Here is a 144,179-nt window from a genome sequence, read left to right as displayed (position 1 = left end):
ATTTTAATTTTGATGAATTTGAAACAAACAAACAAGTTATAAAACTAGGCAGATTGTAAAACGAATTTAAGAAATAAGATGATGGATGGATTAGTTAGAGGTCCGTTCTTCACACATGACACACTTGTACATGAATTGATTTCCAATTGCTTTTCAATAAACTATGATGCTCAACACCCCAGATTAATCGTGATGCACAAATTAACCCTCAGATTTTCCTGTACTTATTGAATTGGATGAATACATGCGACAACTCAAATCATTCTCTAAAAGTCCCCTATATGAATGCATAATAGAGATACAATCGTAGATCATTACGTTCAATGAAAATCATAAGTGTTGACGAGGCAATTATAACTATGAATGCATGATACAATTGCCAAGAATTCAATTAATGCAATTGTGATAAACAACCTTCACTACTCATGAATATAAACTTGTAACGATTAGGTGAAACTCATTTATATTCTAGCATCTAATTCATGCATGAAACCTAAGTATGCATCCTTAATAAACATACAAGAATCAGTTATGAATAAAATAGATAATTGAATTGCAATCATAACTTATCAAATCACAATTGGAAGAAATCAATTCAAATCTCAAGCATGTTCATGGCTTCAAACTTCCCCCTAACTAAATAGGGGTTTAGCCACTCATAATTGCAACAAAATTAGAAAATAACAAAGTAGACATTGAAAGCAAGAACGAAGTACACCTAAAACGCTCCAAAGTTCCAAGCTTGAAACGCCAAGGGCTTTTGTTTTCACCACCTTGTTGTAGCACAAGTGTCTAGGATGTGTATGGATATATGGATGGAATGGATTTGCACGGCTAAGAGATGAAAGTGTATGGATTGGTGAGATGTAGTATGGCTAGATGAATGGATAGAGGTCACTACAAGGAAATTGTGTTTGTGAATGAAGTTGTGAGATGTGAAATGTAATGTCTTTGGATGATGGCCCCCAAATTATGGTGAAGGGTGGATGTATTTATAGGCTAAGGAGAGGAGTGTATGGAGTTGTAATGAGTGGATGTAATGGTTATAGTGGGTGAGTGTTGTGGTAATGAATGGATGTAATGGGTGTAGTGGGTGGATGTTTGGTAATGAGTGGATGTAATAGGTGTAGTGGATGAGTGTTTGGTAATGAGTGGATGTAATGGGTGGATGTAATGGGTGTAGTGGATGAGTGTTTGGTAATGAGTGGATGTAATGGGTGTAGTGGATGGATGTTTGGAGAATGGATGTGTTGGGTGAAATGAGTGGATGTAGTGATAGGTGAATGGATGTGTTGGGTGAAATGAGTGTGCTAAAATGGTTATTTATAGGGAGAGGATGATGCACAAACTTCAAATTTCGTCCATTCCTTTTGTTCCAAGCATATGTCATCCATTCCATGCCCAAAAATGCTCCAAAATGCTCCAAAATGCACTTTTTGGCCACATTAACCCTTTGGACCTACAAACACATGAAAATAGCTTAAAATACTAAAATAACTACGAACTAACAACATAAATGCCAAGAAACAAGCTAACTAAGTCGCATAAATATGCTCCTATCAATTCGTCAGATAATTCTTTGAGGCATTAAATCAAACACATAGAGTGTGTATAAAGACTAGCAAAAAGTATTACGAAAGGCAGATGGAGGAAGACTATCAAGCACCTGGAGATAGGTGGAGGAAGACAATCAAACTCTGTCGGCGGCCCACTTCTAATTCTGTTGTTCGACGACGAAGCATCAAACGCCTAGGGTTTCAATATTAACCGATCAATCAAGCAATTGGTAATCCCAAAATGAACAAAAAAAATCAAATCTTTCAACCCGAAATTGTACATAAAACACAAAATTCAAATACCTAAAAAAACCCATTTGCGCAAAAAAGAATTGAATTGGAAAAGAAGGAACCTTTGAGCGTTTGGGGTTGGGAGGAGGTGATAGGAGCATATTTATGCGACTGAGTTAGCTTGTTCTCATGCATTTATGTTGTTATTTCTTAAGTTAATTATGTATTTTAAGCTATTTTTGTGTGTTTGTAGGTCCATTGGCCTTATGAAGCAATAAGATGCATTTTGGTGCATTTTGGAGCAGTTTTGGGCTTGGAATGAATAGCACATGCATGGAGCAAGGTGGATGGACGAAATTGAAGACTAAAGAGGCTAGGAATGTGTTAAAGAGAAAGAAGAATTAATGTAAAAAGGACAGAGCTCAGCCACAAAGGGGTGTCACTCCACCATTCACCTTTCCATCATTGCCGTGCACCACCATTGCACTCCCTTCGGATTCCTATGACGTGCATCATCATCCATGTTCCCTCCATTGACTCATTTGTTGCATCATTCCACCTTCCTTTCCTTTCTCTACCATGTGCACAATCATTCATGTTCCCTAGCACCCCCATGCTTTGCATCATCACTTCACTTTCACCTTTGAATCATTTCAAACACCACTCTGAAGGGAATACTATGAGATTCATGTGGGATTTCTAGTGACTAGCATGCATATACAATTCAAAATTTATATACGAAAGCAACGGAAGCATGTTATCAAATAATATCAAAGCTCTAGTCATGTAAATCCCTTTCAAGATGCATAGGTTTATGTAAGATGCATCAAAAACAAATTTATATAAGAACAAAGGTTAGGAGTAGTTTTATACCTCTTGATCTAGATCTTAGACCAAGGATGGACCACCTCCAAGCCCTTTGCTCCTTGAACTCCTTGAGCCTAGCCTCCTTCCTTGCCTCCTCCACTTTGTTTAGTATGAGTGCTCCTAGGTTCTCTTCAAGTTTCCAAAATTGAAAACCTCTAAAGATCCTCACCCACTAGTGTAGTGAGAAGGATGAAGGAATAACCAAAGGGGTGAAAAGATGATTAGCTAAATCCCCCTATGGTGGCCGACCCTTTGAGTGTTAGAGAGATATTTTTCTTTTTCTCTTTTGTTCTTTTAACACTTCAAAAAAAACCCTAATGAAACATTTGCTGTAAAGTTCCTTTAATAGCCAAAAAGAAGCAAGTCAACATTTGACCTTTCTCTCCCTCCTTTGGCCGGCCCCTTTGTGTTGTTTGGGCTTTAGGCTTTTATTTATTTCAAGTCATCCAATGCTTGAATAAAAGCCAATGGGTTTAGGCCCAATGGGCCCAATTAAACCCGAACGTTTCTTTAAGCCCAAAACGATCTTATATCGCTTTTATGATTTCTTTAGACTTTCTAATTAATCACAACACTTAATTAATCCAATTAATTATTTCCATCATCCATTAGTTACTCACTACAAGAGTGTATTGGTGAACAATCGTTTTAGGTTCTAATTAGCAAGGCAGTGAGGTGATTGGCACCAATCCAATTGATTATACTTAATCCAATCACTTAGTGAATTAAAACTTACTTTTAATTCACCTTCTTCTTTGACGACTATATTTAATCATCTAGAAGAACTCACAAGCCATGAGTGACATCTAACCATATATCATGGCTACCCAAGTTAATGTAGAATTTGTTCGGAGAACCTATTCAGTTGGAATTACAATGTGATTCGATCATTCTCTAAAACAATACTCTCAATCACACTATTAGGGTATGGATATATTATGTCAAACCCCTAATATGATTATTCCATGTTATATGATTCAATTAAGTCGTATATGAACGCTTTCCTTTATTACGCTCGATACTTCGGCCGAAGATTCCTGAATTATATCTTAGAGTATTCTTCCTCTCATAACGAGGATTAGAGATCCCTTGTTGCACATTTAATTGCCTCCATGGTGATAGGAGCATATTTATGCGACTTAATTGGCTTGTTCTCGTGCATTTACGTTGTGTTCCCTTAGTTATTTTAGTGTTTAAAGTCACTTTTCATGTGTTTTCAAATTCTAAGGTCAAAGGATGCAAGAAGATGTATTTTGGAGCCTTTTGAAGCAAAATTGAGCTTCGAATGGTTATCACATGTTTGAAGCAAAAGGATGGACGAAAATTGAAGACAAAAGGAAGGTAGAAAGGTGTTTGAAGTCAAAGGAAATCAGTTTGGAAGCGTGGAAGACAAAGAAAAACACAAATTGAAGCATTCCTACAAAGATGGTGCCTTGTCTCCTTTGTGTTCCCTCCTTGTCTCCTCTTGTGCAACAATTCCCCTTGCCATGTTTCCTTATCCTTAAACCATGTAAAAACCTTTCCTTTTCCCTTTAGGACATTGCAAAATCCCTTTCCCTTTACTTTTAGGATCCTTGCCGCACCTTGTTCCCCTTCCCTCTTCCTTGCCGTGCAAGGGAGAGTGCTCTTTCCTATTTCCTTGCCTTAAATCACTTTCCTAATCCATTCTAATCCCATGCCGCACCATTTACCTATTTTCCTTTAGTTTTCTGATTTATTTCCTTAATTCTAGAAGCTTTAAACTTAATTTCTGATTACCTAATTAACCTAGGGTTTGAATTCCTGAAATCCCTTTTAAATAAACATCCTTGTGCAGCCACAAATCATCCATAGAATAACCATTCACGCCAGAAACACCCTACCACTCTCAGCCGCACCATTCTACCACCATTCACCCTAATTTCTGCCCAGAAACATACCTAGCCGACCCCTACACCTATCCTAAACATAAACTCATCATTCTACATCATCCATAAGCCCCTAAACTCAACCCCAACCCTTGTATCGCAGCAAAGGAGAGGAAGAAGAAGTACTTGGAAGTTCTAGCTGTTCAACATTGAATCGTTGGAATATTTAGGTGTTCTCTTTCTTATATTTACAATGTATCAATCTGTTTTCCTTTGTTTTGTGAACATGAGGAACTAAGCCTTTTTGGCTGGGGGTTATTCAATACCATGATGATACTTGCAAGATGAATTGATTACGTGTAATTGTTATTTCATGAATTGTGAATGCAATTTGCTTAACCGTTTGATTGATGACTTATTTTTGTGTGTTGATTAAGGTGGCCAACTTAGTTTTCATGCAGGAATTTGAAGCTAAAATATAAGGAAGTTTCACCTAATAGTTACAACCTTATATTTGCAAGTAGTTGAGGTCGCTTATAAACGATCGTGTTAAGTGAATTCTTGGCAAACGTTTCATGCTTTTCATAGTAACAATTGCCTCGTCAATGCTTATAGTTTTCATGAAGCTTAATGATCTTTGATTGTATCTTTATTGTGCTTTTCACGTAAGGAACTTTTAGAGAATGTTTTGAGTTGTTGCATGTGCATTCCCATCCAATTCAATAACGTAAGGAAGACTTGAAGGTTAAAAAAGTGCTATCACAGTTAACCTAGGGCATTGAGATTCATAGTTTATTGAAAGAAGCAATTGGAAATCAATTTGAATGCAAGTGTTTCATGTGTGGAGAAGATCCCCCTAGTTACCCCATATCTCATCAAATCACCTAATCTTATCTAAGAATCTGTTTTCATTGTTCTTGTTTTAATTTAATTATTTTTGTCCAAAATCAATCCCACCTTATTTCTTTGAGTCATATTAATTAGAACTTGTCTTAGATTATGTTTTTAAGTGTTTTAGGTCATTAGAAAACCAAAATTCGTCCAAGTTTGTGTTAGAGTCCCAAAACTGCCCAGAAAGTGTTTTAAGGCAGTTTTGAGTGTTTTTGGTGCTGTTTTGAGTCTTTTGATTTGTTTTAGTGTTTTAGAGTTTAGTTTTGCATTCTTTGAGTCTAGTTGAGTGTTTTAAACTTTGTTTTACATATTTGAGTCAGTTTAGAGTGTTTTAGCAATCCCTCCTAATCCCCGGTTTAAGAACCATCCCTATTTATCCATACTACAATTGTCAACAAGAGGGTTAATTTGTGTGTTTAATTAATTTTACGTATCAAATTTTGGCGCCGTTGCCGGGGATTAGCAACTTTGCTAATCCCTCGTTCTTTTTGTTTGTTATTTATTTTCGTTTGTTTTCTATTGCAGATTGCTAACTTATTTTGTTTCTTTGTTTTTAGGTACTAGTCCATGACTCGAAGTTCCCAACCTGTTCGTGAGCATATTTTGGACTTTGACGACGATTTTGAGAGAACTTTGAGAAGAAGGAGGAACCAACAAGAGTCTAACCCACCTAGCCCGGAACCTGACCTTGAAGAACAAGTTCTAGAAGAGGAGGAGGATCCCACAGCACAAGTGGGTGAAGAAGAGCAAGGTATGGCCATGGATAACCGTACACTCAAGGAGCTTTCCACCTCGGGATTGGATAATGCCGCACCTTTGTGTATCCAATATCCCATGGCTGCTCAAGGTAAAACCGAAGAGTTCGAGTTAAAGTCAAGTTTGCTCCACCACATTCCAAAGTTCCATGGGATGTCCATGGAGGACCCTAACAAGCATTTGAAAGAGTTTGAGGTGGTTTGCTCAAGCATGACTCCGGTTAACGTCGACGGAAGTATTTTGAAGATGAAGGCTTTTCCATTCTCTTTGATGGACAAAGCCAAGGATTGGTTATACGACTTGGCTCCCGGAACAGTCACGTCTTGGGAGAGTATGAAGAGGGCATTTTTGGAGAAGTTCTTCCCAACTTCTCGAATCATCCTTCTTCGTAAAAAGATAAGTGGTATTCAGCAAAAGGAAGGTGAGTCTTTTCCCACTTATTATGAACATTTTAAATCACTTGTTGCTTCTTGTCCACAGCATCAGATGAAGAATGAGCTACTTCTCCAATACTTTTACGAGGGGCTCCTACCACTTAAACATCAAATGCTCGATGCTTCGGCGGGTGGAGCATTGGTGGACAAAACGCCCATGGCTGCAAAAATCTTGATTGCTAATCGAGCGTTGAACGCTCAACAATACGAGGGCGTAGGCCAAAGAGGACCCCCACGGCAACAAGTGCATGAGGTAAGTTCCACATCCAATATTCAATCTCAGTTAGCTAATCTTACTTCCATTGTTTCACAGATGGCCGAGGGAATGAAGATTCAAGGACCAATGGTGTGTGGCGTATGTTCTATCCAAGGATATGCCTCCGAAAAGTGTCCTCAACTCATTGAGAATGGTGGATGGGGGAGCGCTAATGCCATTGGGTTTCAAAGCCAAAATCAACCAAGAAACGATCCATATTCCAATACCTACAATCCCGGTTGGAGAGACCACTCAAATTTCAAGTGGAGGGAGCCACAACAATCCCAACCACAAGGAGGCTTTAGGCAACAACCCCCGGGTTTCTACACCAAACCATACACACCCCCTCAAGTCCAACCACAATCTGCCCCAAATACTTCAGGTGCGTCTCTAGATAATGATGCACTTCTTAAGATACTAACCAAGTTATCTCAGGGGCAAGACGATCACACCCAAGCAATGCACAACACGAACATTAGGGTGGATCAATTGGAAAAGCAAATTGGGCAGATTGCAGATTTTGTAGGGAAGTTTCGAGACCAAGGCCAACTTCCTAGTTCTACCATTCTAAATCCGAAGGGAGGGTTTGAATCAGCCAAAGCGATTACCTTAAGAAGTGGCAAGGAGGTTGGGGCAGGTCCTACACCATCAAAATCAGGTCACAAAGAGGATGAAAAACTTCAATTTGAGGAGGAGGAATCAAGCCAACCCACGGCAAAGGTGGAAACACCTTTGCCGCAAGTGTCCATGGCCCCTAACCTTCAAATCTGTCCAATAAGGGTAAGAATGTGTTAAATTCAGTTCCTACTAATGTTTTTCCTTCGAATGCCCCCTTTCCTAGCAGATTTTTGCAATCCAAGAACGAAGAAGAGGAAACAGATGTTCTAGAGACGTTTAGAAATGTGCATGTCAACATTCCCCTCCTTGATGCCATAAAGCAAATCCTGAAGTATGCCAAGTGTTTAAAGAAGCTTTGTACAACAAAGAAACGTGTCCGGGAGAAAGAAGTGGTGCATGTAAGTGAGAATGTCTCTGCCATGTTGCAACGCAAACTACCCCCCAAATGCAAAGATCCGGGGAGTTTTACAATTCCATGTGTCATTGGTAATACCCGTTTCAAATCTGCCATGCTAGACTTAGGAGCATCTATAATTTGATGCGAAATAGATAAGCACACAAATTAAACCCTCTTTTTGTCAAATTGTAGCAAAGATGTAAGTAGGGATCGTTCTAAACCGGGGATTAGGAGGGATTGCTAAACACTTGAAAACTGACTCAATGATGTAAAAACAAAGTTAAAACACTAAACTAGACTCAAAGAATGTAAAATTAAAAGTTAAAACACCAAAACAAGGCAAAGGAACCAAAACAGCAAATAAACACTCAAAACTGCCTTAGAAGCACAATCTGGGCAGTTTTGAGTACTAACACAAATTTGGACGAATTTATGTTATAACTTGACTCAAAACACTAGAAAACATAAACTAACACACTTTCTAACTAATCTAAGACTCTAAAATAAAGGGGGATTTTGTTTTGACGAAAATTAAAATAAAGAAAACAGATTGGAAATAGGTCAGATTGTAAAAACGATTTTTGTGAAATAGATGGGTAGAAGGCTAGTTAGGGGCTCTTTCTCCACACATGACAAGTATGCAAACGACTCAATTTCCAGTTATTCCTTCGTTGAATTATGAATGACAATGCCCCAAATTAACCGTGACATCACTAGTTAATTCTCAAGTTTTCCTTGTGTTATTGGATTGGATGACATCATTCGACAACCCAAAGCATTCCTCAAAAGTTCCCTACATGACATCATAATAAAGATACAATCAAAGATCATTACGTTCAATGAAAACTATAAGCATTGACAAAGCACTTGCAACTATGACATCATGTCACTCATGTTAGGAATTGAACTTAACGCGATCGTGACTAGCGACCTTCACTACATATGAATATAAGTGTGTGACAATTATGTGAAACAACCTTATATTCTAGCAACATATTCATGCAAGCCAATTAAGTGTCGACCCCTAATTAACAAACACAAATAAGTTATTACTCGCACAGTTAAGCCAATTGCATTCACGATTCAAGAACTCATAACTGGAATTTATTAAATCAACTTGCATACATAGTCATGGCTTCGAAATTACCCCTAACCAATAGGGGTTTAGCCACTCATGTTCGTAGCAAAACGAAAGGAAAAGAAATTAAACATTGAAAGCATAAAACGAATTACACCTAGAATGCACCAACGATGAAGCTTAAGCATCCAAGAGTCCTTCCTTCTTTCTCCTTGCTGCTGCACACGAATGGGTGAGTTTTGGGGGTTATGAATGGTGTAGAACGATGGGTTTATGACTGGGATAGGTGTATGGGACGGCTAGGGTGGTTTTTGGTCAGAAAATTTGGTGAATGGTGAAGGATAGGTGCGGCAGAGAGAGTGGTGATGTTTCTGGCGTGAATGGGACTGAATGGGCAGATTCTTGGGTATTTGAATGATGTAGAATGGATGGAGGATGTATGGAAGTGTTTAGGGTTGATGGGTGGTGCGGCTAGGGTGGTTTTGTGGCAGAAATTTGGGTGAATGGTGAAGGAATGGGGCTGTTGAAGATGGAGAATGGTTTCTGGCGTGAAAGATTATTTTCTGGATCAATGGCTCTGTTTGTGGCTGCACAAACATGTTTATTTAAAGGGATTAGGAAATTAAAAACCCTAGGCTAATTAGGTAATCAGAAATTAAGTCTAAGGATTCTAGAATTAGGAAATAAATCAGAAAATTAAAGGAAAGGGCAAGGGAAATTCGGCTAGGGTTTAAAACACAAAAGGAAGGTGTTTTAAAGCATAAAAACAGGAAATAAGGAAGAGGAAATGCAAAGGGGGGTGTGGCAAGGGTTCAAAAGGGTTCTAGGCTTTTGTTTTGTGTCCTAGAATGCTTAGAAAGTCTTCATAATTGCTGGAACTTTTAGGGACAATTAGGAAAAATCAAACCAAAGTAGGAAACCTTGGCTTAACTTTCCTACTTCAAGTAGGAATCCTTGTTGGAGGAGGAATCCTTGTTCTTCTAGGAATCCTCATGTGATTAGGAATCCATCTTCAATTAGGAATCCTCTTGTGATTAGGAATCCATCTTCAATTAGGAATCCTTCGTTGATTAGGAATCCTTCGTCGATTAGGAATCCTTCCTCGATTAGGAATCCTCCTTCATGTAAGCACTTTCCTACTTCAACTAGGAAACCTTGTTCAAGTAGGAATCATCATCTTCAAGTCTTCAAATTCGTCCAAACCTTGGCTCCAATTATGTGATAATCATTCCAAGCCCAATTTTGCTCCAAAAAGCTCCAAAATGCATCTTCTTGCATCCTTTGGCCTTAAAACCTGAAAACACATAAAACTAGCTTAAAAGACTACTTTAACTAAGAAAACACCATGGAAATGCATAAGAACTAGCTAACTAAGGCGCATAAATATGCTCCTATCATAAATGTCATGCCATATTCAATTTATGCATCTATGAACTTAGGCAAGTTGAAAAATGATGGTATGATTATCCAATTGGCCGATCGATCTAATGCCTATCCAAAAGAGTGTTGGAAGATGCTTTGGTGCAGGTAGACCACTTGATTTTTCCTGCAGATTTCTATGTGCTTGATATGGAGGATTCAGGCCACTCTTCACCATCACAGCTTTTACTTGGACGACCTTTCATGAAAACGGCTCAAACCAAGATTGATGTGGCCAAAGGATTAGTAACTATGGCATTTGGTGGTGACATGATTAGTTTTAAAATTTCTGAATCCATTGAGACTCCTAATGTTGTTCATTCTTGTTATGCCATTGATAAAATAGAAAAGATAGGACCAGACCGTTCAACACCAAGCACAAAGGATGTATCAAGAACCATGCAAGACGAAGGAATTGGAGTGGAGCACAAGGACCACACGGCCACTGCCCTAAAAGTGCTCAAATTGGCCGAAAGCACCATGGGGAAGAATGTTCACATTGCTGCCACTTCATCACAACACATAGGTAAGCCACCTAATCCAAATCCAATTCCCATTAAAGTTGATAGGTGGTTCCCTTCTTTGGTGCAGGTACCCAAGCAAATCCCCAATGGTGGGCGCATTTACATGAACCGTAGGCAAGACAACGCACTCATCCGCAAACATCACTATCCATTTCCGTTCAAGGATTCAAAGTATGAGAACTTTGTGGAGCATGTTGTGGAGGAGACCCCACTGCATGCCATGGGCTCCAATGAGAGCTGAATGAGCTCTTCGTCCGGCTGCAAGACTTAAAAGAAAGCGCTACGTGGGAGGCAACCCATGCGCACAACAAAGGAAGCCCTAGGAATCACTCCAATTCCAGATTTGCGTTCCTAAAACCCTTCTCTGTGTTGTTGTTTCTAATCTGCCCAGTTTATTTGTTTAGTTGCTGTTTGTGTGTTTAATTTTATTTGGTGTGATTTTATACTTGAAACATTGAGGACAATGTTTGATTTAAGTGTGGGGGGGGGGGGTAACTAAGTGTTTTTGATGCAAATTCGTGGGATTTTACCACCCATAACTTATAGACTTGTTTCTTACTGTTTTTAAGTGTTTTTAAGCAGTTTTGGTGTGTTTTAGTATGTGTTGACATAAAACTCCGAAAATCACATAAAAATTTGAAAAAAGTGTTTTGAAAAGCCTAAAAAGAGTGTTTTGAGGCCTTTTTGTGTGTTTGTGTCTAGGGTACCTTCCAACACAATGATGAGGATTCGGTTTGTAATTGCATGGCTGTTAAAGAAAGTTATTAACATGATGAAAGTTTGAATTACTCTTTGGTTATGCTTGGTTGTGGTTATAGCTTATGAATTCACATGTAATCACAAAGGATAAAAATTAGTTTTAGTAACATGCTTGAAGGAATGAACTCAAACAAACGCTACAACCTTATGAGACTTGAGCCTAAACGTTATTTGGAGAGTTAAAATCTGTGCATTATTGTTTTCCAAAGTCGTTGCATGATCTCATTATTCTTTGCTTGGTTACTACTTAGAAGGCGTTTCATCGTTTAGTTCCAAATGCTAGAACTCATGCCCAATTCATTCAAAGCATGTTATTGATTTGCATAACACATATTCAAGATGAAGTTGTGTAGTTACCACCACCTTAGCCAAAATGTCGTATGCCCTACCTCATTTTTATGTTTAAGTTAACCCCATTGAGCCTTGTTAGCCTTCATTCTTTGTTAACCCACGTTATCCTCACCTAGCCTAGATTAGGACCATCCATACCCTTGTTCTTAAAGCATAGTAAAGCATGATTCAAATTGAATTCCTTTTGATTAATGTTTGGCAGAAAACAAGTGTGGGGGGAGTGTTTCTCATGTAAGTAGTGTGCCATAGGCACGGGTGGAAAGAAAAGAAAAGAAAAATTCGTGCAAAGAAAGAAAGAAAAAAAAAAGAAAAATGTGAAAAGTATGAAAAAAATAGTTGAAAAGATGTAAAAAAGAGTTCAAAAGTATTGTTTGTTGAAGAAGGGGTCCAAAACATTGAATTCGACCCTAAGTATTGCATGAATCTTCCCTTGTGTTTAAAAGTTTATTTTTGCATTCAAAAGTGAATTCTAAGTTTCAAGTTCATTACTTTGCTTGCTATTGCTTTAAGAACGTTTGTTTTCCCTATCCTTCACTTGTTAGCCAACACCCCAAGCCCCGTTACAACCTTTGACTTCAATCTTGAGTGTTATGTGTTTCAATTTGTGGAGTTTGAATTTGGTATGAGCATATGGTGTCACTGGTTCTCGCATCTAAGTAGTAGCATTCCATTCATGAGATCATATCTAAACATGCTTTTTAACTCCAGAAATTGCTTTCTTTGTGATGCATATATGTGAGCGTTCGTTTTCATATCTACATCAATCTTCTCACATATAACTAGTATAGGGTGTGTAGTCAGAAAATCTGAGTGAAAATTGAGTGCATATCCTGTAAGGAATTGAGTGAATTCTCTAAGGCATGTTACTACATTAAAAACATTGTTTTAATTGGTTACTTGTGAACTAGTAAGTGGTAACTATGATTAAGTATGTGCTCAAGTGTAAAGATGACTCAAATCTGTGGGGATGATGATTTTTAACATGTCATGTGCATTGGAAATCCCTGAGGCAAATGTTGGAAGGTTTAGGTTGTGTTTTATTTGTTTTGTTTCGTTTTATTTCTTTGTTTTACTCGAGGACTAGCAAAAGTTAAGTGTGGGGGAATTTGATAGGAGCATATTTATGCGACTTAATTGGCTTGTTCTCGTGCATTTACGTTGCGTTTCCTTAGTGATTTTAGTGTTTAAAGTCACTTTTCGTGTGTTTTCAAATTCTAAGGTCAAAGGATGCAAGAAGATGTATTTTGGAGCCTTTTGAAGCAAAATTAAGCTTGGAATGGTTATCACATGTTTGAAGCAAAAGGATGGACGAAAATTGAAGACAAAAGGAAGGTAGAAAGGTGTTTGAAGTCAAAGGAAATCAGTTTGGAAGCGTGGAAGACAAAGAAAAACACAAATTGAAGCATTCCTACAAAGATGGTGCCTTGTCTCCTTTGTGTTCCCTCCTTGTCTCCTCTTGTGCAACAATTCCCCTTGCCATGTTTCCTTATCCTTAAACCATGTAAAAACCTTTCCTTTTCCCTTTAGGACATTGCAAAATCCCTTTCCCTTTACTTTTAGGATCCTTGCCGCACCTTGTTCCCCTTCCCTCTTCCTTGCCGTGCAAGGGAGAGTGCTCTTTCCTATTTCCTTGCCTTAAATCACTTTCCTAATCCATTCTAATCCCATGCCGCACCCTTTACCTATTTTCCTTTAGTTTTCTGATTTATTTCCATAATTCTAGAAGCTTTAAACTTAATTTCTGATTACCTAATTAACCTAGGGTTTGAATTCCTGAAATCCCTTTTAAATAAACATCTTTGTGCAGCCACAAATCATCCATAGAATAACCATTCACGCCAGAAACACCCTACCATTCTCAGCCGCACCATTCTACCACCATTCACCCTAATTTCTGCCCAGAAACATACCTAGCCGACCCCTACACCTATCCTAAACATAAACCCATCATTCTACATCATCCATAAGCCCCTAAACTCAACCCCAACCCTTGTATCGCAGCAAAGGAGAGGAAAAAGAAGTACTTGGAAGTTCTAGCTGTTCAACATTGAATCGTTAGAATATTTAGGTGTTCTCTTTCTTATATTTACAATGTATCAATCTGTTTTCCTTTGTTTTGTGAACATGAGGAACTAAGCCTTTTTGGCTAGGGGGTTATTCAATACCATGATGATACTTGCAAGATGAATTGATTACGTCTAATTGTTATTTCATGAATTGTGAATGCAATTTGCTTAACCGTTTGAGTGATGACTTATTTTTGTGTGTTGATTAAGGTGGCCAACTTAGTTTTCATGCAGGAATTTGAAGCTAAAATATAAGGAAGTTTCACCTAATAGTTACAACCTTATATTTGCAAGTAGTAGAGGTCGCTTATAAACGATCGTGTTAAGTGAATTCTTGGCAAACGTTTCATGCTTTTCATAGTAACAATTGCCTCGTCAATGCTTATAGTTTTCATGAAGCTTAATGATCTTTGATTGTATCTTTATTGTGCTTTTCACGCAAGGAACTTTTAGAGAATGTTTTGAGTTGTTGCATGTGCATTCCCATCCAATTCAATAACGTAAGGAAGACTTGAAGGTTAAAAAAGTGCTATCACAGTTAACCTAGGGTATTGAGATTCATAGTTTATTGAAAGAAGCAATTGGAAATCAATTTGAATTCAAGTGTTTCATGTGTGGAGAAGATCCCCCTAGTTACCCCATATCTCATCAAATCACCTAATCTTATCTAAGAATCTGTTTTCATTGTTCTTGTTTTAATTTAATTATTTTCGTCCAAAATCAATCCCACCTTATTTCTTTGAGTCATATTAATTAGAACTTGTCTTAGATTATGTTTTTAAGTGTTTTAGGTCATTAGAAAACCAAAATTCGTCCAAGTTTGTGTTAGAGTCCCAAAACTGCCCAGAAAGTGTTTTAAGGCAGTTTTGAGTGTCTTTGGTGCTGTTTTGAGTCTTTTGATTTGTTTTAGTGTTTTAGAGTTTAGTTTTGCATTCTTTAAGTCTATGATGTGAAAATTATGTTGACACACAAATTAAACCCTCTTGTTGACAAATGTAGTATGGATAAGTAGGGATCGTTCTTAAACCGGGGATTAGGAGGGATTGCTAAAACACTCTAAACTGACTCAAATCTGTAAAACAAAGTTTAAAATACAAAACTAGACTCAAAGAATGCAAAACTAAAATCTAAAATACTAAAACAAACCAAAAGACTCAAAACAGCAAACAAACACTCAAAATTGCCTAAAAACCACTTTCTGGGCAGTTTTGGGACTCTAACACAACTTGGACGAATTTTGGTTTCCTAATGACCTAAAACACCTAAAAACATATTCTAAGACAAGTTCTAAGTAATATGACTTAAAGGAATAAGGTGGGATTGATTTTGGACGAAAATAATTAAATGGGCAGATTGAAAAAGAAAACAGATTGTAAGACAAAATTGTGATGAATCAATGGATGATGGAATGGCTAAGGGGTTCTTCTCCACACATGAAATATATGCAATGTAAATCAATTTCCAGTTATCAATTTAATAAGTTGTGAACCTCGACACTCCAAGTTAATTAGGTCTGCTTAAATTAACCTTCAGATTTCCCTAGAATCATTGAATTGGATGAATATGCATCGCAAACAAATTATTCCTAACAAGTTCTCTATATGAACAGCATGATAAAGATACAAGTTAGAATCATTACGTTCTTTGGAAATCATAAGCATCGACAAGGCATTTGTAACTATGAAAAGCATGATACTCTTGCCAGGAATCTACTTAACACGATCGTGACTAGCGACCTTCACTACTTGCGAATATAAATTCATAACGATTAGGTGAAACAAACTTATATCCTAGCATCAAATTCAAGCATGCAAATTAAGCGTGCACTCTCAATCAACATACAAGAATAAGTTCTAAATCAAACGGTTAAGCAAATTGTATTCACGACTTATGCAACGATAACTGAAAGTAATCAACTTATTTCACATATTTAATCATGGTTTTGAATCCACCCTTAGCCAAAACGAATTTAGCCAATCATACTCAATGCAAAACAAAGATTACATGAATTAGACATTGAAATATAAGATAGAATACACCTAAAATTGTTCAACAACTCAGAATGAAGAGCCAAACAATTGAGTGAATCTGTCCCCTTTCCTTGCTTGCGGCAGATTGGATGTTGGTGGTTCCTGGGCTGTTTTGATGATGTAGAATGGATGGAGGACGTATGGAAGTGTTTAGGGTTGATGGGTGGTGCGGCTAGGGTGGTTTTGTGGCAGAAATTTGGGTGAATGGTGGTAGAATGGGGCTGTTGAAGATGGAGTTCAGTTTCTGGCGTGAATGGTGAGTTTCTGGATGAATGGGCATGTTTGTGGCTGCACAAACATGTTTATTTAAAGGGATTAGGAAATTAAAAACCCTAGGCTAATTAGGTAATCAGGAATTAAGTTTAAAGCTTCTAGAATTAAGGAAACAAATCAGAAAATTAAGGGAAAGGGCAAGGGAAATTCGGCTAGGGTTTAAAACACAAAAAGGAAGGTGTTTTAAAGCATAAAAACAGGAAATAGGGAAGAGGAAATGCAAAGGGGGGTGCGGCAAGGGTTCTAAAGGGTTCTAGGCTTTTGTTTTGTGTCCTAGAATGCTTAGAAAGTCTTCATAATTGCTGAAACTTTTAGGGACAATTAGGAAAAATCAAACCAAAGTAGGAAACCTTGGCTTAACTTTCCTACTTCAAGTAGGAATCCTTGTTCTTCTAGGAATCCTCATGTGATTAGGAATCCATCTTCAATTAGGAATCCTTCGTTGATTAGGAATCCTTCGTCGATTAGGAATCCTTCGTCGATCAGGAATCCTCCTTCATGTAAGCACTTTCCTACTTCAACTAGGAAACCTTGTTCAAGTAGGAATCATCATCTTCAAGTCTTCAAATTCGTCCAAACCTTGGCTCCAATTATGTGATAATCATTCCAAGCCCAATTTTGCTCCAAAAAGCTCCAAAATGCATCTTCTTGCATCCTTTGGCCTTAAAACCTGAAAACACATAAAACTAGCTTAAAAGACTACTTTAACTAAGAAAACACCATGGAAATGCATAAGAACTAGCTAACTAAGGCATATAAATATGCTCCTATCAAATTCCCCCACACTTAGCTTTTGCTAGTCCTCGAGCAAAACAAAACAAACAAAAGAAACAAAACACACTCTAGACCTTCCAACAATTGGCTTAGGGATTTCCAATGCACATGACATGTTAAAAATTGTTATCCCCATAGATTTGAGTCATCTTTACACAAGCACATACTTAATTAAAGTCACCACTTACTAGTTCACAAGTAATCAATTAAAACAATGCTTTGAATGTAGTAACATGCCTTAGAGAATTCCCTCAATTCCTTACAAGATATACACTCTATTTTCACTCAGATTTTCTAACTCCACACCCTACACTAGTCATATGTGAGAAGATTGATGTAGATATGAAAACGAATGCTCACATATATGTTTCACAAAGAACGCAATTTCTAGAGTTAAGAAGCATGTTTAGATATGATCTCATGAATGGAATGCTACTACTTAGATGCGAGAACCAGTGACACCATATGCTCATACCAAATTCAAACTCCACAAATTGAAACACATAACACTCAAGATAGAAGTTAAGGGTTGTAACGGGGCTTGGGGTATTGGTTAACAAAGAAAGGATAGGGAAAACAAACGTTCTTCAAGCATTAGTAAGCAAAGTAGTGAAATTGAGACTTAGAATTCACTTAGATTGCAGAAATTAACTTTAAAACACAAGGGAAAGATTTAGACAACTCCTTAGGGCCGAATTCATTGTTTTGGACCCTTACTTCAACAAACAATACTTTGGAACTCTTTTTCACATCTTTTCAACTCTTTTTTCATACTTTTCACACTTTTTTTTCTTCATTTTTTTCTTTTTCCACGAATTTTTTCTTTTCTTTTCTTTCCACACGTGCCTATGGCACACAAAATCACCAAAAGAAATACTTCCCCACACTTGTTTTCTGTCAACATAAATTAAAAGGAATTCAATTTGAATCATGCTTTACTATGCTTTAAGAACAAGGGTATGGATGGTCCTAATCTAGGCTAGGTGAGGAAAACATGGGTTAACAAAGAATAGGCTAAACAAGGCTCAACGGGGTTAAAAACCTACAAAACATAATAACAGAGGGGATTTACGGCTTTTTGGCTATGGTGGTGGTCACTACACAACTTTATCTTGAATATGTGTTATGCAATTCAATGACATGCTTTGAATGAAATGGGCATGAGTTCTAGCATTTGGAACTAAATGATGAAACGCCTTCTAAGTAGCAACCAAGCAAGGAATAATGAGATCATGCAACGACTTAGAAAACAAAGAATGCGCAGATTTTAACTCTCCAAATAAACGTTTAGGCTCAAGTCTCACAAGGTTGTAGCATTAATTCGAGTTCCTTCCTTCAAGCATGTTACAAAAACTGATTTTTCCTTTATGATTGCATGTGAATTCATAAGTTATAACCACAACCAAGCATAAACAAAGAGTAAATAAAACTTTCATCCATGTTAATCACTCTCTTTAACAGTCATGCAATTAAAAACCAAATCCTCATCATTGTGTTGGAAGGTACTCTAGACACAAACACACAAAAACGACTCAAAACACTCTTTTTAGGCTTTTCAAAACACTTTTTTTCAAATTTTTATGTGATTTTCGGAGTTTTATGTCAACACACACTAAAACACACCAAAACTACTTAAAACACTTAAAAACAGCAAGGAACAAGTCTATAAGTAATGGGTGATAAAATCCCACGAATTTGCATAAAAAACACTTAGTTACCCCCCCACACTTAAATCAAACATTGTCCTCAATGTTTCAAGCATAAAATCACACCAAACAAAAAGAAACACACAAACAGCAACGAAATAGCAAAACTGGCAGATTAGAAAGAATCAACAAAGAGAAGGGTTTAGGAACGCAAATCTGGAATTGGAGTGATTCCTTGGGCTTCCTTTGTTGAATTGCATGGGTTGCCTCCCAAGTAGCGCTTTCTTTTACGTCTTGCAGCCGGACGAAGAACACAATCATGCCCCATTGAAGCCCACGGCATGGAGTGGGATCTCCTCCACAACCTGCCCCACAAAGTTCTTGTACATTGCGTCCTTGAACGGAAATGGATAGTGATGTTTGTTGATGGGTGCATTGTGTTGCCTAAGGTTCATGTTCATGCGCCCACCATCGGGGATTTTCTTGGGTACCTGCACCAAAGAAGGGAACCACCTATCAACTTTAATGGGAATTGGATTTGGATTAGGTGGCTTACCTATGTGATGTGATGAAGTGGCAGCAACATGAACTTTTTTCCTCATGGTATTCTCGGCCACATTAGGTATCTTAAGGGCAGTGGCCGTGGGGTTCTCATGCTCCACTCCAATTCCCTCATCTTGCACGGTTCTGGAAGCAACCTTTGTGTTAGGGGCTGAATGATCCGTCCCTATCTTTTCTAGTGTATCAATAACACAACAAGAACGAACAACGTTAGGAGTCTCAATGGATTCAGAAATTTTAAAACAAATCATATCACCACCAAATGCCATAGTTACTTCTCCTTTGGCTACATCAATCTTGGTTTGAGCCGTTTTCATGAAAGGCCGTCCAAGGAGAATGGGCAATGAAGGAGCATGATCCGATTCATCCATCTCAAGAACATAGAAATCCGCCAGGAAGACTAAATGATTAACCTGCACAAGAACATCTTCCAAAACTCCCTTTGGATAGGCGTTAGATCTATCGGCCAATTGTAGTATTACCCCATCATTTTTTAACTTGCCTAGGTTCATGGATGCATAAATTGAATATGGCATAACATTTATGGATGCACCTAAGTCTAACATGGCAGATTTGAACCTAGTATTACCAATGACACAAGGAATGGTGAAACTACCCGGATCTTTGCATTTAGGAGGTAGTTTACGTTGTATCATGGCAGACACATTCTCACTTACCTGTACCACTTCTTTCTCCCGAAAACGTTTCTTTGTTGTACAAAGCTTCTTCAAACACTTGGCGTACTTCGGAATTTGCTTGATTGCATCCAAGAGAGGTATGTTAACTTGAACCTTCCTAAATGTCTCTAGAACATCTTTTTCCTCCTCTTCATTCTTGAATTGCAAAAATCTGCTAGGAAAAGGCACATTGGGTGGAATAATGTTAGAATTAACCAAACTTGGACTCATCTTACCTAGGGTGGACGGATTGGATGGCTTAGGGGCCATGGGTGCTTGCGGCAAAGGTGGTGCTACCTTTGCCGTGAGTGGACTTGGTGTCTCCTCTTCAGATTTCAACGTTTCATCCTCTTTGGGACCTGATTTTGGTGGTGTAGGACCTGCCCCAACTTCTTTTCCACTCCTTAGCATGATTGCATTTGCGGTTTCAAAGCCTCCTTTAGGATTGAGTACCGTAGTGCTTGGTAACTTACCATTCTCACGAATTTGCCCCAAAAATTCTGCCATTTGGCCCATTTGCTTCTTGAGCTCATTAACTTCCTTTGCTTGGGTCTGCAATCCCTGCGCCATTGTGGTCAGTAATTGATAAGTTTTATCATCATTCATAGAAGTACCTGAGTTGTTTTGTGATGATTGTGCTTGAGAAGGTGGTTGTGGTGCCATTGGCCTTGGAAAGAAACCCGGAGGTTGTCGGAATCCACCTTGTTGGGCAGGTTGTTGTGCATCTCTCCATCTGAAATTTGGGTGGTCACGCCATCCTTGATTGTATGTATTAGAGAAAGGATCACCCCTTGGTTGGTTTTGATTCCCATAACCCACGGCATGGGCAGATTCCCACCCTCCATTTTCAATTAATTGAGGGCATTGATCCGATTGGTGTCCTTGAATGGAGCATACACCATAGATTGTAGTTCCTTGCGTTTTGGAGCCTTCAACAAACTACGATAACATAGAAGTGAGGTTAGCCATTTGGGATTGTAACTCAGAAATAGAACTTACCTCATTTACATGATGTGGCCGTGGGGTATCTCTCTGCCCAACACCTTCATATTGTTGTGCGTTGTGTGCTCGGTTCGCAATGAGAGTCTTGGCAGCCTCCGGAGTCATGTCCACCAATGCACCACCCGCCGAGCCATCTAGCATTTGGCGTTCCATGGGAAGGAGTCCTTCGTAGAAGTATTGAAGGAGCAACTCCTCCTTCATTTGATGCTGTGGACAAGAAGCAACAAGAGTTTTAAAACGTTCATAATATGTTGGAAATGACTCACCTTGGCTTTGTTGGATGCCACTAATGCGTTTCCTCAAAAGAATGACTCTTGAGGTTGGAAAGAATTTTTCCAAAAACGCTCGTTTCATGCTCTCCCACGAGGTAACCGTCCCCGGGGCCAATTCATACAACCAATCTTTAGCTTTATCCATTAGAGAGAATGGAAAAGCTTTCATCTTCAAAATGTTGCCATCAACATTTACCGACGTCATGCTTGAACAAACAACTTCAAACTCCTTCAAGTGTTTGTTTGGGTCTTCCATGGACAGCCCATGGTACTTTGGAACATGATGTAACAAGCTCGACTTCAATTCGAACTCTTCGGTCTTCCCTTGGGCTGCCGCGGGGTATTGGATGCAAAGAGGGGCTGCATTATCCAAACCCGAGGCAGAAAGCTCCTTAATGGTTCGGTTGTCCGCTGCCATCTCTTGGTTCTCCTCTACAACTCTAGCCGTGGGCTCTTCTTCCTCTTCAAATTCGTTTTCTTCGCAATGAGGTTCCGGGCTAGGTGGATTGGATGCTTGTTGCCTTCTTGTTCTTCTCAAAGTTCGCTCAAAATCGTCGTCGAACTCCAAAATGTTTGCTTGGACAGATTTGTAACTTCGAGTCATACACTCATACCTAAAACAAGAAAACAAGAAACCAAGTCAGAAACTGAATTTAAAACAAACAAAAATAACACAAAAATAAATAACGAGGGATTAGCAACTTTGCTAATCCCCGGCAACGGCGCCAAAATTTGATGTGAAAATTATGTTGACACACAAATTAAACCCTCTTGTTGACAAATGTAGTATGGATAAGTAGGGATCGTTCTTAAACCGGGGATTAGGAGGGATTGCTAAAACACTCTAAACTGACTCAAATCTGTAAAACAAAGTTTAAAATACTAAACTAGACTCAAAGAATGCAAAACTAAAATCTAAAATACTAAAACAAACCAAAAGACTCAAAACAGCAAACAAACACTCAAAATTGCCTAAAAACCACTTTCTGGGCAGTTTTGGGACTCTAACACAACTTGGACGAATTTTGGTTTCCTAATGACCTAAAACACCTAAAAACATATTCTAAGACAAGTTCTAAGTAATATGACTTAAAGGAATAAGGTGGGATTGATTTTGGACGAAAATAATTAAATGGGCAGATTGAAAAGGAAAACAGATTGTAAGACAAAATTGTGATGAATCAATGGATGATGGAATGGCTAAGGGGTTCTTCTCCACACATGAAATATATGCAATGTAAATCAATTTCCAGTTATCAATTTAATAAGTTGTGAACCTCGACACTCCAAGTTAATTAGGTCCGCTTAAATTAACCTTCAGATTTCCCTAGAATCATTGAATTGGATGAATATGCATCGCAAACAAATTATTCCTAACAAGTTCTCTATATGAACAGCATGATAAAGATACAAGTTAGAATCATTACGTTCTTTGGAAATCATAAGCATCGACAAGGCATTTGTAACTATGAAAAGCATGATACTCTTGCCAGGAATCTACTTAACACGATCGTGACTAGCGACCTTCACTACTTGCGAATATAAATTCATAACGATTAGGTGAAACAAACTTATATCCTAGCATCAAATTCAAGCATGCAAATTAAGCGTGCACTCTCAATCAACATACAAGAATAAGTTCTAAATCAAACGGTTAAGCAAATTGTATTCACGACTTATGCAACGATAACTGAAAGTAATCAACTTATTTCACATATTTAATCATGGTTTTGAATCCACCCTTAGCCAAAACGAATTTAGCCAATCATACTCAATGCAAAACAAAGATTACATGAATTAGACATTGAAATATAAGATAGAATACACCTAAAATTGTTCAACAACTCAGAATGAAGAGCCAAACAATTGAGTGAATCTGTCCCCTTTCCTTGCTTGCGGCAGATTGGATGTTGGTGGTTCCTGGGCTGTTTTGATGATGTAGAATGGATGGAGGACGTATGGAAGTGTTTAGGGTTGATGGGTGGTGCGGCTAGGGTGGTTTTGTGGCAGAAATTTGGGTGAATGGTGGTAGAATGGGGCTGTTGAAGATGGAGTTCAGTTTCTGGCGTGAATGGTGAGTTTCTGGATGAATGGGCATGTTTGTGGCTGCACAAACATGTTTATTTAAAGGGATTAGGAAATTAAAAACCCTAGGCTAATTAGGTAATCAGGAATTAAGTTTAAAGCTTCTAGAATTAAGGAAACAAATCAGAAAATTAAGGGAAAGGGCAAGGGAAATTCGGCTAGGGTTTAAAACACAAAAAGGAAGGTGTTTTAAAGCATAAAAACAGGAAATAGGGAAGAGGAAATGCAAAGGGGGGTGCGGCAAGGGTTCAAAAGGGTTCTAGGCTTTTGTTTTGTGTCCTAGAATGCTTAGAAAGTCTTCATAATTGCTGAAACTTTTAGGGACAATTAGGAAAAATCAAACCAAAGTAGGAAACCTTGGCTTAACTTTCCTACTTCAAGTAGGAATCCTTGTTGGAGTAGGCATCCTTGTTCTTCTAGGAATCCTCATGTGATTAGGAATCCATCTTCAATTAGGAATCCTTCGTTGATTAGGAATCCTTCGTTGATTAGGAATCCTTCGTCGATTAGGAATCCTTCGTCGATTAGGAATCCTCCTTCATGTAAGCACTTTCCTACTTCAACTAGGAAACCTTGTTCAAGTAGGAATCATCATCTTCAAGTCTTCAAATTCGTCCAAACCTTGGCTCCAATTATGTGATGATCATTCCAAGCCCAATTTTGCTCCAAAAAGCTCCAAAATGCATCTTCTTGCATCCTTTGGCCTTAAAACCTGAAAACACATAAAACTAGCTTAAAAGACTACTTTAACTAAGAAAACACCATGGAAATGCATAAGAACTAGCTAACTAAGGCACATAAATATGCTCCTATCAGTCTAGTTGAGTGTTTTAAACTTTGTTTTACATATTTGAGTCAGTTTAGAGTGTTTTAGCAATCCCTCCTAATCCCCGTTTTAAGAACGATCCCTACTTATCCACACTACAATTGTCAACAAGAGGGTTAATTTGTGTGTTTAGTTAATTTTACGCATCACATGGCTAAGTGGCTTAACCCCAACTATGCCGTGGACACCCGCGAATAGAGTGACTTTGACATAATCAAAGATCAAGGACCTAACCACAAGACAACTATGATGCCTCAGGTCAAAGGACTACTTACATTATTCCAACCATTAGAGTTACTTGCTTGACATGTGAGTAGACCTCCATGCAAGTACTCTCGTTCGATTGTGTTCAGTGAACTCATTCCCTTAATGAGCACCTACATACTTATCTTAGTGTCACTACACGAATGGGATGAGACTTTCCATCCTTCTAATTGAAGCGGACATAGTATGTACCGGTCTATGCATTGTCAGTATCCCTCCGACAATCCTATGACCAAGAACCTTTTGGACATAATGGTTATGTGAAGAAGGTCTCTGTAGTCTAACTTCATTAGATTACTTCTTCAATCGATCCATTGTCCATGGATTCACCATTTAGGACATATATCGTTTATAGAGATAGTCCTAAATAGTATCTTTGCCATTTGATGTATAAGAGTCATCTATACATCCATTTATTGTCCTGAAAGGATTCACATTTGTTGAACTAGGTAACTTACCTTGTTCTCTACTAAACTGCCCCATGAATTCAGCCATTTGTCCCATTTGTTTCTTCAAATCTTCCACTTCCTTGGCTTGATTTTGCATGCCCTGCGCCACATTGGTTAGCAATTGAACAAGTTGATCATTATCCATAGGCGTGCCTATTCTAGATTGGACCGGAAGTGGTTGATTTTGTTGGTATGGCCGTGGGAACCCAGGGGGTTTTGCCGAAATCCCCCTTGTTGTGCAGGTTGTTGGGGCTCTCTCCACTTCATGTTAGGGTGATCTCTCCATCCAGGGTTGTATGTGTTCGAGTATGGATCGTATTTGGTTTGATTTTGGCCTTGGAATCCAATAGCATTGGCAGATTCCCATCCACCATTCTCGATTAACTGAGGGCACTTCTCGGATGGATGCCCTTGAATGGAGCACACGGTGCAAACTTGATTTTCTTGTGGTTTTGACCCAATGCACAAATTAACCCTCAGATTTTCCTTTACTCATTGGATTGGATGAATGCATGCAACAACCCAAATCATTCTCTAAAAGTCCCCTACATGAATGCATAATAGAGATACAATAAGAGATCATTACATTTCATGAAAATCATAAGTGTTGACGAGGCAATTGTAACTATGAATGCATGATACGTTTGCCAAGAATTCAATTAACGCGATTGTGATAAGCAACGTTCACTACTAATGAATATAAACTTGTAACGATTAGGTGAAACTCATTTATATTCTAGCATCTAATTCATGTATGCAAACTAAGTATGCATCATCAATAAACATACAAGAATCAGTTATGAATGAAATAGATAATTGAATTGCAATCACAACTTAACAAATCACAATTGGACGAAATCAATTCATGTCTCAAGCATGTTCATGGCTTCAAACTTCCCCCTAACTAATTAGGGGTTTAGCCATTCATGATTACAGCAAAATCAGAAAGTAATAACAAAATAAACATTGAAAACAAGAACGAAGTACACCTAAAACGCTCCAATCTGCAAGCATGAAACGCCAAGGGCCTTCTTCTTCCCCACCTTGCTGCAGCATAAGAGTCTATGGATGGTTATGGACGTATGAAAGAGTCAGAAATAGGTTTAGGTTGAATGGGGGTCGTGGCAAGGATGTATGGTGGTGGAAAGGGATGTAGAATGGTGGAAAGGATGCGGCTGGATGTATTTCTGAATGGGAGGGAGGTGGTGACGAATTTAGGCTTTAAAACACATATATATAGGCACGGCAAAGCTAGGGTTTTCACAAATCTGATGGGAAGAGGTTAGGGTTTTGGAGATAAAAGGCTTGGCCCATCTAAGGGAGAAAAGAACTAGGGTTTTATACAGATTTTTAGGCTTCTAGAACATTAGGTGCGGCACAACCCTAGGGAAATCAGATTAGGGTTTAAACTTAGCAGATTTTAAGGCCTAGGGCCTAAAGATTCGGTTTAGGGTGTAAATCAACAAAGAAAAGGGTTTTGGCCCACTTAGTTTCTGAAAAGGATTGTAGAACCCAAATCCACAAGGAAAATGGCCTAACAAATAAGAATCCAAGAGGGAAGAGGCTTGAAAGGTGCGGCAAGGGTTAGAACCAAGGTGAAAAAGGATTAGGAAACTTCCAATCCAAGAATAGAAACTTTCAAGAATGGAAACATCCAACTTTAGAAACTTTGGCTTCCAATTCTGAATTCTTTGTTCTTCATGTTCATTTCTTCATTTCTTGCCTCCTTTGATCTTCAATTTCGTCCATCCATTTGGCTCCAAGCACGTAATATCCATTTTATGCTCAAAACTACTCCAAAGGCTCCAAAATGCACCTTTTTGCATACTTTGTCCTTAGAACCTGAAAATACATGAAACTAGCTTAAAAGACTAATTTAACTAAGAAAACACAACGTAAATGCACAAGAACAAGCTCACTAAGTCGTATAAATATGCTCCTATCAAATTCCCCCACACTTAGCTTGTGCTAGTCCTCGAGCAAAACAGAGAAACAAAAGAAAACAAAACAAACAAACAAAACCTAAACCTTCCAACGTTTGCCTCAGGGATTTCCAATGCACATGACATATTAAAAATCATCATTCCCACAGATTTTAGTCATCCTTACACTTGAGCACATACTTAATCATAGTCACTACTTCCTAGTTCACATTTAACCAATTAAAACGATGTTTTGAATGTAGTAACATGCATTAGAGAATTTGCTCAATTCCTTACAAGATATGCACTCAATTTTCACTCAGATTTTCTAACTACACACCCTATACTAGTTATATGTGAGAAGATTGATGTAAACATGAAAACGAACGCTCACATATATGTATAACAAAGAAAGCAATTTCTGGAGTTAGTAAGTATTTAGATATGATCTCATGAATGAAATGCTACTACTTAGATGCGAGAACCAATGACACCATATGCTCATACCAACTTCAAACTCCACAAATTGAAACAAATAACACTCAAGATAGAAGTTGAGGGTTGTAACGGGGCTAAGGGTAATGGCTTAACAAAGGAAGTGATGCGTTATAAACTAACACACAAATTAAACCCTCTTGTTGTCAAATTGTAGTAAAGATGCAAGTAGGGATCGTTCTGGACCGGGGATTAGGAGGGCTTGCTAAAACCTCTAAACTGACTTAGAAACACAAAAATAAACTTAAAAACACTTAACAAGACTCACAAGACTCAAATCAAACTTAAAAGACTCAAAACAGCACAAAACAATGAAATTGACTCAAATCTGCCACCTAGAGTAAATTTGGACGAAAATTGGTTTTAACTTGACTCAAGACACTTAAAAACACAAACCAAAACAGATTTTAACTAATCTAACACTTCAAAGTAAAGGGGATTGGGTTTTTGGACGAAAATAAGCAAAACAAAACAGAAACTTAAAACTAAACAGATTTTGGACGAAATTAAGATGAATGGATGGATGATGGATTAGCTAGAAGGTCCTTCTCCACACATGACACACTTGCACATAAACCAATTTTCAGTTGTTCTTTCGATAAATCATGAAACTCAACACCCCAGGTTAATTAGGTCCGCTTAAATTAACCTTCAAGTTCTCCTTAAGTTAATGAATTGGATGGGAAAGCGCATACAACAATTCAAAGCATTCTTCAAAAGTCCTTTACGTGAAAAGCACAATAAAGATACAATCAAAGATCATTAAGCATCATGAAAACTATAAGTATTGACGAGGCATTCGTTACTATGATGAGCATGAAACTAGTGCCAAGAATTCATTTAACGCGATCGTTTATAAGCGACCTCCACTACTTGTGAATATAAGTTTGTAACTATTAGGTGAAACTCCCTTATACTCTAGCATCATATTCATGCATGCAAACTAAGTAGGCCTCCTTAATCAACATACACGAATAAGTTATCAATCAAGCAGTTAAACAAATTGAATTCACAACTTATGAAATCACAACTGAAGGTAATCAATTCATATTGCAAATATAATCATGGTTTCGAAATTCCCCCTAGCCAAGAGGGGTTTAGTTCCTCATATTCGCAAAACAAAGATACATAAATTTAGACATTGAAAACAAAGAATGAAAACACCTAAGAATGATCCAGCAATCCAAACTTGAATAGCAAGCACTCCAAGGGTCTCCTTCCTTCTTCTTTGCTGCGGCACAAGGTGTAGGTGATGGTTTTAGAGGTGGTGAATAGATATAGGTGAGTTCTGGTGAAGGGTGGAACTCCCAAAAGCTGCTGCAAGGGTCTTTATTTATAGGGCAAGGAAGGGCTACGAATTTGAAGTAGTTTTAGGGAAGGATTTAGCTTTCCAAATCCCCAAGAAAACCTAACAGAAATTAATGAATTTAGGAGAGGAAAATATATGGCAGATTTGAAGGAAAAGAGGTAAATAATTGTGGCAGAGAAAAGGAAAGTGAATAGAGGTCAGAAATTTGAAGGAAAAAGGGAAGGTAAGTGCAGGAATTAAAGAGAAAAAGAAGGGAAATTCGGCAAAGATTTTAGGGCAGATTTTAGGAATGTGTTTTGGGTCACAAAATAGGTAAGAACCTCTCCCCTTGTGTGGCAAGGCTTTAGAACAAAGGGGAATGTAATTTTGGGTCAGAAAATAGGTAAGGAGATGAGGTAGGGTGCAGCAAGGATGGAAGAAACAAAAGGGGAATGTGAATTAAAATCAGAAAATAGGAAAGGAGAGGATCCCATGTGCGGCAAGGATTAGGGATAGGTCTAGGTCTCCTAAAATCATATAATTAAGTGTCCTAAATGATTTAGGAACCCCTTTTGTGGCTGGAACATATGTGACTTAGGATTAGGAAAGTGTAGAGCCAAAGATGGAAACCTTCACAAATGGAAACCTCCAAGAATAGAAACTTCCAACTTTAGAAACTTTGGCTTCCAATTTTGAACTCCTTATTCTTCATTTGTCTTGAATCCAATTCTTCACATCTTCATTCAATCCTAAGCTCATTTGATCTTCAATTTCGTCCATCTTCTTAGCTCCAAGCATGTGCAATCCATTTGATGCCCAAAACTGCTCCAAAAGGCTCCAAAATACACTTCTTTGCCACTTTAAACCATTGGACCTACAAACACACGAAAATAGCTTAAAATACTAAAATAACTACGAACTAACAACGTAAATGCACAAGAACAAGCTAACTAAGTGGCATAAATATGCTCCTATCAAATACCCCCACACTTAGCTTTTGCTAGTCCTCGAGCAAAACAAAACAAACAAAAGAAACAAAACACACTCTAGACCTTCCAACAATTGTCTTAGGGATTTCCAATGCACATGACATGTTAAAAATTGTTATCCCCATAGATTTTAATCATCTTTACACATGAGCACATACTTAATCATAGTCACCACTTACTAGTTCACAATTAACCAATTAAAACGATGTTTTGAATGTAGTAACATGTCTTAGAGAATTCGCTCAATTCCTTACAAGATATGCACTCTATTTTCACTCAGATTTTCTAACTACACACCCTATACTAGTTATATGTGAGAGGATTGATGTAGATATGAAAACAAATGCTCACATATATGTATCACAAAGAACGCAATTTCTAGAGTTAAGAAGCATGTTTAGATATGATCTCATGAATGGAATGCTACTACTTAGATGCGAGAACCAGTGACACCATATGCTCATACCAAATTCAAACTCCACAAATTGAAATACACAACACTCAAGATAGAAGTTAAGGGTTGTAACGGGGCTTGGGGTATTGGTTAACAAAGAAAGGATAGGGAAAACAAACGTTCTTCAAGCATTAGTAAGCAAAGTAGTGAAATTGAGACTTAGAATTCACTTAGATTGCAGAAATTAACTTTAAAACACAAGGGAAAGATTTAGACAACTCCTTAGGGCCGAATTCATTGTTTTGGACCCTTACTTCAACAAACAATACTTTGGAACTCTTTTTCACATCTTTTCAACTCTTTTTTCATACTTTTCACACTTTTTTCTTCATTTTTTTCTTTTTCCACAAATTTTTTCTTTTCTTTTCTTTTCTTTGCCGTGCCTATGGCACACAATTCCTCATGAAAAATACTTCCCCCACACTTGTTTTCTGCTAACATAGATCAAAAGGAATTCAATTCGAATCATGCTTTACTATGCTTTAAGAACAAGGGTATGGATGGTCCTAATCTAGGCTAGGTGAGGAAAACATGGGTTAACAAAGAATAGGCTAAACAAGGCTCAACGGGGTTAAAAACCTACAAAACATAATAACAGAGGGGATTTACGGCTTTTTGGCTATGGTGGTGGTCACTACACAACTTTATCTTGAATATGTGTTATGCAAATCAATAACATGTTTTGAATGAAATGGGCATGAGTTCTAGCATTTGGAACTAAATGATGAAACCCCTTCTAAGTAGCAACCAAGCAAGGAATAATGAGATCATGCAACGACTTAGAAAACAAAGAATGCACAGATTTTAACTCTCCAAATAAACGTTTAGGCTCAAGTCTCACAAGGTTGTAGCGTTAATTCGAGTTCCTTCCTTCAAGCATGTTACAAAAACTGATTTTTCCTTTATGATTGCATGTGAATTCATAAGTTATAACCACAACCAAGCATAAACAAAGAGTAAATCAAACTTTTATCCATGTTAATCACTCTCGTTAAGTCATGCAATTAAAAACCAAATCCTCATCATTGTGTTGGAAGGTACCCTAAGACACAAACAAACACACACAAAAACAACACTTTTTGGGTTTTTAAAACAAATTTTTCAAATTTTTATGTGATTTTCGGATTTTTACTTCAAAACACCCTAAAACACACCAAAACAGCTTAAAAACACTTAAAAACAGCAAGGAACAAGTCTATAAGTAAAGGGTGATAAAATCCCACGAATTTGCATCAAAAACACTTATTTACCCCCCCCACACTTAAATCAAACATTGTCCTCAATGTTTCAAGCATAAACTCACACAAAACACAAAGAAACACACAAACAGCAAGTTAAAAACAAAATTGGCAGATTAGAAACAAGCAACAAAGTGAAGGGTTTTAGAAACTCAAATCTGGTTGTTAGAGCAATTCCTAGGTCCCACGGCATTGTCCTCAATCTTCCTTATTTGAATCCTTCTCTTTAAGCTCCCCTAGGTCCCACGGCATGGATTTGATCTTTGAATGGACGATGATACTTGAAATGAACCGGCATTGGTTTAGATTCTAGTGTAGGTACCTGATTCATCAAAATCAGCAAGTTAGTATAAAATGTAATGGAAATTGGAGAAGATGACTTACTTGCTTTGTCCGACAAGAACTCAATGACAAACACCACTCCTTTGAAAGTTTCAGGGATATTGGACTTGGCCAGATTTACTATGATGGTTGTGACTTGTCCAATGTCATCAAATTCAACTTCTTTGGGCTTTGTTGTTTCAAATTTGTCCTCTTTGATGAAGTCTTGACATTCTTTAGCCACTACTTTCTCTTGAATCATTCTTCTTGGGAAACAAAGGCCTTTGAAATATTCAACACGATCTAGAACTTGCTTTGTTACACCAAGAATTGGAATATCCTTTTGCACCTTTGGAAGAGCTTCCACAATGTCTTTTTCACTCTCTTCTTGCTTGGGAATCAAAAACTTGCTAGGAAAAGGGACATTGGGAGGAATAACATTAGAATGAAATGAAATTGGGACGTCCTTACTTGTGGTGGGTGGGTTAGAAGGCTTAGGGGGTTGCGGCAAGGGTTGTTCTACCCTTGCCATGTGTATGTCTTCTTCCTCCTCCTCAATCAGCAGCTCCTCATCCACTTCTAGGCAATGTTTGGACATTTTTAGGTCAGCTCCAACCTCCATAGCACTTCCCAAAGTGATAGCATCATGGATTTCAAAATCTTCCTTCGACTTTTCAATAGTTGAGTTGGAGACTTCACTTTGCTCTTGAATTTGTGCCATGAACTCCATAATCTGCCCAATATGCTTCTCCAATTCACCCATCTTCTTGGTTTGAATTGGCATCTCTTTGTTTCGATTTTCTACTTCCTGGTACAAAGAGGTGAGTAACTTATTAAACATATCATTATCCAAAGACGTACCTGAATTGAATTGGGCAAATTGTTATGATGGATGTGATAGTTCATATGGCAAATGATAGAACTCCTCTTCTTGCTGCCAATATCCACCTTCTTGATCCTCCTTGGCTTGATTTTGTGAGCCCTGCAACAAAGAATTTAATTCATTAAGAATTTGATTATAATCTATTGACGAACCTAAATTTGATTGAGCATATTGTATATGAGGTTGTGGTGGCTGCATAGGTCTTGAATAGAACTCTTCATATGGCTGCCAATATGCTTTGTGTTGAACTTGTTGAGCTTCCCACCACATAGAGTTTGAATGATCACTCCAATCGCTTTGTGGATATAGATTGGCTTGGTATCCTTGCCTATAAGACGCACCAAATGTAGGGACACTTTGCATTGTGGTCCTTTCGGCAATCTGTGACAATTGAGAAGTAAGATTTGCTAATTGAGCTTGAATGCTAGCAAAATCCATGTCTTACTTCTCTAGTACCTAAAATCAAAGAAAGAGAACTAAATCAAATATCAAAAGTAACACAAAACAAGGAAAACAAAACTAAGTCAGAAACTAAAACAGAAACAAACTAAACAAAAAGAAAAGAACCAAGGGACTAGCAAAGTTGCTAATCCCCGGCAACGGCGCCAAAAATTTGATGCGTTATAAACTAACACACAAATTAAACCCTCTTGTTGTCAAATTGTATTAAAGATGCAAGTAGGGATCGTTCTGGACCGGGGATTAGGAGGGCTTGCTAAAACCTCTAAACTGACTTAGAAACACAAAAATAAACTTAAAAACACTTAACAAGACTCACAAGACTCAAATCAAACTTAAAAGACTCAAAACAGCACAAAACAATGAAATTGACTCAAATCTGCCACCTAGAGTAAATTTGGACGAAAATTGGTTTTAACTTGACTCAAGACACTTAAAAACACAAACCAAAACAGATTTTAACTAATCTAACACTTCAAAGTAAAGGGGATTGGGTTTTTGGACGAAAATAAGCAAAACAAAACAGAAACTTAAAACTAAACAGATTTTGGACGAAATTAAGATGAATGGATGGATGATGGATTAGCTAGAAGGTCCTTCTCCACACATGACACACTTGCACATAAACCAATTTTCAGTTGTTCTTTCGATAAATCATGAAACTCAACACCCCAGGTTAATTAGGTCCGCTTAAATTAACCTTCAAGTTCTCCTTAAGTTAATGAATTGGATGGGAAAGCGCATACAACAATTCAAAGCATTCTTCAAAAGTCCTTTACGTGAAAAGCACAATAAAGATACAATCAAAGATCATTAAGCATCATGAAAACTATAAGTATTGACGAGGCATTCGTTACTATGATGAGCATGAAACTAGTGCCAAGAATTCATTTAACGCGATCGTTTATAAGCGACCTCCACTACTTGTGAATATAAGTTTGTAACTATTAGGTGAAACTCCCTTATACTCTAGCATCATATTCATGCATGCAAACTAAGTAGGCCTCCTTAATCAACATACACGAATAAGTTATCAATCAAGCAGTTAAACAAATTGAATTCACAACTTATGAAATCACAACTGAAGGTAATCAATTCATATTGCAAATATAATCATGGTTTCGAAATTCCCCCTAGCCAAGAGGGGTTTAGTTCCTCATATTCGCAAAACAAAGATACATAAATTTAGACATTGAAAACAAAGAATGAAAACACCTAAGAATGATCCAGCAATCCAAACTTGAATAGCAAGCACTCCAAGGGTCTCCTTCCTTCTTCTTTGCTGCGGCACAAGGTGTAGGTGATGGTTTTAGAGGTGGTGAATAGATATAGGTGAGTTCTGGTGAAGGGTGGAACTCCCAAAAGCTGCTGCAAGGGTCTTTATTTATAGGGCAAGGAAGGGCTACGAATTTGAAGTAGTTTTAGGGAAGGATTTAGCTTTCCAAATCCCCAAGAAAACCTAACAGAAATTAATGAATTTAGGAGAGGAAAATATATGGCAGATTTGAAGGAAAAGAGGTAAATAATTGTGGCAGAGAAAAGGAAAGTGAATAGAGGTCAGAAATTTGAAGGAAAAAGGGAAGGTAAGTGCAGGAATTAAAGAGAAAAAGAAGGGAAATTCGGCAAAGATTTTAGGGCAGATTTTAGGAATGTGTTTTGGGTCACAAAATAGGTAAGAACCTCTCCCCTTGTGTGGCAAGGCTTTAGAACAAAGGGGAATGTAATTTTGGGTCAGAAAATAGGTAAGGAGATGAGGTAGGGTGCAGCAAGGATGGAAGAAACAAAAGGGGAATGTGAATTAAAATCAGAAAATAGGAAAGGAGAGGATCCCATGTGCGGCAAGGATTAGGGATAGGTCTAGGTCTCCTAAAATCATATAATTAAGTGTCCTAAATGATTTAGGAACCCCTTTTGTGGCTGGAACATATGTGACTTAGGATTAGGAAAGTGTAGAGCCAAAGATGGAAACCTTCACAAATGGAAACCTCCAAGAATAGAAACTTCCAACTTTAGAAACTTTGGCTTCCAATTTTGAACTCCTTATTCTTCATTTGTCTTGAATCCAATTCTTCACATCTTCATTCAATCCTAAGCTCATTTGATCTTCAATTTCGTCCATCTTCTTAGCTCCAAGCATGTGCAATCCATTTGATGCCCAAAACTGCTCCAAAAGGCTCCAAAATACACTTCTTTGCCACTTTAAACCATTGGACCTACAAACACACGAAAATAGCTTAAAATACTAAAATAACTACGAACTAACAACGTAAATGCACAAGAACAAGCTAACTAAGTGGCATAAATATGCTCCTATCAAATACCCCCACACTTAGCTTTTGCTAGTCCTCGAGCAAAACAAAACAAACAAAAGAAACAAAACACACTCTAGACCTTCCAACAATTGTCTTAGGGATTTCCAATGCACATGACATGTTAAAAATTGTTATCCCCATAGATTTTAATCATCTTTACACATGAGCACATACTTAATCATAGTCACCACTTACTAGTTCACAATTAACCAATTAAAACGATGTTTTGAATGTAGTAACATGTCTTAGAGAATTCGCTCAATTCCTTACAAGATATGCACTCTATTTTCACTCAGATTTTCTAACTACACACCCTATACTAGTTATATGTGAGAGGATTGATGTAGATATGAAAACAAATGCTCACATATATGTATCACAAAGAACGCAATTTCTAGAGTTAAGAAGCATGTTTAGATATGATCTCATGAATGGAATGCTACTACTTAGATGCGAGAACCAGTGACACCATATGCTCATACCAAATTCAAACTCCACAAATTGAAATACACAACACTCAAGATAGAAGTTAAGGGTTGTAACGGGGCTTGGGGTATTGGTTAACAAAGAAAGGATAGGGAAAACAAACGTTCTTCAAGCATTAGTAAGCAAAGTAGTGAAATTGAGACTTAGAATTCACTTAGATTGCAGAAATTAACTTTAAAACACAAGGGAAAGATTTAGACAACTCCTTAGGGCCGAATTCATTGTTTTGGACCCTTACTTCAACAAACAATACTTTGGAACTCTTTTTCACATCTTTTCAACTCTTTTTTCATACTTTTCACACTTTTTTCTTCATTTTTTTCTTTTTCCACAAATTTTTTCTTTTCTTTTCTTTTCTTTGCCGTGCCTATGGCACACAATTCCTCATGAAAAATACTTCCCCCACACTTGTTTTCTGCTAACATAGATCAAAAGGAATTCAATTCGAATCATGCTTTACTATGCTTTAAGAACAAGGGTATGGATGGTCCTAATCTAGGCTAGGTGAGGAAAACATGGGTTAACAAAGAATAGGCTAAACAAGGCTCAACGGGGTTAAAAACCTACAAAACATAATAACAGAGGGGATTTACGGCTTTTTGGCTATGGTGGTGGTCACTACACAACTTTATCTTGAATATGTGTTATGCAAATCAATAACATGTTTTGAATGAAATGGGCATGAGTTCTAGCATTTGGAACTAAATGATGAAACCCCTTCTAAGTAGCAACCAAGCAAGGAATAATGAGATCATGCAACGACTTAGAAAACAAAGAATGCACAGATTTTAACTCTCCAAATAAACGTTTAGGCTCAAGTCTCACAAGGTTGTAGCGTTAATTCGAGTTCCTTCCTTCAAGCATGTTACAAAAACTGATTTTTCCTTTATGATTGCATGTGAATTCATAAGTTATAACCACAACCAAGCATAAACAAAGAGTAAATCAAACTTTTATCCATGTTAATCACTCTCGTTAACAGTCATGCAATTAAAAACCAAATCCTCATCATTGTGTTGGAAGGTACCCTAAGACACAAACAAACACACACAAAAACAACACTTTTTGGGTTTTTAAAACAAATTTTTCAAATTTTTATGTGATTTTCGGATTTTTACTTCAAAACACCCTAAAACACACCAAAACAGCTTAAAAACACTTAAAAACAGCAAGGAACAAGTCTATAAGTAAAGGGTGATAAAATCCCACGAATTTGCATCAAAAACACTTATTTACCCCCCCCACACTTAAATCAAACATTGTCCTCAATGTTTCAAGCATAAACTCACACAAAACACAAAGAAACACACAAACAGCAAGTTAAAAACAAAATTGGCAGATTAGAAACAAGCAACAAAGTGAAGGGTTTTAGAAACTCAAATCTGGTTGTTAGAGCAATTCCTAGGTCCCACGGCATTGTCCTCAATCTTCCTTATTTGAATCCTTCTCTTTAAGCTCCCCTAGGTCCCACGGCATGGATTTGATCTTTGAATGGACGATGATACTTGAAATGAACCGGCATTGGTTTAGATTCTAGTGTAGGTACCTGATTCATCAAAATCAGCAAGTTAGTATAAAATGTAATGGAAATTGGAGAAGATGACTTACTTGCTTTGTCCGACAAGAACTCAATGACAAACACCACTCCTTTGAAAGTTTCAGGGATATTGGACTTGGCCAGATTTACTATGATGGTTGTGACTTGTCCAATGTCATCAAATTCAACTTCTTTGGGCTTTGTTGTTTCAAATTTGTCCTCTTTGATGAAGTCTTGACATTCTTTAGCCACTACTTTCTCTTGAATCATTCTTCTTGGGAAACAAAGGCCTTTGAAATATTCAACACGATCTAGAACTTGCTTTGTTACACCAAGAATTGGAATATCCTTTTGCACCTTTGGAAGAGCTTCCACAATGTCTTTTTCACTCTCTTCTTGCTTGGGAATCAAAAACTTGCTAGGAAAAGGGACATTGGGAGGAATAACATTAGAATGAAATGAAATTGGGACGTCCTTACTTGTGGTGGGTGGGTTAGAAGGCTTAGGGGGTTGCGGCAAGGGTTGTTCTACCCTTGCCATGTGTATGTCTTCTTCCTCCTCCTCAATCAGCAGCTCCTCATCCACTTCTAGGCAATGTTTGGACGTTTTTAGGTCAGCTCCAACCTCCATAGCACTTCCCAAAGTGATAGCATCATGGATTTCAAAATCTTCCTTCGACTTTTCAATAGTTGAGTTGGAGACTTCACTTTGCTCTTGAATTTGTGCCATGAACTCCATAATCTGCCCAATATGCTTCTCCAATTCACCCATCTTCTTGGTTTGAATTGGCATCTCTTTGTTTCGATTTTCTACTTCCTGGTACAAAGAGGTGAGTAACTTATTAAACATATCATTATCCAAAGACGTACCTGAATTGAATTGGGCAAATTGTTATGATGGATGTGATAGTTCATATGGCAAATGATAGAACTCCTCTTCTTGCTGCCAATATCCACCTTCTTGATCCTCCTTGGCTTGATTTTGTGAGCCCTGCAACAAAGAATTTAATTCATTAAGAATTTGATTATAATCTATTGACGAACCTAAATTTGATTGAGCATATTGTATATGAGGTTGTGGTGGCTGCATAGGTCTTGAATAGAACTCTTCATATGGCTGCCAATATGCTTTGTGTTGAACTTGTTGAGCTTCCCACCACATAGAGTTTGAATGATCACTCCAATCGCTTTGTGGATATAGATTGGCTTGGTATCCTTGCCTATAAGACGCACCAAATGTAGGGACACTTTGCATTGTGGTCCTTTCGGCAATCTGTGACAATTGAGAAGTAAGATTTGCTAATTGAGCTTGAATGCTAGCAAAATCCATGTCTTACTTCTCTAGTACCTAAAATCAAAGAAAGAGAACTAAATCAAATATCAAAAGTAACACAAAACAAGGAAAACAAAACTAAGTCAGAAACTAAAACAGAAACAAACTAAACAAAAAGAAAAGAACCAAGGGACTAGCAAAGTTGCTAATCCCCGGCAACGGCGCCAAAAATTTGATGCGTTATAAACTAACACACAAATTAAACCCTCTTGTTGTCAAATTGTATTAAAGATGCAAGTAGGGATCGTTCTGGACCGGGGATTAGGAGGGCTTGCTAAAACCTCTAAACTGACTTAGAAACACAAAAATAAACTTAAAAACACTTAACAAGACTCACAAGACTCAAATCAAACTTAAAAGACTCAAAACAGCACAAAACAATGAAATTGACTCAAATCTGCCACCTAGAGTAAATTTGGACGAAAATTGGTTTTAACTTGACTCAAGACACTTAAAAACACAAACCAAAACAGATTTTAACTAATCTAACACTTCAAAGTAAAGGGGATTGGGTTTTTGGACGAAAATAAGCAAAACAAAACAGAAACTTAAAACTAAACAGATTTTGGACGAAATTAAGATGAATGGATGGATGATGGATTAGCTAGAAGGTCCTTCTCCACACATGACACACTTGCACATAAACCAATTTTCAGTTGTTCTTTCGATAAATCATGAAACTCAACACCCCAGGTTAATTAGGTCCGCTTAAATTAACCTTCAAGTTCTCCTTAAGTTAATGAATTGGATGGGAAAGCGCATACAACAATTCAAAGCATTCTTCAAAAGTCCTTTACGTGAAAAGCACAATAAAGATACAATCAAAGATCATTAAGCATCATGAAAACTATAAGTATTGACGAGGCATTCGTTACTATGATGAGCATGAAACTAGTGCCAAGAATTCATTTAACGCGATCGTTTATAAGCGACCTCCACTACTTGTGAATATAAGTTTGTAACTATTAGGTGAAACTCCCTTATACTCTAGCATCATATTCATGCATGCAAACTAAGTAGGCCTCCTTAATCAACATACACGAATAAGTTATCAATCAAGCAGTTAAACAAATTGAATTCACAACTTATGAAATCACAACTGAAGGTAATCAATTCATATTGCAAATATAATCATGGTTTCGAAATTCCCCCTAGCCAAGAGGGGTTTAGTTCCTCATATTCGCAAAACAAAGATACATAAATTTAGACATTGAAAACAAAGAATGAAAACACCTAAGAATGATCCAGCAATCCAAACTTGAATAGCAAGCACTCCAAGGGTCTCCTTCCTTCTTCTTTGCTGCGGCACAAGGTGTAGGTGATGGTTTTAGAGGTGGTGAATAGATATAGGTGAGTTCTGGTGAAGGGTGGAACTCCCAAAAGCTGCTGCAAGGGTCTTTATTTATAGGGCAAGGAAGGGCTACGAATTTGAAGTAGTTTTAGGGAAGGATTTAGCTTTCCAAATCCCCAAGAAAACCTAACAGAAATTAATGAATTTAGGAGAGGAAAATATATGGCAGATTTGAAGGAAAAGAGGTAAATAATTGTGGCAGAGAAAAGGAAAGTGAATAGAGGTCAGAAATTTGAAGGAAAAAGGGAAGGTAAGTGCAGGAATTAAAGAGAAAAAGAAGGGAAATTCGGCAAAGATTTTAGGGCAGATTTTAGGAATGTGTTTTGGGTCACAAAATAGGTAAGAACCTCTCCCCTTGTGTGGCAAGGCTTTAGAACAAAGGGGAATGTAATTTTGGGTCAGAAAATAGGTAAGGAGATGAGGTAGGGTGCAGCAAGGATGGAAGAAACAAAAGGGGAATGTGAATTAAAATCAGAAAATAGGAAAGGAGAGGATCCCATGTGCGGCAAGGATTAGGGATAGGTCTAGGTCTCCTAAAATCATATAATTAAGTGTCCTAAATGATTTAGGAACCCCTTTTGTGGCTGGAACATATGTGACTTAGGATTAGGAAAGTGTAGAGCCAAATATGGAAACCTTCACAAATGGAAACCTCCAAAGAATAGAAACTTCCAACTTTAGAAACTTTGGCTTCCAATTTTGAACTCCTTATTCTTCATTTGTCTTGAATCCAATTCTTCACATCTTCATTCAATCCTAAGCTCATTTGATCTTCAATTTCGTCCATCTTCTTAGCTCCAAGCATGTGCAATCCATTTGATGCCCAAAACTGCTCCAAAAGGCTCCAAAATACACTTCTTTGCCACTTTAAACCATTGGACCTACAAACACACGAAATAGCTTAAAATACTAAAATAACTACGAACTAACAACGTAAATGCACAAGAACAAGCTAACTAAGTGGCATAAATATGCTCCTATCAGGAAGGATAGGGATAACAAACGTTCTTTAAGCACTAGCAAGCAAAGTAATGTAATTGAAACTTAGAATTCACTTTAGAATGCAGAAATCAACTTTTAAACATAAAGGGAAGTTTCATGCACACTTAGGGTCGACTTCAATGTTTTGGACCCTTTCTTCAACAATCAACACTTAAGAGCTCTTGTTCACATCTTTTTCAACTCTTTTTTTCCATACTTTTCACAACTTTGCTTTTTTTCTATCTCTTTTCCATGAAATTTTTTTTTTTTTCTACCCGTGCCACATGAAAGTCTTTGGCACACACACACATCCCTTCCCCCAAACTTGTTTTCTGCAAAACATTGATCAAAAGGAATTCATCTTGAGTCATGTTTTACTATGCTTCAAGAACAAGGGTATGGATGGTCCTAATCTAGGCTAGGGGAGGATAGTGTGGGTTAACAAAGAATATAGGCTACACAAGTCTCAACAGGGTTAAAACCTACAAAACAATTGAACATGGGGGATACGGCAATTTGGCTTAAGTGGTGGTCACTACACAACTTCATCTTGAATATGTGTTATGCAAATCAATAGCATGCTTTGAATGAAATGGGCATGAGTTCTAGTGTTTGGAACTAAGTCTCACAAGGTTGTAGCGTTAGTTTGAGTTCCTTCCTTCAAGCATGTTACAAAAACTAATTTTTTCCTTTATGATTACATGTGAATTCATAAGTTATAACCACAACCAAGCATAAACCAAAGAGTAAATCAAACTTCCATCCATGTTTATAACTCTCTTTAACAGTCATGCAATTAAAAACCGAATCCTCATCATTGTGTTGGAAGGTACCCTAAGACACAAACAAACACACAAAAACAAATAAAAAACAACTCTTTTTGGTTTTTTTTTCATAACAATTTTTCAAATTTTCTTTGAGATTTTCGGATTTTTCTGTCAAAACACACTTAAAAGCTTAAAAACACACTAAAAACACTTAAAAACAGTGAAAGACAACATTAGAAGTGATAGGTGAATAAAACCCACGAATTTGCATCAAAAACACTTATTTACCCCCCCCCCCACACTTAAATTAAACATTGTCCTTAATGTTTCAAACATAAACTCACAGAAAAACAATTAAACAAGCAACAAATAAGCATGGACAAATAAGGGCAGCAAGGAGAAAGGTTGAAAGAAGGCAAATCTGGATTTAGAGCCGAGTTTAGGTGTTCTTTTATTGGCATGGGTTGCCTCCCACGAAGCGCTTGCTTTAACGTCGTGCAGCCGGACGACTACCATCCTTTATGCTTCCTTGGAGCCCACGACATGGAGGGGTAGTTCCTCCACCACATGCTCCTCAAACAGGTCATAATAAGGCTTCAAACGATGCCCATTCACCTTGAACTCGTGGCCGGTTTTCAAACTTTGGACTTGGATGGCACCATGAGGAAAAACATTAGTAACAACAAAGGGTTCAATCCACTTAGAACGTAACTTACCGGGGAATAACCGAAGGCGAGAATCAAAGAGGAGCACTTTCTGCCCTTTTGAGAATGTCTTGGTACGAAGCATCTTGTCGTGATAGGCCTTGGTCTTATCCTTGTAAATCCGGGCATTCTCGTAAGCTTCATTTCTAAGCTCCTCGAGTTCATTCAATTGGAGCTTTCTATGAACTCCGGCGGCATCTAGATCCATGTTGAAGGTCTTCACCGCCCAATGTGCCTTGTGCTCCAACTCGACGGGCAAATGACATGGCTTACCATAGATGAGCCGAAAAGGTGACATACCAAATGGAGTCTTGTAGGCCATACGATAAGCCCACAATGCATCGTCTAAGCGCAACCTCCAATCCCTCCTTGTTGGCCCCACGATTTTCTCTAGGACTTGCTTGATCTCCCTATTTAAAACCTCGGCTTGCCCATTGGTTTGAGGATGATAAGGTGTTGAAACCTTATGCGTAACATTGTATTTCTTGAGTAAAGCCTCGATGGTTCGATTACAAAAATGGGAGCCTCCATCACTGATTAGAACTCTAGGCATTCCAAACCTAACAAAAATGTTAGTTTTCACGAAATCTGCAACCACCTTAGAATCGTTAGTACGGGTGGCTTTTGCTTCCACCCATTTCGAAACATAATCAACCGCTAGCAAGATATAAGTGAAACCATAAGATGGAGGGAAAGGACCCATGAAATCAATAGCCCAAACATAAAAAATTTCAACAAAGGACAGGGGTTGCTGCGGCATTTGATCCTTGGTACCTATATTTCCCGTTCTTTGGCACCGATCACACGTTAGACAATAAGTTCTAGCATCTTTAAACAAAGTGGGCCAGTAAAATCCACATTCAAGAACCTTTAATGCTGTTCTTTGAGTGCCAAAATGTCCACCACAAGCATAAGTATGACAAAATCTTAGAATCGAAAGAAATTCACAATCATGCACACATCTACGCAAAATCTGATCAGAGCAATACTTCCACAAATAGGGATCATCCCAAACATAGAATCGTGCATCTTTTCGAAGTTTATCACATTGGTGCTTGGTGAGAGTGCTTGGGAGTTGTTTAGACACTAAGTAATTCACTAGATAGGCATACCAAGGTTCATTTACCTCAATGGACATCATTTGCTCATCGAGGAAAGTTTCAGGGATAGGCACGGCATTGTCTTGCTCATCATGGACCATTCGGCTTAGGTGGTCAGCCACCACATTCTCGCTTCCTTTCTTGTCTCGTATTTCGATGTCAAATTCTTGCAAAAGAAGCATCCAACGAATGAGCCTAGGTTTTGCTTCCTTCTTCGTTAGTAAATACTTCAAAGCTGCATGATCAGTATAAACAATCACTTTAGTTCCAATTAAATAAGACCGAAACTTATCTAAAGCAAAGACAACAGCCAGAAGTTCTTTTTCCGTTGTGGAGTAGTTTAATTGGGCATCATTGAGGGTCCGAGAGGCATAGTATATAATATGCGACTGCTTGTCTCTTCTTTGCCCTAAAACAGCTCCTAATGCATAATCGGATGCATCGCACATAAGCTCGAAAGGAAAACTCCAATCGGGAGGAGTAATGATGGGGGCCGAAGTGAGCTTCTCCTTGAGTTGGTTGAATGCCGATTCACACTCCTCATCAAACTTGAAGGGCACATCTTTTTGAAGCAAACGGCAAAGGGGGTTAGAAATTTTGGAAAAATCCTTGATGAAACGCCTATAGAACCCTGCATGGCCAAGAAACGAACGAACCTCTCTAACCGAAGTAGGAGAGGGTAAGTGACGTACAAGGTCTATTTTTGATTTATCTACTTCCATTCCTTTTTCTGAAACTATATGGCCTAAAACTATACCTTGTTTAACCATAAAATGACATTTTTCCCAATTCAACACAAGATTAGTTTCAACACATCGTTTCAAGATCAAGGTCAGATTATCTAAACAATTAGCGAAAAAATCCCCAAATACACTGAAATCATCCATAAATACCTCAATGATCTTCTCAACATAATCGGAGAATATACTTACCATACACCTTTGGAAAGTGGCAGGTGCGTTGCATGATGTGAAAATTAACTTGACACACAAATTAAACCCTATGGATGACAATTGTAGTATATGAGCAAATAGGGATCGTTCTAACCGGGGATTAACTAGGGATGCTAATCAATGTAAAACTGACTCAAGAACATAAAAATATAATGTAGAACACTAAACTAGACTCAATTAATGCAAAACTAGGGTTTAAAACACCTAAACAAACTAAAAACTCAAAACAGCAACTAGAAGGCTCAAAACTGCCTAAAAACCACTTTCTGGGCAGTTTTGAGCACCTACACTACTTTGGACGAATTTGGACTATGACTTGACTCAAAACACTTGGAAACACAACTAAATGGATTTCTAACTAATCTAACACTTTAAAATAGATGGGGGAATGATTTTGACGAAATTAAAACTTTAAAACTCAAACTTTAAAAACAAATGTAAAGCAAAACAGATTGTGATTAAATAGAATGGTGAGAAGCTAGTTAGAGGGTTCCTTATCCACACATGAACATATGCATACAACTCAATCTCCAATTACTCTTTCAACAAACCATGAATGACAATGCCCCAAATTAACTAGATTGCACCAATTAATTCTCAGATTTCCCTAGATTCATTGAATTGAATGGAATACGCATTACAACCAAATTATTCTTATCAAGGACCCTAACTATGGAATACGCATGATAGAGACACATATCAAAGATCATTAAGTTCAATGGACATCATAAGCATTGACGAGGCATTCATAACTATGGGATACGCATGTTACTCTTGCCTAGGATTTACTTAACACAATCGTGACTAGCGACTTTCACTACTTATGAATATAAGTTAATAACGATTAGGTGAAATTCCCTTATACCCTAGCATCAAGTTTAAGCATGCAAATTAAGTGTCGACCCTCAACCCACATACATAAACAAGTTATCAATCAAATAGATAAGTAAATCACATTCACAATTTCTGAAATCATAATTGGAAGAAATCAAATCATATAAAACATATGTCCATGGCTTCAAATTCACCTCTAACTAAAAAGAAATTAGTTCCACATGTCTAACATAATTGAACAACAATTTAAATTAAACATGAAAACAGAAACAAAGAAAGAAAGAACTCCAAACACTCCACTAATGGCAGATTGCATGTGCAAGGCTTCTCCTTCCTTTGGACTGCACGGCACTCCTTCTTTCTCCTCCTTTAGTGGCTGCACAAGGTGGATGAATGGTTATGGAAGGATGTAGGAATGGTTTGGGGAAGAGGATGGTGCGGCAAGGTTGAATTTGGGCAGAAAGTTGGGAGTTTGGGGATGGAAGGCTGCGGCAAGGTGGGAAATAGGGTTTTGGACGAATTTCTGAATATGGAGAGGGTCTGTTCGGCCAAAGGGTTTAAAGGAGTATATATAGGCACTTCAAACCCTAGCAATTGATAGGAGCATATTTATGCGCCTTAGTTAGCTAGTTCTTATGCATCTTTGTTATGTTTTCTTCGTTAAAGTAGTCTTTTAAGCTACTTTCATGTGTTTTCAGGTTTAAAGGACATATTACATGAAATGATGCAATTTGGAGCTTTTGGAGCAAAAAAGTGAGCTTGGAATGAAAAGGACATGCTTAGAACACAAGGTTGGGATGAAATTGAAGAGTTTGAGATTTGAGGTTTCCTACTTGAAGTAGGAAAGCTAAGCCTAAAAGTTTCCATTTTGGGTTGATCTTTCCTAAATCGGAATTGGCAACCAAAGTTTCTAAAGTTGGAAGTTTCTATTCTTGGAGGTTTCCAATTTCGAGAGTTTCTATTCTCGGCTTTGGGCTTTTGGATGACCCATCTTTGCTTCTTGGACCTATGCCGCACCTAACCCTAACCCTAGCCCACTTAATCAGCCGCACCTAGGCCTTGTTCACATGAAAAAAATCTGATTACTTACCTTAAGCCCATGCCGCACCTAATGTTCTAGAAACCCTAGTTTTTGGTGGATTTCCTAACCCTAGCCCATTTGTCTAACCTGATTTCTTTAGGGTTTGGCTGCCTATATATATGTGTTTTACCTCCCTTGGCCGATGACAACCCTCTCCATAATCCAGAAATTAATCCTTCACGCCAGAAACCATTCCCCATCTTCAACAGCACCTATCCTTCATCATTCACCATATTTTCTGACCCAAAACCACCCTAGCCGTCCCATACACCTATCCTACACACTTTTCCACCATTCTACACCATCCATAACCCCCAAAAACCATCACAAACCCCTGTGCCGCAACCAAGGAAGAGGAGGAAGGTTCTTAGATGTTCCTGCTGTGCAATTTAGATTGCTGGAATTTTTAGGTGTGATCTTTCTTATGTTTTAAATGTTTCAATTCAATAAACTTTGTGTTGTGAGTATGAGGAACTAAACCCCCTTAGTTGGGGGGTGATTCGAAACCATGTACATGCTTGCAATTTGATTCGATTACATTCAGTTGTTATTTCATGAGTTATGGATTCAATTCGTTCATCTATTTGATTGATAACTTATTTGTGTATGTTGATTGAGAGTGCACGCTTAGTTTTCATGCATGAATATGATGCTAGATTATGAGGGAGTTTCACCTAATAGTTACAATCTTATAATCACAAGTAGTGAAGATCGCTTGAAAACGATCGCGTTGAATGAATTCTTAGCATAAGTTTCATGCAATTCATAGTAACAAATGCTTCGTCAATGCTTATGTTTTTCATAGAACGTAATGATTCTTGCTTGTATCTCTATTATGCAATTCATGTAGGGAACTTGTAGGGAATGTTTTGGGTTGTCGTATGCAATCATCCAACTTAATAACTTGTGGAAAAACTGAGGGTTAATTAGTGCAATTCACGGTTAATCTGGGGCGTTGAGTATTTATAATTTATTGGAAGAACAACTGAAAATCGTTTTGTTTGCAAGTGTGACATGTGTGGAGAAGAACCTCCTAACTAGCCTTTTAACCATCTATTTCACCAAAATCGTTTTTACAATCTGTTAGTTTCAAGTTTCTGTTTTGTTTTCAATTTTAGTCCAAAACAATTCCCCCTTTAATTTGAAGTCTTAGATTAGTTAGAAAGTGTTTTGATTTGTGTTTCTAAGTATTTTGATTCAAGTTTTCATCAAATTTCGTCCAAATTAGTGTAGGTGCTCAAAACTGCCCAGAAAGTGGTTTTTAGGCAGTTTTGAGCCTTCTAGTTGCTGTTTTAAGTTTTAGGTTTGTTTAAGTGTTTTAACTTTTAGTTTTGCATTCTTTGAGTCTAGTTTAGTGTTTTTAACTTTGTTTTTGAGTGTTTAAGTCAGTTTCCAAGCGTTTAGCAATCCCTCCTAATCCCCGGTCTAGAACGATCCCTACTTACATCTTTGCTACAATTTGACAAAAAGAGGGTTTAATTTGTGTGCTTAATCTATTTCGCATCAAATTTTTGGCGCCGTTGCCGGGGATTAGCAAATTTGCTAATCCCTTGGATTGTTTTTGTTTCTTTTATTTCACTTTGTTTCTGACTTTGTTTAAGTTTCTGACCTAATTTTGTTTCTTGTTTCTTAGGTACTAATGTATGACTAGAAGCTCTCAACCGATTCGTACAAACATCTTGGATTTTGACGACGATTTTGAGAGGAAGTTAAGAAGAGCTAGAAACCAGCAAGAACACCATCCACCCAATTCCGAATCTGACCTTGAAGAAAACGTACAAGAAGAGGAGGAGGAAGAAGCCACGGCAGGGATATTTGAAGAAGTCCAAGGCATGGCCATGGACAATCGTACACTCAAGGAGCTTTCCGCCTCGGGTTTGGATAATGCCGCACCCTTGTGCATCCAATACCCCGTGGCTGCCCAAGGTAAGACGGATGAGTTTGAATTAAAGTCAAGTTTGCTTCATCATATTCCTAAATACCATGGCTTGTCCATGGAAGATCCTAACAAACATTTGAAAGAATTTGAAGTAGTTTGCTCTAGTATGACTCCCGTCAATGTTGACGGAAATATCTTGAAGATGAAGGCTTTTCCATTCTCTTTGATGGATAAAGCCAAGGATTGGTTATACGAGTTAGCTCCCGGCACTGTCACTTCTTGGGAGAGTATGAAGAGAGCGTTCTTGGAGAAGTTCTTTCCAACTTCTCGCATCATCCTCCTACGCAAAAAGATAAGCGGAATTCAGCAAGAAGAAGGTGAGTCTTTTCCTACATATTATGAACGATTTAAATCACTTGTTGCTTCTTGTCCACAGCATCAGATGAAGGAGGAATTGCTCTTGCAATATTTCTACGAGGGCCTCCTACCTCTAGAACGTCAAATGCTTGATGCTTCGGCGGGCGGAGCATTGGTGGATAAAACACCCATGGCTGCCAAGGTCTTGATTGCTAATAGAGCGTTGAACGCTCAACAGTACGAGGGTGTAGGCCAAAGAGGACCCTCACGGCACCAAGTACATGAGGTAAGTGCGACTTCCGATCTTCATTCACAATTGACTAATCTTACTTCTATTGTTTCACAGATGGCCGAGGGAATGAAGATGCAAGGACCTGTGGTATGTGGCGTATGTTCTATCCAAGGACATGTCTCCGAAAAATGTCCTCAACTCATCGAGAATGGCGGTTGGGAGAGTGCGAATGCCATTGGGTTTCAAAGCCAAAACCAACCAAGGAACGATCCATATTCAAACACATATAATCCCGGTTGGAGAGATCACCCAAATTTCAAGTGGAGGGAGCCCCAACAACCTCAAAACCAAGGAGGCTTTAGGCAACAACCCCCGGGGTTCTTTCCCAAAACTTACGGCCCACCCCAAAATCAAGCCCAATCCGGCCCAAGTGCCTCAGGTACGTCTCTTGACAATGATGCACTTCTTAAGATACTAACTAAGTTGTCTAATGGACAGGAAGATCAAGCTAAAGCTATGCAAAACCAAGACAGAAGGGTGGATCAACTTGAGAAACAAATTGGGCAAATTGCCGAGTTTGTAGGTAAGTTTCGAGATCCCGGACAACTCCCTAGTTCCACCATTCCAAATCCAAAGGGAGGCTTTGAAACCGCAAATGCGATCATGCTAAGGAGTGGAAAAGAAGTTGGGGCAGGTCCTACACCACCAAAATCAGGTCCCAAAGAAGATGAAACGTTGAAATCTGGAGAGGGGAACCCAAAGCAACCCACGGCAAAGGTGGAGCAACCTTTGCCGCAAGCAACCATTGATCCTAAGTCCTCCAATCCGTCCACCCTAGGTAAGAAAGGTCCAAGTTCAGTTAATTCTAACATTATTCCACCCAATGTGCCCTTTCCTAGCAGATTTTTGCAATCCAAGAATGAAGAGGAGGAAAAAGATGTTCTAGAGACATTTAGGAAAGTTCAAGTTAACATACCTCTTTTGGATGCAATCAAGCAAATCCCGAAGTATGCCAAGTTCTTGAAGAAGCTTTGTACAACGAGGAAGCGGATTAGGGAGAAGGAGGTGGTACATGTAAGCGAGAATGTCTCTGCAATGTTGCAAAGGAAGCTACCACCTAAATGCAAAGATCCAGGTAGTTTCACAATCCCTTGTGTAATTGGTAATACAAGATTTGAACATGCTATGCTAGATCTAGGTGCATCAATTAATGTCATGCCATATTCTGTTTATGCATCTATGAATCTAGGAAAACTTAAAAATGATGGCGTTATAATTCAATTAGCCGATCGATCTAATGCATATCCCAAGGGAGTGTTGGAAGATGTTTTGGTGCAGGTAGACCATTTGATTTTTCCTGCAGATTTCTATGTGCTTGATATGGAGGACTCAACCCACTCTCCACCATCACCACTCTTGCTTGGACGACCATTCATGAAAACGGCTCAAACCAAGATTGATGTGGCCAAGGGAGCCGTAACTATGGCCTTTGGTGGTGATATGATTAACTTTAAGATTCCTGAATCAATTGAGAATACTAATGATGTTCGTTCTTGTTGTGCCATTAATGTAATTGAAAATATAGGGCAGGAATGTTCAACACTAGTCAAGAAGAATGCACCTCGAACTACCATCGAGGAGGGAATTGGAGTGAGCAACAAAGAATGCACGGCCTCAACCTTGAAATCACCAAATTTGGCCGAGTGCAACCTTTGTGCATCTGTCCATTGTACTCCCACTCCTATGCCGCACCTAGGTAAGCCACCTGATCCAATTTCAATTCCCATTTCAATTAATCGGTTGTTACCTTGTACGGTGCAGGTACCTAATCAAAGTCAATATGGTGGGAGAGTTCGTGTTGATTTAGAGAAGCACAACACGACACTACGAAAGGATCATTATCCCATTCCATTCAAGGACCCAATGCATGAAGTGGTTCGAAGGACAAGGTGTAGAGGAAACACCCCTCCATGCCGTGGGGTTCAATAACCTTCAAAGGAGCATTGTCCGGCTGCAAGACGTAAAAGAAAGCGCTACTTGGGAGGCAACCCATGCAATTCAACAGAGGAAGACCAAGGAATCACCCCAATTCCAGATTTGCGTTCCTAAACTCTTCCCTTTGTTATTTATTTTGAATCTGCCTATTTAGTTGTTTTAGTTGCTGTTTGTGTGTTTCTTTTTGTTTAGTGTGATTTCATGCTTGAAACATTGAGGACAATGTTTGATTTAAGTGTGGGGGGGTAACTAAGTGTTTTAGATGCAAATTCGTGGGATTTTATCACCCTAAACTTGAAGACTTGTTCCTTGCTGTTTTTAAGTGTTTTTGAGCAGTTTTGATGTGTTTTAGTGTGTTTTGAAGTAAAAATCCGAAAATTACATAAAAATTTGAAAAATTTGTTTTAAAAACCCAAAAAGAGTTGTTTTTGTGTGTTTGTTTGTGTCTTAGGGTACCTTCCAACACAATGATGAGGATTCGGTTTGTAATTACATGGCTGTTAAAGAGAGTGATTCACATGGATGAAAGTTTGATTTACTCTTTGTTATGCTTAGTTGTGGTTATAACTTATGAATTCACATGCAATCATAAAAGAAAAAAGAAAAAAATCAGTTTTTGTAACATGCTTGAAGGAAGGAACTTAAACTAACGCTACAACCTTGTGAGACTTGAGCCTAACGTTTATTTGGAGAGTTAAAATCTGTGCATTCTTTGTTTTCTAAGTCGTTGCATGATCTCATTATTCTTTGCTTGGTTGCTACTTAGAAGGCGTTTCATCATTTAGTTCCAAATGCTAGAACTCATGCCCATTTCATTCAAAGCATGTTATTGATTTGCATAACACATATTCAAGATGAAGTTGTGTAGTTACCACCACCCTAGCCAAAAAGCCATGAATCCCCTATGTCATTATGTTTTGTAGGTTTTTAACCCCATTGAGCCTTGTTAGCCTTCGTTAATTGTTAACCCATGTTCTCCTCACCTATCCTAGATTAGGACCATCCATACCTTGTTCTTAAAGCATAGTAAAGCATGATTCAAATTGAATTCCCTTTTGATTTATGTTGGCAGAAAATAAGTGTGGGGGAAGTGTATTTCATGAGGAATTGTGTGCCATAGGCACGGCAAAGAAAAGAAAAGAAAAAAAATTGTGGAAAAAGAAAAAAAAATGAAGAAAAAGTGTGAAAAGTATGAAAAAAAAAATTGTTGGTTGAAGTAAGGGTCCAAAACAATGAATTTGACCCTAAGGAGTTGTTTAAGTCTCCCCCTTGTGTGTTAAAGTTAATTTCTGCAATCTAAGTGAATTCTAAGTCTCAATTTCATTGCTTTGCTTACTATTGCTTGAAGAACGTTTGTTTTCCATATCCGTTTTTGTTAGCCAATACCTTAAGCCCCATTACAACCCTTAACTTCCATCTTGAGTGTTATGTGTTTCAATTTGTGGAGTTTGAATTTGGTATGAGCATATGGTGTCACTGGTTCTCGCATCTAAGTAGTAGCATTCCATTCATGAGATCATATCTAAACATGCTTCTTAACTCTAGAAATTGCATTCTTTGTGATACATATATGTGAGCATTCGTTTTCATATCTACATCAATCTTCTCACATATGACTAGTGTAGGGTGTGGAGTTAGAAAATCTGAGTGAAAATAGAGTGTATATCTTGTAAGGAATTGAAGGAATTCTCTAAGGCATGTTACTACATTCAAAGCATTGTTTTGATTGATTACTTGTGAATCGGTAAGTGGTGGCTTTAATTAAGTATGTGCTTGTGTAAAGATGACTCAAATCTGTGGGGATAACAAACTTTAATACGTCATGTGTATTGGAAATCCCTGAGGCAAACGTTGGAAGGTTTAGGTTTGTTTTGGTTAGTTTGTTTCGTTTCGTTTTTCTTTTGTTTGTTTTGCTCGAGGACTAGCAAAAGCTAAGTGTGGGGGAATTTGATAGGAGCATATTTATGCGCCTTAGTTAGCTAGTTCTTATGCATCTTTGTTATGTTTTCTTCGTTAAAGTAGTCTTTTAAGCTACTTTCATGTGTTTTCAGGTTTAAAGGACATATTACATGAAATGATGCAATTTGGAGCTTTTGGAGCAAAAAAGTGAGCTTGGAATGAAAAGGACATGCTTAGAACACAAGGTTGGGATGAAATTGAAGAGTTTGAGATTTGAGGTTTCCTACTTGAAGTAGGAAAGCTAAGCCTAAAAGTTTCCATTTTGGGTTGATCTTTCCTAAATCGGAATTGGCAACCAAAGTTTCTAAAGTTGGAAGTTTCTATTCTTGGAGGTTTCCAATTTCGAGAGTTTCTATTCTCGGCTTTGGGCTTTTGGATGACCCATCTTTGCTTCTTGGACCTATGCCGCACCTAACCCTAACCCTAGCCCACTTAATCAGCCGCACCTAGGCCTTGTTCACATGAAAAAAATCTGATTACTTACCTTAAGCCCATGCCGCACCTAATGTTCTAGAAACCCTAGTTTTTGGTGGATTTCCTAACCCTAGCCCATTTGTCTAACCTGATTTCTTTAGGGGTTTGGCTGCCTATATATATGTGTTTTACCTCCCTTGGCCGATGACAACCCTCTCCATAATCCAGAAATTAATCCTTCACGCCAGAAACCATTCCCCATCTTCAACAGCACCTATCCTTCATCATTCACCATATTTTCTGACCCAAAACCACCCTAGCCGTCCCATACACCTATCCTACACACTTTTCCACCATTCTACACCATCCATAACCCCCAAAAACCATCACAAACCCCTGTGCCGCAACCAAGGAAGAGGAGGAAGGTTCTTAGATGTTCCTGCTGTGCAATTTAGATTGCTGGAATTTTTAGGTGTGATCTTTCTTATGTTTTAAATGTTTCAATTCAATAAACTTTGTGTTGTGAGTATGAGGAACTAAACCCCCTTAGTTGGGGGGTGATTCGAAACCATGTACATGCTTGCAATTTGATTCGATTACATTCAGTTGTTATTTCATGAGTTATGGATTCAATTCGTTCATCTATTTGATTGATAACTTATTTGTGTATGTTGATTGAGAGTGCACGCTTAGTTTTCATGCATGAATATGATGCTAGATTATGAGGGAGTTTCACCTAATAGTTACAATCTTATAATCACAAGTAGTGAAGATCGCTTGAAAACGATCGCGTTGAATGAATTCTTAGCATAAGTTTCATGCAATTCATAGTAACAAATGCTTCGTCAATGCTTATGTTTTTCATAGAACGTAATGATTCTTGCTTGTATCTCTATTATGCAATTCATGTAGGGAACTTGTAGGGAATGTTTTGGGTTGTCGTATGCAATCATCCAACTTAATAACTTGTGGAAAAACTGAGGGTTAATTAGTGCAATTCACGGTTAATCTGGGGCGTTGAGTATTTATAATTTATTGGAAGAACAACTGAAAATCGTTTTGTTTGCAAGTGTGACATGTGTGGAGAAGAACCTCCTAACTAGCCTTTTAACCATCTATTTCACCAAAATCGTTTTTACAATCTGTTAGTTTCAAGTTTCTGTTTTGTTTTCAATTTTAGTCCAAAACAATTCCCCCTTTAATTTGAAGTCTTAGATTAGTTAGAAAGTGTTTTGATTTGTGTTTCTAAGTATTTTGATTCAAGTTTTCATCAAATTTCGTCCAAATTAGTGTAGGTGCTCAAAACTGCCCAGAAAGTGGTTTTTAGGCAGTTTTGAGCCTTCTAGTTGCTGTTTTAAGTTTTAGGTTTGTTTAAGTGTTTTAACTTTTAGTTTTGCATTCTTTGAGTCTAGTTTAGTGTTTTTAACTTTGTTTTTGAGTGTTTAAGTCAGTTTCCAAGCGTTTAGCAATCCCTCCTAATCCCCGGTCTAGAACGATCCCTACTTACATCTTTGCTACAATTTGACAAAAAGAGGGTTTAATTTGTGTGCTTAATCTATTTCGCATCAGCAATCAGATTAGGGTTAGAGATGGGCCTTCTAGAATGCCTTGCAAGGCAAGGAAATCAGGTATTTTGGGGCCCTAGGTGCGGCAGAGATTAGGGAAATCAGATTTGGAAATGGGCTAGGGTTTAGGTGCGGCATTAAGTGAGGATCCAAGATGAATTGGGCTAGGAGGATGCGGCCTTGTCCAAGAGGTAGGGATGGGTCGTCTAGAAGCCCAAAGCCAAGAATAGAAACTCTCGAAAATGGAAACCTCCAAGAATAGAAACTTCCAACTTTAGAAACTTTAGTTGCCAATTCCGACTTCTTTGTTCTTCACTTTCATTTCTTCATTTCTTACGCTCCCTTGACCTTCAAACTCGTCCATTCCTTGTTCCAAGCATGTACTTTTCAATCCAAGCTCACTTTTGCTCTAAAATGCTCCATTTTGCCATCTTTTATGTCATATGCCCTTTGAACCTGAAAACACATGAAAGTAGCTCAAAAGACTACTTTAACTAAGAAAACATAACGAAAATGCATAAGAACTAGCTAACTAAGGCGCATAAATATGCTCCTATCATTGCATAGGCCGAATGGCATGCGACGATAAGCAAACGTTCCAAAGGGACACGTGAATGTGGTCTTCTCTTGATCATCCGGGGCTATCACAATTTGGTTATATCCAGAATATCCATCAAGAAAGCAATAAAAAGCACGACCGGCTAACCTTTCAAGCATTTGGTCGATGAATGGCAAAGGAAAGTGATATTTCCTTGTTGTGGCGTTTAGCTTCCTATAGTCAATACAAACACGCCATCCAGTTTGAATTCGTGTAGGCACCAACTCGTTCTCTTCATTCTTGACAACAGTAACTCCAGACTTCTTGGGAACGACTTGAATTGGTGAAACCCAACGACTATCGGAGATAGGATAGATCACGCCACAATCTAAGAGCTTGATTATTTTCTTCTTCACAACTTCCATCATTGGAGGGTTGTGATAGGAGCATATTTATGCGCCTTAGTTAGCTAGTTCTTATGCATTTATGTTGTGTTTTCTTAGTTAAAGTAGTCTTTTAAGCTATTTTCATGTGTTTTCAGGTTTTAGAGACAAAGTGAGCAAAAGGATGCAATTTGGAGCATTTTGGAGCAAAATTGGGCTAGAATGGAGTTCATGCACATGAAGCACAAGGGATGGACGAATTTGAAGGATTGATGAAGCTAGGAATGTGTTTTGAAGTTGAAGAATTGAAGATACAAAGATTCCTAATTGAAGTGGGAAAGTGCTTAATTGAAGATGAAATCCTAGTTGAAGATGGATTCCTAGTTGAAGTTGGATTCCTAGAAGATTGAAGTTTCCTACTCAAACAAGGTTTCCTACTTGAAGAAGGGAAGTTGAAGCCAAAGAATCAGCTCAAGTGAAGAAACCTTATCCAAAACATTATCCAAACCCTATCCTATCCAATCCTATCTTATCTTATCCTATCCTAATCCTATCCTAATTTAATTCCAGCTGCATGGGGGATTTATTTTCAGATTAGGACACTTTAAAATTGGTTTCTAGAAGCCCTTATCCACTCCTACAAAGGTGCCACACCTTATCCCTTGTTTTTTCTAGAAATCAGCCACAAAACAACCTTTCTAGAAGGCCTTATCCCTTGTCCTACAAAAGTGACGCTCCAAACCTTTCTAGAACTTCTAGAAATCTGATTATTCCTTTCCCCCTTGGTTTCTAAAAGCCTTAGCCTTTTCCTTCAAGGATTGTGTGTTATTATCCTATACAAATTAGGCTTTTAAATCCTTTTCCTTTGCTACATAGGGGCTGCAAATTTCAGCCTATAAATACCATCCTCTACCATATTTTCACTACACCATTCACCCAAACATCCCTCATTGTGCCGTGAGTTTGCAAGGAAAAGAAGGAAGAACTCTTGGAGCCGTGCATGCCATTCAAGGAGCTTGGATTGTGGAGCGATTCTAGGTGTTTTCTATCTTTGTTAGAATGTTTAAATTTATTTATCTTTGTTTATTTGCGAACATGAGGAACTAATTTCTTTATAGTTAGAGGGGAATTCAAAGCCATGATCATATGTTTTATATGACTTGATTACCTCCAGTTATGATTTCATGAATCGTGAATGTGGTTTACTTATCTATTTGATTGATAACTTGTTCTTGTGTGTTAATTAAGGCTACATACTTAGTTCGCATGCATGAATTTGATGCTAGAGTATAAGGGAATTTCACCTAATCGTTATTAACTTATATTCATAAGTAGTAAAAGTCGCTAGTCACGATTGTGTTAAGTAAATCCTTGGCAAAAGTAACATGCGTATCCCATAGTTATGAATGCTTCGTCAATGCTTATGATTTCCATTGAACTTAATGATCTTTGATATGTGTCTCTATCATGCGTATTCCATAGTTAGGGTCCTTGATAAGAATAATTTGGTTGTAATGCGTATCCGATTCAATTCAATGAATCTAGGGAAATCTGAGAATTAATTGGTCAATCTAGTTAATTTGGGGCATTGTCATTCATGGTTTATTGAAAGAGTAATTGGAAATCAAGTTGTATGCATATGTTTCATGTGTGGAGAAGGAACCTTCTAACTAGCCTTTCACCATCTTAATTTTCATCAAAACGTTTTTGTCAAAGTTTGTTTTCAAAGTTTCTGTTTTCAAAGTTAAATTCGTCCAAAATCAATCCCCCTTTACTTAGTTGAGTCATAGTAGTTAGAAATCACTTTAGCTTGTGTTTTTAAGTGTCTTAGGTCAAGTTAAAACCAATTTTCGTCCAAGTTTGTGTCTAGTGTTCAAAACTGCCCAGATTGTGGTTTTAAGGCAGTTTTGAGTGTTTTTGGGCTGTTTTGAGTTTTTTGGTTTGTTTTGGTGTTTTAAAGTTTAGTTTTGCATTCTTTGAGTCTAGTTTAGTGTTTTAAACTTGTTTTTACGTATTTGAGTCAGTTTTCAAGTGATTTTGCAATCCCTCATAATCCCCGGTTTAGAACGATCCCTACTTACATACTTTGCTACAATTGTTAAAAAGAGGGTTAATTTGAGTGTCAACATAATTTTCACATCAAATTTTGGTGCCGTTGCCGGGATTAGCAAAGTTGCTAATCCCTTGGATTGTTTTATTTCAATTTGTTTTAATTGAGTCCAGATTTTTACTTTGTTTTTGTTTCTTGTTTTTAGGTACTAGTTTATGACTCGGAGCTTTCATCCGGTTCGTAAACACATCTTGGACTTTGACGACGATTTTGAACGAGAGTTGAGACGAAAGAGGAAGAATCCAGAACCTAGTGAATCAAGTTCAAATTCGGAAACCGAAGTTGAGATTGAGGAAGAGGAACCCACGGCACAGGTGGGTGAAGTGGAGACAGTCATGGCACAAGACAATCGTACAATCAAGGAGCTCTCGGCTTCGGGATTGGACAATGCCGCACCTCTATGTATTCAATATCCGGCGGCTGCCCAAGGAAAGACCGAGGAATTCGAGTTAAAGTCAAGTTTGCTACACCACATTCCAAAGTACCATGGGTTGTCCATGGAGGATCCTAACAAGCATTTGAAAGAATTCGAGGTGGTGTGTTCAAGCATGACTCCAATCAATGTCGACGGGAGTATATTGAAGATGAAGGCCTTTCCCTTTTCTCTCATGGAAAAGGCGAAAGATTGGTTGTATGAATTAGCTCCCGGAACGGTCACATCTTGGGAAAGCATGAAGCGAGCTTTCTTGGAGAAGTTTTTCCCAACTTCTCGAGTCATCCTCTTACGAAAAAGGATAAGTGGAATTCAACAAGAAGAATGTGAGTCTTTTCCTACATATTATGAACGTTTTAAATCTCTTGTTGCTTCTTGTCCACAGCATCAAATGAAGGAGGAGCTTCTTCTACAATACTTCTACGAGGGACTTCTACCAATCGAACGACAAATGCTAGATGCTTCGACGGGAGGAGCTTTGGTGGACAAGACTCCCACGGCAGCAAAGACGTTGATTGCCAATCGAGCGTTGAACGCTCAACAATACGAAGGTGTTGGCCAAAGAGGCACCCCACGGCAACACCAAGTGAATGAGGTAAGCGCCATAACCGAACTTCAAAATCAAATGGCTAACCTTACTACGTTGCTTGCCCAGGTTGTGGAAGGGCCAAAATTTCAAAATGTAAGTGCGTGTGGCGTATGTTCCATGCAAGGACATCCTACGGACAAGTGCCCACAATTGATCGAGAACGGAGGGTGGGAGACCCTCAATGCCGTGGGCTTTGGGCAGCAATACCAACAAAGGAATGATCCCTTTTCTAACACCTACAATCCCGGTTGGCGTGATCATCCGAATTTCAAATGGCGGGAACCCCAACAAGGCCAACAACAAAACACATTTCGGCAACAACCCCCGGGTTTCTATCAAACGCCATTCGCACCAAATCAAACTCAAATACAATCTGCCCCACCAAATTCAGGTACGTCCTTGGATAATGATACAATTCTTAAATTACTCAACACTTTGTCTCAGGGGCTAGAGAATCAAACCACAGCATTGCAAACCCAAGCTAAAAGGGTGGATCACTTGGAAAAACAAATTGGGCAAATTGCGGAGTTTGTAGGACAGTTTCGAGACCAAGGAAGACTCCCTAGTTCAACCGTTGCAAATCCAAAAGGGGGATTCGAAACAGCCAAAGCAATTACATTGAGGAGTGGCAAACAAGTTGGACTTGAACCTCAAGCATCCAATTCAAGTCAAAAAGAGGATGAAAAGCTACTGTTTGAGGAAGAACACCAAACCTCACCCACGGCAAGGATGGAACACCCTTTGCCGCAACCACCCAAGCCATCCAATTCGGCCAATAAGGGTAAGGAAGGTACAATTCAAGTTAATTCTAATGTTATTCCTCCGGATGTACCCTTTCCTAGCAGATTTTTGCAAGCCAAGAACGAAGAAGAGGAAAAAGACGTTCTTGAGACATTTAGAAATGTGCATGTCAATATCCCCCTCCTCGATGCTATAAAGCAAATCCCGAAGTATGCCAAGTTTTTGAAGAAGCTTTGTACAACAAGGAAACGGATTCGGGAGAAAGAGGTGGTACACGTAAGTGAGAATGTATCCGCATTGTTGCAAAGAAAGTTACCACCTAAATGCAAAGATCAAGGTAGTTTCACTATCCCTTGTGTTATTGGCAATGCGAGGTTTGATAATGTTATGTTAGATTTAGGTGCATCTATAAATGTCATGCCATATTCTGTTTATGCATCTATGAATCTAGGAAAGCTTAAAAATGATGGTGTTATTATTCAATTAGCCGATCGATCTAATGCATATCCCAAAGGAGTGTTGGAAGATGTTTTGGTGCAGGTAGACCACTTGATTTTTCCTGCAGATTTCTATGTGCTTGATATGGAAGACTCAACCCACTCTCCACCATCACCACTCTTACTTGGAAGACCATTCATGAAAACGGCTCAAACCAAGATTGACGTGGCCAAGGGAGCAGTAACTATGGCCTTTGGTGGTGATATGATTAACTTTAAGGTTTCTGAATCGGTTGAGAATACTAATGATGTTCGTTCTTGTTGTGCTATTAATGTAATTGAAAATATAGGACATGAATGTTCAACACTAGTCAAGAAGAATGTACCACAACCCACCATCGAGGAAGGAATTGGAGTGAACAACAAAGAGTGCACGACCCCAACCTTGAAATCATCAAATCTGCCCAAATACAACCCTTGTGCATTTGTCCATAGTGCTACCACTTCTTTGCCGTACAAAGGTAAGCCACCTATTCCAATTTCGATTCCCATTTCAACTAATAGGTTGTTACCTTGTATGGTGCAGGTACCAAATCGAAGACAACGTGGTGGGAGAGTTCGTGTTGATTTAGAGAAGCAAAACATGACAATAAGAAAGGATCATTATCCCATCCCATTCAAGGACCCAAAAGATGAAGTATTTCGTAGGTCAGGTTGTGGAAACACCCCTCCATGCCGTGGGGTTCCATAAACCTTAAATGGAGCATCGTCCGGCTGGAAGACGTTAAAGCAAGCGCTTCTTGGGAGGCAACCCATGCAAATAAAGAGGACCTAGGACGCTCCGGCATCATAATCAGATTTGCATTTCTAAACCCTACTCTTTATTGCTTTTACTTTGCCATATTTGTCATGTTTGCTAGTTGTGTTATTTGCGTGCTTTTGTGTGAGTCTATTTTTGAAACATTGAGGACAATGTTTGGTTTAAGTGTGGGGGGGTAAACAAAGTGTTTTTTGTGTCAAAATTCGTAGGATTTTACCACCTAACATTTCAAAGGTTGTTTTTCATTGTTTTTAAGTGTTTTTAGAATGTTTTGATGTGTTTTTATGTGGCTTTACCAGAAAATCCGAAAATTCAAGAAAAAAAATAGAAAGAGTTTTGAAAAAACCCAAAAAGAGTTGTTTTAAAGTTGTTTTTGTGTGTTTGTGTCGTAGAGTACCATCCAACACAATGATGCGGATTTGGTTTTTAATTGCATGACCGTTAAAGAAAGTTATAAACATGGATGGACGTTTGATTTACTCTTTGGTTTATGCTTGGTCATCGTTGTTGTTTACGAATTCACATGTAATCACAAAGGAAAAGAAAAAAAAATTTAGTTTTTGTAACATGCTTGAAGGAATGAACTCAAACTAACGCTACAACCCTGTGAGACTTGAGCCTAAACATTCTTTGGAGAGTTAATAATCTGTGAATTTGTTGTTTTCTAAAGTCGTTGCATGATCTCATCATTCTTTGCTTGGTTGCTACTTAGAAGGCGTGTCATCATTATAGATCCAAATATTAGAACTCATACCCATTTCATTCAAAGCATAAAAATTGATTAGCATAACTAACAAGATGAAGTTGTTTAGTAGTTATCACTAGAGCCAAAAAGCCTTCAACCCATGCATTTGTTTTTGTAGGATCAGCCCCTTTGAGCCTTATTTAGCCTATTTTTGTTGTTAGCCACATTATCCTTACCTAGCCTAGATTAGGACTATCCATACCCTTGTTCTTAAAGGATAATAAAGCATGACTTAGAGGGAATTCCTTTTGATCAATGTTGTGCAGAAAACTAAGTGTGGGGGAAGGGAAAGTTTGTGTGCCAAAAGAAGTAAGGAGGGCACGGGTTAGACAAAGAAAAAACAAAAGAAAAAAAAAATCGTAGAAAAAGAAAGAAAAAAAAAGTATGAAAAGGAGTTGAAAGAGCATAAAATGAGCTCTAAGTTGGTGGTTGTTGAAGCAAGGGTCCAAAAAGTTGAATTTGACCCTAAGTGTTGCATGAGTCTTCCCCTTGTGTTTCAAAATTGATTTTTGCATGCAAAAGTGAATTCTAAGTGTCAATTTCATTACTTTGTTTATTATTCTTTAAGAATGTTTGTTTATCCTTACCTTTCTTTGTTAGCCAATACCTTAGCCCTGTTACAACCCTTTGCTTCTATCTTGATTGTTATGTGTTTCAATATGTGGAGTTTGGAATTGGTATGAGCATATGATATCCCTGGTTCTCGCATCTAAGTAGTAGCATTCCATTCATGAGATCATATCTAAATGCTTATTAACTCCCGAAAATGCTTTCTTTGTTATACATATATGTGAGCGTTCGTTTTCATATTTACATCAATCTTCTCACATATAACTAGTATAGGGTGTGGAGTTAGAAAATCTGTGTGAAAATTGAGTGCATATCTAGTAAGGACTTGAGCAATTTCTCTAAGGCATGTTACTACATTCAAAATCATGTTTTAAATGGTTATATGTGAACTAGTATGTGGTGACTATGATTAAGTATGTGCTTAAGTGTGAAGATGACTAAAATCTATGGGAATGATGATTTTTAATATGTCATGTACAATTGGAAATCCCTGAGGCGATTGTTGGAAGGTTTAGGTCATGTTTTGTTTCGTTGTTTTGCTCGAGGACTAGCAAAAGCTAAGTGTGGGGGAATTTGATAGGAGCATATTTATGCGCCTTAGTTAGCTAGTTCTTATGCATTTATGTTGTGTTTTCTTAGTTAAAGTAGTCTTTTAAGCTATTTTCATGTGTTTTCAGGTTTTAGAGACAAAGTGAGCAAAAGGATGCAATTTGGAGCATTTTGGAGCAAAATTGGGCTAGAATGGAGTTCATGCACATGAAGCACAAGGGATGGACGAATTTGAAGGATTGATGAAGCTAGGAATGTGTTTTGAAGTTGAAGAATTGAAGATACAAAGATTCCTAATTGAAGTGGGAAAGTGCTTAATTGAAGATGAAATCCTAGTTGAAGATGGATTCCTAGTTGAAGTTGGATTCCTAGAAGATTGAAGTTTCCTACTCAAACAAGGTTTCCTACTTGAAGAAGGGAAGTTGAAGCCAAAGAATCAGCTCAAGTGAAGAAACCTTATCCAAAACATTATCCAAACCCTATCCTATCCTAATCCTATCCTAATTTAATTCCAGCTGCATGGGGGATTTATTTTCAGATTAGGACACTTTAAAATTGGTTTCTAGAAGCCCTTATCCACTCCTACAAAGGTGCCACACCTTATCCCTTGTTTTTTCTAGAAATCAGCCACAAAACAACCTTTCTAGAAGGCCTTATCCCTTGTCCTACAAAAGTGACGCCCCAAACCTTTCTAGAACTTCTAGAAACCTGATTATTCCTTTCCCCCTTGGTTTCTAAAAGCCTTAGCCTTTTCCTTCAAGGATTGTGTGTTATTATCCTATACAAATTAGGCTTTTAAATCCTTTTCCTTTGCTACATAGGGGCTGCAAATTTCAGCCTATAAATACCATCCTCTACCATATTTTCACTACACCATTCACCCAAACATCCCTCATTGTGCCGTGAGTTTGCAAGGAAAAGAAGGAAGAACTCTTGGAGCCGTGCATGCCATTCAAGGAGCTTGGATTGTGGAGCGATTCTAGGTGTTTTCTATCTTTGTTAGAATGTTTAAATTTATTTATCTTTGTTTATTTGCGAACATGAGGAACTAATTTCTTTATAGTTAGAGGGGAATTCAAAGCCATGATCATATGTTTTATATGACTTGATTACCTCCAGTTATGATTTCATGAATCGTGAATGTGGTTTACTTATCTATTTGATTGATAACTTGTTCTTGTGTGTTAATTAAGGCTGCATACTTAGTTCGCATGCATGAATTTGATGCTAGAGTATAAGGGAATTTCACCTAATCGTTATTAACTTATATTCATAAGTAGTAAAAGTCGCTAGTCACGATTGTGTTAAGTAAATCCTTGGCAAAAGTAACATGCGTATCCCATAGTTATGAATGCTTCGTCAATGCTTATGATTTCCATTGAACTTAATGATCTTTGATATGTGTCTCTATCATGCGTATTCCATAGTTAGGGTCCTTGATAAGAATAATTTGGTTGTAATGCGTATCCGATTCAATTCAATGAATCTAGGGAAATCTGAGAATTAATTGGTCAATCTAGTTAATTTGGGGCATTGTCATTCATGGTTTATTGAAAGAGTAATTGGAAATCAAGTCGTATGCATATGTTTCATGTGTGGAGAAGGAACCTTCTAACTAGCCTTTCACCATCTTAATTTTCATCAAAACGTTTTTGTCAAAGTTTGTTTTCAAAGTTTCTGTTTTCAAAGTTAAATTCGTCCAAAATCAATCCCCCTTTACTTAGTTGAGTCATAGTAGTTAGAAATCACTTTAGCTTGTGTTTTTAAGTGTCTTAGGTCAAGTTAAAACCAATTTTCGTCCAAGTTTGTGTCTAGTGTTCAAAACTTCCCAGATTGTGGTTTTAAGGCAGTTTTGAGTGTTTTTGGGCTGTTTTGAGTTTTTTGGTTTATTTTGGTGTTTTAAAGTTTAGTTTTGCATTCTTTGAGTCTAGTTTAGTGTTTTAAACTTGTTTTTACGTATTTGAGTCAGTTTTCAAGTGATTTTGCAATCCCTCCTAATCCCCGGTTTAGAACGATCCCTACTTACATACTTTGCTACAATTGATAAAAAGAGGGTTAATTTGAGTGTCAACATAATTTTCACATCAGGTTGAGACGGCGTTGAGCCTCTCGGGATGGTTTAGTCCCCTCCTCAAGAAGTATACGGTGCATGCAAGTGGTGGGGCTAATTCCCCTAATGTCGGCCAAGGTCCACCCTATGGCGGTTTTGTATTCTCGTAGCACCCTCACAAGCTTTTCTTCCTCATGTGCTGTGAGACTTAAAGAAACAATTACGGGCAATGTTTTGTCATTTCCCAAAAACACATACTTCAAATGGTTCGGCAACGGCTTAAGTTCAAGAGTAGGTGCCTGAACAACAGAAGGTAACATCTTAGTAAAAACTGAACTTGAAACTAAGAGCGGAACCTTACCATATTGTCGTGGAAGTGACTCAAGGGAAGCCACAACTTCCTCATTAAAGGGCACGGCATTAGGGTCCTCAATCTGGCCGTGGGTTTGTATGGTTCTAATGTTTTGGTTTTTCAGTTCTATGCCCTTCGTAATGGCTATTTCAAGGGCATCCTCGTTCAATTCCTCAAGATATTCCTGCGCCAATGAATCAATGATATTAATAGAAAAACATGAATAGTCATCAATGGGATATCTCATAGTTTCAGAAATATTAAAATCGATAACTTCCCCATCGAATTCCATCGTCAAAGTGCCCTTGAACACATCAATCTTTGTACGGGCTGTCTTCATGAATGGCCTACCAAGGAGAATCGGCAAAGAGGTGGAATGGGCTGAATCTTCCATGTCTAAAACGTAAAAATCAGCCGGGAAGATCAAATGGTTCACCTGCACTAAAACAACCTCCAATACTCCCTTTGGATAAGCGTTAGAACGATCAGCCAATTGTATGATCACACCATCCTTTTTCAATTCACCCAAATTCATAGATTCGTAAATAAAATAAGGCATGACATTTATGGACGCACCTAAGTCAAGTATTGCATGTTCAAACCGAGTAGTGCCAATTATACAAGGAATCGTAAAACTACCGGGATCCTTGCATTTAGTGGGTAGTTTACGTTGCAATACAGCTGAAACATTTTCACTTACCTTAACTACCTCTTTGTTCGACATTCTTCTCTTGTTTGTGCACAGCTCCTTGAGAAATTTGGCATATTTTGGGACTTGTTTAATTGCCTCAAGGAGTGGAATGTTTACTTGCACTTTCCGGAATGTTTCTAGAATGTCCTTCTCATTCTCATCCTTCTTCGATTGCATGAACCTACGAGGAAAAGGAACATTGGTCAGATTAGTATTAAGTGAATTTGAACTCAACTTACCTTGTTTGGCCGAATTAGGAAGGATAGGGGCTTGCGGCAAGGTTTGTTTCACCCTTGCCGTGGGTGTGCTAATGCTTCCCTCCTTTTCTTGCAGCTTGTCATCCTCTTCTTGGGCAGATTTGGGAGTGTCAGACTCACTTCCAACTTCTTTTCCACTACGCAACATGATGACTTTGGCAGATTCGAATCCTCCATTCGGATTCACATTTGTTGAACTAGGTAACTTACCTTGTTCTCTACTAAACTGCCCCATGAATTCAGCCATTTGTCCCATTTGTTTCTTCAAATCTTCCACTTCCTTGGCTTGATTTTGCATGCCCTGCGCCACATTGGTTAGCTGATGCGTAAAATAACTAAACACACAAATTAACCCTCTTGTTGACAATTGTAGTATGGATAAGTAGGGATCGTTCTTAAACCGGGGATTAGGAGGGATTGCTAAAACACTCTAAACTGACTCAAATCTGTAAAACAAAGTTTAAAATACGAAACTAGACTCAAAGAATGCAAAACTAAACTCTAAAACACTAAAACGAACCAAAAGACTCAAAACAGCAAACAAACACTCAAAACTGCCTAAAAACCACTTTCTGGGCAGTTTTGGGACTCTAACACAACTTGGACGAATTTTGGTTTTCTAATGACCTAAAACACCTAAAAACATATTCTAAGACAAGTTCTAAGTAATATGACTCAAAGAAATAAGGTGGGGTTGATTTTGGACGAAATTAATTGAAACAAAGCAAGAACAAAGTAAACAGATTTTAAGACAAAGTTAAGTAAATTGATGGGTGATAGATCAACTAGAGGGTTCTTCTCCACACATGATACACTTGCATTCAACTTTGATTTCCAATTGCTTCTTTCAATGAATTATGAATCTCAACGCCCTAGGTTAACTGTGATAGCACTTTTTTAACCTTCAAGTTTTCCTAAGTTAGTGAATTGGATGGGAATGCACATGCAACAACTCAAAACATTCTCTAAAAGTTCCTTACGTGAAAAGCACAATAAAGATACAATCAAAGATCATTAAGCTTCATGAAAACTATAAGCATTGACGAGGCAATTGTTACTATGAAAAGCATGAAACGTTTGCCAAGAATTCACTTAACGCGATCGTTTATAAGCGACCTCCACTACTTGCAAACATAAAGTTGTAACTATTAGGTGAAACTTCCTTATGTTTTAGCTTCAAATTCCTGCATGAAAACTAAGTTGGCCACCTTAATTAACACACAAAAATAAGTCATCAATCAAACGGTTAAGCAAATTGCATTCACAATTCATGAAATAACAATTAGACGTAATCAATTCAACTTGCAAGCATAATCATGGTATTGAATAACCCCCTAGCCAAAAGGCTTAGTTCCTCATGTTCACAAAACAAAGGAAAATAGATTCATACATTCTAAATTTAAGAAAGAGAACACCTAAATATTCTAACGATTCGATGTTGAACGGCTAGAATCTTCAAGTACTTCTTCTTCCTCTCCTTTGCTGCGGCACAGGGACTATGGGCAGGTTCTTGGGTTATTGAATGATGTAGAATGGATGGAGGACGTATGGAAGTGTTTTGGGTTGATGGGTGGTGCGGCTAGGGTGGTTTTGGGTCAGAAAATATGGTGAATGGTGAAGGAAAGGTGCGGCTGAAGATGGTGTTCAGTTTTTGGCATGAATGGTTATTTTCTGGATGAATGGGGATGTTTGTGGCTGCATAAGGATGTTTATTTAAAGGGATTTAGGAAATTAAAACCCTAGGTTAATTAGGCAAACAGAAATTAAGTCTAAGGCTTCTAGAATTAGGAAACAAAATCAGAAACTTAAGGGAAATTAGCTAAAAGGTGCGGCTAGGGTATGAAACACAAAAGGAAAGTGTTTTAATTCAGAAAATAGGGAAGAATCACTCTCCCTTGCACGGCAAGGAAGAGGAAAGGTCAAGGGAATGCGGCTGTGATGTGGGAAAGGTTTAGGGAAAGGTTTGATATCCTAAAACTGAAGGGGAAGTGGATCCCTTGCACGGCAAAGGGATGGAGGATTGGGAAAGGTGCAGCAAAGGTCCCTAAGAGTTCTAGGGCCTTTGTTTTGTGTCATCAAATGCATATGTAGTCCTCAAAGTGGCTGGAACATGAGTACTTTTAGAATTAGGAAAGGTCAAACCAAAATAGGAAACCTGGGCTTAACTTTCCTACTTCAAGTAGGAATCCTTGTTGGAGTAGGAATCCTTGTTCTTCTAGGAATCCTTCGTTGATTAGGAATCCTTCATCGATTAGGAATCCTAATTTCTTCAAGTCTTCAATTCATCCATTCCTTTTGCTCCAAAAGGCTCCAAATTACATCATATTGCACACTTCGGCTTTGGAATCTGAAAACACACAAAAGTGACTTTAAACACTAAAATAACTAAGGAAACACAACGTAAATGCACGAGAACAAGCCAAATAAGTCGCATAAATATGCTCCTATCATTAGCAATTGAACAAGTTGATCATTATCCATAGGCGTACCTATTCTAGATTGGACCGGAAGTGGTTGATTTTGTTGGTATGGCCGTGGGAACCCAGAGGGGTTTTGCCGCACCTTGCCGTGCAAGAGACCGGAAGTGGCTCATTGGCTTGATTTTGCATGCCCTGTGCCACATTGGTTAGCAATTGAACAAGTTGATCATTATCCATAGGCGTACCTATTCTAGATTGGACTGGAAGTGGTTGATTTTGTTGGTATGGCCGTGGGAACCCAGGGGGGTTTTGCCGAAATCCCCCTTGTTGTGCAGGTTGTTGGGGCTCTCTCCACTTCATGTTAGGGTGATCTCTCCATCCAGGGTTGTATATGTTCGAGTATGGATCGTATTTGGTTTGATTTTAGCCTTGGAATCCAATAGCATTGGCAGATTCCCATCCACCATTCTCGATTAACTGAGGGCACTTCTCGGATGGATGCCCTTGAATGGAGCACACGGTGCAAACTTGATTTTCTTGTGGTTTTGACCCAATGCACAAATTAACCCTCAGATTTTCCTTTACTCATTGGATTGGATGAATGCATGCAACAACCCAAATCATTCTCTAAAAGTACCCTACATGAATGCATAATAGAGATACAATAAGAGATCATTACGTTTCATGAAAATCATAAGTGTTGACGAGGCAATTGTAACTATGAATGCATGATACGTTTGCCAAGAATTCGATTAACGCGATTGTGATAAGCAACCTTCACTACTAATGAATATAAACTTGTAATGATTAGGTGAAACTCATTTATATTCTAGCATCTAATTCATGTATGAAAACTAAGTATGCATCATCAATAAACATACAAGAATCAATTATGAATGAAATAGATAATTGAATTGCAATCACAACTTAACAAATCATAATTGGACGAAATCAATTCATGTCTCAAGCATGTTCATGGCTTCAAACTTCCCCCTAACTAATTAGGGTTTTAGCCACTCATGATTACAGCAAAATCAGAAAGTAATAACAAAATAAACATTGAAAACAAGAACGAAGTACACCTAAAATGCTCCAATCTGCAAGCATGAAACGCCAAAGGCCTTCTTCTTCCCCACCTTGCTGCGGCACAAGAGTCTATGGATGGTTATGGACGTATGAAAGAGTCAGAAATAGGTTTAGGTTGAATGGGGGTTGCGGCAAGGATGTATGGTGGTGGAAAGGGATGTAGAATGGTGTAGAATGGTGGAGAGGATGCGACTGGATGTATTTCTGAATGGGAGGGAGGTGGTGACGAATTTAGGCTTTAAAACACATATATATAGGCACGGCAAAGCTAGGGTTTTCACAAATCTGATGGGAAGAGGTTAGGGTTTTGGAGATAAAAGGCTTGGCCTATCTAAGGGAGAAAAGAACTAGGGTTTTATGCAGATTTTTAGGCTTCTAGAACATTAGGTGCGGTACAACCCTAGGGAAATCAGATTAGGGTTTAAACTTAGCAGATTTTAAGGCCTAGGGCCTAAAGATTCTGTTTAGGGTTTAAATCAACAAAGAAAAGGGTTTTGGCCCACTTAGTTTTTGAAAAGGATGTGTAGAACCCAAATCCACAAGGAAAAGGGCCTAACAAATCAGAATCCAAGAGGGAAGAGGCTTGAAAGGTGCGGCAAGGGTTGGAACCAAGGTGAAAAAGGATTAGGAAACTTCCAATCCAAGAATAGAAACTTTCAAGAATGGAAACCTCCAACTTTAGAAACTTTGGCTTCCAATTCTGAACTCTTTGTTCTTCATGTTCATTTCTTCATTTCTTGCCTCCTTTGATCTTCAATTTCGTCCATCCATTTGGCTCCAAGCATGTGATATCCATTTTATGCTCAAAACTGCTCCAAAGGCTCCAAAATGCACCTTTTTGCATACTTTGTCCTTAGAACCTGAAAATACATGAAACTAGCTTAAAAGACTAATTTAACTAAGAAAACACAACGTAAATGCACAAGAACAAGCTCACTAAGTCGCATAAATATGCTCCTATCACTCCATGACTAAGTGGCTTAACCCCAACTATGCCGTGGACACCCGCGAATGGAGTGACTTTGACATAATCAAAGATCAAGGACCTAACCACAAGACAACTATGATGCCTCAGGTCAAAGGACTACTTGATAGGAGCATATTTATGCGACTTGGTTAGCTTGTTCTTGTGCATTTACGTTGTATTTCCTTAGTTATTTTAGTGTTTAAAGTTATTTTTGTGTGTTTTCAGACTCTAAGTACAAATTATGCAAGATGATGCATTTTGGAGGCCTTTGGAGCAGTTTCGAGCTTGGAATGGATAGCAAATGCATGGGCCAAAGTGGATGGACGAATTTGAGAACTAAAGAGGCCAAGAATGTGAAGAATTATGGTCCAAAAGATGAAGAACTCAGCCCAAAATTCTGTCACACCAACTTGCCTTCATTGCCGTGCAAAATAACATAGAATTCCCTTTGGATTCCCATGCCATGCTTGATCACTCTTGTCCCCTACATAATTTCTGATTTCATGCTTCAATTCATTTAATTATTACACTCAATTGCTTGATACCTCTTGTTCCCTTCACCCATCAGATTTTATACACCCTTTACATCCATTACATGCACCAATTGATGCTCCATCATTAACATTTGGAATCCAATGCCATGTGCAACACATGTTGCTGCACCTTTGACCCATTTGTTGACACATTTCACCTCCCTTTCCATCTCTATGCAATGAACACAATCATTCATGCTCCCTAGCTGCAACACCACTCCATTTTACCCTTCACACTTTGCATCATTACTTGATTTTCACCCTTGGACCATTGCACACCACAAACCCATTCTTGCCGTGCACTTCATCCCTGACCTAACCTGATTCTCTAAGGCTTTTGGGGCCTATATATACATGTTTACACCCCTTGGCAAAGGGTTCACACTCTCATATTCACCATTCATCACAGAAATTCGTCCATACTCACCCTAGGCAGCAAAACACCCCAAAAACACCATTTTAGTGCCCAGAAAATATCACAGCCACTCCACCTTCTTCCACCCTCTTTGCCAAAGTTCTCCACCACCCTTCCACCATCAAACACTCCTCTACACTCACCATAAACCTTTCCATACCATTCCCCATCCAGTCTACACCATAGAACTACCCAAAACCTGTCCACAAACCAATCTGCCACAAGCAAGGGAAAGGAGGAATCTTGGATGCACTTGCTGCCAAGTTGGAGCATTCTAGGTGTTTTCTTTCTTTGGATTTTAATGTCTAATTCATGTAATCTTTGTTTTGCTTTAAGTATGATTGGCTAATTTCGTTTTGGCTAAGGGTGGATTCAAAACCATGATTATATATGTGAAATAAGTTGATTACTTTCAGTTATCGTTGTATAAGTCGTGAATACAATTTGCTTAACCGTTTGATTTAGAACTTATTCTTGTATGTTGGTTGAGAGTGCACGCTTAATTTGCATGCTTGAATTTGATGCTAGGATATAAGTTTGTTTCACCTAATCGTTATGAATTTATATTCGTAAGTAGTGAAGGTCGCTAGTCACGATCGTGTTAAGTAGATTCCTGGCAAGAGTATCATGCTTTTCATAGTTACGAATGCCTTGTCGATGCTTATGATTTCCAAAGAACGTAATGATTCTAACTTGTGTCTTTATCATGTTGTTCATATAAAGAACTTGTTGGGAATAATTTGTTTGCGATGCATATTCATCCAATTCAATGATTCTAGGGAAATCTGAAGGTTAATTTAAGCGGACCTAATTAACTTGGAGTGTCGAGATTCATAACTTATTAAATTGATAACTGAAAATTGATTTAGGTTGCATATATTTCATGTGTGGAGAAGAACCTGATAGTTCATATTTTGTGTGCATTTATATACTCCATATTTGCCATCTTTGTGATGTTTTTGATCAAACTAGTTGCATTTTACATTATTTGGTGTTAGTGTGTAGCCAAGTTTGTATTAGGATCAATTGGAAGGCAAATGAAGTAAAAGCACCTTTGGTAGCCGAGCATTATTTCAAGCATGGAGAAGATCTTGATGAGTTAATTTGAAGTCCAAATGAAGAATCTAGGACGAGTTTGGCTGCTGGAATTTCAGGAAATAATGTGGAAGGAAAAGGGTGCAATTCAGACAGTTTGGGTGATTCTAAGCAAGGCAAAAACATTGGATTCAGATTGGGTGGTTTCACACACCTTGCCATGCATTACATTACCTTTCCACCCCCCCTTGTTCACCAGGAACATGCACTCCCATTAGTTAAAACATTCAGCCACATTCTCACTGACAAATTCATCCATGCCGTGCAATTTTATATCCATTGCCAGCCTGTCCTTGCAGTCATTCCACATGCATCTTCAATTAAAATGGCAACATGCATGCATATTCCCCCTGGTGAAAAGCACTCACCATTTCAGAGATCCAATTCCCCCATCATCATACACACAAGCATCTCATACTTTACATTTTCAGATCCAATCTTGGAAATGGATTCGCATGCTATCCTAAAAACTCCATATAAGATTAGCTTCTTTAAGAAATCGGGGATTATTACATTCAGGCCATTTTTTCATTCACACAGCCACTCCATCTCTGTCCATTCCCTCTCCCATTTTACAGAAACCATTCAACCATAGCCGCACCACCTTCATCTACACCACACTTGGAGAGCTCGCACCAAAGGCAACTCTCAAGGGATTTTCGACACCAGCTTTGTTCCAAGGGTTTCTTCTTCTTAATTCTATGTACACTCATGTTATATATTTCTATGTCAAATCTTTGTAAACATGAAGTGTAACTAATCTCATTCTAGGGATTCGATGTAGCCTAGCAAGATTGCCATGTAGTTAATTCGGAATGCTCAGTTTATCCGTCTATTTCTTGTTTCATTCTCTGATTTAATTGTGACTTTGTGTGTTGGTTTTAATGCTTGATCACCATTTGAATTAACCATAAGTTGTCTAGCCAATCTTAAAGCACACATCATGCATAACTTTGGCAGATATGGGAATGATTGAAGGAAACGTTTTGCAAACATCCTGCTAAGTGTTTTTTTGGTTTTATGAAAGTTTCTTATGCATAACACATTCTTGATTAGGAGCCGAAGTTGAACATCACAATTAGGTTCATGACTAGGAATATTTGATTAAATCCACACATCATATGGTTGATCATATCTAAGTGAAACAAACTCAAGAAATAGATAGATGGCTGAGCATAAACTGACTTAACAAACATGGAATCAATTTAGCAATGGTGAAACCGAATCCCTAGCCTCATCTCCATTGATACTATCTCATTTCATTACTTGTAGATTCATTTACTTGTGTTCATTTCATTTCCGTGTGTTTCAAGTTACAACATCAAATCTGTCTAAAGTGATTAGTTTTATTTTCTAATAGGGTTCTTGCAAAACAAGTGGTTATATAGGTCTAATTAGTCCCTGTGGATTCGACACCCTTACTTGTGTTATTATACTCAACATGTTTTTAGCACTAGGAAGGAAAAACATCAACAAAAAAATGGCGCCGTTGCCGGGGACTGATTTCAGTCCCTTGTAATTGCTTACTTTGCTATTAAACCTTGTTCTTTTCATTTTAAGTTGAGTTTTGATTTTTATTCAAACTTGTTTATTTTGTTTCAGATAGTATATGTCAAATAGACTTGTTGAGTTAGGCCAAAGAATTGAACGGTTAAAGGGCAACAATTTGGACAACTTTGTGCCAACAAGTTCATCATTTGTCCGAGAAGAAGAGGAAGGGAATTCGTCTAGTTCCACAAGTGAAAGATCTGAGCACATTAATTGGGAAAGAGAAGAAGAAATGGCTGGCAACCAAGATGAGCTTCGAGCCTTGGAGGACTTTGCTCAGCCAATCATACCAAATTCCCCTTCATGCATCTTGCTGTCCACAGAAGCTAGAAACTATGATCTTAAATCTTCACATTTTCATATGCTTCCCTCTTTTTATGGCATACCTAATGAAGATCCTTTAGCTCATGTTAAAGAATTTTACAATGTTGTGAGTGGTTTACCTTTGCAGGGAGTAAGTGAAGCAAATTTGAGGATGAGAGTGTTTCCTTACACTTTGAAAGATAAGGCCAAGAGTTGGTTGATGACTCTAGCACCGGGTTCCCTCACCACATGGGATGCCGTGGCTAAGAAGTTTTTGGAGAAGTTCTTTTCCACTCAAAAGACAGCCACATTAAGGGGACAAATCTTCAACTTCAAACAAGATGATGGAGAACCTTTCAATGAGTGTTGGGAGCGTTTTAAAAGCCTTTTGTTGCAATGTCCACACCACGGGTTACCTCCTCATTTACAAATGCAAATTTTCTATGATGGATTAACCCAAACATGTCAATCAACTGTTGATAATGCCGCAGGTGGAGCTTTAAAAAAAAAGAATGCTCAAGAGTCATATAACATTTATGAGATGTTGGGGTCTAATGCTCAACACAAAGATTTAAGGGGTAAGAAAGTTGGAGTATATGAAACAAGCTCTAATCATGAACTTTCATTGCAGGTAGCTAACCTAGAAAAGAAACTTGAAGCCGTGCTCAACATGGTACCAAAAGCAAATGAGGTGTGTGCCATTTGCAACATACCAAACCACCCTACTCATCAATGTCCATCTAGGGAGGCTTATCCCGAGTTTGTTCAAGAGCAAGTGAACCTCATGAATTCTTACAATCAAAGGCCAAGGAATGATGTGTATTCAAACACATATAACCCAGGGTGGAGAGATCATCCCAACCTTTCATGGAAGAACAACAACTTCCAAAACTTCCAACCAAAACCTGCCCCTACACTTGAGGATACGGTTAAGTTGTTAGCTCAAAACACCTTGCAATTCCAACAAGCCACAAATAGCACTTTCCAACAACATTCGGCGGCTTTAAACAAAATGGAGACACAATTGGGACAGATTGCTGATGCCTTGAACCAAAGAGAGGTTGGAAAGTTTCCAAGCCAACCCGTGATACTCCAAAGGAACCAAGAGCAAGCCAAAGCAATCACTACACTCAGAAATGGTAAGGTGATAGATAATAGAGTTGGAAATGAAGTTACTAACGAATTTGATCATGTGAATGTAGGAGGAAATGAGAAACCAAATGAGGAACCAAGCCATGCTACTTCCTCAGTTGAAGCACCAAATCTTCACAAGGCCGAGAAACCTTACACTCCACCAATACCATTCCCTGGAAGACTTGCCAAGAGCAAGCAGGATAAGTCATTTAAGGAAATTTTTGATATTCTAAGTAAGGTGAATGTTAACTTACCCTTGCTTGATGTCATTAGGAACATGCCAGCTTATGGGAAGTTCTTCAAAGAGTTAAACAACTACAAAAGGAAGTATGGACCACATGAGAAGGTAGTGGTGTCTGATGTGAAAATTAACTTGACACACAAATTAAACCCTATGGATGACAATTGTAGTATATGAGCAAATAGGGATCGTTCTAACCGGGGATTAACTAGGGATGCTAATCAATGTAAAACTGACTCAAGAACATAAAAATATAATGTAGAACACTAAACTAGACTCAATTAATGCAAAACTAGGGTTTAAAACACCTAAACAAACTAAAAACTCAAAACAGCAACTAGAAGGCTCAAAACTGCCTAAAAACCACTTTCTGGGCAGTTTTGAGCACCTACACTACTTTGGACGAATTTGGACTATGACTTGACTCAAAACACTTGGAAACACAAGTAAATGGATTTCTAACTAATCTAACACTTTAAAATAGATGGGGGAATGATTTTGACGAAATTAAAACTTTAAAACTCAAACTTTAAAAACAAATGTAAAGCAAAACAGATTGTGATTAAATAGAATGGTGAGAAGCTAGTTAGAGGGTTCCTTATCCACACATGAACATATGCATACAACTCAATCTCCAATTACTCTTTCAACAAACCATGAATGACAATGCCCCAAATTAACTAGATTGCACCAATTAATTCTCAGATTTCCCTAGATTCATTGAATTGAATGGAATACGCATTACAACCAAATTATTCTTATCAAGGACCCTAACTATGGAATACGCATGATAGAGACACATATCAAAGATCATTAAGTTCAATGGACATCATAAGCATTGACGAGGCATTCATAACTATGGGATACGCATGTTACTCTTGCCTAGGATTTACTTAACACAATTGTGACTAGCGACTTTCACTACTTATGAATATAAGTTAATAACGATTAGGTGAAATTCCCTTATACCCTAGCATCAAGTTTAAGCATGCAAATTAAGTGTCGACCCTCAACCCACATACATAAACAAGTTATCAATCAAATAGATAAGTAAATCACATTCACAATTTCTGAAATCATAATTGGAAGAAATCAAATCATATAAAACATATGTCCATGGCTTCAAATTCACCTCTAACTAAAAAGAAATTAGTTCCACATGTCTAACATAATTGAACAACAATTTAAATTAAACATGAAAACAGAAACAAAGAAAGAAAGAACTCCAAACACTCCACTAATGGCAGATTGCATGTGCAAGGCTTCTCCTTCCTTTGGACTGCACGGCACTCCTTCTTTCTCCTCCTTTAGTGGCTGCACAAGGTGGATGAATGGTTATGGAAGGATGTAGGAATGGTTTGGGGAAGAGGATGGTGCGGCAAGGTTGAATTTGGGCAGAAAGTTGGGAGTTTGGGGATGGAAGGCTGCGGCAAGGTGGGAAATAGGGTTTTGGACGAATTTCTGAATATGGAGAGGGTCTGTTCGGCCAAAGGGTTTAAAGGAGTATATATAGGCACTTCAAACCCTAGCAATCAGATTAGGGTTAGAGATGGGCCTTCTAGAATGCCTTGCAAGGCAAGGAAATCAGGTATTTTGGGGCCCTAGGTGCGGCAGAGATTAGGGAAATCAGATTTGGAAATGGGCTAGGGTTTAGGTGCGGCATTAAGTGAGGATCCAAGATGAATTGGGCTAGGAGGATGCGGCCTTGTCCAAGAGGTAGGGATGGGTCGTCTAGAAGCCCAAAGCCAAGAATAGAAACTCTCGAAAATGGAAACCTCCAAGAATAGAAACTTCCAACTTTAGAAACTTTAGTTGCCAATTCCGACTTCTTTGTTCTTCACTTTCATTTCTTCATTTCTTACGCTCCCTTGACCTTCAAACTCGTCCATTCCTTGTTCCAAGCATGTACTTTTCAATCCAAGCTCACTTTTGCTCTAAAATGCTCCATTTTGCCATCTTTTATGTCATATGCCCTTTGAACCTGAAAACACATGAAAGTAGCTCAAAAGACTACTTTAACTAAGAAAACATAACGAAAATGCATAAGAACTAGCTAACTAAGGCGCATAAATATGCTCCTATCAGTGTGGCCCATAGTAAGTGGTTCATGTGTGATATATTAAATTAAATTGATATTGTTTTGGAAGCAATTTTATTGGTCAAAGAGCTGCCATTGCTGTTGCCTTGTATTCTACTCCGTGGTTGATAAAGATACTGTTGGTTGTCTCTTACTGCGCCATGAAATTATTCGTAAATCAGTTTGATGGGAGCATATTTATGCAATTTTATTATCTTATTTCTTTGCATTTGCTTAGTTAATTTTTATTTATTGTAGTAATTTAAGTTATTTTCATATTATCGTAGGTCCAGTTGGTAATGATGGCAATAAATGACAAAACTAGAAGAAAAAAGCTCATCTACCACGGTGGATGTCTATGATAAATTACAATCTACCACAGGCATTATGCCCGTTAGTATTTTGGATGTGATAGAAAGTTTTGTTTCTACCACGAACTATTCACGTTGTCAAATGCAATGTAACCACGTATTGTGCTTGTGGTAGATTGGGATCTAACACCACGTGCTATGGCCATTGTGGATTATAAATTGATCACGGTTAATGCTCGTTATAAAAAAAATTTCCAAAAGTAAAAAAAAAATAAAAAAAAATTATTTAATAAATAAAAATATATATATAAATATACAAAATTGCAAATTTTATTTTATTAAAATTCATATATTAATATACCAAATCACCAAAATATGTAGAGACTTTGCTTCACACTCTAAAACAAAACTCAAGTCTTAGTACCAATCTTGGTCCTCCAATGCTATTCGTCTTCTCTGCAATTTTTTCTTTAAGAAGACACACATCTTCTGCAAGCCAATCACATTTTAAATTTGCAGGTGGCTGTAAATGTAGCTGATATTTGAGTTATAAACCCTCATGAATTAGAACCACCAACCATCTATGAGACAAACAAGGAAAAATATATAGCTTAGAAATCAGAACTCATCACACAGGGCCCATAGACCGACCTGTAAAAAAAATTGATTGCAATAATTCAAGGCTTTCCTTTTTTATTTCGAACCACCTAGTCATAGATTGAGTTTCTTACTCGAAGAGTATTGTGACATGAAAAATAATAGTCAAAATCTAGAAGGAGAGACACAAAGAGACCTCATGTATTTGTCAAGCATATGAAGATCAATGTGGATGTCTTCCTCTGTGTGTGTGTGAGAGAGCGAGCGAGGAGAGAGGAGAGTTTTCCATGGGGCTTCCTTTACAGTAATTAAGAACAATCAAAACATGCCACTCTAAAATTTTAGGAGAAATGAGAGTTTGCCACAATAACCATCGAGGTTTGGAGCTCTTGAGGTGAGATCTTCCTAAGAATAAACATTCCACTCTAAAATTTTAGGAAATTGTGAACCATGCATGGCATTGTGAATAAGAAGAGTGTTTTGCTTTTCAAAACATTATGATTGCGGCTTAAACTATATTGTATCGTCCCTTGCATGCTTTCTTTTGATTAAGAACAATCAAGGGCTGGAATTCGTAACTTCAAGTGCCCTGATAGCAAGTGTGGAACCCACATAAAGAAATTCCTTTTATACTATAAAATGGGAAAGGCTTAAACAATAACATAGCATGACTAACCACTTGTTGCCAGCTCTCTTGCATCCCGATCGTTACGGCCTCTGGCTCCGAATGCACCTAAAAGAATTCAAAGGACAGACCAAACAAAATGACCATCCAAGTTTTACCAAAAAAAAAAAAACCAGGAATATAAGCATAATAATCACCACAAATACAACTAATTTGTCTTTTCTTGCTTGCACCATTTTTTATATTTGTCCCGACATTTTTGTTACCTTGGTTCTCTCATTCGAAACCTTGAGAACCATGAGTCTTTTGCGAGATTGGCTCCATTACATTCTGGAGTTTATTCTTTTACTCATAATTAATTTAAACATAATTATGCAGGAACACCAAACTCCCATTATGCAAAACCCAATTTAGCAACCCAACAATTTTCTTCAGCAATTCAATAAGTAGGGACAATCAGAGACTTAAAATTTTGATTAGTCCCAAGACCAAAAATAAGCATAAAAATCAAAGAATTAAACTTGGCAATAATTTACTCACCAATCGTAATCAGATTTCTCATTCCCTAAATTCAACAACTCATCCACCCAGCTATTCCGTTGCTGCGCCACAGCTAGAAATCCTAGCAGCTCCACGAATGTCAATTATGCAGAAACCAAACACAACCCATCATCAAGACAAAGCGAGCTCTTCCTCCCCCCCTCCCCCCCCAATCTCGAGACAAAACAAGCTATTCATCTCTGTAGTTTAGGGTCGGAAAATTGTCGACATAAGCGAATTGGATGAGACCTGATGGTTGAGGGCATCTGCCTGAAAACTGTAAATAGGGTTTGAGATCTGAAATTTGGGCATTTATTATTATACTAGTTGATTTAAAAAATAAAAAATTTAAATTACAGATAACAATTACAGTCAGTCATAAATTAAAAAGGCGCTGTTGTTAAAACTTTTTGCGATCACAGGCTTTCCTTGTGGTAATATTTAGCTAAATTAGAACGGGCTATAAACGCACATTGTTATTTTAACCATTTCAATCACAGGTTTGTTTATGCCCGTTGTTATAATAATTATTTACCACGAACTTCAAATGTCCATGGTTAAATTTGACTTTTTATAACAAACTTTATATGTCTGTGGTCAATTAGCCATGGTAGATGTAGTGTTGTGGCGTTGTGTGGAGAAATTTAGAGTAGTTTTGGACTTGGATTGGATAGCAGGCGTGGATAGCATATGGGCTGGACCTTTTTGGTGTTTAAAAGGTGTTAGACATGTGCTAAAATCTAAAGAAATTAAAGTTGAGGCTTAGAAGGCAAGGAATTACACAAGAAAGACGAATCCTAGTTGGAGAGAAACATTATCTTATCCTATCTTATCTTCTCCTATCTTATCCAACATTATCTTATCTTATCTCTAGCTGCAAGGAGGAATCCTAATCACATTCCAACACTTTCTACCTAATTCTTAGAGTCCTAAAATAATTCAAAATGCCTAATCCTTTTCCTCATTGGATTCAGTTGTTTCCCCTTATATATATGAAATTCCTGCAATGATTTAAGGTGTGCCACACCTACCATTCATCCATTGAAGCTGATGGAATTTTTAAAGTTCTTTCTATCTTGGTTTTAAGTTTCAATGTTTATATCACAACCTGTCCCGAAACATTTAGTTTCGACGATGTGAAATGATGATTTTACCCTTGGATGTTGAGATTGTGATGTGTGTGACATGTGCTTGGGATGTAGACTATTATGTTGAGTTCCTAAGTTTTGGACTCAAGTAAAAATTATACTTTTGGGTTGTTTTGGTGGATGACCAAGTGAGGACACACACACACAAAAAGCACCCCGTGCTCTTTTTCTCTCTCTCTCCTTCTCTCGGGCTTCCTACCATTTCCATACAAAACGTACGGACGAACACCAAACTCACATTTCATGCACAGATCGACGCTAGAAGGTAAGATTTGAAATCTTTGCAAGTCCCTGAGTTCATATATGCCATTTTAAACCGTGAAACCCTAAAAAACCTGAGAAACCATCACCCCTGATTTGAGTACTGTTCATGTGGTCGTAATTATGGATGTTTCAGGGGATTTTAAGCTCATATGAAGCTTTAGGACATTCGTACGAAGCTCGGAGAAGAAAAACCAAGCAAATTGGACATCGGGAAGTCGAGTTTGGAGAAATTTGGTTGGAATTATCGAGCTTTTTCTAACAAGTTTTCATGGATTTCAAGCCTTGAAATTGGTAACGATGTGTTCTTCTAGTTATGAGCTTTGAATTGAGACCAATTTCATGAGTTTTGGTTAAGAAACGCCGGAGATATAAGGATTCTAAGATTTTTCCAGTTTCTGACGACGGCGACGGTCGTCGGAGTTCGAAGGTAGGGGATGACGGAATATTCCATCAACTTTGAAGGAATATTTCTAACGGCGTTGGTTAGTTTAACGGTTTCCGTTACTATTTAACATAATATTCCTAAATGGGTTAAAGGATTCCGTTAAGGTCCCTGCGCGTGGCCGTGCGTGTTGCCGTGCCCTTGCCGGTGTGTGGCGGCATGTGGGATGTCAAAAAACTATTTTAAAAATATGGGGATGTTCGTGGAGTTGTGTATCACGATGGTATATTTATATACCTCATTTGAGTAATGTATGAGAAGTTATTAGCTAGTATTGGTTATTTGCTTTAAATCAACGTTTTTATAGTTGTTTCGCATATAGTGGAGACTTATCCCGAGGACAAGCGCAATCAAGGGCGACTCGGGTGCTACGATTCTTCGACATACAAGTGAGTGAGCTTTTGATTTTAAGTATATACGTATATGCTTGATATTTTCCCAGAAAATGCATTTAAATGAGTTATGCTTTGAAATTGCCATGCTTATTGATTTATGCTTAAACCATGAGTTAGAATTGTATGTATATATATAATTGTGGTGTTTTGGACGCTCAGGTAAGCCCAGGTGAGTTTATGAATTGTGAATGTGATTAACGGTTGTGATTATTTGATAAGCAGAGCTTATAAACCTGTACCCTGGTGTTAGAGATTTAGCCAGAGATATGGCCCAGGCCTGTTTATAATGTCACCTCCTACACCCTATGCTCACATTGGATCCAATTTAGGTGCACAATCTTGTCGTACTGACCATCATAGGTGGTTCCGACTCGTAGGTGGCTAGCAATTTATCACCCAACTATCATGAGAGCGTAGTATTGAGCATAATTATATTACACCCAGTCTTGTCGTACAGACCCTTTTAGTGGTTTCGACTTGTGTGCAGTGTAGTGCCGTATAGGTAATGGTAGTGACTCCGGCTAGATTGACTAATGAGCTATGAATTCAGTCGTATAGACTTCTATAGGGGCTCCGGCTAATATGTTATTTTCCATGAATTTATTCTCACCTGAGTTGCTTATTCTATATTATGTTTTGGCATGGCATACTAACGAATATGGTTATGTGAATCATGACTAGAATATATGTATATATATATATATATATTTATTTATTTATTTATAATCGTATTCTATTTCTGGGAAAATTATACATGTTTTATGGTGAGAGGTTAGACCATTTGATAATGAAATGATTTTTGAAAAACTTTGTTTTTGCCCACTCACGTTTTCTATTTTACGCCCCTCTAGGTTTTAGGTAGACTTGCTGTTGGTGGCTTTGAGGATCTCGGCAGGTCTGACAGAATAAAATATTAGTAAGATATCTTCTGGTACTGTATAACTAGTACTTGTCCAGCTGGACTACCCCTAGACCTTCTATGCTCTAATTAGGAGTAATTACTCTTGTATCTCACTCCTAGTACTTTCTGCTTATTAGCGCACATTAGTAGCTTTCGGTTTTTTTTTATTCGTATATTTCTTATCCTTATCGCTTCCGAATTGTGCACATGGCTATGTCACCCTCATGTGACGGTCATCATGCCTCGATCTTGGTCGGGGTGTTTCAGTTTGATATCAGAGCCTAGGTTTAGCAGTCCTGTATATCTTGTGAATGATCTAATCATTATGATGTCTTTTGTCAGAAGTATGCCGCCTCGTAGAGAGCCACATCACTCCGCTGAGCCTAGTTTCCCTGATATTGCTCAATTAGGGGAAGCTATAGCTAATGCCATTCAGTCTTTGCTCCGTCCTCCTTAAAAGACACATCTTGAGACTATGTATAATCTTAAGCTGAATCATTTCATGGGAAATGAAGGACATGAGGGAGCGGATAAGTGGCTTAATCATGTCGAGAAGACTTTCCTTATGATGCAGAGTCAGGGAATCTTCCTCTTGATAGGTGGGTCGAGACGACTACCTCATTTTTGGGTCCAGAGTCAGCATCTTGTTAGAGATAGGAGTTATACCATATGCCACCAGAGGTTGTAGTAGATTGGGAAGTGTTTAAACAGTTGTTTAGGAAAAAGGTTCATTCCCCCTGAGTATATTGACCGCAAGAAACAAGAGTTTACGCATCTGAAACAAGGAAATATGCCAGCGAATAAGTATTACAAGAGGTTCACTGATTTGTCTCGATACTATTCGGAGGTTGTTGCTAATCCGGTCGAGATGCTCCATCGTTTCAGGTTGGGTACTAAGAAGAAATGGTGTTTTATAGCGATATCGACTCCCTGTGCCACTTACCAAGAGTTTTATGAGGTTTTACTACAGATTGGGGACTCAGAGAACATGCCCAATGAAAGTGAAGATGAAGAAGAAAAGAACAGGAACCAAAGGCGAGATGATAAAGGTAAAGGTCAATCATTGTAGGGACCTCGTAAGACCTAGAGTTTTGAAAGAAGCAGTGGAAGTTCCAGCTCTTCTAGTAGAGGTTTGAGCTCTAATGTGCAGATGAGAGGTGGTAGATTTGCTGAAGGCCTGAGATTTCTGAGGCATAGAGACATTGGTGGTTCAGGTGCTCCTCTATGCCGCAGGTGTAATAATAGGCATTTTGAAGAATGTAGGAGAGGTAGCAGTGCATGCTATACTTATGGACAGATGGGGCATAGGGCTACACATTGCCCTCAGAATTAGTAGAGGCCCCAACAGCCTTCCTTACCACCACCTGCGCCGACCCAACAAGCTTCAAGATCTAGTGGTTATGGCCAGACTAGTCATGGTGGTGCTTATCATTATTAGGGCAACACCGCTCCTTATACTGCAGGGCAGTATCATTACTCGCAAGACCCTCATTATCAAGGTGGTTACCTTCAGTATCAGGGAGGTTTTATGCTTTATCAGCCACATTCAGCAAGTGGATCCCAGTGGTACTAGGGGGGACAGCCCTAGCAGGTAGAGATTGCTGCTAACAGTGCAGGATCTTCGAGGCAGTCGGGTTAGCCAAGACAAGGACGTGGTGTTCATGCTAACAGAGGTTGTGGTGGACGACAGCAGAATCAGGGACGTATCCATAACATGACACTGCAAGATGCTCAGAACAATCCTGATTTAATCATGGGTACGTTAAATATTCTTAGTCATTTTGCTAGAGTATTGATTGATTGTGGTGCTACGCATTCAATTGTTTCTCATACATTTACTCAAGTGACGCAACCTCATCCTACACCTCTAGGATTTGATTTAGAGTTTTCTATGCCTAGAGGAGAAAGATCTTATGTTGATCGAGTATATCCAGGATGTCTAGTGATGGTGGAGGATGTTATTATGCCAGCTAACCTTATTCCGTTAGACATTATTGATTTTAATGTAATTTTGGGCAATGATTATGGAAAGACAGTTACTTTCCATCGTCATGGATTACCTGAAGTTACATTTGTAGGAGAGCCTAGCAAGGTGAGGCATGGTGTTATTTCTTCCATGAAAGCAAAAAGATTGTTATCGAAAGGTTGTCAGGGATATTTGGCTCATGTGGTATTGAATGATGATGCTCCTAATAGTGTGAAGGATGTGTGTGTGGTCAGGCATTTTCCGGATGCGTTCCCTGATGATTTGCTTAGATTGCTGCTAGATAGAGATATGGAGTTCGTTATTGATCTGCTTCCCGGTACAAATCCTATATCTTTGACTCCTTATAGAATGGCTCCTGCTGAATTGAGGGAATTGAAAGTTCAGTTGCAAGAATTAGTGGATAAAGGTTTTATTCAGCCTAGTACTTCACCTTGGGGAGCTCTAGTCTTATTTGTGAGGAAGAAAGATGGAACCTTAATTGAAAGTTTAGTTCCAAGAATTAGTGGATAAAGGTTTTATTCAGCCTAGTACTTCACCCTGGGGAGCTCCAGCCTTATTTGTGAGGAAGAAAGACGGAACCTTGCAAGCAATTGAATCGGGTAACAATTAAGAACTGTTATCCGTTACCTTGTATAGATGATTTGTTTGATCAACTTTGAGGTGCCTGTGTGTTTTCTAAGATTGACTTGAGGTCTAGTTACTACCAGTTGAAGATTAGAAGTGAAGATGTCCCTAAGACTGAATTCAAGACTCGATATAGTCATTATGAGTTTCTTGTGATGCCATTCGGGTTAACTAATGCACCAGCAGCTTTTATGGATTTAATGAATCAAGTATTCCAGCCATATTTGGACAAGTTTGTCATTGTCTTTATCAACGATATTCTGGTATACTTTAAGACTAGAGCAGATCATGTTAGACATCCTAAATTGGTGTTGAAAAGTTTAAGGGAACACCAATTATATGCTAAGTTTAGCAAATGCCAATTTTGGTTAAATCAAGTGGCATTTTTGGGACATGTTATATCAGCTCAAGGTATTCGAATAGATTCTCAAAAAGTGGCAGCTGTGGAGAATTGGGAATAACCTCGAACCGTCACTGAGGTACAAAGTTTTCTTGGCCTTGCAGGCTATTATAGACGGTTTGTTAAGGATTTTTCAGTGATTGCTTTACCACTGACGAAGTTGACTAGGAAAGATGTTAAGTTCGAGTAAGATGATAACTGTGAGAAAAGTTTTCAACAATTGAAGTATTATCTCACTCATGCACCTGTTTTGGCACTCCTTGATGATAGTGGTAATTTCGAGGTCTACAGCGATGCTTCTTTGAATGGTTTGGGCTGTGTATTGATGCAACATGGTAGGGTGATTGCTTATGCTTCGAGATAGTTGAAATCTCATGAGAAGAATTACCCTACTCATGATTTGGAGTTAGCGGCTATCATCTGTGCTTTGAAGATTTGAAGACACTATCTTTATGGTGAGAAATGTAAGATCTTCACAAATCATAAGAGTCTTTAATATCTTTTTACTCAGAGAGATCTAAATCTTCGGTAGTGGAGATGGATTGAATTACTTAGGGATTACGATTGCATGATTGAGTATCACCTTGGTCGTGCAAATGTAATGGTAGATGCACTTAGTAGGAAGACTCCAGCTAGACTTAATACCATCTATGATTGTCATGTTCATCTTCTTATGGATTTGAGGTCCACTGGAGTGAAGTTAGGAGTGGAAGATAGAGAGGAAGCCTTACTTGCTAATTTTCAAGTTAGGCCAATCTTAATTGATCGTGTGCTCGAGGCCCAGATGAATGATGAAGAGACCTAGGAAATAATTCAAGCAAGGAATCAGGGGAAGAAGAAAGATTTCATAATTCGAGAAACTGATGGTATGCTTATGTAGGAGAGCAAAATGTATGTGCTGAATAATGTAGAGCTAAAGAAAGAAATCCTTGATGAAGCGCATATTTCGGCATATGCAATGCATCTAGGAGGTACCAAGATGTATCATACCATTCGACCATTTTATTATTGGCCGGGTATGAAAAGAGAAATTGCTAAATATGTGAATAGGTGTGCCATTTGCCAACAGGTTAAAGCTGAAAGGAAGAACCCTTTTGGGTTGATGCAGCCACTTCCCATTCCACAGTGGAAATGGGAAAATATTACCATGGATTTTGTATACAAGCTTCCTCGTACACATAATGATTATGACAACATTTGGGTGATAGTTGATCGGCTTACTAAGTCAGCACACTTTATTCTAGTGAGGGAAAAATATCCATTAAGCCAATTAGCTAAGTTATTCATATCGAAGATTGTGTTGGAAATGTGCCCTAAAACCAATCATATGATGATACTTTACGGACATTTCACATGTTAAACTAATACAGTTTAATTTAAAAGGGCAAAGATTATTGTTTGAAGTCGTCTCATATAAATATTATACGCTTAAACGATAAGTCCAAGGAATATGTAATTGGGAGAATGCGATCTAAATAAGTTAGATTCATGAGACCATTCTCTTTCGTATACATATCCTAAATGTTCCTAATCATAGGATTGCCAATTGGGCATTGACAGTTCGTTAAGATCAGTATGTGCTATGTCTTCTCTTAGGGAGAGTGATTGGTCTCGAGTCATTGGTGTGACTGACACCAAGACAAGTACGTAGGTGCTCAATAGAGAATGAGTTCACTGAACGCAATCAACAAGGAGTTCTCATACTTATGCCACATGAGAACTCATGGTTGGGATAATGCAAAGTAGTCCTTTGACCTGAGGCATCATAGTTGTCTTGTGGTTAGGTCCTTGATCTTTGGCTATGTCAAAGTCACTCCATCCAAGGGTGTCCACGACATAGTTAGGGTTAAGCCACTTAGCCATGGAGGCAAGTGAATGCGCAACAAGGGATCTCTAACCTTCAAACTGTTTGAGGGAGAATACTCTATGATATGATTAAGAATCCCTGGCCAAAGTATGAATGAGATTTAGGAAGTCGTTCTAAATCACATTCAAGGTAATCGTATAAGTAAATGAATCATATTGGATAGTAGACATGAATAAACTATCAAACCAAACAATGTGGTCAAGAGTATTGTATTAGAGAAAGATCGTATTGCATTGTAATCCTAAACTGAATAGGTTCTCCACCTCTTCTGATTAGCTTAGGTAACTATGACATACTGCTAGGTGTCACTCATGGTTTGTGCAAAGTCCAAAAGGCATTCTCCTATATGCAAATGTGCCAAATGGGCAAGTAAATGTAGTTTTCTCTTGATCCTCTGGAGCAATTGCAATTTGATTGTAACCTGAGTAACCATCCAGAAAACAATAGTGTGAGTAACCTGCCAATCTCTCAAGCATTTGATCTATGAAAGGCATAGGAAAGTAATCTTTTCTAGTGCTAGAATTCAACTTCCTGTAGTCGGTGCAAACACGCCAACTAGCTGTGGGCTTTGTGGGCACAAGCTCTTTGTTTTCATTTGTCATCACTGTGATTCCCACCTTCTTGGGTACCACCTGAATAGCACTCACCCATTTGCTATCAGAAATGGGATATATGATTCCCACATCTAACAACTTCAACACTTCATTCCTCACAACTTCCTTCATGTGTGGATTGAGTCTTCTTTGTGGTTCACGGGTTGTCTTTGATCCATCCTCCAAAAGAATCCTATGCATGCACATAGTAGGGCTTATTCCCTTGATATCTGCAATAGACCATCCAATAGCTGATTTAGACTTTTTTAACACCCTCATTAGTTTATCTTCTTCATTTGGATTCAGGTCAGAAGCTATGATAACAGGAAGAGTTTCAAATTCAGCTAGATATGCATATTTAAGATGTGGTGGAAGTGGTTTAAGTTCAAGTTTTGGTGCCTTAACAATGGAAGGTATTAAATGTGACCTAGATGATTCTAAATGCTCAACAAGAGGTGAAACATTTAAAGGATACGGTGCCAATGCTTCCAAGGTAGCTACCACTTCCATGAGTGCATCTTCTTCATCAAACTCATCTTGAGATTGAGTCAAAACAGTTTGTAATGGTTCACTAGATTGTGCCTGCAAGAACTTAGAGAAAACAATTGAATCAAGCACATCAATGGCATAGCACTCAAGAGATGAAGAAGGATGAGAAAGAGACTCAAACACTTTAAATTGCACGGTCTCTCCTAGTACTGTCATAGTGAGGAGTCCATTTTGCACATCAATGATGGTCTTGGCCGTGGCCATGAATGGTCTTCTAAGCAAAATAGGCAACTCTCGGTCATGTATAGGCGCTTCTTCCATGTCCAACACTACAAAATCCGCAGGCAAGATTAGTTTATCAATTTGAACTAGAATATCCTCTATTATACCTCTTGGATACTTCACGGATCTGTCCGCAAGTTGTAATGAAATGGTGGTGGCTTTCAATTCCCCCAAACCTAGTTGAAGGTACACGGAATAGGGCATTAAATTGATGCTAGCACCCAAATCAAGCATTGCCTTTTCTACTTTCTTGTCCCCTATGGTGATGTTGATAGAGAAACTTCCTGGATCCTTGAGCTTTGGTGGGAGTTTTCTTTGTAACACTGCACTTACATTCTCAGACACCACTACCTTCTCATGTGGTCCATACTTCCTTTTGTAGTTGTTTAACTCTTTGAAGAACTTCCCATAAGCTGGCATGTTTCTAATGACATCAAGCAAGGGTAGGTTAACATTCACCTTACTTAGAATATCAAAAATTTCCTTAAATGACTTATCCTGCTTGCTCTTGGCAAGTCTTCCAGGGAATGGTATTGGTGGAGTGTAAGGTTTCTCGGCCTTGTGAAGATTTGGTGCTTCAAATGAGGAATTGGCATGGCTTGGTTCCTCATTTGGTTTCTCATTTTCTCCTTGGGTAACCCCTACATTCACATGATCAAATTCATTAGTAACTTCATTGCCAACTCTATTATCTATCACCTTACCATTTCTGAGTGTAGTGATTGCTTTGGCTTGCTCTTGGTTCCTTTGGAGTATCACGGGTTGGCTTGGAAACTTCCCAACTTCTCTTTGGTTCAAGGCATCCGCAATCTGTCCCAATTGTGTCTCCATTTTGGTTAGGGCAGCCGAATGTTGTTGGAAAGTGCTATTGGTAGCTTGTTGGAATTGCAAGGTGTTTTGAGCTAACAACTTAACCGTGTCCTCAAGTGTAGTGGCCGGTTTTGGTTGGAAGCTTTGGAATTGATTTTGATTTTGATTGTTGTTCCTCCATGAAAGATTGGGATGATCTCTCCAACTTGGGTTATATGTGTTTGAATACACATCATTCCTTGGCCTTTGATTGTAAGAATTCATGAGGTTCACTTGCTCTTGGACAAATTCGGGGTAGGCTTCCCTAGATGGACATTGATGAGTAAGGTGGTTTGGTATGTTGCAAATGGCACACACCTCATTTGCTTTTGGCACCATGTTGAGCACGGCTTCAAGCTTTTTTTCTAGGTTAGCTACCTGCAAGGAAAGTTCATGATTAGAGTTTGTTTCATATACTCCAACTTTCTTACCCCTTAAATCTTTGTGTTGAGCATTAGACCCCAACATCTCATAAATGTTATATGACTCTTGAGCATTCTTTTTCTTCAAAGCTCCACCTGCTGCATTATCAACAGTGGATTGACATGTTTGGGTTAGTCTATCATAGAAAATTTGCATTTGTAAATGAAAAGGTAACCCATGGTGTGGACATTGCAACAAAAGGCCTTTAAAACGCTCCCAACACTCATTGAAAGGTTCTCCATCATCTTGTTTGAAGTTGAAGATTTGTCCCCTTAATGTGGCTGTCTTTTGGGTGGAAAAGAACTTCTCCAAGAACTTCTTAGCCACGGCATCCCAAGTGATGAGGGAACCCGGTGCTAGAGTCATCAACCAACTCTTGGCCCTATCTTTCAATGTGTAAGGAAACACTCTCATCCTCAAATTTGCTTCACTTACTCCCTGCAAAGGTAAACCACTTACAACGTTATAAAATTCCTTAACATGAGCTAAAGGATCTTCATTAGGTAAGCCATAAAAAGAGGGAAGCATATGGAAATGTGAAGATTTAAGATCATAGTTTCTAGCTTCGGTGGGCAGCAAGATGCATGAAGGAGAATTTGGTATGATTGGTTGAGCAAAGTCTTCCAAAGCTCGAAGCTCATCTTGGTTGACCGCCATCTCTTCTTCTCTTTCCCAATTAATGTGCTTAGATCCTTCACTTGTTGAACTAGGCGAATTCCCTTCCTCTTCTTCACGGAAATTGGATGAACTTGCTGGCACAAAGTTGTCAAAAGTGTTGCTCTTTAACCGTTCAATTCTTTGGCCTAACTCAACAAGTCTATTTGACATAAACTACCTGAAAACAAAATAAAACAAGTTTGAATATAAATTAGTACTCTACTTAAAATGAAAATAACAATGGTTCATAACTAAACAAGCAATTACAAGGGACTGAAATCAGTCCCCGGCAACGGCGCCATTTTTGTTGATGATATGTTTTACTCCTTCCTAATGCTAAAACATATTGAGTATAATAGCACAAGTAAGGGTGTCGAATCCACAGGGACTAATTGGACCTATACAATCACTTGCTTTGCAAGAACCATATTAAATGACTTAAACTAAGCAACTTAGACAGATTTGTTGTTGTGTAACTTGAAAACTCACAAAAATGTAGTGAACACAAGTGAATGAATCAACAAGTAATAAAATGGAATAACACCAATGGAGATGAAACTAGGGATTCGGTTTCACCATAGCTAAATCAATCCCATGTTTGTTAAATCAGTTTATGCTCATTCATTTACCTATTTCTTGAGTTTGTTTCACTTAGATATGATCAACCATATGATGTGTGGATTTGATCAAATCATCCTAGTCAAGAACCAAATTGTGATGTGCAACTTTGGTTCTCAACCAAGGATGTTTTATACATAAGAAACTTTCACAAAACCAAAGGGGACACACGGCAGGATGTTTGCCAAACATCTCCCTCGATCATTCCCATATCTACCAAAATTATGCATGATGTGTGCTTTTAATTTTGGCTATACAACCTGTGATTAATTCAAGTGGTGATCAAGCATTAGAATTAACACACAAAGTCACAATGAAATCAGAGAATGAAACAAGAAATAAAAGGATCAAATGAGCATTATGAATTAACTACATGGGTTTCTTGCTAGGCTACATCGAATCCCTAAGAAGAGATTAGTTACATTTCATGTTTACAAACGTTTTAACATAGAAATACATAACATGAATGAACATAGAATTGAGAAGAAGAACCCCTTAAAGCAAAACTGATGTTGAAATCCTTCAAGAGTGGCCTTCGGTCTTGGTTCTCCAGATGTGTTGTAACATGAAGGATGAGCTGCTGCGGATGAATGATTGTTGTGGATGGGAGAGAGAATGGACAGAAAAATGGAGTTGCTAGGTGAGTGAATGGTGGTATGGTCGAGAGTTTTTTTAGAAGTGAGATTGCATGGACTTTTAAATTGAAGTCTCTTGGGAGAACATGCGGCTGTCTAGCCAAAGAATGAAGCTGCCAATCTGAATGATGATGGAATGAAGTGATTTCTGAGGTGGTGGATGCACGGCACAAGGTGTAGATGCATTATATAGCTATTTTAATTGAACATGCATGTGTGTTTGCTGCAAAGCTGAAATGGACAACCTGGAATTGGTTAAACAAATCTGGAAAAGGGAATGAATGTGCACGGCATGGCTTTGCTTTGAGGTGTACAAGTGGCTGAATGGATTAGTTTAATAGAAGCACATGTGTTGCTGCAAAAGAGGGCTGGAAATGTAAGGACATGCACGGCAAGACTGTGAACATGCATGTGGCTGCATCTTTTGGAGGTGTGGATGTGGCATTAAGTAATGGAAGTGCATGTTCTTGGTGCAAAAAGGGAATGGAATGCACGGCAAGATTGAAAACATGCATGTGATTGCATGTTTTGGTGTTTAAAACCACATAATCTGAATTCAATGTTTTTGTCTTGCCTAGAATCACCCATTATGGCCGAATGCTCCACCTTACACTTCCACATGTGTTCCTGAAATTCCAGCAGCCAAAGTAGTTCTATATTCCTCATTTGGGACTTCAAATTACTCTTCAAAAACCTTCTTCACGCTAGGGATGATGATCAGCTACCAAAAGGGTTGATTTTACTTCATTTGCAATCCAATTGATCCTAAAACACACTTGGCTGCACACTAACACCAAATAATGTAAAAACACAACTAGCTTGATCCAAAAACATCACAAAACTACCAAATAAGGATGATATAAATGTACACAAAATGTATACATCACATTTGGGTATGGTGACCTTGAAGTTGTAAGACATAGTGAAATATCTTTATACATTACAATTGATACGATTCTTTGGAGTGTCAAAGCTTTTGAGTTTGAGTGTATGACAAAGTTTTCATTGGTTCTTATTAGTTTGTTTAAAGCATGTTTTAACCAAATTGTTTGCAGATTTTGTAGATGTTTGAGGGTGTCATCAATGTAAACCCTCAGGAGACACAACTCCTCCAACTAGGGACACCTAGGGGTTCAAAGGCTTGTTGCACATGCTCAGTGCAATCGTTTGGCCAGCGAAAGTGGTTTAGTTAGATGATAGTGTTTTGTGTGTTTTAATTTTAAGTTTGCTCGTGGACTAGCAAAAACCAGGTTTGGGGGTATTTGATAGTTCATATTTTGTGTGCATTTATATACTCCATATTTGCCATCTTTGTGATGTTTTTTATCAAACTAGTTGCATTTTACATTATTTGGTGTTAGTGTGTAGCCAAGTTTGTATTAGGATCAATTGGAAGGCAAATGAAGTAAAAGCACCTTTGGTAGCCGAGCATTATTTCAAGCATGGAGAAGATCTTGATGAGTTAATTTGAAGTCCAAATGAAGAATCTAGGACGAGTTTGGCTGCTGGAATTTCAGGAAATAATGTGGAAGGAAAAGGGTGCAATTCGGACAGTTTGGGTGATTCTAAGCAAGGCAAAAACATTGGATTCAGATTGGGTGGTTTCACACACCTTGCCATGCATTACATTACCTTTCCACCCCCCCTTGTTCACCAGGAACATGCACTCCCATTAGTTAAAACATTCAGCCACATTCTCACTGACAAATTCATCCATGCCGTGCAATTTTATATCCATTGCCAGCCTGTCCTTGCAGTCATTCCACATGCATCTTCAATTAAAATGGCAACATGCATGCATATTCCCCCTGGTGAAAAGCACTCACCATTTCAGAGATCCAATTCCCCCATCATCATACACACAAGCATCTCATACTTTACATTTTCAGATCCAATCTTGGAAATGGATTCGCATGCTATCCTAAAAACTCCATATAAGATTAGCTTCTTTAAGAAATCGGGGATTATTACATTCAGGCCATTTTTTCATTCACACAGCCACTCCATCTCTGTCCATTCCCTCTCCCATTTTACAGAAACCATTCAACCATAGCCGCACCACCTTCATCTACACCACACTTGGAGAGCTCGCACCAAAGGCAACTCTCAAGGGATTTTCGACACCAGCTTTGTTCCAAGGGTTTCTTCTTCTTAATTCTATGTACACTCATGTTATATATTTCTATGTCAAATCTTTGTAAACATGAAGTGTAACTAATCTCATTCTAGGGATTCGATGTAGCCTAGCAAGATTGCCATGTAGTTAATTCGGAATGCTCAGTTTATCCGTCTATTTCTTGTTTCATTCTCTGATTTAATTGTGACTTTGTGTGTTGGTTTTAATGCTTGATCACCATTTGAATTAACCATAAGTTGTCTAGCCAATCTTAAAGCACACATCATGCATAACTTTGGCAGATATGGGAATGATTGAAGGAAACGTTTTGCAAACATCCTGCTAAGTGTTTTTTTGGTTTTATGAAAGTTTCTTATGCATAACACATTCTTGATTAGGAGCCGAAGTTGAACATCACAATTAGGTTCATGACTAGGAATATTTGATCAAATCCACACATCATATGGTTGATCATATCTAAGTGAAAGAAACTCAAGAAATAGATAGATGGCTGAGCATAAACTGACTTAACAAACATGGAATCAATTTAGCAATGGTGAAACCGAATCCCTAGCCTCATCTCCATTGATACTATCTCATTTCATTACTTGTAGATTCATTTACTTGTGTTCATTTCATTTCCGTGTGTTTCAAGTTACAACATCAAATCTGTCTAAAGTGATTAGTTTTATTTTCTAATAGGGTTCTTGCAAAACAAGTGGTTATATAGGTCTAATTAGTCCCTGTGGATTCGACACCCTTACTTGTGTTATTATACTCAACATGTTTTTAGCACTAGGAAGGAAAAACATCAACAGAACCCCTTAGCCATTCCATCATCCATTGATTATTCATAACTTTGTGTTACAATATGTTTCTATTACAATCTGTTTTCCTTGCAATCTGTCCATTTAGTTCATTTTCGTCCAAATCAATTCCCCATTTATTTTGAAGTCCTAGATTAGTTAGAAAGTGTGTTGGTTTATGTTTTTAAGTGTTTTGGTACAAGTTAAAACCCAAATTCGTTCAAATTGGTGTTTTGTGTTCAAAACTGCCCAGAAAGTGGTTTTTAGGCAATTTTGAGTGTTTGGTTGCTGTTTTGATTCTTTTGGTTCGTTTTAGTATTTTAACGTGAGTTTTGCATTCTTTGAGTCTAATCTAGTGCTTTAAACTTTGTTTTTACATTTCTAAGTCAGTTTTCAAGTGTTTAGCAATCCCTCCTAATCCCCGGTCTAGAACGATCCCTATTTACATACTTTGCTACAATTGATAAAAAGAGGGTTTGATTTTGTGTGTTAACTTATTTTTCACATCACTACTTACATTATTCCAACCATTAGAGTTACTTGCTTGACATGTGAGTAGATCTCCATGCAAGTACTCTCGTTCGATTGTGTTCAGTGAACTCATTCCCTTAATGAGCACCTACATACTTGTCTTATTGTCACTACACAAATGGGATGAGACTTTCCATCCTTCTAATTGAAGCGGACATAGTATGTACCGGTCTATGCATTGTCAGTATCCCTCCGACAATCCTATGACCAGGAACCTTTTAGACATGATGGTTATGTGAAGAAGGTCTCTGTAGTCTAACTTCATTAGATTACTTCTTCAATCGATCTATTGTCCATGGATTCACCATTTAGGAAAAATACCGTTTATAGAGATAGTCCTAAATAGTATCTTTGCCATTTGATGTATAAGAGTCATCTATACATCCATTTATTGTCCTGAAAGGTTTCTTCCAAAGATTGACTTTCAGGGCATATTTCCAACACACTCATTGCACTCAATTGCTACACCATTCCTTGTTCCCTCCATCATTTCAGATTCATGCATCATTACATTGAATCATTGCACTTAATTGCTACACCACTCCATGTTCCCCTCCATTGCCATGCACTTCCTCTATAAAAGGAAGTGTGTGTAACATAAATTTAGTATATACTTGGTTAGATCATTCACTCCCATTTCAACACAACCTTCATCCAAACACATCAATTCATCTTCACATCCATTCCTCCATACAAACAAACCTTCAAACACTCACCAACACCTTGTGCCGTAGCAAAGGAAGGGAATGAAAATGCTTGGACGTGCTTGCTGTCCATCTTGGATCATTGGAGCGTTTAGGTGTTTTCTTTCTTTTGTTTCTAATATTTAAATTCATTTCCTTTCGTTTTGTTGTAAATATGAGTGGCTAAACCCCTCTTGGCTAGGGGTGATTTCAAAGCCATGATTATGTGTGCAATATAATTTGATAAATTCCAGTTATGAACTCTTGAATCGTGAATTCAATTGGTTTAACTATTTGATTGATAACTTATTTGTATTTGTTAATTAAGGGTCGACACTTAATTGGCATGCATAAATCCGTTGCTAGAATGTAAGGAAGTTTCACATAATCGTTACAAACTTATATTCACATGTAGTGAAGGTCGCTTATAAACGATCGCATTAAATTCAATTCCTAGCATGAGTGACATGATGTCATAGTTGCAAGTGCTTTATCAATGCTTATGATTTTCATTAAACATAATGATCTTTGATTGTATCTCTATTATGATGTCATGTAGAGAACTTTTGAAGAATGTTTTGGGTTGTCGAATGATGTCATCCAATCCAATAAAACAAGGAAAATCTGAGGGTTAACTAGTGATGTCACGGTTAATTTGGAGCATTGTCGTTCATAATTCAATGAAGTAGTAACTGGAAATCGAGTATTTTGCATACATGTCATGTGTGAAGAAAAAGCCTCTAGCTATTCCATCCATCATCTTATTTCTCACATTCGTTTTACAATCTATCTCGTTTTTCATACTTGTTTGTTTGTTACAACTTCATCCAAATCAAAACCCCCATTTTAGTTTCTTGTTTCAAAGTGTTTCAAATCTGTTTTAGTTTGTGTTTTTAAGTGTTTTGATTCAAGTAAAAGTCATTTTTTCGTCCAAAGTCATTACTAGTGTCTAGTTTAAGTTTATTTAGTTGTTTTAAGCTGTTTTGATTATATAGTTTTATGTTTTTGAGTCAGTTTAGAGATTATTAGCAAGCCCTCCTAATCCCCGGTCCAGAACGATCCCTACTTATACTTATACTACAATTGTCAAAAAAGGGTTAAATTTGTGTGTTAAGTTAATTTTCGCATCAGGAGGGGAGGTGTATAGGCGTTATTATTTGCTCTGATTTGTTCTAGAAATAGGAAAATGGGGTGAAGAGGTAACGGGCTAAACGCTCAAACGACGTCGTCCCATTTACCTTTTTTAAATCACCAAACGAGACGGCGTCGTTTTTGCTGAAGGATTTAAAAAAATAAAATAAAATTAAACACTCTTACTGCAAAGCAACATAAACCTAGAAAACCAGAGATCGAGCTGAGCAAGCATCACTTCTGATTGGACCAGAGGGGCGGAACCACCGCTCCTAGGCTTGATTTCCGGCGAGGGGAGGGGTGACGGCCCCTCCTTAATACTTTGTAGCTACGCCACTGATTGTAGATTAAGTTATTTATTGATAGTCAAATATTGACTCCAACTTTTCCGGTTCATTGAAGATGACGTAAAAAATAATAGTTTTTCTTGGTATTGTTTTTCCTTGTTTTTATTTATGTCAATTCCTTTTTAAAAAAGGGAAAGAAAATAGCGAGTAATTGGGGTTGGCGTGATATACTGGGAGCAAGGAATAAAAAATCGATAATATCGGCGAAATATCGCCGATATTATCGTTTTTTTTGAGTTCCGAAATTTTTTTAACTATCCAATATATTTTCGTTAAAATATATTATCGATAATATCGCAATATTTTATTAAAAAAATACTTAAATATGTTAAGTAAACTCAACACATACTTCACTTGATCATGGCCCAAAGACCAAACAAGCTTTGGATATCTCAACAGGGGAGTGTGGATTTTTTAGGAAAAATGGCTTGCTCACTTCCTTGCATGGGCGATGTGGGACTCGCCCAATGGGAGAAAAAATCAAAATTTCGGCCGAAATTTTACACCCACTTTAAACGGTCATAACTTTGTCAAAACTCAACGAAATCAAGCAAGACAAAAACAAAAGTTGTAGCCCTCGACGAGACGAAGAGAATGGTACCTCACACGACGTCTGAATCGTCGTGGTTTGGCCGGAAAATACCTCGAAAGTCACTGAGGTCGCCGGAAACTGGGTAAGATTCAAATGAGTATAACTTTTTCAATACTCAACGAAATTGAGTGAAACAAAAAGGAAAGTTGTACTACTCAACGAGACGAAGAGATTGATACCTTGCACACCGGCCAACTCGCAGTGGTTTGGCCGAAAATTGCCTCGAAAGCTACTGAGGTCGCCGGAAACTGGGTAAGATTCAAATGAGTATAACTTTTTCAATACGCAACGAAATTGAGTGAAACAAAAAGGAAAGTTGTAGCCCTCGAAGAGACGAAGAGAATGGTATCTCACACGACATCTGACTCATTGTGGTTTGGCCGGAAATTGCCTCGAAAGCTACTGAGGTCGCCGGAAACTGGGTAAGATTCAAATGAGTATAACTTTTTCAATACGCAACGAAATTGAGTGAAACAAAAAGGAAAGTTGTAGCCCTCGAAGAGACGAAGAGATTGATACCTTGCACGCCGCCCAAAATTCAATTGACACACTCCTGGCTTCCAAAATTCAATACTTTTACTTTATATCAACTTGAAAAAACATAATCGGCATCCAAATTAAAGTTTAGTCTTATTCAATGTATTGATTTTCAATTGTTAATTGATATACTATAATTTGGAACTTCAATGCCTAGACGCATGCTTATGTGTAAGAAATTTAAATTGTCAAATTCGGCACATTATTCTTCATCATTTTATTCACTCCCTTTTTTTTTTAATATCCTAAATAAAACCTCCAAATATTGTACTAATTAATTATATATAAATGATTATGGTGTGTTTAAACTTCTTTCATTAATTACTACATATTTTCTACACTCACAATGTTTGCCAGCTCGCTATATAATCAACTTAAATCAGTTAAATCCATCATGCAATGCATTTCCTTCCAATTTTTTGTGATAAACTAATAGATAATTGACTAAATAAACATCCTACAAAGTTTCATTAAAAATTTCCAAGTTTTTCTTACAATTTCCGTGGTTTCCATGTAATTTTTATCGATATCGATATTATCCCGATATTTCCATCGATATTTCTGTGTTTTCGGACTACCGATATTTCCGATATTACCGATATTTTCTTCCTTGACCGGGAGTACTAGTATTTTGGTCATTTCACCTTTTTACTGAACTTATTTACGAATCCTACCATTAGCCCTCCTCCTCCCTATTGTGCGACTGTTATCTCTCTGATTCTCTCTCTTTCTCTGAGTCGGGTCAGTTCACCTTCCCAATAACGGCGATATCGCGGCGCCTCTCCGCCTGTCTCCTATCAAATCTAGACTCGAATAAGAAAAATCAGCGACTAAAAATCCCTCAAAAACCCTAAGTTCCCTCAATCCGATCTCTCTCTCCCTCTCAGATTTCTTAGCCATCCCAGAGTCGCAGTTCCAACCGATTTCACTAGCATGGGCGTCATCTGAAATATCCGGTATAGTCTTCCTTCCCCAATTTTGTTTTAAACCCTATACTTTTAGGGTTTTAGTAATTGGGTTTTGAAAATTGTTTGATTTCGTATGCGATTTTTTCGGGAGGGTTTTGCCGATTTTGGGGACGATTTGTGGGAGTGGGGGTGTTTTACTGAACCGGCATGAAGCGGGAATTGGCTTGTGTATTGGGGGGCCAGACTCTCGCTGATTCAGTGGCTGGGACTAAGACCGAGTCCCAGACGAGTCCTTTTGTGCGTGTTTATGAGAGAGTTAATTATAAGAGGTTTAAGGGTGCGGTTGTGAATGGTGTGATTGTTTATACCCGAGAGAGAAGGGCTCGGATCAATGGTGGTAATGGGGTTTCGGGTGGCGCAGAGATAAATGGGTTTAAGAGCTCGGAAAAGCTGAGAATTGACGGAAGCCCTTCTCCTCAATTAGTTGAATGTTTAGTTAAAGATGAGGCAAATGGCAATTTGGTGATACCCAGGTGTAGAAATGAGGGTGACAGTGAGCAGTCAGGGCCTCCGGGTGATGAGCACGATTTGGAAGCTGACTTGGTTGAAGTTATAGTTAAAGATCAGCCCCATTATCATGAGGGAGAAACCGATACATCGGGGTCTACTGTGGAAAATGCATCAGGGTCTGTGCCAGTTGAAGTGATTTCAAATATAGAGGGGGAAGATACAGTTGGAGTTGGCTTGCTGGCATCGCCACTGAAGAATAAGCTAGAATTGAAAATGTCAAAGAAGATTGTGCTGGACAGGAAACCTACAACAGTCAAAGAGCTATTTGACACTGGCTTGGTTGATGGGGTGCAAGTTATTTATATGGGCAGCAAGAAGGTATCTTCAATTCTAATTTCATGGATATGCATATTCCATACCATACGTTTAATATATGTCATGAGCTAAAAGTGGCACTTCCTAATTCAGGCATTCGGTCTGCGGGGCATAATACAGGATGGTGGGATTTTGTGTTCATGCATACCGTGCAACGGCTGCAGAGTGAGTAATGTTTGTTACCCTAATATGGTTTAGCATGCTATAAACTGTTTTATGATTTGGTTTATATATTTTTTTACTTTAATTTTTTTCCAATCAATGTAGGTTATTCCACCATCCCAATTTGAGATTCATGCTTGTAAAACATACAGACGAGCAGCACAGTATATTTGTTTTGAGAACGGAAGGAGTCTGCTTGATCTCTTGAAGTCATGCAGAAATGCTTCTTTGCAAGCATTGGAGACAACAATTCAGAAGTTCATTAGTTCTTCACCCATGGAGAAGTATTTTAGTTGTAAAAAATGTAGTGGTGAGTTTTTTATTTTTTTTTAGTCAATATTCTTTTGCATTAATAATTTTAATCGTATTGATTTTAGCAATTTTCTGAACATTTTCTTGATTTATTCCCTATCATTTCTAGTGTCTTTTCCTCCATACTGTGCTCTGGGTGATGGATCTCTGTGCTATTCTTGCATGGAGCCGAAGCAGCCTGAGTGCAGTCTAACTCATGAGAATGGCAACAGTCTCAGGTACGGTATCCTCTTGAGTGGCTTCATCCAGCTTTGTCATTTTGTCAACTTTTGCTCTGGAATATGTGGATTTTGGTTTTCCAGATTGTACCCTTTGATTTCCCCCTTAATTAGCAAGTGTATGATTTAATATATTTTGCTGTTTTAACCATTCTAGGACTGTTTTGGGAAATTGGTTATAAAAATAAAGGGTATTTCATAATTTTATGTTAGTGGAACCTTATCTGCATCTGCTTGTCTCTAAGCATCAAGATCCCTTAGTGTCAACTTTTTTGTTGTTCTATAAGGTCAATGATTAGGTAGTAATTTTATTTACTTGAATAGGACTTTACCGGAAGGTTTATGGTGGTTTGGCTTGTAGTTGGACTTAGTCTGTTTGAAAGGTGTTAACACTCGCATTAAAATGCAAATAATAGAAAAGACTTGTTCAGATCTCCAAAGTCAGATAGTTTTGCTGTGATTTCCACAACTATATTTTTTTTTTTATAAAATAAGAAGACAGCTAAGTTGCACATTCCATATTACTTGCAACTTTAAATATAAGAGCCTCATGTTGTAGTCAAGGGAATGACATATCCACACTCTATAGTAATTGCAAGTTCATTGGAAATATTGTGCATTGGGTTCCATTAATTGTTAAAGTTGCTAAAACTCAGTTTAAGGTAGTGTATGTTGTGCTTGTGTTTTATAGATTCTAATTTTTCATGTTGCTATTTATAAGGAAGTTGATAGTAACATATTAATGTGATTGAGTTATTGTTTCATAGGTATATAATTTGACAATGTGTTTATTTAGTCCTAGGGTGGGAATTGGCTCTATTCTGTCTGAGATTCTGAGACTGTATTTTGCTAAATGTTCCCGAAAAACCATGGTTCCTTTGGGTGCACTCAAGAGGTTCAAACTTATCATGTCACAATCTATCTTATGATATTTGCCGACTGAAAGAATCTTAAAAGGCTAATGCTTTGGTTGGATTTAGTATCTGTGCCATTATAAATGGATCAGATACGGTGTTTTTCACTTGTGTCGGACGTAGTCTTAGGAGGACATTATGTCATAAATCACAGTAATATATTTCTGAAACCATATGTAATGAATAAGAATGTTAGCTGTTGTGTCCTTTAAATTTTTGTTATAAAGTTTATGCAAATAACTTTTGATATGTTTTTGCATCTGTCGTAACTCAGATCCTTGATGCCTGTTTCAATCTCGAAGTCCTCAAATAGTGCAATCTCAAAGTCCCTGAAAAGTGCAATCATGAAGTCCCCAAAAATTGGAATCTCAAAGTCCCCGAGAAGTGAAATCTTAAAACCCCTAAGAAGTGCAATCTCAAAACCCCTGAAAAGTTCAATCTCAACTCCCCTGAAAAGTGCAGTGTCAAAATCCCCCAAAAGTGCTCCACTCTATATGTCACTGGAAAAGAAGACCCAGTTGAAGACAAGAAAGTATATCTCTTTCTTTGATGGCATCCCATCTCCATTTGTTGTATCATTACAGCATATATTGGATGGATAAGTGATGAAGCAATAAATTAACTAACCTAAACGATTATTTTGTTCTAAAGAACATCTGGATCATTGAAGGGATATAGTTTTGGTTGAGGTTTTAGAAGATTTTTTTCTTGCCTTTTTTATGCTCCTACCTTCATTTCAGGTTATCAACACCACTTTTGATCTCAGATCCCTCCAAAAGTGCTTCTCCAGAGTGTTCAGATTATAAGAGTAGATGGAAGATAACACAAAAGTTGGTATCTACTTGGGTTTCCTTTGAATTTACAACTAGAACCATTGATAGACTTGTGTTTGATATTTTCTTCGGACTAGTAATCTGCTCCAATAGCAATCCAAGAAAACTGATTCCTTCCAGAAACATATTGGATTTGTGATGAGCCGTCCAAATTGTCTTGATAGATATAGTAATATACAAGCTATATCTGTATGTACTTCATCTGTTTTTGACAGTTTGTGTGAATTTTTACAGATCATCTAAACCAATTCTGATCTCAAGGTCCCTTGGTTCTTCTTCAGTGTATTTTTCTTCGCTGAAGAAAAGTCAGTGGAGGATTACGACAAAGTAGGTTTCCCCTGCTTTCTAGTATTATTTGAAGTTATGATTTTTGGGGAGCATAATCTTGGATGCAGTATTTCTGTTCGTTTGTGACATTTGAATAATCTCTTTATTCATTGATGTATATTTCTAAAGAGATCAGCGGCTGCATAAGTTGGTTTTTGAGGAAGGTGGATTGCCTGACGGAACAGAAGTAGCATATTATGCACGTGGGCAGGTTGTTTAGAAAAAGATTGGTCAATTTTACATGCTAACCTTATTCAATATAATAATTCCTTCTTTTGGACAGAAATTACTAGTTGGTTACAAGAAAGGATTTGGAATATTTTGCCGTTGCTGCAACAGTGAGGTGTGTGCGCTGGCATTTGGAGTTCACTGCACTTGAACTGTGTTGGAGTCTTTTTAACCTATGTATTTTCTCAAAATCTGCAGGTCAGCCCGTCACAGTTTGAGGCCCATGCAGGTTGGGCCACACGCAGGAAACCGTAAGCTTTTTGTCAGATATTCTGTGGCTAACTATGTCCCATTTTACTTTAAACACTTGATAATTCTATGGTTGTGTTTTTTAATTTTATTTTTGGCAGCTATGCATACATTTACACATCTAACGGAGTGTCTCTCCATGAGTTGGCTTTATCTTTGTCAAGAGGTCGGAAATATGCAGCCAAGGATAATGATGACTTGTGCATCATTTGTGCAGATGGTGGGAATCTTGTGCTTTGTGATGGATGCCCAAGGGCCTTCCACAGAGGTGAACTAAGATTTTTTTTTAAGTTTTTTATGTGTATGATTAAAAATTGTTAATTTCCTACTAATTGACTCTGGACTTTTTCAATTTTGTTTTTGTTTTTAAAGTAAGACCTTTTATTTTCTTTATAAGTTCAGTAATAGATGGTATTTGAATGGATGAGACAAAGTTGTTACATTGACTCTGTGAAAGGAAGGAAAAGGACTATAGCTTTATTTATAAACCTTTTTCTTAATTATATTTCAAGTTCATGATCTGTGGAGATAAAATTTACTTAGAATTTGTTTTATTTGTTTGTTGTCTGTATAGCCGACCCCACTTAGTGGGAAAAGGCTTTGTTGTTGTTGTTGTCTGTATAGAATTTTGAGTTTTTGTAACTGGGGTGAATCTGAAATTGATTTTTGTATTTGATCTTGCATTTCACTTATGGGAGATATGCATTGTATCTGAGAACAGTCATTGAGTTCCTTATCTGATACACTTCTGAACTGTGTTTGCCTTATATTAGTTTCTGTGCCTCCTGCAGACTGTGCCTCTCTACCAAGTGTTCCTCGTGGTGACTGGTATTGTAAGTTTTGCCAAAATATGTTTCAAAGAGAAAAGTTTGTGGAACATAATGAAAATGCTGTTGCCGCTGGAAGGATTGATGGAATTGATCCTATAGAACAGATAACCCAAAGATGCATTCGTATTGTCAAAGACATAGAAGCTGAACTAACTGGATGCTTTTTATGTAGGTAATATTCAGAAACCTATTTTGTTGAATTCTATGGGCTTAGACATCCTATTCCTGATGCAGTTGTGGCGAATAGCCATTCAATTTACTTCTATTTATGTTGCATTTATTTTATTATTGGTTCTTGTGCAGAGGTTATGATTTTAGCAAATCAGGATTTGGTCCACGAACTATTATACTGTGTGATCAGGTATTTTATTTTTTTTAATGCCATATTTGGTGCATTTGAAGTGCATTTTACACGAAATGTTATTTTCGCTTCTATCTAAATGTCAAAATGGTACTCTTCTCGTGATGTGTGCCAGTGTGAGAAGGAATTTCATGTTGGCTGTTTGAAGAAACATAAAATGTCAAATTTAAAGGTGAGTACTTAAAGAAAGGACATGTTTAATAACTGATATCAGTAAAACCTTCCTTTTCTTGTGGCCTCGCAAATAACTCTTCAGATTAGACTGTTGACGCCACTTATTTAACAGGAATTGCCAAAAGGGAAGTGGTTTTGTTGTGCAGACTGCAGCAGAATTCATTCTATTTTGCAAAAGTTGCTAACTAGAGGAGCGGAGAAGCTTCCTGACTCTCTTTTGGATGTTATAAAGAAGAAGATGGAGGCAAATGGTTTGGAGGCTGTCAGTGGATTTGATGTGAGATGGAGACTTATTAGTGGAAGAATTGCTTCTCAGGAATGTCGCTTATTACTTTCAAAGGCTGTTGCTATCTTCCATGTAAGTGCTGCTCTCTCTGTTTTGAAAACGTTGTGCTTGCCTATAGCAATTTATGGTCATTCCAGTGTTTTACTTTCTTCTGGAGGGTTGTGCATATAATTTTATATTTTTCGTTCAATTATATTTTCACAATTCAGTATTTGTTAGTATGATCATGTCTTTAGTATTTACTATTGTTTTATTTGTTTGTAATAACCTTTCTGTTGGTATGTCCATCCACATTTTCCTTCTGGAAAATTTTGTGATAACTGAATATCTTAGACAATTTGTTATAATTATGGAAACAAATCAACAACAACAACAACAACAAAGCCTTTTCCCATAAAGATGTTAAGTGGAAACAAACAATTTGTTATAATTACGGAAACAACTTGGAAAAAAAAAAAAAAAACTGAAAGAAGTTTAGTTTCTGCATTGTATGACTACTAGCTGAAATTCTTTTGCAAGCAAAAATGAAATAAAAACAGAAATTCTTTGGTTACATTTGCACATAGGCAGCATAATCCCCTTGAACAAGATGATATCTTTAGGAATTACTTGGGGCAGTTGGTGTTTGATTGTTACGATGATGTTCCTTTTCCCCCTTTTTGTATGACTGGAAAGTTGTTAGACAGGAATTGTACAGTGCACTACGCTTTTATGCATTAGGCTTACTTTTGATGAATTATCATTCCTTGCATTAATGAAGCATATTGAGGCATTTGTTACAACACGAATGGAGCAATCATCATGACTAATTGAAGTTCTCCAATATCTGTGCTTCAGGATTGCTTTGATCCTATAATTGACGCTGAATCTGGGCGAGACCTTATTCCAGCCATGGTTTATGGGTAAGCATTAGGATATGTTATACCCTATGTTGTAGTTGGTTTATATTTGACTGAAGTTTTACATGTCCGTCTTTTCTAACATTACTTCTTCCCTTTCTCAGAAGGAATGTTAGGAGCCAAGAATTCGGGAATATGTGCTGTGCAATACTGATGGTCAAGTAAGAATTCTGTTGAATTTTGTCGTGGACTTGCTTCCCCGTGTAGTGTAATTGATAGAACTTGTCTGTTATTGCAGCTCAACTGTGGTATCAGCTGGAATTATACGTGTTTTTGGTCATGAAGTTGCTGAACTTCCTTTGGTCGCCACTAGTAATGGTAACCATGGCAAGGTGAGACTATAAATGTAATTGATAGAACTCGTCTGTTCTTGCAGCTCAACTTTGAATCTTATATTGTTCAACTTAATCACTTAACTTCACAGGGCTACTTCCAATTATTGTTTTCCTGCGTTGAGAAGCTGCTAGCTTTCTTGAGTGTGAAGAGTATTGTGTTGCCGGCTGCTGAAGAAGCAGAATCCATATGGACCGACAGATTTGGTTTTACAAAAATGAAGCCGGAACAGGTATGTTTGAATGTATCTAATTGATGCCTCGATTCTAGTTGTACCTTTTCCTGGGCCCCGATATTTACAGTTGCGTCACTTGTGCTGCAGCTTACCAACTACAGAAGAACTTGCTACCAAATGGTGACCTTCAAAGGAACATCGATGCTACATAAACGGGTTCCCGAGTGTCGGGTTGTAAGTACGTGAGAGAAGGGGAAAACGGAGGGAGATTTTTCATTTTTGTTTTCTGATCTTTTATTATTAGCAAGCTTTTTGTTTCCAGTTCATGTCTAAAATTTTATGAATTGGAACTGTCAAGCCTCCGCTCTTCATCTGAACTATTTTTTTATTGAACGTCAGCTAAGTAGTTAGATTTCCATTTCTTCTCTTAGCAATATATACATCTTCTGCCTGCGTTTAGTTTCTTTCACTTGTTTAACGTCATGAGACAGCTCGGTCCATATCCGGTGCGGGCGTTAGAGCATTGCGAGGACTCCGCCGCAGGTTTGATACTACCCTTGTGGCTAAAGTAGTAAAAAATCACTTCTAATATTTCAAAAAGGCGTTGTTTTTAGCCAAAATAGGTACTTGAGATTGGCATCTCTCTTCAGTTTAGTCTCGAATAACGAAAATCGATTGAAATGATTCATGAGTTTGTTAGTGTCTTGCTAGTGTGTTGATTTGGTGTTTAGTTTTAAATATATATATATATATATATATATATTTTATGGTTAATTCACATTCACTGTATAATTGGATTTGTGGGACTCAAGCGGCTCTACATCATCAAAATGTCGGATTTTTTATGGAATTGAGGATTTATGTTATTTGGTCATTATGTAGGTAAAGAAAGGTTGCAAGGAAGTGAGTGATTGGCGTGGGAGGTAAGAAAGAATAAGTTGGATTGGTTTGGCTTGGACTAACTGGAATTAAAATTGTGTAGTGTTTGGTGTAGTACCGGACTAAAGTCACAAACTAAAATTTTCTTAAAATCCAAAATATTTTTATCATTTTTTAATTTACTTTTGAATTATTTAGATGCAAATGACCCATAAGACAACCTGCCCATTCACTTCTGAATTATAAAAAAATAAAATAATAATAATAATACAAATAATAATAATAATAATAATATAAAAAAGAATAAAAAAAGTGGAAGATGGCAAAAGCGAAGAAAGCTGAGAGAAACCATGTTGACAGACGAGGTTCTGGAGTTGCAGATGACGCAAGAATAGACGAGATTAGGGAGGTTCTTAGCAATCCTATGTTGACAGAAGGGATTCGTAGTACCGGGTTAGTGACGCCGGTAGTTGAAGTGAATCCAAGCTAGTCTCATTTTTGTTAGTCCACGTGGGCAACGTGGGATTGTAATCCCACTTAAGCCAATCGCACTTAAGAGCACGCAACAAACAGGGGCCTTCGAAAAGTATTGGTGGTGAGAGAGAGATGGGGAGGTTGGAAGATACATGCTCAAAGCTACAAAGGAGAGATTTGGACACGAATCATGATGAAATGGGGGGTATGTGCGGTGATGCAATGAGACTTGAACTTCAACTCTAATTTTATTGTCTGAATGGCATTTTAGCCTGGTCTTTGAAATTGACATTGCTTTTCAGTTTGGTACCTAACAATGAAAACAAATAGAAGTGATCATATATTGTTCGTCGTAAATCATTTCGAGATTCCCAAAAATCTAACTCATGACCAGTGTCTTAAATGCCGATAATATCGGCGATATTATCGGTTTTTCGCGAGACCGATATTTTAATGGTTATCCAATTGGTTTTCGTCAAAATATCGTGATATTATCGCGAAATTTCGGAACTGTGCAAATTGGAGAAGAACGCCGGAGCTTCTACAGCTCCGGCCGACTGTAAAAAAGCCCCCTAGACTCCGATCTAGGTATGAAAATGAAATAGAAGACGAGAGGAACGTCTTTATAACGTCCGTTTGCCGTGAAACGGTCGGAGGTGTTCGGAAAGTTCGTCGACACCCACGGCCTCGCCGAAGATGGGTGTGCCTATTCCCGAGCCGATTTCATCCCAAAAACCTTGCAAAAACATGAGATAGAACTTCAATTTCACATCTAAGCTTCGATCTAGAACAGAAAAAGAAAAACCCGAAGCTTACCTAACCGGAGAAATTGAAGAAACTTGCCGGAGCAGGTGTGATGGTGTGCGTGTGGGTCTCGGTGCAGAGAGAAAGGAGAGGTGTATGTGGGTCTCGGTGTAGAGAGAAAGGAGAGGGAGGAGTAGAAGGCCGTGGTGTGTGTGTGGGAGAAGAGAGATCGAGAGATCTCTATGTGTGTGTGTGGGATTAGAGAATGGAGAGAATAGAGAAGGATCGAGAGAGAGACAGAGGTCTCTGTGTGTCTGCGTGTGTGATGTTTGTTTGCGTGCGTTGTTGTGTGCGTGTGTGGTTGCGTGCGTTGTATGTATGTGTGGGGTTCATCCTGTCAAGACTCAGGACACATTCAGGAACTTCTGACAACTTTTACAATTATTTTGACAATTTTAGACCATGGACAAAAATAATGGTGATTTCTTTGAAAAGAATCTAAATAATTCAAAGCGCAGACAACTTTTACAATTATAACTTGTACAATTTTAGACCATGGATGGTGGTTTCATTCAAAACCGTGTGCCACTATGATATTCTTTCAAGAGGTGGAGTATTAGAGCCATTCAGAGCATTTTCGTTTCTTATTCTTCCCTTACCCCTTTCAAAGCCATTCCAGAGCTTGAACACAAAGGGTTCCATATTTAAAGTAAGTTTACAAACTTATATTTATATTATTGTAATTTATACAACAACAAACAAATTTATGTGGACTCGTATGTTAATTTTTTTAAGTAATTAATACTTGCATGTTAGTTTTTGTAAGTAATTAAGTAATGTTAACAATTACATGTTAATTTTTTTAAGTAATTAAGTAATGTTGTATAATTATTCCCTAGGATAATTTTAATATGTTTAATGTTATTTATTATTTTATTAATATTAGGTTTTATTATCAAATTGGATTATTATTCATTAATATTAGGTTTTTTTTATTATCAAATTGGATTATTATCAAATTGGATTATTATTAAATTGGATTATTATCAAATTGGATTATTATTCATCACTATGTTTTATATTAGGATTATTTTTTTATCAAATTGGATTATTATTCATTAATATTAGGTTTTATTATTCCATATTATTTTTATAATTACTTAAGTTTTTACAATCATTTTCTTTACTTCGTATTTAATTCTTCTGTAGAATAACTTTATTATTTAGGTTCTCTTCTATAACCGTCATCACTACTATATTTTTTGGCCAAAAAATAATTGTCTAATTTTCATGAAAAATAAATATAGGTACGTTTAAGATGTCCAGTGGAGTTGCTAAACGTGATCCAGCTTGGGAACATGGAGACCCAATAAACGGAAACAAACATGGCACAATTTGCAAATATTGTGATCGGGTAATGAAGAGTGGCGGAGTGACACGACTTAAGTACCATCTTAGTGGATTAGATCCAGCAAAAAATGTCCAACGATGCGATAATGTCCCCCCCAGAAGTGAAGGCATTCATCAACACATTATTAAAAAATAAAAAACAGCAGAAGGAAAAGATAACACATGGAATGGAAAATATTCGAGCTGGGCTACGAGGATAAGTCATTGGCCAAGCGGTTGACAGTGATGATGATGACGATGAGGACGAATGTGATGATGACATGGGACCTGAAGAACGACGCAGTTTGAAACAAGCATTACGTACCTCCAAACAGTCAGCATGGGAAAGAGAACACCTTCATAAAATTCCTAATAGAGCACAAGGTTACGGGACAAGTGGTGGTGCACAAATGAGACGGGGAGCCAGTCTTAGAGAATCACAACCAACACCACCAATAGCCCCAAGTTTATATAAGTCATCCAAAGCACGTCAAAAGAGTGTTTGGAGTTATTTCACTGGAGGTAATGTGAAGGAGGGAATGGGGCGTCTAATTAGCAAGTTCTTTATCTATGAAAATGTCCCTGCTGAGAAAGCATCATCACATCATTTAAAAAATATGGTAGTGGGATGTCAATAGGCCGGTGTTGGAGTACAACCTCCCACTCCCTATGAGATAAGAAACAAATATTTGGATATGGAGTATAAAGACATTGGCGAGTATGTTAACAAGTTGAGGTCAAAGTGGGAAACTAATGGTTGCACAATCATGTGTGATGGATAGACTGGCCCGACCAAATTGTCTATCATAAACTTCATGGTATACTCCAAGGGAAAGACAATTTTTTTGAAGTCTGTTGATGCTTCAGACCATATAAAGAACTACAAGTATATTTACAAATTATTGAGGGATGTAATCATGGAGGTGGGAGAGCATAATGTTGTCCAAGTCGTGACTGACAATGGTTCTGCATTTGTCAAAGCTGGAAAAAAGTTAATGAAGCATTATAATGTGTTTTAGACATCATGTGCAACACATTGTATTGATCTCATGTTTGAGGCAATGGGGAAGAGAGAGAATGTTGCTACTGTGGTAAAAAGAGCTAGAACGATCACAAATTATATTTACAATCACGGTTGGTTGTTAGCAAAGATGCGTGAATTTTGCAAAGGAGAAATTATTCGTCCAGCTACCACTCGATTCGCCACCAACTATATTGCATTAGATAGCCTACTTAAGAAGAAAGCAGGGTTGAAGCAACTATTCATTAGTGACGATTGGGCCAACCACAATTTCAGCCGCTCAAATGCAGGTCATATGGTGGAAAGTATAGTGCTTGATCATGCTTTTTGGACTCAATCAGAACATGTGTGCCAAGTGTTTGAACCTTTTTACAAAGTTTTACGGATTGTTGACATAGAAGTGTATCCTACTATGGGGGCAATATATGAGTTGATGCGTGTAGTGAAGGATGAATTGGAAAGAAAACATGGTGCAAGGTGGGTCATAAAGATAATTGAAGACCGATGGTATAAAACATTATACCACGATTTGCATGCAACAGGTATAAATTATGTCATAATTTGCAATTCATTTCTTTAGTTGCATAAGTATTATTTCTCTTATTAGAGTATGTGTTTCTTTGAACAGCATATTATTTGAATCCTCGATACCAATACAGACCCGGTGTTGGAGATGATGGTACCCTTATACGTGTTGTACATAATGTATACTCTAAATTAGACCCTGCATCACCAGCAGTTGGCCAATTTGGAAATGAGGTACACAATTACTTAAATTATAATAATTACTTTGTTGGATTAAACTAACACAATTTATTGAATTCAGCTAACATGATTTAAAGATGTAATAAGAACTTTTGGAGAACCAACATCAGTTGCTGCTCGAACAAAAATGTCTCCTAGTGAGTGTAAATATATTTCACTATAAGTTTATAATAGAATTTGTTGGAGTTATTAGGCTTATCAACATTGTTTTTCATTGTAGCTGAATGGTGGATCATGTATGGGACCGATGCACCAACTGTGAGAAAGTTAGCAATCAAAGTATTATCACAAACAGCTTCCTCATCTGCTTGTAAAAGAAATTGGAGCACATTTGCACTCATACACACAAAGCAAAGAAATAGGTTGGCTCATAGTAGGTTGGAAAAATTAGTTTATTGCTACTAAAACATGAAGCTTCAAATTCGAGATAAGGAAGCAGAAATAGATCATGTCGACCGTGGTGACCCACTAGATGTGTTTGATATTGTTGCTGAAGATGATGACACAGAGGGTAACCAACTTTATCAATGGATTAGACCTCTTCATTTAGATGATGATGAAGGCAACCTAGCTCCCAGAGTTGCTGAAGAAGCACGTAATGAAGGGATAAATGTAGAAAAAGTATTAGCGGAGAAGGTGGGATCTAGCAGCGCTGACTCTTTGGAAGAACTTACCAAGAAACACTGGAATTCCACCTTCTTCCAATCCTACACAACCACAACATCGTGTTGATGCTAATGATAGCTCTAGTACAAGATCAGGAGGAGACTTACTTACCACCGGATGTGGGAATGATGAAGGATATAGTAGAGCTGGAGGTAGTGGTGGTGGATATGGAAATTATGTTGAACCACCTCCCAGATTTATGAGCCCCTTCACTGGTGAGGCAAACTTCACGCATGCAACACAGGATAAGGACCATGGCAGTAGGCGGGCAGGACCAGGAATTGGTGCCATAGGGAAGGACTATACTCGTAGAGAAAGAGGCAAGGGGATTTTGTCAAGTCAAGAAGATGACTCGTTATCTATAACTTCGGACTCTGTTGGATTGGGAAGTAGTAACTATGGTTATACTCATAACCAACCATTTCCCTACCCTTCATATCCGATTCCTGTTGGGATGGAATCGAGTGACTCATGGAAACAATCCAAGACTCAATCTTCGAATGATTTTGCTTATGGACAAGGTCAACCAATCTCGGATCCATATGGGTGGCATGTTAACAATTACATGCAAAACTATTTTAGGGATTTATCATTTGATAACTACTCTTCACAATACATTCACTCTACACACAGAGATGATGAAGATAGTGAAAAATTTGAACCTCATAGGAACTCTATGTGGTACTAAGTCACTCATGTATCTTACCATGTAATGTATAAAGTGTAAAATATTGTACTAATTCATTATATATAAATTATTATGGTGTGTTTAAACTTCTTTCATTAATTACTACATATTTTCTACACTCATAATGTTTGCCAGCTCGCTATATAATCAACTTGATAATGTTAAATCCATCATGCAATGCATTTCCTTCCAATTTTTTGTGATAAACTAATAGATAATTGACTAAATAAACATCCTGCAAAATTTCAATAAAAATTTCCAAGTTTTTCTTACAATTTCCGTGGTTTCCATATTATTTTTATCAATATCGATATTATCCTGATATTTCCATCGATATTTCCGTGTTTTCGGACTACCGATATTTCCGATATTATCGATATTTAATACCTTGCTCATGACAACCAAAACAACCCTCTTCTTTTGGCTTTTAGGCTTTTGCCATTGCACTCACTTCCACTTTCATATCTCTCACCCACATTCCCTCTCTTTCCTCAATTTCCATCATTCCCAAGAGTGCTAGAAACAGCTTCAAACTTGCTATATTTGGTCGCGTTTTCGAGCAAAGTTGTGAGAGCTTACTATTCGCCCTAAGAAAGCATTGTGTCTAGACACCACCACCACTACCGATGTAGTACATGTGACGAGACAAAACAGAAAAATTCTAGGCCCATGTCCGAATACAATGCGTCCCTCATTTTGACAGTATGCTTGAAAGGTTGCATAAATTTTAGTAGTGTGCAAAAGGTAGTTGATGCTGCTTCAGATCTTAGCACTAATAGAACCCTCATCATAATTGACTCCGGTATTTATAGGTATCTTTTAAGACCCTAAACCTTAAACCCAAAGTAAAATCTCATAAGTACTTCAAAACCAACTTGTGCAGGCAAGGAAAAGATAACTATTGGAACCGAATTTGTGCACCGTCGTGGATGGTGGAGGCACAATCCGTCCAATCTATAAAACAACAAACAACAGTGAGCAAGCCTAAGACCAGAGAAGGGGGTGCCGGGCAAAGGCTCTTTGATGATCAAGGTAGTAAGCAAGTATAAGACTCAAATCTTCATTTTAGACCTAGATTGGATTCATGTCAATGCTTCTTTCTTCAACTGATTGACTTGAGAAACTGACTTGTCATTTGAATCCACTCTTCATATCATCTTCATCATCATATCATTCTATATTGATCGTGTTCATCTTGGTGCCCTAAAAGATGAACTCAAGGGAGAAAGATGCTCTCTTGTGAAGACTAAAGATATCTCCAATTTGTGCAAAGTAAGGTTGCACAAATGGATAAAATTCCTCCTTAGAATAGATCTAGGAATAGAGCATGTGGTGGTACCTTGTATGAATCTTAGTTTGCCCAAGTGGAGTGAACTATGTGGAGTTCCTGATTTTTTAACCCAGTTAGAGGCTTTTCCAGTCAAAACTCTTTGCGTTCTTTGTAGCTTGAACTTGTTCACATATATTGTTCATTACCATATGCTACACTCATTATATGGCTTGTTATTTGATATGTGTTTGTTCTCAAGTTTATACTGCATGATTATGAGAAAATAATTGCACAGTTTGTTGAGTAGGTTAACTTGTTGCAAACTAAGTTTATTTGTTAGATTTGTGTTTTTATAACTAATAAAGATGTTCTTAGTTGACTGGGTTGTTTGGCTAGTCAATCTAGCATACATTAGATCATAATGTCATAATATTTTGTCTCCTACCAATTTCACTATGTGATAGGAGCATATTTATACGATTTAGTTAGCTTGTTTTCTTGCATTTTCATAGTTAGTTTGTGTTTATTATAGTGTTTTAAGCTATTTTCGTATGTTTGTAGGTCTAAATGACAAAGTTGGCAAGAAAGTGCATTTTGGAGCATTTTAGAGCAGTTTTGGGCTGGAATGGATAACATACATATGCAGCAAGATGGATGGACGAATTTGAAGACCAAAGATGTCAAGGAATGTGCTAAAGAGTTGAAGAAATAAATCCAAGACAAAGAAGATAAGGAATCAACTAAAATGAAGGAACATTATCCAAAACCTTATCCAACCTTATCTTATCCAAACAAACCTTATCTTATCTATCCTATCCTAATCTTATCATGCCTTAAATCCAGCTGCAAGGGTACCTAAAAACCTGATTTCTAGAAGCCTTATCTGTTCCTACATTGGTGCTGCATGTTTTAGCCTTATTCTTCTAGAAATCAACCACATAACACTCCTTCTAGAAGTCCCTACAAATCTGGTGCCTCCCTTTGTCCTAGAAGCTCTAGAACCTGCAATCCTTTTCTTTTGGATTTCTACCAAACCCTAGTCCTTTTCCCTTGTGAATTAGGCCGAACTTATCCTTCTCCTATGCTACCTTTGTGCCGTGGGTTATAGGCTATAAATACATCATTATGTCGCACAAATCAGCCACCACCCCCATATTCATTCTACACCACAATTCACGCCAATTTCCTAGAGATTCATCAAGTAATGCAGCAAGGAAGGAAGAAGGAGCTTTTTGCTGTGGCTTGTAATCCAAGGAGGGTTCGAATCTACCATTGGAGTTGTTGGGACATTCTTGGTTCTTTTTATCTTTAAATTTGTTTCAATGTTGATGCGAAAATTAACTTAACACACAAATTAAACCATCTTTTTGACAATTGCAGTATGGATAAGTAGAGATCGTTCTGGACCGAGGATTAGGAGGGATTGCTAATCTACTCTAAACTGACTCAAAAACACAAAAATAAACTTAAAAACACTTAACTAGACTCAAAGAACTCAAAATAAGCTGAAAAGACTCAAAACTAACTAGACTCAAACTAGACACTAAGAAGTGATTTAGACCAAAATTGAATTAAACTTGACTCAAAACACTTAAAAACACAAACTAATACAGATTCTAACTAATTTGACACACTAAAGTAAAAGGGATTGGGTTTTGGACGAATATAAAGTAAAACAAGTAACTAAAAACTTAAGACAGATTTTGGACGAATTTGGGATAAATGGATGGGTGATAGGCTAGCTAGAGGGTTCTTCTCCACACATGACACACTTGTACATGAATCGATTTCCAATTGCTTTTCAATAAATTATGAAGCTCAACACCCTAGATTAACCGTGATGCACTAATTAACCCTTAAATTTTCCTTTACTCATTGAATTGGATGAATGCATGCGACAACCCAAATCATTCTCCAAAGGTCCCCTACATGAATGCATAATAGAGATACAATCAGAGATCATTACATTCCATGAAAATCATAAGTGTTGACGAGACATTTGTAACTATGAATGCATGATACGTTTGCCATGAATTCAATTAAAGCGATTGTGAGTAGCAACCTTCACTACTCATGAATATAAATTTGTAATGATTAGGTAAAACTCATTTATATTCTAGCATCAAATTCATGCATGAAAACTAAGTATGCATCCTTAATCAACATACAAGAATCAGTTGTGAAGAAAACAGTTAATTGAATTGCATTCACAACTTATCAAATCACAATTGGAAGAAATCAATTCATATCTCAAGGATGTTCATGGCTTTGAATTTCCCCCTAGCTAAAACGAGTTTAGCTCCTCATGTTCACAAACAAAGATAATTAAACTTAAGCATTGAAAACAAAGAATGAAAACACCAAAAAACGCTCCAACAATCCAATCTTGAATGGCAAGCACGTCCAAGGGTCCTTCTTCTTCTTCTTTGCTGCGGCACAAGGTGTGGGATGATGGATGAGTGGTAAATTATGGTGGTGGATGGATATAGGTGAGTTATGGTGAAGGGTGGATGATGTTGAATGGTGCGGCAAGGGGTTGTATTTATAGTGTTTTAGGAAATCAAAACCCTAACTTATTTTGGTTAACAGAAATTAATTCAAATCCACTAGAAAAAGGGAAATAAAATCAGAATCCTAAGGGAAAAGTGAAAGGGGAATGCGGCAAAGGACTAGGGAAAGGGAAAGGAACATAAAAAGAAAGGGAAAGTGGTTTATGGCTGATAATAGGAAAGGGGATGTACTCCCTTGTGCGGCAAGGAACTAGGGCTGAGATTTAAGTGTCCCAAAATGTCTTAGAGAAGAAAGGAAGGGTTTTACATTGTTTAGGAATAAGGAAACATGGCAAGGAGAAATGCTTCACAAGGAGGGACAAAGAGGGGACAAAGGGGAAACACAAAGGGGACAAGGCGCCACCTTTGTAGGAATAGGTTGAATTGTGTCTTTCCTTGTCTTCCAAGCTTTCATTCTGATTTCTTTTGAGCTTTAGCCTCTTTTGGTCTTCAATTTCGTCCATATCCTTTGCTCCAAGCCTATGCTATCCATTCCATGCCCAAAATTGCTCCAAAAGGCTCCAAAATGCACTTCTTTGCCTCTTTAACCCTTTGGACCTACAAACATATGAAAATGGCTTGAAATACTAAATTAACTAAGAAATAACAACATAAATGCACAAGAACAAGCACTCAAAACTGCCTTAAAAACACAATAGGGGCAGTTTTGAACACAAAACACAATTTTGGACGAAAATAGGTTATAACTTGACTCAAGACACTTAAAAACACAAACTAAATTGATTTCTAACTAATCTAACACTTCAAAATAAATGGGGATTTGGTTTTGACGAAATTGAAAACAAAACAAAAACTTTGTAAACTAAAACAGATTTTAAAACGAATTTGGTTAAAGTGAATGGATGGAAAGCTAGCTAAGGGGTTCTTCTCCACACATGTCACACTTGCATACAAAACGATTCCCAATTGTTTTTCAATAAACCATGAATTCTCAACACCCTAAGTTAATTAGATACGCTTAAATTAACTTTCAGATTTCCCTTATGTCAATGAATTGGATGGAAAAAGCGCATTGCAATCAAATTATTCCTCAACAGTTCCCTACATGAAAGCGCATAATAGAGATACAATCAAAGATCATTACGTTCAATGAAAATCATAAGTATTGACGAGGCACTAGTAACTATGAAAGCGCATGAAACTTATGCCAAGAATTTACTTAACGCGATTGTGATCAACAACCTTTACTACTTGCGAATATAAGTTCATAACCCACGGCATGGATAAGGAAGTGTTCTAGAACCTTTCTTTGTGTCCAAAAACAATTAGGAAACCACCAATGTTGCTGAAACTTAAGGCCATCTAGGTTTAGGAAAGCTCAACCCAAAATAGGAAACTTTGGGCTTAACTTTCCTACTTCAAGTAGGAAACCTTGTTTGAGTAGGAATCTTCATTCTTTTAGGAATCCATGTTCAACTACGAATCCTTCGTTGATTAGGAATCCTTCTACAATTAGGACTCCTTCTTGGACTAGGAATCCTTAAATCTTCAAGTCTTCAAATTTGTCCAAACCTTTTGTTCCAAGCATGTGCTAGTCAACCCAAGCTCACTTTTGCTCCAAAAAGCTCCAAATTGCATCTTTTGGCACACTTTGCCCTTAGAACCTGAAAACACATGAAACTAGCTTAAAAGACTAATTTAACTAAGAAAACACAACGTAAATGCACAAGAACAAGCTCACTAAGTCGCATAAATATGCTCCTATTAAATTCCCCCACACTTAGCTTTTGCTAGTCCTCGAGCAAAACAAAGAAACAAAGAAAAACAAAACGAAACAAAACACAACACAACCTAAACCTTCCAATGTTGCCTCAGGGATTTCCAATGCACATGACATATTAAAAATCATCATTCCCACAGATTTTAGTCATCTTCACACTTAAGCACATACTTAATCATAGTCACCACTTACTAGTTCTCATTTAACCAATTAAAACGATGTTTTGAATGTAGTAACACGCCTTAGAGAATTTCCTCAATTCCTTACAAGATATGCACTCAATTTTCACTCAGATTTTCTAACTACACACCCCATACTAGTTATATGTGAGAAGATTGTGATAGGAGCATATTTATGCGACTTAATTAGCTTGTTTCCTTGCATTTACGTTGCTAGTACTTAGTAATTTTAGTATTTTAAGCTATTTTCGTGCAATTTCAGGTTTTAAGGACAAAGTATGCAAACATGTGCATTTTGGAGCCTTTTGGAGCAGTTTTGGGCATGGAATGGATAGCTTATGCTTGGAGCAAGGTGGATTGACGAAATTGAAGATCAAAGGAGGCTAGGAATGAATAATGAGATGAAAGAAATGAAGAAATGAAAATGAAGAACAAAGAGTTCAGAATTGGAAGCCAAAGTTTCTAAAGTTTGAAGTTTCTATTCTTGGAGGTTTCCATTCTTGAAAGTTTCTATTCTTGGCTTGGAATTTTCCTAATCCTTCCTCACCTATATTCCAGCCACAAAAGGGTTTCAAAACATGTTAGGTTGCCTAATTACATGTTTCTAGAAGTCCTAGAACTTGCCTTAGATATTGCCGCACCATCCCTTTAATTTCTAGTTCTTTGCTGCACAAGACACAACCTTTCTTTCCTATTTTCTACACCTAAACCACATTCCTGTTTTGTTCCATCCCTTGCCGCACAAGGGAGAGATTCTCCTTCCTATTTTATGTCCTAAAACATATTTCCTTTTCCCTAAAACCCTATGTCACACCCTACATCTTTTTTTTACCTATTTTGTGCCTCAAAACACATTCCTAAATCTGTCCTACAATTTCTGCCGAATTTCCCTTTCCTATTCTCTTTAATTCCTGCACCTTTCTTGCCTATTTTCCATTGATTTCTGACTTTTAATTATAGGACAAGATAGCTAAGTTATTTCTTTCCCTAAAACACATCAAAATCGTGCCTTAGCCTATATATACCACCCTTTGTCGTAAGTTCTGGGGGCTCTTCTTATCAGCCATTCCACATTCCACCCTTCACCATAACCAACCTATATCCATCCATGATGCGAGAATTACTTGACACACTCAAATTAAACCCTCTTTTTGACAATTGTAGTAAAGTATGTAAGTAGGGATCGTTCTAAACCGGGGATTAGGAGGGCTTGCTAAAACCTCTAAACTGACTCAAAAACAAAAAGAAACAAAGTTAAAAATGTAAACAAAAGATTTTAAAACGAGAAAGTAAAAGGGGGATTTGAGTTTGGTGAAGTTGAAAGTAAAAACGAATAAACTAAAAACTTAAATAGATTTTAAACAAATTTGGGTTGAATGGATAATGGAAGGCTAGCTAAGGGGTTCTTCTCCACACATGTCTTGCTTGCATACAAAATGATTTCCAATTGCTCTTCGATAAGTTATGAATACTCAACGCCCCAAATTAACCGTGAATTGCACTAATTAACTCTCAGTTTTTCAACAAGTTATTAGATTGGATGATTGCATACGACAACCCAAAACATTCCCTACAAGTTCCCTACATGAATTGCATAATAGAGATACAAGCAAGAATCATTAAGTTCTATGAAAAACATAAGCATTGACGAGGCACTCGTTACTATGATTTGCATGAAACTTATGCCAAGAATTTACTTAACGTGATTGTGACTAGCAACCTTCACTACTTGTGAATATAAGTTCATAACGATTAGGTGAAACTCCCTTATATTCTAGCGTCAAATTCATGCATGAAAATTAAGCGTGCACTCTCAACCAACATACACAAATTAGTTTTTATACGAACGGATAAGTAAATTGAATTCACAATTCAAGAAACGCAATTGGAAGTAATCAAATCATATAGCAAGCATAAACATGGTTTTGAATCCCCCCCTAGCCAAGGGGGGTTTAGTTCCTCATTATTACAAAACAAAGATAAACAAATTTAACCATTGAAAAACAAAGGGAAGAAAGCACCTAAACGTTCCAACGATCCATGTTGGATAGCAAGCGCGTCCAAGGACTTTTCTCCTTCTCCTTGCCGCCACAACAAGGTTGGAATGATGTTGAAGGGTTAATTATTTGGAGGAATGGATGGGAAGGGGTTTAGATATGTAGGAGAGGCAAGGAAAGGCTTGGAGAATGGTTAATTTCTGGATGATTTGAATGAGGTTGCTGCCATGGTATTTATAGGAAGAGGATGGACATGTTTAATGCAAAAATCTGGTGGAATGAAGTAGGTAAGGCATGGCAAGGTGGAGAATTGTTGGTGAGGGTAGGTTTTGAGTCATCCACTCACATGTCATGGTGAGTTAAGCATTGCATCATCCACTCAAATGTCATGGTGAGTTAAGCATTACATCATCCACTCAAATGTCATAGTGAGATAGGCATTGCATCATCACTAAAAAATCTGGTGGAAGTAAAACAAAGGGAAGGCCACGACATTGATGAATTTTATGGGGTATGCATGGTTTTGAGTGAAGTTTTGGCCAATCCTTCTAGAAATTTATCCCTTCTTGCAACTTGTATTTGTTTCACCAGATTTTTAGCATGTTCCTAGCCTCTTTTTTTCTTCAAATTTGTCCATCCATCTTGCTCATATCATAAGTAATCCATTCCAAGCTCAAAACTGCTCCAAAATGCACCAAAATGCACTTTCTTGCTACCTTAACCCTTTGGACCTACAAACACACGAAAATGGCTTAAAGTACTAAAATAACTAAGAACTAATAACGTAAATGCAAGAAAACTAGTTAACTAAGTCGCATAAATATGCGTCTATCAAATTCCCCCACACTTAGCTTTTGCTAGTCCTCGAGCAAAATAAAACAAACAAAACATAACCTAACCTTCCAACATTTGCTACAGGGATTTCCAACGATACATAACATGCCAAAGATCATTATTCCCACAGATTTTAGTCATCCCTACTCTTGAGCATATACTTAATCATAGTTACCATTCACTAGCTCACATTTAATCGTTTAAAACAACATTATGGACGTAGTAACATGCCTTAGAGAATCCACTCAATTCCTTACTGGATACACTCTTATTTTCACACAGATTTTCTAACTACACTCCCTATACTAAGTATATGTGAGAAGATTGATGTAAACATGGAAACGAACACTCACACATGTTATAAAAGAAGCACTTTTCTGGAATGATTAAGCATTTATAGATATGATCTCATGAATGGAACGCTACTACTTAGATGCGAGAACCAGGGACACCATATGCTCAAACCAATCCCAAACTCCACATATTGAAATACATAACACTCAAGATAGAAGTTAAGGGTTGTAACGGGGCTTGGGGAATGGTTAACAAAGAAAGGATAGGGAAAACAAACGTTCTTCAAGCATTAGTAAGCAAAGTAGTAAAATTGAGACTTAGAATTCACTTAGATTGCAGAAATTAACTTTAAAACACAAGGGGAAGATTTAAACAACTTTTTAGGGCCGAATTCATTGTTTTGGACCCTTATTTCAACAAACAATATTTTGGAACTCTTTTTTTTTTTTTTTTTTTTTTTACTCGTGCCTATGGCACACAAACTCACATGATAAACACTTCCCCCACACTTATTTTCTGCCCACATTAATCAAAAGGAATTCAATTTGAATCATGCTTACTATACTTTAAGAACGAGGGTATGGATAGTCCTAATCTAGGCTAGGTGAGGATGATGTGGGTTAACAAAGAAAAGGCTAAACAAGGTTCAATGGAGTTAAACTTAAACACATAATGAAATAGGATACACGACAATTTGGCTTTGGTGGTGGTCACTACACAACTTCATCTTGAATATGTGTTATGCAGATCAATAGCATGCTTTGAATGAAATGGGCATGAGTTCTAGCATTTGGAACTACATGATAAAACGCCTTCTAAGTAGTAACCAATCAAAGAATAATGAGATCATGCAACGACTTTAGAAGACAACAAATGCACAGATTATTAACTCTCCAAAGAACGTTAAAAGCTCAAGTCTCTCAGGGTTGTAGCGTTAGTTTGAGTTTCTTCCTTCAAGCATGTTACAAAAACTAATTTTTCTTTTGACTACATGTGAATTCATGAACTATAATTACAACTAAGCATAAACCAAAGAGCATGTCAAACTTTCATCCATGTTTGTAACTTACTTCAACAGTTATGCAATTACAAACCGAATCCTCATTATTGTGTTGGAAGGTATCCTAAGACGCAAACAAACACACAAAAACAACCCTTTTTCGGTTTTTAAAACAAATTTTTCAAATTTTTATGTGATTTTCGGATTTTTACTTCAAAACACACTAAAACACATCAAAACAACTTAAAAACACTTAAAAAAAAAAGCAAGGAACAAGTCTTTAAGTTAAGGGTGATAAAATCCCACGAATTTGCATCAAAACACTTTGGTTACCCCCCCACACTTAAATCAAACATTGTCCTCAATGTTTCAAGCATAGACTAACACAAATAACAAACAAACAAACAAAATAGCAACTAAGCAATTTAACATGGCATAAATGAAAACAACAACAAAGAGAAGGGTTTAGGAACGCAAATCTGGAATTTGGAGTGTTCTCTAGGTCTTCCTTTGTTGCATGCATGGGTTGCCTCCCAAGTAGCGCTTGCTTTAACGTCGTACAGCCGGACGAAGAACCCATTCACTCCTCAATGGAGTCCATGGCATGCAAGGGAATGTCATCCACGGTATGCTCCTCAAAGTTCTCGTAGTACGGCTTCAAACGATGCCCGTTCACCTTGAATTCGTGTCCCGTTTTCAAGCTTTGGATTTGGACTGCACCATGAACAAAAACATTAGTAATAACAAAAGGTCCAATCCACTTGGAACGTAACTTACCGGGAAACAAACGTAAACGGGAATTGAACAATAGCACTTTCTGCCCAATTGCGAACGTTTTGCCTCTAATCATCTTATCATGGAACGCCTTGGTCTTTTCCTTGTAAATGCATGCGTTCTCGTATGCCTCGTGCCGTATCTCATCAAGCTCATTCAATTGGAACTTCCGGTGACTTCCCGCTTCATCGAGGTTCATGTTAAACTTCTTGACGGCTCAATGAGCTTTGTGCTCCAACTCAACGGGGAGATGGCACGGTTTGCCATAGACAAGCCGAAAGGGGGACATTCCAATGAGTGTCTTGTACGCCGTACGATACGCCCAAAGTGCATCATCTAACCGTAAACTCCAATCCTTCCTTGTTGGCCCAACGGTCTTCTCTAGGATTTGCTTGATCTCACGGTTGGAAACCTCGGCTTGGCCATTAGTTTGAGGATGATAAGGCGTAGAAACCTTATGATTGACATTGTATTTCCTCAATAACGCCTCAATGGTCCGGTTGCAAAAGTGTGACCCTCCATCACTAATGATCACTCGTGGCATGCCAAACCTTGCAAAAATGTTAGTTCTAATAAAATCTGCAACCACTTTAGAATCATTAGTCCGGGTGGCCTTTGCTTCCACCCACTTTGACACATAATCAACCGCAAGCAAAATATATATAAAACCATACGAAGAAGGAAAGGGACCCATGAAATCAATACCCCAAACATCGAAAATTTCAACATTTAGGATAGAAACCTGCGGCATTTGGTCCCTAGCACCAATGTTACCCATTCGTTGGCATTTATCACATGTTAAGCAAAAAGTTCTAGCATCCTTAAAAATACTAGGCCAATAAAATCCACATTGTAATACCTTAAGGGCAGTTCTTTGTGTGCCAAAGTGCCCACCACATGCATACGTGTGACAAAAACTTAAAATTGAACGAAATTCAAAATCAAGCACACAACGACGAACAATTTGATCCGGGCAAAATTTCCACAAATATGGATCATCCCAAACATAAAACCGTGCATCATGCCTAAGTTTATCACGTTGGTGCCTAGTGTAAGTGCTTGGAATTCGTTTTGTCACCAAAAAGTTCACCAAATCAGCATACCAAGGCTCACTAACCTTTATGGACATCAATTGTTCATCGGGGAATGTCTCCAAAATCGGCAAAGCCTCCTCATTATGCACCATTCGGCTCAAGTGGTCAGCCACTACGTTCTCACTTCCCTTCTTGTCACGAATCTCTATGTCGAACTCTTGAAGTAGCAACATCCACCGAATTAGCCGTGGCTTGGCCTCCTTTTTGGTGAGCAAGTACTTCAATGCTGCATGGTCAGTGAAAACAATTATTTTAGTACCAATTAGATATGATCTAAACTTATCTAAAGCAAAAACAACGGCAAGAAGTTCTTTTTCTGTAGTGGAATAGTTCAATTGTGCATCATTCAACGTCCGTGAGGCATAGTAGATGACGTGTGGCTTTTTGTCCTTCCTTTGTCCCAAAACAGCCCCTAAAGCGTAGTCGGACGCATCGCACATAAGCTCGAAAGGTAGGCTCCAATCTGGTGGAACAATGATGGGTGCCGTGGTTAACAACTCCTTGAGTTGATTGAATGATGCCGTGCACTCCTTGGTGAATTCAAACGCCACTTCTTTTTGTAGGAGACGGCAAAGAGGTTGTGCTATCTTCGAAAAATCTTTGATAAACCTACGATAAAATCCTGCATGACCAAGAAACGAACGAACCTCTCTAACCGAAGTCGGAGAGGGTAAGTGACGTACTAGATCTATTTTGGATTTATCCACCTCAATGCCGTTTTCAGAGATAATATGCCCTAAAACTATGCCTTGTTTTACCATAAGGTGACACTTTTCCCAATTTAAAACGAGGTTAGTTTCCATGCATCGTTTTAAGATTAATGTGAGATTTTCCAAGCAACCATCAAACGAATCGCCAAAGACACTAAAATCATCCATGAATACCTCAATAATCTTCTCAATAAAATCTGAAAAAATACTTACCATGCATCGTTGGAACGTGGCCGGTGCATTGCATAAACCGAATGGCATGCGGCGGTAAGCAAAAGTACCAAATGGGCATGTGAAGGTGGTCTTTTCTTGGTCTTCCGGAGCTATGACAATTTGATTATATCTCGAATAACCGTCAAGAAAACAATAAAAAGAATGACCGGCTAACCTTTCTAGCATTTGATCGATGAATGGTAGTGGAAAGTGGTCCTTCCTTGTGGTGTTGTTGAGCTTCCTATAATCAATGCATACTCTCCAACCTGTTTGAATACGGGTTGGTACAAGCTCGTCTTCGGCATTCTTCACCACAGTGACTCCGGACTTCTTTGGGACAACTTGAACCGGTGAGACCCAACGGCTATCCGAAATTGGATAAATCACCCCACAATCGAGAAGCTTTATAATCTCCTTTTTCACGACTTCCATCATTGGAGGGTTGAGTCGGCGTTGAGCCTCTCGAGTTGGTTTAGCCCCCTCCTCTAGAAAGATGCGATGCATGCACGTTGTAGGGCTAATTCCCTTAATATCGGCCAATGTCCATCCGATGGCTGTTTTGTGCTCTTTCAACACCCGAATCAACTTTTCTTCCTCTAATGCCGTGAGTGATGAAGAGACAATGATGGGCAACGTCTCTTCCTCTCCCAAGAATGTATACTTTAAATGATCCGGCAACGGTTTAAGCTCAAGAACGGGGGCCTGAATCACAGAAGGTAACAACGTATTAGTGGAAACGGGAATTGGAATTGGGTTAGACGACTTACCATGATGTTTTGGCAATGATTCCAAGGCAGCCACAAGCTCGGCATGTTCATCATTTGGTACGGCCATGTTGGGTTTTGTGCCAAATCCTTGTGCAATTGTCGTTTCGAGTGGATCGTCTTCCAACATATCAAGATAATCCTGCGCCAATTCATCCAATATATCAATAGAAAAACAAGAATGATCATCTTTAGGAAATTTCATAGCTTCAGAAATGTTAAAGTTAATAATCTCCCCATCAAATTCCATTGTCAACGTCCCTTTGAACACATCGATCTTGGTGCGTGCTGTTTTCATGAATGGCCTCCCAAGTAGAATCGGCAATGGGGTGACATTTGGTGAGTCCTCCATCTCTAAAACGTAGAAATCCGCTGGAAATATCAAGTTATCCACCTGCACCAATACATCCTCCAAAACTCCTTTCGGATATGCATTAGAACGATCGGCTAATTGAATTATAACACCATCGTTTTTAAGCTCTCCTAAGTTCATGGATGCATATATTGAGTATGGCATGACATTAATTGAAGCTCCTAGATCTAACATAGCATGTTCAAATTTAGTATTGCCTATAACACATGGAATTGTAAAACTTCCCGGATCTTTGCATTTAGGAGGTAATTTTCTTTGCAAAACAGCGGAAACATTCTCACTTACCTGAACAACCTCTTTGTTTGAAATTCTCTTTCTTGTTGTACATAGTTCCTTCAAAAACTTGGCGTACCTAGGTACTTGCTTAATTGCGTCAAGGAGAGGTATATTGACTTGCACTTTCCGGAACGTCTCTAGAATGTCCTTTTCAGCTTCTTCTTTCTTTGTTTGCTTGAACCTACTAGGAAAGGGGACATTCAAAGGAAAATCATTAGTTGGAATGGAATTGGACACGGTTGTACCTTTATTTGGCAGATTGGATGGCTTAGGAGCCATGGAGACTTGCGGCAAAGGAACCTCTTTCCTTGCCGTAGCCAACCCTTGTTCCTCCTCTTCAATTATCACTTCCTCCACCTTGTTTGGGGCTGATTTGGATGGTGGTGGGGCTGTTCCAACTTGTTTTCCGCTTCTTAACATGATTGCCTTGGCAGATTCAAAGCCTCCTTTTGGATTTGCAATGGTTGAGCTAGGCAACCTGCCTTGCTCTCGAAACTGCCCCATGAACTCGGCAATTTGCCCTACTTGTTTCTCCAACTCGTCCACCTTTTTGTCCCTATTTTGCATTCCCTGCGCCATAGAAGTTAGTAAATTAAAAATTTGATCATTATCAATAGACGAACCTGATTTTTGGGCAGGTTGTGCTTGGGGTTGAGTTGGTGCAAACGGCTTTTGATAGAAACCCGGGGGTTGTTGCCTAAATCCGCTTTGTTGTTGGCCTTGTTGGGGGTTCTCGCCATTTGAAATTTGGATGATCACGCCAACCGGGATTGTAAGTATTGGAAAAGGGGTCATTCCTTGGTTGGTATTGGTTGCCAAATCCCACGGCATTGAGGGTCTCCCACCCTCCATTTTCTATCAACTGTGGGCACTTGTCCGTAAGGTGGCCTTGCATGGAACACACGCCACAAGCTGCCACGTTTTGCACTTTTGGACCTTCCACTACCTGAGAAAGCAAAGTAGTAAGGTTAGCCATTTGATTTTGAAGTTCGGTTATGGCACTTACCTCATTGACTTGATGTGGTCGTGGGTTACTCCTTTGTCCAACGCCTTCGTATTGTTGAGCATTCAACGCACGGTTGGAAATTAAAGTCTTTGCTGCCGTGGGGGTCTTGTCCACCAAGGCTCCTCCCGCCGAGGCATCTAGCATTTGACGTTCGATAGGTAGTAGCCCCTCGTAGAAGTATTGCAAAAGAAGTTCCTCCTTCTTCAATTGCTGTGGACAAGAAGCAACAAGAGATTTAAAACGTTCATAATAAGTAGGAAAAGATTCACCTTCCTCTTGTTGAATTCCACTTATCCTTTTCCGTAGGAGGATGACTCGAGAAGTTGGGAAAAACTTCTCCAAGAAGGCCCGTTTCATGCTTTCCCATGATGTGACGGTTCCGGGCGCCAATTCGTACAACCAATCCTTCGCCTTTTCCAAGAGAGAAAAAGGGAAGGCTTTCATCTTCAAAATATGATAGGAGCATATTTATGCGCCTTAGTTAGCTAGTTCTTATGCATCTTTGTTATGTTTTCTTCGTTAAAGTAGTCTTTTAAGCTACTTTCATGTGTTTTCAGGTTTAAAGGACATATTACATGAAATGATGCAATTTGGAACTTTTGGAGCAAAAAGTGAGCTTGGAATGAAAAGGACATGCTTGGAACACAAGGTTGGGTTGAAATTGAAGAGTTCGAGATTTGAGGTTTCCTACTTGAAGTAGGAAAGCTAAGCCTAAAAGTTTCCATTTTGGGTTGATCTTTCCTAAATCGGAATTGGCAACCAAAGTTTCTAAAGTTGGAAGTTTCTATTCTTGGAGGTTTCCAATTTCGAGAGTTTCTATTCTCGGCTTTGGGCTTTTGGATGACCCATCTTTGCCTCTTGGACCTATGCCGCACCTAACCCTAACCCTAGCCCACTTAATCAGCCGCACCTAGGCCTTGTTCACATGAAAAAAATCTGATTACTTACCCTAAGCCCATGCCACACCTAATGTTCTAGAAACCCTAGTTTTTGGTGGATTTCCTAACCCTAGCCGCACCTAAACCCTAGCCCATTTGTCTAATCTGATTTCTTTAGGGTTTGGCTGCCTATATATATATGTTTTACCTCCCTTGGCCGAATCACAACCCTCTCCATAATCCAGAAATTAATCCTTCACGCCAGAAACCATTCCCCATCTTCAACAGCACCTATCCTTCATCATTCACCATATTTTCTGACCCAAAACCACCCTAGCCGTCCCATACACCTATCCTACACACTTTTCCACCACTCTACACCATCCATAACCCCCAAAAACCATCACAAACCCCTGTGCCGCAACCAAGGAAGAGGAGGAAGGTTCTTAGATGTTCCTGCTGTGCAATTTAGATTGCTGGAATTTTTAGGTGTGATCTTTCTTATGTTTCAATGTTTCAATTCAATAAACTTTGTGTTGTGAGTATGAGGAACTAAACCCCCTTAGTTGGGGGGTAATTCGAAACCATGTACATGCTTGCAATTTGATTCGATTACATTCAGTTGTTATTTCATAAGTTGTGGATTCAATTCGTTCATCTATTTGATTGATACTTATTTATGTATGTTGATTGAGAGTGCACGCTTAGTTTTCATGCATGAATATGATGCTAGATTATGAGGGAGTTTCACCTAATAGTTACAATCTTATAATCACAAGTAGTGAAGATCGCTTGAAAACGATCGCGTTGAATGAATTCTTAGCATAAGTTTCATGCAATTCATAGTAACGAATGCTTCGTCAATGCTTATGTTTTTCATAGAACGTAATGATTCTTGCTTGTATCTCTATTATGCAATTCATGTAGGGAACTCGTAGGGAATGTTTTAGGTTGTCGTATGCAATCATCCAACTTAATAACTTGTGGAAAAACTGAGGGTTAATTAGTGCAATTCACGGTTAATCTGGGGCGTTGAGTATTTATAATTTATTGGAAGAACAACTGAAAATCGTTTTGTTTGCAAGTGTGACATGTGTGGAGAAGAACCTCCTAACTAGCCTTTTTATCCATCTATTTCACCAAAATCGTTTTTACAATCTGTGCTAGTTAAAGTTTCTGTTTTGTGTTAAATTTTCGTCCAAAACAAATCCCCCTTTAATTTGAAGTCTTAGATTAGTTAGTAAGTGTTTTGATTTGTGTTTCTAAGTATTTTGATTCAAGAATTCATCAAATTTCGTCCAAATTAGTGTAGGTGCTCAAAACTGCCCAGAAAGTGGTTTTTAGGCAGTTTTGAGCCTTCTAGTTGCTGTTTTGAGTTTTAGGTTTGTTTAAGTGTTTTAACCTTTACTTTTGCATTCTTTGAGTCTAGTTTAGTGTTTTAAACTTTGTTTTTGAGTTTTTAAGTCAGTTTCCAAGTGTTTAGCAATCCCTCCTAATCCCCGGTCTAGAACGATCCCTACTTACATCTTTGCTACAATTTGACAAAAGAGGGTTTAATTTGTGTGCTTATCTATTTCGCATCAAAATACTCCCATCGACATTGACGGGGGTCATGCTCGAACACACTACCTCGAATTCTTTCAAGTGTTTGTTAGGATCTACCATGGACAACCCATGGTACTTCGGAATGTGGTGTAACAAGCTTGACTTCAATTCAAATTCTTCTGTCTTTCCTCGGGCTGCTGCGGGGTATTGGATACATAGAGGCGCGACATTGTCCAATCCCGAGGCTGAAAGTTCTTTGATTGTTCGATTGTCCACCTCCATGTCTTTTTCTGCCTCCTCCTTTTCTTCAAATTCGGATTCAGAACTAGAACTAGGTGGATTAGGTTATGGTACTTTCCTTTTCCTTCTCAAAGTTCGTTCAAAATTGCCGTCAAACTCCGATATATGTGCACGAACTGGTTGAGAACTACGAGTCATAAACTAGTACCTGAAATAAACAAAATCAAATAAAATTAAAACTAAAATTAAAACACAAAAAAAAAAGAAATAAAAAGAAACAATGGGGATTTAGCAAAGTTGCTAATCCCCGGCAACGGCGCCAAAATTTGATGCGAGAATTACTTGACACACTCAAATTAAACCCTCTTTTTGACAATTGTAGTAAAGTATGTAAGTAGGGATCGTTCTAAACCGGGGATTAGGAGGGCTTGCTAAAACCTCTAAACTGACTCAAAAACAAAAAGAAACAAAGTTAAAAATGTAAACAAAAGATTTTAAAACGAGAAAGTAAAAGGGGGATTTGAGTTTGGTGAAGTTGAAAGTAAAAACGAATAAACTAAAAACTTAAATAGATTTTAAACAAATTTGGGTTGAATGGATAATGGAAGGCTAGCTAAGGGGTTCTTCTCCACACATGTCTTGCTTGCATACAAAATGATTTCCAATTGCTCTTCGATAAGTTATGAATACTCAACGCCCCAAATTAACCGTGAATTGCACTAATTAACTCTCAGTTTTTCAACAAGTTATTAGATTATCGCATACGACAACCCAAAACATTCCCTACAAGTTCCCTACATGAATTGCATAATAGAGATACAAGCAAGAATCATTAAGTTCTATGAAAAACATAAGCATTGACGAGGCACTCGTTACTATGATTTGCATGAAACTTATGCCAAGAATTTACTTAACGTGATTGTGACTAGCAACCTTCACTACTTGTGAATATAAGTTCATAACGATTAGGTGAAACTCCCTTATATTCTAGCGTCAAATTCATGCATGAAAATTAAGCGTGCACTCTCAACCAACATACACAAATTAGTTTTTATACGAACGGATAAGTAAATTGAATTCACAATTCAAGAAACGCAATTGGAAGTAATCAAATCATATAGCAAGCATAAACATGGTTTTGAATCCCCCCCTAGCCAAGGGGGGTTTAGTTCCTCATTATTACAAAACAAAGATAAACAAATTTAACCATTGAAAAACAAAGGGAAGAAAGCACCTAAACGTTCCAACGATCCATGTTGGATAGCAAGCGCGTCCAAGGACTTTTCTCCTTCTCCTTGCCGCCACAACAAGGTTGGAATGATGTTGAAGGGTTAATTATTTGGAGGAATGGATGGGAAGGGGTTTAGATATGTAGGAGAGGCAAGGAAAGGCTTGGAGAATGGTTAATTTCTGGATGATTTGAATGAGGTTGCTGCCATGGTATTTATAGGAAGAGGATGGACATGTTTAATGCAAAAATCTGGTGGAATGAAGTAGGTAAGGCATGGCAAGGTGGAGAATTGTTGGTGAGGGTAGGTTTTGAGTCATCCACTCACATGTCATGGTGAGTTAAGCATTGCATCATCCACTCAAATGTCATGGTGAGTTAAGCATTACATCATCCACTCAAATGTCATAGTGAGATAGGCATTGCATCATCACTAAAAAATCTGGTGGAAGTAAAACAAAGGGAAGGCCACGACATTGATGAATTTTATGGGGTATGCATGGTTTTGAGTGAAGTTTTGGCCAATCCTTCTAGAAATTTATCCCTTCTTGCAACTTGTATTTGTTTCACCAGATTTTTAGCATGTTCCTAGCCTCTTTTTTTCTTCAAATTCGTCCATCCATCTTGCTCATATCATAAGTAATCCATTCCAAGCTCAAAACTGCTCCAAAATGCACCAAAATGCACTTTCTTGCTACCTTAACCCTTTGGACCTACAAACACACGAAAATGGCTTAAAGTACTAAAATAACTAAGAACTAATAACGTAAATGCAAGAAAACTAGTTAACTAAGTCGCATAAATATGCGTCTATCAATCCACCACCTTTGCCTGTCCCTCACCTTTGCCGAGCCCAACCTACACCCAAATCCATATTCTCTGACCCCAAACCTTCCTAGCCGTGCCCTACACCTATCCTAGATAGTTTTCCACCATTCTTCCTCATCCAAAGTCATCCAAAACCATCCAAAAACCCCCTAAACCAACTCTGCCGCAACAAGGAGAAGAAGGAAGAGGAGCTTTCTGTGCAGATTTCAAAGTGGACTTCTTTGGCATTTTAGGTGTAATCTTTCTTATGTCTTCGATGTTTCAATTCAATAAACTTTGTGTTGTGAGTATGAGGAACTAAACCCCCTTAGTTGGGGGGTGATTCGAAACCATGTACATGCTTGCAATTTGATTCGATTACATTCAGTTGTTATTTCATAAGTTGTGGATTCGATTCGTTCATCTATTTGATTGATACTTATTTATGTATGTTGATTGAGAGTGCACGCTTAGTTTTCATGCATGAATATGATGCTAGATTATGAGGGAGTTTCACCTAATAGTTACAACCTTATAATCACAAGTAGTGAAGATCGCTTGAAATCGATCGCGTTGAATGAACTCTTAGCATAAGTTTCATGCAATTCATAGTAACAAATGCTTCGTCAATGCTTATGTTTTTCATAGAACGTAATGATTCTTGCTTGTATCTCTATTATGCAATTCATGTAGGGAACTTGTAGGGAATGTTTTGGGTTGTCGTATGCAATCATCCAACTTAATAACTCGTGGAAAAACTGAGGGTTAATTAGTGCAATTCACGGTTAACTTGGGGCATTGAGTATTCATAATTTATCGGAAGAACAACTGAAAATCGTTTTGTTTGCAAGTGTGACATGTGTGGAGAAGAACCTCCTAACTAGCCTTTTATCCATCTATTTCACCAAAATCGTTTTTACAATCTGTTTAGTTTCAAGTTTCTGTTTTGTGTTAAATTTTCGTCCAAAACAAATTCCCCTTTAATTTGAAGTCTTAGATTAGTTAGAAAGTGTTTTGATTTGTGTTTCTAAGTATTTTGATTCAAGTTTTCATCAAATTTCGTCCGAATTAGTGTAGGTGCTCAAAACTGCCCAGAAAGTGGTTTTTAGGCAGTTTTGAGCCTTCTAGTTGCTGTTTTAAGTATTAGGTTTGTTTAAGTGTTTTAACTTTTAGTTTTGCATTCTTTGAGTCTAGTTTAGTGTTTTTAACTTTGTTTTTGAGTGTTTAAGTCAGTTTCCAAGCGTTTAGCAATCCCTCCTAATCCCCGGTCTAGAACGATCCCTACTTACATCTTTGCTACAATTTGACAAAAAGAGGGTTTAATTTGTGTGCTTAATCTATTTCGCATCAAATTTTTGGCGCCGTTGCCGGGGATTAGCAATTTTGCTAATCCCTTGGATTGTTTTTGTTTCTTTTATTTCACTTTGTTTCTGACTTTGTTTAAGTTTCTGACCTAATTTTGTTTCTTGTTTCTTAGGTACTAATGTATGACTAGAATCTCTCAACCGATTCGTACAAACATCTTGGATTTTGACGACGATTTTGAGAGGAAGTTGAGAAGAGCTAGAAACCAGCAAGAGCATCATCCACCCAGTTCCGAATCTGACCTTGAAGAAAACGTACAAGAAGAGGAGGAGGAAGCCACGGCAGGGATATTTGAAGAAGTCCAAGGCATGGCCATGGACAATCGTACACTCAAGGAGCTTTCCGCCTCAGGTTTGGACAATGCCGCACCCTTGTGCATTCAATACCCTAGGGCTGCCCAAGGTAAGACGGATGAGTTTGAATTAAAGTCAAGTTTGCTTCATCATATTCCTAAATACCATGGCTTGTCCATGGAAGATCCTAACAAACATTTGAAAGAATTTGAAGTAGTTTGCTCTAGTATGACTCCCGTCAATGTTGACGGAAATATATTGAAGATGAAGGCTTTTCCATTCTCTTTGATGGATAAAGCCAAGGATTGGTTATATGAGTTAGCTCCCGGCACTGTCACATCATGGGAGAGTATGAAGAGAGCGTTCTTGGAGAAGTTCTTTCCAACTTCTCGCATCATCCTCCTCCGCAAAAAGATAAGCGGAATTCAGCAAGAAGAAGGTGAGTCTTTTCCTACATATTATGAACGATTTAAATCACTTGTTGCTTCTTGTCCACAGCATCAGATGAAGGAGGAGTTACTGTTGCAATACTTCTACGAGGGTCTCCTACCTCTAGAACGTCAAATGCTTGATGCTTCGGCGGGGGGAGCATTGGTGGACAAAACACCCATGGCTGCCAAGGTCTTGATTGCTAATAGAGCGTTGAACGCTCAACAGTACGAAGGTGTAGGCCAAAGAGGACCCCCACGGCACCAAGTACATGAGGTAAGTTCAACTCCTGATCTTCATTCACAATTGGCTAATCTTACTTCTCTTGTGTCTCAGATGGCCGAGGGCATGAAGATGCAAGGACCAATTGTATGTGGCGTATGTTCCATCCAAGGACATGTCTCTGAAAAATGTCCACAGTTGATTGAAAATGGTGGATGGGAAAGCGCTCATGCAATTGGATTTCAAGGGCAAAACCAACCAAGGAACGATCCATATTCAAACACATATAATCCCGGTTGGAGAGATCACCCAAATTTCAAGTGGAGGGAGCCCCAACAACCTCAAAACCAAGGAGGCTTTAGGCAACAACCCCCGGGGTTCTTTCCCAAAACTTACGGCCCACCCCAAAATCAAGCCCAATCCGGCCCAAGTGCCTCAGGTACGTCTCTTGACAATGATGCACTTCTTAAGATACTAACTAAGTTGTCTAATGGGCAAGAAGATCAAGCTAAGGCTATGCAAAACCAAGATAAAAGGGTGGATCAACTTGAGAAACAAATTGGGCAGATTGCCGAGTTTGTAGGTAAGTTTCGAGATCCCGGACAACTCCCTAGTTCCACCATTCCAAATCCGAAGGGAGGTTTCGAAAGTGCCAAAGCTATCACCCTAAGAAGTGGTAAGGAAGTTGGGGCAGGTTCTACACCAAAAACAGGTCATAATGAGGATGAACTTTTGGAATTGGAAGAGGAGGCATCAAAGCAGCCCACGGCAAAGGTGGTTCCACCTTTGCCGCAAGTCCCTAATGTCCCAAATCTGCCCAATTCGTCCCACAAAGGTAAGAATGTGTCCAATTCAGTTCATACTAATGTTTTCCCTTCAAATGTGCCTTTTCCTAGTAGGTTCATGCAAACGAAGAAAGAAGAGACAGAAAAGGATATCCTCGAAACCTTTAGGAAAGTTCAAGTTAACATACCTTTGTTAGATGCAATCAAGCAAGTTCCGAGGTATGCGAAGTTCTTGAAGGAGTTGTGTACCACGAGGAAGAGGATGGCGACCAAGGAAGTGGTCAAGGTAGGTGAGAATGTGTCCGCCATCTTGCAACGCAAATTACCTCCCAAATGTAAAGATCCAGGTAGCTTTACCATTCCTTGTGTTATTGGGAATACTAGATTTGAATCTGCCATGCTTGATTTAGGTGCTTCTATAAATGTTATGCCATATTCCATTTATGCATCTATGAACTTGGGAGCATTGAAAAATGATGGGGTAATAATACAATTGGCCGATAGATCTAACGCATATCCAAAGGGAGTTTTGGAAGATGTTCTTGTGCAGGTTAATCATTTGGTCTTCCCGGCGGATTTCTATGTCCTCGAAATGGATGAGTCGGACCATGCTCCTTCGTTGCCCATTCTACTTGGAAGGCCATTCATGAAGACGGCCCGGACGAAGATTGACATGTATAGTGGAACTTTGTCCATGGAATTCGATGGGGAAGTTGTTAATTTTAATCTTTCTGATTCCATTAAATACCCTAGTGAGGACCATTCATGCTTTTCTATTGATATAATTGACTCTTTGGCGCAGGGATATCTCGACGATTTAAATGACGATGCGCTTGAAAAAGTCATTACACGAGGCATGGAGCTCAAAACAAAGGGGGCAGATTGCGTGCATGCCCACGGCATACATGAGTCATCCCAGGCCGTGCCCCCTAGTGAGGAATTACTTGAAGTTGTGGCTGCCCTTGAGTCCTTACCTAAGCTTGATGGTAAGTATACTAACCGTGAGTCCATTCCCATTTCGACTAACAAATTGCTTCCATCTATAATTCAGGCACCTATCCTTGAACTCAAGCCTTTGCCAAGCCATCTGAAGTACATTTTCTTGGGAGAAAAGGAAACACTACCTGCCATCATTTCCTCTTCCCTCACGGCTCAAGAGGAGGAGAAGTTGCTTCGCGTTTTGAAGGAGTTCAAATCTGCTCTAGGTTGGACATTGGCCGACATCAAAGGTATAAGCCCTACGACTTGTATGCATCACATATTTCTTGAGGAGGGGGCCAAACCAACTAGAGAGGCTCAACGCCGTCTCAACCCTCCGATGATGGAAGTAGTGAAAAAGGAGATCATAAAGCTTCTAGATTGTGGGGTTATCTATCCAATCTCGGATAGTAGGTGGGTTTCGCCGGTTCAATGCGTACCGAAGAAATCAGGAGTGACAGTGGTAGCTAATGCTGAGAATGAGCTTGTCCCTCAACGTATTCAAACCGGTTGGAGGGTGTGCATTGACTATAGGAAGCTAAACACCACCACGAGGAAGGACCACTTCCCATTGCCGTTCATTGACCAAATGCTTGAGAGGTTAGCGGGTTATGCTTTTTATTGTTTTCTTGATGGTTATTCTGGTTATAATCAAATTGTCATTTCACCCGAGGACCAAGAAAAAACCACTTTTACATGCCCGTTTGGTACCTTTGCATATCGTCGCATGCCTTTTGGTTTATGTAATGCACCTGCTACATTTCAAAGATGTATGATGAGCATATTTTCTGATCATGTAGAAAAGATAATTGAAGTGTTTATGGATGATTTTAGCGTATTTGGTGATTCGTTTGATAGTTGCTTGCATAATCTAAGTGTGATCCTAAAACGTTGTGTTGAAACTAACCTTGTACTTAATTGGGAAAAGTGTCATTTTATGGTTAAACAAGGTATCGTTTTAGGTCATATAATCTCTGAAAAGGGTATTGAGGTTGATAAGGCGAAAATAGATCTTGTACGTCACTTACCCTCTCCGACTTCGGTTAGAGAGGTTCGTTCGTTTCTTGGCCATGCAGGATTTTATCGTAGGTTTATCAAAGATTTCTCGAAGATAGCACAACCTCTTTGCCGACTCCTACAAAAAGAAGTGGCGTTTGAACTCACCAAGGAGTGCACGGCATCATTCAACCAACTCAAGGAGTTGTTGACCACGGCACCCATCATTGTTCCACCGGATTGGAGTCTACCTTTCGAGCTCATGTGTGATGCGTCCGACTATGCTTTAGGAGCTGTTTTAGGACAAAGAAAGGACAAGAGGCCGCATGTCATTTACTACGCCTCACGGACGTTGAACGATGCACAATTGAACTACTCCACTACGGAAAAAGAACTTCTTGCCGTTGTCTTTGCTTTAGATAAATTTCGATCATATTTAATTGGAACTAAAGTAATTGTTTTCACTGATCATGCAGCTCTGAAGTACTTGCTCACCAAAAAGGAGGCCAAGCCACGGCTTATTCGATGGATATTGTTACTTCAAGAGTTCGACATAGAGATTCGGGACAAGAAGGGAAGTGAAAACGTGGTGGCTGACCACCTAAGCCGAATGGTGCATAATGAGGAGTCTTTGCCGATTTTGGAGACATTCCCCGATGAACAATTGCTGTCCATTAAGGTTAGTGCACCTTGGTATGCCGATATTGTTAATTTTTTGGTGTCAAAACGTATTCAAAGTGAGTTCACTAGGCACCAACGTGATAAACTTAGGCATGATGCACGGTTTTATGTGTGGGATGATCCGTACTTATGGAAATTTTGCCCCGATCAGATTATACGTCGTTGTGTGCACGATTCTGAATGTCATTCAATTTTGAGTTTTTGTCACACATATGCATGTGGAGGGCACTTTGGTACACAACGCACAGCCCTTAAGGTGTTACAATATGGATTTTATTGGCCGAGTATTTTTAAAGATGCTAAAACTTTTTGCTTAACATGTGATAAATGCCAACGAATGGGTGGTATTAGTGCTAGGGACCAAATGCCGCAGGTTTCTATCCTAAATGTTGAAATTTTTTATGTTTGGGGTATTGATTTTATGGGTCCTTTTCCTTCTTCGTATGGTTTTACATATATTTTGCTTGCGGTTGATTATGTGTCGAAGTGGGTGGAAGCAAAGGCCACCCGAACTAATGATTCTAAAGTGGTTGCAGATTTTATTAGAACTAACATTTTTGCAAGGTTCGGAATGCCACGAGTGATCATTAGTGACGGAGGGTCACACTTTTGCAATCGGACTATTGAAGCGTTATTGAGGAAATACAGTGTCACCCATAAGGTTTCTACACCTTACCATCCTCAAACTAATGGGCAAGCCGAGGTTTCTAACCGTGAGATCAAGCAAATCCTAGAGAAGACCGTTGGGCCAACAAGGAAGGATTGGAGCTTACGGTTAGATGACGCACTTTGGGCATATCGTACGGCGTACAAAACCCCCATTGGGATGTCCCCCTTCCGACTTGTCTATGGCAAGGCGTGCCATCTTCCTGTTGAATTGGAGCACAAAGCACTTTGGGCCATTAAGAGATTTAACATGAACCTCGAGGAAGCAGGAAGTCAAAGGAGATTGCAATTGAATGAGCTTGATGAGATACGGCTTGAGGCATACGATAATGCAAGCATTTACAAGCAAAAGACCAAAGCTTTCCATGACAACATGATCCGTGGGAAATCATTCTCAATTGGGCAGAAAGTGCTATTGTTCAATTCCCGGTTACGGTTGTTTCCCGGTAAGTTACGTTCTAAGTGGATTGGACCGTTTGTTATTACTAACATATCTTCTTATGGTGCCATCCAGATTCAAAGTCTCAAAACAGGTCATGAATTCCGAGTGAACGGACACCGTTTGAAGCCATATTATGAGAACTTTGTTGAACAAACCGTGGAGGATATTTCTTTGGGTGCCGTGAGCACAAATGGAGAATAAAAGGGCTTTTCGTCCGGCTGTACGACGTTAAAGAAAGCGCTACTTGGGAGGCAACCCATGCAATTCAACAAAGGAAGCCCAAGGAATCACTCCAATTCCAGATTTGCGTTCCTAAACCCTTCTCTTTGTTGTTTATTTTGAATCTGCCTATTTAGTTGTTTTACTTGCTGTTTTATGTTTCTTTTTGGTTAGTTTGATTTTATGCTTGAAACATTGAGGACAATGTTTGATTTAAGTGTGGGGGGGTAACTAAGTGTTTTAGATGCAAATTCGTGGGATTTTATCACCCTAAACTTGAAGACTTGTTCCTTGCTGTTTTTTAGTGTTTTTGAGCAGTTTTGAAGTAAAAATCCGAAAATTACATAAAAATTTGAAATTTTTTTTTTAAAAACCCAAAAAGAGTTGTTTTTGTGTGTTTGTTTGTGTCTTAGGGTACCTTCCAACACAATGATGAGGATTTGGTTTTTAAGTGCATGACTGTTAAAGAGAGTGATTAACATGGATGAAAGTTTGATTTACTCTTTGTTATGCTTAGTTGTGGTTATAACTTATGAATTCACATGCAATCATAAAAGAAAAAAAAATATCAGTTTTTGTAACATGCTTGAAGGAAGGAACTCAAACTAACGCTACAACCTTGTGAGACTTGAGCCTAAACGTTTATTTGGAGAGTTAAAATCTGTGCATTCTTTGTTTTCTAAGTCGTTGCATGATCTCATTATTCTTTGCTTGGTTGCTACTTAGAAGGCGTTTCATCATTTAGTTCCAAATGCTAGAACTCATGCCCATTTCATTCAAAGCATGTTATTGATTTGCATAACACATATTCAAGATGAAGTTGTGTAGTTACCACCACCCTAGCCAAAAAGCCATGAATCCCCTATGTCATTATGTTTTGTAGGTTTTTAACCCCATTGAGCCTTGTTAGCCTTCGTTAATTGTTAACCCATGTTCTCCTCACCTAGCCTAGATTAGGACCATCCATACCTTGTTCTTAAAGCATAGTAAAGCATGATTCAAATTGAATTCCCTTTTGATTTATGTTGGCAGAAAATAAGTGTGGGGGAAGTGTTTTTCATGAGGAATTGTGTGCCATAGGGGCAAAGAAAAGAAAAGAAAAAAATTGTGGAAAAAGAAAAAAATGAAGAAAAAAGTGTGAAAAGTATGAAAAAAGAGTTGAAAAGATGTGAAAAAGAGTTTCAAAGTATTGTTTGTTGAAGTAAGGGTCCAAAGCAATGAATTCGGCCCTAAAGAGTTATCTAAATCTTTCCCTTGTGTTTTAAAGTTAATTTCTGCAATCTAAGTGAATTCTAAGCCTCAATTTCACTACTTTGCTTACTATTGCTTGAAGAACGTTTGTTTTCCTTATCCTTTCCTTGTTAACCAACACCCCAAGCCCCATTACAACCCTTAACTTCTATCTTGAGTGTTATGTGTTCAATTTGTGGAGTTTGAATTTGGTATGAGCATATGGTGTCACTGGTTCTCGCATCTAAGTAGTAGCATTCCATTCATGAGATCATATCTAAACATGCTTCTTAACTCTAGAAATTGCGTTCTTTGTGATACATATATGTGAGCATTCGTTTTCATTTCTACATCAATCTTCTCACATATGACTAGTGTAGGGTGTGGAGTTAGAAAATCTGAGTGAAAATAGAGTGTATATCTTGTAAGGAATTGAGGGAATTCTCTAAGGCATGTTACTACATTCAAAGCATTGTTTTGATTGATTACTTGTGAATTAGTAAGTGGTGGCTTTAATTAAGTATGTGCTTGTGTAAAGATGACTCAAATCTGTGGGAATAACAATCTTTAACATGTCATGTGCATTGGAAATCCCTGAGGCAAACGTTGGAAGGTTTAGGTTTTGTGTTGGTTAGTTTGTTTCGTTTTGTTTTCTTTCTTTTGTTTGTTTTGCTCGAGGACTAGCTAAGTGTGGGGGAATTTGATAGGAGCATATTTATGCGCCTTAGTTAGCTAGTTCTTATGCATTTTTGTTATGTTTTCTTTGTTAAAGTAGTCTTTTAAGCTACTTTCTTGTGTTTTCAGGTTTAGCGGACGTATTACATGAAATGATGCAATTTGGAGCTTTTGGAGCAAAAAGTGAGCTTGAATTGAAAAGGACATGCTTGGAACGCAAGGTTGGGATGGAATTGAAGAGTTGAAGATTTGAGGTTTCCTACTTGAAGTAGGAAAGCTAAGCCTAAAAGTTTCCATTTTGGGTCGATCTTTCCTAAATCGGAATTGGCAACCAAAGTTTCTAAAAGTTGGAAGTTTCTATTCTTGGAGGTTTCCATTTTCGAGAGTTTCTATTCTTGGCGTTGGGCTTTTAGATGACCTAAACCCAAATTTCCTTGTGGACCTTCAACCCATGCCGAACCCTAGGGCCTAATCATCTAAAATCTGCCATGTTAGACCCTAGTCCAATTCTCCTAAACCCAAGCCGCACATTTCCTTCCTAGAAGCCTATTTTACAAACCCTAGCCCATGTTCACTTAAGTGCCGCACAAACCCTAGCCCATTGTTGTCTAATCTGATTTCATTAGGGTTTTAGGTGCTTATATATTTGTGTTTTTACCACCTGGCCGTTCATCTTCTTCCCTCTCCATAAAATCAGAAAATCATCTCCCCCTTTCCCCACCTTGCCGCAGCCACCATCACCAAAACCACATCTTGCCGCAGCCTTTGATCCATTCCAGCCACCATCCTCCACCTTTAGACACCATTCCACACCTCCATAACTCTTTCCCACACCTTGCCGCACCACCCTACCATCCTAACTCCCTTCTAAAAACCAAAAACACATCCAGCAAACTCCATTCACGCCAGAACCTGTCCCTCACCTTTGCCGAGCCCAACCTACACCCAAATCCATATTCTCTGACCCCAAACCTTCCTAGCCGTGCCCTACACCTATCCTAGATAGTTTTCCACCATTCTTCCTCATCCAAAGTCATCCAAAACCATCCAAAAACCCCCTAAACCAACTCTGCCGCAACAAGGAGAAGAAGGAAGAGGAGCTTTCTGTGCAGATTTCAAAGTGGACTTCTTTGGCATTTTAGGTGTAATCTTTCTTATGTCTTCGATGTTTCAATTCAATAAACTTTGTGTTGTGAGTATGAGGAACTAAACCCCCTTAGTTGGGGGGTGATTCGAAACCATGTACATGCTTGCAATTTGATTCGATTACATTCAGTTGTTATTTCATAAGTTGTGGATTCGATTCGTTCATCTATTTGATTGATACTTATTTATGTATGTTGATTGAGAGTGCACGCTTAGTTTTCATGCATGAATATGATGCTAGATTATGAGGGAGTTTCACCTAATAGTTACAACCTTATAATCACAAGTA

General features: G+C 38.2%; 3 protein-coding genes, 4 long non-coding RNA genes and 2 pseudogenes across 10 annotated transcripts; 3 read left to right on the top strand and 6 right to left on the bottom strand.

Annotated features, from left to right (window-relative positions):
• The first annotated feature begins 74,187 nt into the window (after positions 1–74,187).
• Positions 74,188–78,243, top strand: LOC126618136 (uncharacterized). The gene is made up of 2 exons (XM_050286231.1): positions 74,188–75,909; positions 78,169–78,243. The coding sequence occupies exons 1-2, from the start codon at positions 74,188–74,190 to the stop codon at positions 78,241–78,243; spliced, it is 1,797 nt and encodes a 598-aa protein (XP_050142188.1).
• LOC126620549 (small nucleolar RNA R71) lies at positions 74,733–74,843 on the bottom strand (annotated as a pseudogene).
• A 324-nt stretch (positions 78,244–78,567) lies between the features above and the next one.
• Positions 78,568–80,228, bottom strand: LOC126619480 (uncharacterized). 2 transcript variants are annotated; one of them, XR_007622073.1, is made up of 3 exons: positions 79,955–80,228; positions 79,466–79,522; positions 78,568–78,843 (listed from the first exon to the last, which is right to left on the bottom strand). It is a non-coding gene; the product is annotated as an uncharacterized LOC126619480 (long non-coding RNA). The 2 variants fall into 2 exon arrangements; XR_007622072.1 differs by having other exon boundaries at positions 78,568–78,773.
• Positions 80,229–88,287: 8,059 nt separating this feature from the next.
• Positions 88,288–90,177, bottom strand: LOC126618135 (uncharacterized). Its single transcript, XM_050286230.1, has one exon. The coding sequence runs from the start codon at positions 90,175–90,177 to the stop codon at positions 88,288–88,290; it is 1,890 nt and encodes a 629-aa protein (XP_050142187.1).
• A 613-nt stretch (positions 90,178–90,790) lies between these two features.
• LOC126620542 (small nucleolar RNA R71) lies at positions 90,791–90,901 on the top strand (annotated as a pseudogene).
• A 7,529-nt stretch (positions 90,902–98,430) lies between these two features.
• LOC126619479 (uncharacterized) lies at positions 98,431–99,807 on the bottom strand. The gene is made up of 2 exons (XR_007622071.1): positions 98,914–99,807; positions 98,431–98,812 (listed from the first exon to the last, which is right to left on the bottom strand). It is a non-coding gene; the product is annotated as an uncharacterized LOC126619479 (long non-coding RNA).
• Positions 99,808–99,947: 140 nt separating this feature from the next.
• Positions 99,948–107,783, top strand: LOC126619469 (uncharacterized). Of its 3 annotated transcripts, XM_050287865.1 has the most exons (20): positions 99,948–101,067; positions 101,158–101,229; positions 101,332–101,536; positions 101,648–101,756; positions 102,945–103,202; positions 103,411–103,500; positions 103,738–103,830; positions 103,960–104,041; positions 104,114–104,173; positions 104,257–104,309; positions 104,409–104,575; positions 105,099–105,309; positions 105,441–105,498; positions 105,614–105,670; positions 105,785–106,030; positions 106,796–106,860; positions 106,962–107,018; positions 107,096–107,189; positions 107,282–107,422; positions 107,513–107,783. In XM_050287865.1, the coding sequence occupies exons 1-20, from the start codon at positions 100,387–100,389 to the stop codon at positions 107,609–107,611; spliced, it is 2,898 nt and encodes a 965-aa protein (XP_050143822.1). In that variant the 5' UTR covers positions 99,948–100,386; the 3' UTR covers positions 107,612–107,783. The 3 variants fall into 3 exon arrangements, with proteins under 3 accessions (XP_050143822.1, XP_050143824.1, XP_050143825.1); XM_050287867.1 differs by lacking the exon at positions 103,411–103,500; XM_050287868.1 differs by lacking the exons at positions 102,945–103,202; positions 103,411–103,500.
• A 9,720-nt stretch (positions 107,784–117,503) lies between these two features.
• On the bottom strand, positions 117,504–119,171 carry LOC126619483 (uncharacterized). The gene is made up of 2 exons (XR_007622077.1): positions 119,075–119,171; positions 117,504–118,368 (listed from the first exon to the last, which is right to left on the bottom strand). It is a non-coding gene; the product is annotated as an uncharacterized LOC126619483 (long non-coding RNA).
• Positions 119,172–131,480: 12,309 nt separating this feature from the next.
• On the bottom strand, positions 131,481–133,759 carry LOC126619482 (uncharacterized). Its single transcript, XR_007622076.1, has 2 exons — positions 132,963–133,759; positions 131,481–131,936 (listed from the first exon to the last, which is right to left on the bottom strand). It is a non-coding gene; the product is annotated as an uncharacterized LOC126619482 (long non-coding RNA).
• Between the last annotated feature and the right edge of the window lie 10,420 nt (positions 133,760–144,179).

The sequence above is a fragment of the Malus sylvestris genome, chromosome 4, assembly GCF_916048215.2.
Source record: "Malus sylvestris chromosome 4, drMalSylv7.2, whole genome shotgun sequence".
NCBI classification, from domain to species: Eukaryota; Viridiplantae; Streptophyta; class Magnoliopsida; order Rosales; family Rosaceae; genus Malus; species Malus sylvestris.
Note: the sequence above shows the minus strand (reverse complement) of the source record. Positions and strands in the feature narration are given on the sequence as shown.

What these genes read in the sequence shown, in the direction of transcription:
- LOC126618136 (XM_050286231.1), top strand. Translation starts at nt 74,188, where the DNA reads ATGTCAAATAGACTTGTTGAGTTAGGCCAAAGAATTGAACGGTTAAAG. An exon ending in AGTATGGACCACATGAGAAG is followed by an intron (nt 75,910 to 78,168) that starts GTAGTGGTGTCT and finishes ATATTATCGTAG; the next exon opens with GTCCAGTTGGTAATGATGGC.
- LOC126618135 (XM_050286230.1), bottom strand. Translation starts at nt 90,177, where the DNA reads ATGGAGACACAATTGGGACAGATTGCGGATGCCTTGAACCAAAGAGAA.
- LOC126619469 (XM_050287865.1), top strand. Translation starts at nt 100,387, where the DNA reads ATGAAGCGGGAATTGGCTTGTGTATTGGGGGGCCAGACTCTCGCTGAT. An exon ending in ACTGGATGCTTTTTATGTAG is followed by an intron (nt 105,310 to 105,440) that starts GTAATATTCAGA and finishes GTTCTTGTGCAG; the next exon opens with AGGTTATGATTTTAGCAAAT. An exon ending in ATAAAATGTCAAATTTAAAG is followed by an intron (nt 105,671 to 105,784) that starts GTGAGTACTTAA and finishes CTTATTTAACAG; the next exon opens with GAATTGCCAAAAGGGAAGTG.